The 144179-nt window shown below is 37.2% G+C and overlaps 1 long non-coding RNA gene across 2 annotated transcripts; it reads left to right on the top strand.

Annotated features, from left to right (window-relative positions):
* Nucleotides 1–23458: 23458 nt before the first annotated feature.
* LOC147914494 (uncharacterized) lies at nucleotides 23459–130501 on the top strand. 2 transcript variants are annotated; one of them, XR_015555215.1, is made up of 7 exons: nucleotides 23459–23608; nucleotides 55871–56004; nucleotides 105962–106055; nucleotides 111799–111849; nucleotides 116278–116410; nucleotides 126875–126957; nucleotides 129255–130501. It is a non-coding gene; the product is annotated as an uncharacterized LOC147914494 (long non-coding RNA). The 2 variants fall into 2 exon arrangements; XR_015555214.1 differs by having other exon boundaries at nucleotides 126856–126957.
* The last annotated feature ends 13678 nt before the right edge of the window (nucleotides 130502–144179 follow it).

Genomic DNA, 144179 nt, shown 5'->3' with positions numbered 1-144179 from the left:
CTTCTACCAAAACAGTTCCTTGAGTGCAGCAATTTTGTTTTATTCATCTACTACTGACGTTTGTACAACATATCATTAGTGATTAAATTATCTTCAAGTGGCCTGGAGGGATGTAAGTTTCAAAGTTTTGTTTGAATGCAGTAAAGAGATCTGTCACATCAACACCTTTTACTAGCCCTTTCCTCCTTGACAAGTTCCTTGATCTTTGGGTTGGTAGATAAAGATTATATAGTTTAATGACTGGGTGGCAATATCAGTGATATTTTTGTCCGAGTTGGTTGGGATGATTTAAATGGAAAGCATTTTTGAAAATAAATTTCAAATCCACTTCTAAACCATGAAACAGTAAACATTCATTCTTCTCTTCTTCCTTAAACTGGCATCAGTACAAAAGTCAATAACTCAATTACTTAGGAATCTAATGCCTAAATGTGAACAATAAATAATATTTATTGTATTGATTTACTCTTTATAGAGAATTTTCTGCAAGCAGATGGCCAGAGCACTAATTTCTACAGTGAGGTAGAAATAGTTTTGTTGTGGAGCCATTTTCACTGAACTAGAAATAAACTTTACTGATCCAGATTTTAGCATCAGTCTCTAAGAGAAAAGACACTTGGCTTTAGCAAAAAACATTGTCTGTTTGCATTGTCAAAACCACTGAGAGCTTCCATGAGAGAGATGGGCCACATGTGGTTATATGAACACTGAGAAAGCACCTTAAATTATGATGATAGCCCCAATTTCTGGCTAACAGATACACATTGTAGTGATATTTTTTTAAACTTTTGTTCAGCCATGTGTAAGGCAAATTGTTTTTTCCTCCCAATGGGAACTAAGACTCTATCAAGTAAATAAATAAGCAAAGAGACAATCAAGCTTACTTCGTTGAGAAAAATGGAAACTGTTTAATGCTTCTTTTTGTTTGCTTGTTTTCCTTCTCTTCTCTTCCTCTTCCTCCTGTTCTTCCCCTCCTCCTCCTCCTCCTTCTTCTCCTTTCTTCCTCTTCTTTTTAATCAACTACTAATAGATACGGCCTTTAGAATATGTAGGCACCAACAGCCTTTCTTATTTCAATCAAGACTACATCTTACCCCCAAATTATGTAGATGTAATCCAGTAGTTGGCATGTTACTAGATTTTTAACATTATGGATTTCTGTCTTTATTATTTGTCAAGTTCTTGACTTTCTCATTTGGCATAAATTCTGTTTCTCATTTGGGTACTAAACCCAAGAAATGAATTATTTATCACAAAACATTTTCTTTAGATGCTTTATCTTTGCTTCTTTCCAAAGCTCAACAACAATTTTCTATTTCAAAACAGCGTAGTAATATTAGAATTCTCTTAGATCATATTGGTCCTATATATTCAATTAATAAAAATCAGACCTCATTTTAATACCTGTTTAAACCATTTTAGTGGCATTGAGAGAATAACATATGTCAAAAGTGTCTCAGCTTTAAGGTATAGTACAGAGGATTACAATAATCTGCCTAGAACTATTGGTTTAGTGAAGCCAGAAATGTTCGTCTAAGAGAAAGGGAGAAGGGTAAGAAGACCACCTACAGGGAAGGGAGAAAAGAAATCACGACTAAGGCCAAAGTATGTGGTGAAAGGAGGAACATGTTGGTCATTCAGGCAGCTCTTTTGGTTTTCCTTCTAGCTCCTTCTTTCCTGGTTTATATTTTCTATTCTATTCTTTTCCATAGACCTGTACTTCTATATTTATTTTTCTGTATTTACTTACTTCTATATTTCTCTGTTTGCTCAGTAAAAAGACAATGAAAGTATCCTGAGTCTGAGGGGAGTGGGCAAGTTTATGTCAGAGGCTTTCAGAATGAAAACAATCTGCAAAAATCTTAAGTTGTGACCTCTACACAGAAAGATAATGAAAAATAGCCAAATCTTCACATGACAGAGATGTTGGACTGTTTTCCAGTGTCAACCCCATCTAATTTATATGAAGTAAGCAGATTTTCTATCCAAGAGTTCAAAAAAATTGATTCCAATACTGAATATGTTTTCCTGATAGTCTCAAAATTGAAATAATAAAAAAGTATCAAGATTTATTCTACCTTTTCCTGTATCAAACTCATATATGGAGCATAAACTTGCTAATAACATATCTGTAATAATTTTGTGTTTTCCAGGGGCTTTCACATACACAAATTAAAAGACAAGATCCACTGGTTAGTAAGCTGTGTAAATCCCTTAGTTTCTTGGAACCCATAAAATAGAAATGATAAAATATCTACTTCATATAATTGTTTTGATTATTGAGATAAAATTTATGAAACTTCGCTGGATTCTCTAAGGTTTTACACAGCTGTCAAATATTATTGTTTGATAATATCCCATTTGGAATTAATAATGTCCTCAATCTTGACTTACGCATTTTAGTCATTCTGATTCTTCTTTGCATCCTCAAATTGTTTGTACAGTTTCTAAAGACAGAATTTTACAGGGGAAGAAACTTTCCACTCACTACTTTCATTAACATATATGTTTAGTATCTGGGCCTTGGGGTCAGCTAAAACTTAGTTTTGATTTTGGTTGAGTCCTAGTTCCACTAGGTCCTAGTTGTAACTCCTCCTCTCTGAGATTTTCAAGTTTTTAATTTGTGAAATGGAGATAATATTATGGTCCACGAAATAGGTTTGTTGTGGCTCATGAGTGAAATAATGTATGTTGAAGCCTGGTACAGTGGCCAGTATATAAGCTCCCAAAGCCCACTTTGCACCATTTCTCATTTGTCTCTCAAAAAAAAAAAAAAAAAATCCTGGTACCTTGCTTGGAGGCTGAAGCTCTATCTTTATTGTCATCATCTTCAGTATTCTTGCCCTACTTCCCTTCTGTCACACCTACCTGGAAAAATCACAACACTACATAAACCTAGCCAAGTATCTTCTCCTTGTCCATGTCCAGGGTGATAAGTACTACCAGCATAAAAATTACACAATATCCCAAATTTGCCGTATAAAATTCATCATCTCAACCTCAATGGGGTTGCAGTGCCAAGAGGCACTTTCTAATATTCCCTCTCTTACTCCCACAACAGCAATTTCAAACTTTTCTTACTTTCTTCAAACTTTCTTCTTCCTTGCCTCAACCCCCAACCTGAGCATAAGACTTCACAAGGAATAGAGAAGCCATCTCCTCCCTTTCCTGCATCCACTCTGCCTTTCTTCCTTCTCTCTTCTTGTTGTACAGAGATGTCCCCCTTTCTGTCTAAAGCTAAGCTTTCTCCTGGGTTTTGGATCCTGATTTATCTTGATGAATCAGAGATCTTTATCTGTTTCCTCTTTTCTGTCCTAAATATGTAAGCACTGACTCTACTGGTTCCTTGTCACCATTATTTAAACATATTGAAGTCTTTATTATCTTTAAGACAAAATCTGAAACCCTGACTGGATCTCACACTCTCTCCTAGTTCCACCTGCTCTATCTCTTTGCCTTTTCATAGGCAAACTTGTTAAAGGAGTTGTTCACACCCATTTCCTCACTTTCTTACCTCCCACTACTTTTCAGCTTACTGCTATCTGGCTGCCACATGAAGAACTCTATTGAAACTACTCTCACCAAGATTACAGATGACCTACTTGTTGCAAAATCAACAGATAGGTAGTTTTCTTGATATCTTTTGCTGAGTCTTATTGTAATACTTTCTACTATTACTTTCATAGCACATAGATCTCTTTTTTTTTTTAAGTCATTTTCTGTCTATTTCTTCTTTTTTACTTTATGGACTCCTCTTCTTCATTCCTTCTCTTTTATTTTGGTGTTCATATCCAAGGCAGTCTCTTATTCTCTTTTCATTCTCTCTCTCTCCAGAGTCTCCTTCACTTCCTTAATTCCACCTTTAAGAGTAAATCTTAAGTTTATATTTGTATCTCATAGTGCTTTCCCGAGTGCTAGACCATATATCCATCTGCCTTCTGGACATGTCTTTTTGACATATCACATTCAACATATCTTTGCCTAACATAGTAATGCACACTTTTGAAAAACAAAACAAATTAAAAAACAAACAAACCTTTTTCTTCTCCCATGTTCCATGTTCCAGTTAACTTTTAAGCTAGTTGCCAGAGCTATAATCAAATAATCATCCTTGCTTCCTCCCTCTCTTCTATCACCCATCTTCTATTACTTCATTAATCTCTAAATCCTAGGGGTCAATCTCCTCTCCATCCCTGAAATCAACATGGCTTTATTGGATATGGCAAGAAATAAAAAGAAGACTTTAAGTTAACTCCAAGATTTCTGGTTTGGGTAGAAGGAGGTTACATCTATGGAGATGAGAATTTTGATGGATTGATGATGAGTTTTAGATATCATGAGACTCCTAACAGGAGGAACTTGGCAAGTGAGTTTTGAAATGAGGAAAATAGTTTGAGTAGAGTATAAGATGTTAATTGAAGTAATGGAGCTTAAAAATCTCAGGAAAAGTAAATAAAAGTAAATAAAAAGAGAATGTTTAAGTTTCCATAAAATTTCTTGAATTTATAATTAAAGATTCATACTCTTTGTCTCCTACTCATTTTAGAATATAGCAACTATAAGCAGTTAAAATCAGCTTTTATTAATTTCTAAGAGTTAATCTTAGCATCATCTCCAAATACACTCTATTCCTTTTCTCATATAAGAAATAGATCTTTTATATTCATCTGTGTTGTTTAACTTTTAAACAGTGTTTTATTTTCTTTATGTATTAAAAATTAAATAAAAAATAAATTAAAAATTAAATAAATTTTTAAATTAAAGCAAAAATAGATTGTTGCTTTCCTGAATCTAGGACTTTTCAGATTGCATTTTTATGCCTTTTTTTCCCAAAAACTCCTCATAATTATGTGCTTTTCAAATGCCTTTTTCATTATGTAGATGCTTTTAAATCCTGAGCTTACAGAGAGAAGTGAGAATTGAAAAACGTTGAGCCGTTTTAAAGATTACGTATTTCTTAGAATATCTCAAAATAGGTACTTTAAATTTGTGTGGCATAGTGGTTTGTGAATGGTTGGCAAAGTTACTATTTACTACACCAGTGGGAAGTGTAAAAGGAAAAGCAGTTCTGCATTGTGTGTGTTTCTTGGAATAGCAGCTACAAACTGCCATTCAGAATGAGCCGATGAGAGGCTGCACTTGGCATGGAGCTGATGAGGCTCTCCCCCATAGGCTGCCCTGCTCTCTGTCTTACACAGGACTGACTGGCTTATGAACTCAGCAACGCAAATTAAATGCTCACTAGCTAAAAAATCCAATGGAGGTCTGTGCTAGTGGTTTAAGAACATTGTCTGCTTAAACAATGGAAACATGGTTCCTCTCTGCAGTATTTTCTAATTATATTGTGAAACCATTATTACTGCATGCATTTGACTGGCCTCTTTATCTTTTCAAAAGCTTTTCATACCTATTAACTTGTTTTATCTCTACAGCAACCTAAGGATGTAGGCATAGAGGGGGCTGTTATGTGAACTGAGAGAAAGCATGAGAGAGTGATATTGTCAATGGCAAAACCATACAAATTATACCATTAAGATGCTTGTTTTATGGAAGAGAAAATGGAGGCCAGAGACACTGAATGACCTGATTCAGATCACATAACACTGTGATGACGGGACCACAGATCAACTGACTTGCACTTAAAATTGTTTATCAGATTTTTATACTCACCACACACTGGCGAAGCTGTAGGTGGTCAATACAAGAAAAGTGCTACTTTTATAGATGAACAAATATAGGGCTAAAGCACTTCAAGAAGTTTATTCAGAGTTACTCAATTAGCCATTAAGATAATATACAATTTTTAACAAGTATTTTTGTACTAGTGTCTGCCTGAAAAATCACAGAGTACAAAGTGCCCCCAGCACTGTGGTAAAAGCTATTATCGCATGAAATATTATGACAACCCAGCCAGGTCTGGATCAATGATCCAGAGGTAAAGGTTCTGCATTTCATTAGTAAATTCTGGCTCACTTCCTATTCATTAATCTGGTTCCATATAACCTCTATATTAAAACTCCGTTAACCATTCTTGTTTCCTAGTTTCAAAGTGATTACTTACTATAATGGATCAATTGAATTCTCAGAAAAGAACTGGAGGGTGACCATCTTTTCCTCCTTTCCGAGCTTTGAACCTTCCATTCCCGTGTGCTTTCTTCTCTTGAAAGGTAGTTGAGAACAGATGCTGAAGAAAAGAGAGAACTATTGTTTCAAGTCTTTGGTTTTTATGCCGCTCACTTGACTTTTACTTGCCCTACTCTCTGTGACCTCAATTCAGAACACACGATTGGAAAGGTGCTTTGGAAGAACACAGTAATAATTGATAATCATTATGAAATAAGAACACAACAGTACTTCGTGTTTACTGAACACTTACTCTTCATTACTTCTCAGGTCCTGTTAAAAGCTTTACGTGCACAGTCTCATAAGGATATATTAAGTAATCAGACCGGAGTTACACACCAGTTAGTGCTTGTGCCAGAACCTGAGTCCACACTTGTCAACCCCAAAGCCTGTGTCTTCACCATCATGCTGTTTTCCTTTCTGGCTCAAGTGCAAGTCAAGGAGTTCAGGAAGAATCTGTATAATATGGGTTCCAGTGAATGTTTGGTTCCAGGAAACTCTGATTCATTTTAATAGTGAAGATTTATTTAGAAAAAAAAAAAATAACCACATGGGCAGTTCTCTTCACAAAGAATTGAAGGAAAGCAAGCCAAAGATGAGGGCAAACCTCTAACTACTAATGGTGTGTCATAAATGCAATTTTGCTGTGTTCAGTGGTGATGAGGAGCCAGAAATTCCACCAAGTGCTAATCGTATGCTTTTTCTAGCAAGTTCTATATGATTTCTGAGCCTCAGGTTTCTCATTTATAAGATGGGGCTAATAATCTCTATATCATAGTTTTTAATAAGGATTAAACACACACACATTTGTAGGGTCCAGCATAGCTCCTAAACTTAGATGTCACTCTGTAAATATCAGTTCTAGCCCCTGTCCTGATAGCCACCTAGTCTACCGTTCCCAAAGAGGCAAATGTTGGGTATGATAATACCAGGACTGTGGGTGGCAGGAACCAAGAGCCAGGAGCAAGTAAATCTGACCAAAAGCTTAGGCAAGGAAACAGCTGACAGGCGAATAGCTGAAATCCAGACAGTAAACTCGGGATGTTTGAAACCAGTCTTGAGTTGGAGTACACCAAGTACCTCCCTTAGGTCATCAAAGGATTGAACCTAGGCAGCCAAGAAAGAACCAAGAGTTACATATTTACCAATCAAGGTAGTGAGCTCCTCAGGCAAGGATTTAGAGCTCAGAACCCTACAGGCTGATGAGGTTTGCAAGCCAGTGTTAGGAATCCAGGCAATTCTAGATTATAGATTTGTAGCACCTGCCCAAAAGAGCTCTTGGGGAAAAAAGTCAAATTGCCACCTGTCATGAATCATTGCACACAATTTTTGCCCAGGTACTATTCAATCCCAGAGCATATTGGGCATTTAAGTGGATGTCCCTCAGTGGAAAAGAAATCAAGAGTTTGAGATGATGAAGTTTCCTGATGGAGGAAGGACACATGTGTTATGGTCTAGGACTGCTCTGGGCTGTAGAAGGTCTATACTGTCTTGGGCAAATGAGAAAGCAGCTTCAGCCTTCTTGCCTTCAGACTCCCTAGCTGAATCATAAAGTTATCTAGGGTTATTGTCCTATCCTTGTCCAATCAGAAGGATATCATAAATGCCCATTGGATCTATATATTTTTTTAGTGTCTATGAAAACATAAGCGAGTTTAGTCTATTTTTATAGAACCTGAGATAACTAGTTAAAAACTGAAAGTTGTTTTACCAAATTTAAGGATGAGAAACTGAGGCACAAAAAGATTAGGGTCCAAGGTCATCCAGCTAAATTTAGCAATGCCACAATTTGAACCTAAGCAGCCTAGCTTCAGAAAGAACCACTTAACTGCCATGTTGTATTTCTGTTTAGAGCAACTTTCTCACTAACACTTGAATCTCTGGGAAGGCAAAACAAAGGAGAACATTGTTCTCCTTTCTTCTCTCTCTCTCTTTTTTCTACTTCCTCATTCTCATATGTGTCCTCATTTGTTCATTCCCTGTATATTGGAGTTGCTGCCTATTTTCAGGGAAACGGAACATATTTTAATTTTTAACTTTCTCCTATAAAAGACATAAATTTTTGAAGATATAATAATGTGTATTAGGTAAACTATATATTTTAAGACATAAAAAATGGAAGTGAAAAATTTTGACAGGGTTGTTAGAATCTATTCTGGAATATGCTCTTTGTTTATAAGGAACAGAAACCTACTCAAACTAGCTCAAATAAAATTTGAGCTTTATTATAAGTTTCCAGTGAAATCTCAAAAAATTCTAGAAATAAGCAGACACTAGACCTTAAGATAGCTGGACCCAGGGCTGTTCGGTGACCACAAGAGCAATTCACAGGCCTCCACTCTCCTGTGGAACTGTCAATAATCCTACTTGTCGTGCTGTGATGTTGGCGCAGGTCACATTTGTTGTAGGAGCCCTATGCCCTGGCATCGAAAGGGGAGCTGGGTCAATCAGATCCATCTCTCAAAAATTTAAACTAAGACATCAATATACAGGAGAAACCATGCTAAGCAGTAGCTGGATAGAAACAAGCAGATGCAGAGCCATTAAGGAAAATGGCAACCATCATAACAATGAGGCTAAAGGATTTTAACAGTATCTAAAATACAATCTCACATTACTTTTTATGACCTGAGCTATGTTCTGTGCTGACTTGAAGTGAATTTGTTTAGCTCCATAGAGTTTATTTTCCAAACCGATATACAAAGAAACCTATTCGTCATCTCACAAAAATTTTGTCAGTGGGATACACTCGAAGAGGACTTCAAGTCCTTTACCAATCCTATAAAAATGTAAGACAAGTAGAATCCTTCAGAGTTTCATGTCTCAGTGTTGTCAGATATAAAATGTGAAACTGAATTCTAGATAATTTTCATTATCCATAAGTGATGGTGATAACCTTGTCAACATCCCTCACTCTCCCTTTTTAGATCTTAAATACGATCAAAACATAGTTATTGGGCCAAAATGAATCCTCATCATTTAATGATTTTTCAAAATTATCTGTAGTACTGATATAATGCATATGCTAATAGAGATTTACTAGGTTATCTTTAGATTAATTCAAGAGTATAGTTCTTATAATTTCTATCACATCACATCCAAGAACTGAGGTTCTATCCACAAGCAGAAGTAGAAAGTCAAAGGATGTGGTTTCAGAAAGGAGACAAATCTAGCAAATGTGTCCCTGATCTTTCTGAATTCAAGGTTCTAGACTCACATTTTACAAATATATATGTATACTTTTGGCTAGATAGAGCCCTGCCTCCAGAGGCTGATAATTTTATAATCCAAACTATTATGATTCTGTACTTTTATTTCAACGCACAAGGGAATTACGGAGTATTAAAGGGTCTGATGACCATTTAGTGTCCGCGTCTGTAACAGAACATCTTCAGTATGCTGAGTCTTGACAGATCTTGTCAGCATACTTTATACTTGACAGAGTATAAAGTATATCTTACTATATGTCTAATAAAATTTCTATAATTTGAAAATTTTGGAGTGTCTTGACTCCAATAATGTCTTAGAGTGCTTGGAGAGACGATAGAAATTAAGGCTTAATCAAAGGAACTATCCAAATGATTGCAGAATTTCTTTCTGTACCATGGGAGGTGTAAAATCTTCTGGATAAAAGCTTGAATTCTGGGGGCCGGGCCCGTGGCTTAGCGGTTGAGTGCGCGTGCTCCGTTACTGGCGGCCAGGGTTTGGATCCCGGGTGCGCACTGACACACTGCTTCTCTGGCTATGCTGAAGCAGCGTCCCACATACAGCAACTAGAGGGATGTGCAACTATGACATACAACTATCTACTGGGGCTTTGGGGAGAAAAAGGGAAAAAAAGGAGGAGGATTGGCAATAGATGTTAGCTCAGGGCCGGTCTTCCTCAGCAAAAAGAGGAGGATTGGCATGGATGTTAGCTCAGGGCTGATCTTCCTCACAAAAAAAAAAAAAAAAAAAAAAAGCTTGAATTCCGTAAGCAGATGGACCATGACTTAAAGCCTGATGTGACACTTGACCTCTTTAAGACTCCATTTCTGCATCCGTGAAATGGGGATAATAATAGTCTCTGACCCATCTAAATATTTGTTACTGTGAGGATTAAATGAGGTGATGCAGATCAATTTCTTAGCACATAGAAGTTATACAATAAATGGTAGGTATAGATCATAGGATATAAAATAGTGAATAAGAACATAAAGAGTTAATAATAGAACAAGTGGAAAAACTGGGAATAATTAGGGTATTTTTAGAGTGCAAAACTTGTTGGTAGTCCTAAAGTTCCAAGTTCAAGTAAAGTATTTAGCATTATTCCCTTTTTGATGTTTAAAATTGTACTGTCTTTAAACTGCTTTAGGGCAAAAGTACATGAACCGAAAACAATTGCTAAAATATGTAAAACCTGAAACAGAAATGTATTTTCAGCCCTGGTAATATCCAAGGGCTGAATAACTAAGATGATGTTCCTGAAATCCAAGTAAATCAGTAAATTATGATTTGGTAAATTATGTACTAACCACTGTTTAGAAAACATTATCAATCAAGTATTTAGAAGGATAAGGGAAAATGTGAATCCCAGTACATAAGAGAGAGAAAACTGAGTCAGTTTATTTAATCTTTGATCTTCCATTTAAAATAATGTGTTATAGAAATCCACATGATGAGGCTGCTTTGCATCTAGAGGGCTACAGACCATGAAGGCCAGCTATAGGAGATGCCTAGTGGTAAAAGGCTTATTAACCGGGCCGGCCCTGTGGCTTGGTGGTTAAGTGCGCGCGCTGCAATGCTGGTGGCCCGGGTTCGGATCCCGGGTGCGCATCGAGGCACCACTTCTCCGTCCATCCTGAGGCCGCGTCCCACATACAGCAACTAGAAAGATGTGCAGCTATGACATACAACTATCTACTGGGGCTTTGGGGGGAAAAAATTAAATAAATAAATAAATAAATAAAAAAAAAAGGCTTATTAAAAGAGTCATACCCCGTCCCTAAGGGAAGTAACTGTTGTAAGGAGAAAGTTCTTGCACTTTTTACACTTGAATCACCTTGAACTGTTTTCTGGCTGGGTAATCAGAAAAAGAAAACATCTTGAAACAGTAGAGTGGAGGTGATCACCCGCTTTGATGGACCAGCCCAAGGTGTAGTCTTCCCTTGGCTGCCCAGAGGCCTCCAGCTTTTCTGAGATTTGGTTTCCTCCTCATCTAAAATACTGGGAAGATGGGCAAGAAGTAGTGATTTACAAAGTGGCTTTATTTGACCCTTTATTTCAAATAAAATATTAAGGGGAAGCCAAATAAATAAAACAAAAATAAATGTAGATATTCTTTTTGAAGCAAAGTGTGTGTTTATATGTGTGTGTGGCAATGATGTTTTCTGCTTACCTTTCCCTCCTCCGCTGCGTGGTTTCTCTCCCCATAATGGCTCCCTCCCTCCAACCCCCAAAGTTTCTCTTTACCAGAGCACAGGACATTCAGAGAACAGTTTGTAAACACTGCACCAGATGACCTTCATTGTTCTTCTGAGCATTGTTGTTGACTTTTCCAAAGAATTTAGATAGGCAACTTACAAAAGAAAAACATAAATATCCATTAACTATTTAAAACTCAAAATATTTAAAACAAAAAAGGAAATGCCTTTTTATCTTGCCATATTACAAAAAATTACCATGAATGATATTACAAAATTACAGAACCATATCATTGGTTCTGGGGACACAGGTGTTCTCATTCATTGCTAGTTAGAGTATAAACTGGTCTAACATTTCTGGAACATATTTGACAATATATACCAAAAGCTTTTAAGACAGATGTACCATTTGACCACAAAATTTCTCCTAGTAATTTAAATCAATGAAATAGATGGGAAAGAAGAAAGATGTACACTTTGCTTATCTGAGTTATTTATAATTAGGAAAAGGGGAAATATCCTTAGTTATAGCATTATTGGTGAGACTGCTATGCCTAGGACTTTGATTTCAAAGATGTTTGATCCTGAGATATGGGATGGAGACATCCGAGTCAATATACTTGGAAGTCTTGAATCTCCAGATTTCATTGGATGCTGGACCTGTAAAAGTAACCCACTCTTGCCTGTTAAAGTCTAGCATTCCTCCTCTGCTTTAAGACAATGCAAAGGCCTCTGAGTCACAAGACAATGCACACTCTTTCAGGATCTATTCCCACCTCTCCTACTAGCCATCAGAAAAATAACTAGGTTCAAGTCACAACACTGCCCTGCTAGAGACATGCTGGCACTAAAAAGACAATGCTGTGAGACCTGCCCAAGTGTCCCAGTAGGACTATACAGATTGGATAGTCACCTCAAAAAAACATCATGATCCCTTGTCCTACTTTTGAACCTCGCCCTATTTTTACATTGTGAATCACTGACTGAAGGGAAGGCTGGATCCTCATGAGGAAGCATGTTGTAATACCATAGCAGGTGTACGTAACAATCCCCCTAAAGCAGCCTGTGACCATTTATACAAGTAAGGAAGGAAACACCCAGATTTTTTGAGGACTGTTGAACATGGGGTTAGGTTGAGGTTGATACCCTAGAATCCAAAATATCACTAAGACTCCTTCTCCTAGAGAGCGAGGCATATGTGGATCAGATTAAAAAAATGGAATCCTGGCCCAGGTCCAGCTCACTGGATCCACACGTTCATCTGGAAGTTATTTTTTCAGTCCCCAATATACAGTCAGAATTGATGCTATTGGTAGTTGGCAGAATGCCTGCAGCGGTTCCTTGTCCTGAGGCATAAGAGCTAACATAGTAGGGAAGACCAAATTGAAGCTCTGAAACGGGCTTCCCTCCAACCCCTGTCTCCACCGCCAGTCAAGATAATAAATTAAAAAAAAAAAAATCACATCCCAGGAGGAACATCAGAGAACATCACCCTTAAAAACCTAAAGGATTCAGGGGTGGTGGTTCCCATCATATCTTTATTTAATTCACCAGTCTGATCTTTAAAAAATAGAAAAACCTTGACAGATGATAACAGTTCACCACAAGCTTAGGCAAGTAGTAACCCCGTTTGCAACTACTGTATTAGATGTAGTATTTCTTCTAGAGCGGATGGACACAGTACATTAGATTGGCGAATCTGTTTGTTTTTGTTTTTGTTTTTTCCATAGCAAGAAGGAGCAACAGAAGCAATCTGAATTAATGTGAGACAGCCAAGAGTATGCATTTATGCTTTTGCTCCAGGGCTATATTAACTCTCCTACTCTCTGTCATAATTTAGTCTGAAAGGACTGGACCATCTGGACATTCCATAGATGTTCCATTATACTGATGACATCAGGTTAATCAGATGAGCAAGCAGCGGCATGTATGAAGATTTTGATAAGACATATCTGATCCATAGGGTAGAAGATAAAACCCTATGAGAATTCAGGCTCCCTGTTTTGACTAGTGTACCTAGTCATCCACTTTCTATGCAGAGAAGTGGCTTGAGGTAACAATATATATCAACTCATTGGTAGTGGTGAATAGCCTGGCTTTTTTTTTAGGGTCCTAGAAGAATAAAGCCTGAAAAATCAGAGACCAAGAGGTATGGGAAAGAGGCATATGGATTTGCATTAATCATATCTTATTATTCTGTATTTTTGATGATCTGACATCTTGGGCCGTCAGAGTGACTGCTTCTTCCAGGGCCAGCTAATTTCCTAGAGATAGCAAACAACTCACCTGCAATTGCACTTTTCATCTATAAGCCAACCACCTCCTATATCAGGCTCTTACGCTCTGGGCTATTCTGTTCCTCTGCCCTAATCACCCTAGGGCCAGGTACCAGATGACTAGGGACAGTTCCTATACTCCAGAGCCTGCTGAAATTATTCAAACTAGCCAGTCCTAGATCTGCTTATCCTGTCTAAGTTACTGCTTCCCACAGAAACCACAATAAAAGCTCTTGCTGGTTTCCCCCCTTCCTCTGGCTCCTGATTGACCATGGTGCTTCCCTATGTGACTCCTCATGGTGTGGCCTGCCCCCCTCCTCTTGGGATCTCTGAGTATAACAAACTATCTTTCCTTTTTTTTTTTTAAGTAATTTTTTTTTTGAGGAAGATTGGCCCTGTGCTAACACCTGTTGCCAATCTTCCTCTTATTTTCCCTTTTCTCCCCAAAGCCCCAGTGCATAGTTGTGTATCATAGTTATAGAGTTGTAGCTGTCCTATATAGTATGCCACTCAGCTGGACCTGATAAGCGGTGCATCGGCCTGCACCCAGGATCCGAACCCGCAAACCCCAGGCCACCAAAGCAGAATGCGTGAAAACTTAACTGTTACGCCAGCGGGTTGGCCCTCAAACTGTCTTTTCAATGGCAGTTGTCTCCTAATCTGTTGGCCTCACCATATCTGAAAGATAATAAAACCTATACTTTAAACAGGATGGATCTATGAGAATTGGCATGAAGTGTACAGATTTTGGTAGCATGTGCCCACAAAAGCATCCACCAAAAGAGGCATACAACAACCAAGTAGATAGAATGAGTCAGCTGTCAGATTATACTTAGCCAGTGCTATCTTTGGCTAACTCAGTGCTGGTCCAATGAGCTCATGGACACATTAACCAAGGTGGCAGGCAGGGAGGCTGTGCTTGTGCCCAACAGCATGGACTTTCCTCACCAAGACTGATCTAGCTACCATGCTGCCGAACATCCAAACTGCTAGCAAAAGAGCCCAATGCTAAGCCCATGGTATGCTGCTATGCCTCAATGAAACCATCCTGGAAGGAGGAGAGATTCAGTTTATCTGGAATCAACATACTTTAGATATAGTTTTCCTTTCCTGCCGTGTTCCTTCAGTCAGCAGTGCTATCCAGGGCCTTGCATATTGTTTGAATTACCAATAAGGCATATTGTATAACGTCACTTCAGACCAAGAGACATGCTTTACAGCAAAGGATGTGTGAGAGTGGGTTCGTGACTATAGATCTTCCGGTCTTATCATATACCAAACTTCCTAGAAGATGCTGACATGGTAGAAATATGGAACAGCTTCTCAAAGGTGCAGTTGAAGTGACAACTTGAAGATAATACCTTGGGAAGATGAGCTACTATTCTCCAGGAAGCAGTCTACACCCTAAATCATGGCCATGTTATGATGCTATGTCCCCGGCTGGTAAAATACATGGATCTAAGGACCAAGAACCAAGCGCTCTTTCCCATCATTTCCAGTGATCCCTTTGGGGAATTTGCACTTCTGTGAGTCTAGATGTTCTGACTCCCACAGAGGAATGTTTCCACCAGAGGACATGGTAAGAGTTCCATTAAATTTGAAGCTGTGGTTGCTGCCTCAGCACTTTAGGCTCTGAGAGACAAACAGGCAAGAAGAGAAGTCACTACTTTGGCAGAGGTGATTGGCCCTGATCATCAGTAGTAGGCTTGGGACCCAAGTGATTTACTAGTGCATATCTTCCCTGCCCAATTTTGATGGTAAATGAACAGTATAGAAGCCTGAGAAGAGCATGATGAGCAGGGGACTTAGATCCTTCAGGGATGAGGATCTGGGTCATCCTACCAGGTAAGCCACCTAGATTGCAGAGGTGCTAGTCAAGGGTGAGGGAAATCTGGAATGGGTAGTAGAGGAAGAGGAAAATGAGTATCAGCTGTGGCCTTGAGCCCAGCTGCAGTGGCAAGGTTTATAGTTCATTCTAATAACCATCCTCTTATAAATTCCCCACAAGAGGAGACCAGCTAGATGCTTGGAGAAGCTTTCCTCAGATGTGGTCAACCTGGCAAATGAATCTGAGCGGCATAAGGGGTGGGCTGTACGGATGCATTGATATGCCACAGTTTAGCACCAAGGCACCCATTTGCTCTGCTGTGGGAGTGTTATTTGCTGATTGCTCCCAGATGAGTCCCTGTCTAGGAATTCCCTTTGGCCATAGGAGCTGCCTTTCACAAGGTTATGCTCCCTCTCTGGAGCACATCTAATGACTTGTCAATGTGGGGGACAATGGCCTGCCCTCCTGTCTCCATTTGGTAAAAGACGAAAGATTTATGCGCTCTGAAGAGAAACCAGAGTATTCTGTCTCCATTTGGGAAGACTCTGTACGGCCATTCCAGCTCTAGAGCTGAGGTCTGTGTTGCAACTGCATTGCAGTTCTAGTTCTCCTTGTGTCCACTTCTGCTTCCCCACTTCCTTACAAGTATTGTTCCCAAGAGCACTGTCTGCCTCAGAATTTGTGTCTTGGGAAAACTGCCCTAAGTCAGCCCAGTAGGTTGTATGTTGTTCATAGCCATTTGAAGAGTGCTCTAATTTGGAGCCTTGCCTAGCTGTTTCCACTTCTAGCCAACATTCAACATTCCCCTCATTCTTAGCCTTGCCTTTTATTGTTTTCCTAGTAAGCTTTATACTGTACCCTTTGCCCCACCCCCGCTTTCATTAAGTAGTTAAATTCTTTGATGTAATAGACATGTATTATTCATCTATTTATAGTTCCTTTCCCCCAACCCCCAATAACACAACAGTGAATTAATATTGCTTCCTTTGATTTGTTTAGTATATTTTTTAGGAAGCTTAGAATTTATAAATCAAGTAGGTGAAGAATTAGTACTCAATGAGTATGAACCTGAAAAACTGCAGACTGACAGTCTGAGAATTCTCTAATATTAGTTACAAGGGTCCTTACACTATTTAAGGAAAAATCTCAGCACTTGCAGACCATAATTCCTCCATTCTCCTGTAAAATGTGACGATGTTTTGAGGCTTCCACAAGCTGATGATGCCACCCATTGTCTCTGTACACTGCTTAATTTCTAGCAAAGCACCTACTTTCACTGAAGTCCTTGGCAGGCTCATAATCTTCCTCCCCACTCCTGGTCATGACATAATCCTGAATGACATTGCTCTCAATGCAAGTGATTTCAGCTTCATGATTCCTTGCCCTCTTTAATGACAATGAATTTACCTACCATTTGACTTCAACCACCCACACTCCAGGTCACACCACAAACCTTGTCATAAGCTCTATTTGTTCCACGACTGAAAACATGATTGTCTTGTTCTCTGAGCATGATGCCTAATACTACATCTTCCAGAGTCTCATTAACTTACTCGACTATATCTGGTCTTTGACTTCATCCATATCCTTTAATTTTCTCATTCAGTGAGATGCTTTTCTTCCTTTTTTAATGATATTTTTTCCTGAACACTATATATATGTTATGATTGATTATCTGACCTATAGATACCTTCCCTCACAGATACCCACATCATCAAATAACTGTGGACCACAACTAAAATTCTTCCGATTTCTTTTTTTTTTTAATTTTTTGTTTATTGCAGTAACATTGGTTTATAACATTGTAAAAATTTCAGGTGTACATCATTATACTTCTATTTCTGCATAGATTACATCATGTTCACCACCAAAATACTAATTACAACCCATCACCACACAAATGTGCTGAATTATCCCTTTCACCCTCCTCCCTCCCCCCTTCCCCTCTGGTAACCACCAATCCAATCTCTGTCCCTATGTGTTTGTTTATTGTTGTTATTATCTACTACTTAATGAAGGAAATCATACGGTATTTGACCTTCTCCCTCTGACTTATTTCACTTTGCATTATACCCTCAATATCCATCCATGTTGTCACAAATGGCTGGATTTCATCGTTTCTTATGGCTGAGTAGTATTCCATTGTGTATATATACCACAGCTTCTTTATCCATTCGTCCCTTGATGGGCACTTAGGTTGCTTCCAAGTCTTGGCTATTGTGAATAACACTGCAATGAACACAGGGGTGCATGTACCTTTACAAATTGGTGTTTTCAAGTTCTTTGGATAAATACCCAGCAGTGGAATAGCTGGATCATATGGTAGTTCTATCCTTGATTTTTTGAGGAATCTCCATACTGTTTTTCCATAGTGGCTGCACCAGTTTGCACTCCCACCAGCAGTGTATGAGAGTTCCCTTCTCTCCACATCCTCTCCAACACATGTTGTTTCCTGTCTTGTTAATTATAGCCATTCTGACGGGCGTGAGGTGATATCTCATTGTAGTTTTGATTTGCATTTCCCTGATAGTTAGTGATTTTGAACATCCTTTCATGTGTCTGTTGGCCATCTGTATATCTTCTTTGGAGAAATGTCTGTTCAGGTCTTTTGCCCATTTTTTAATTGGGTTGTTAGTTTTTTTGTTGTTGAGATGCATGAGTTCTTTATATATTTTGGAGATTAAGCCCTTATCAGAAGTATGGTTTGCAAATATCTTCTCCCAATTGTTAGGTTGTCTTTTCGTTTTGTTGATGGTTTCCTTTGCTGTGCAGAAGCTTTTTAGTTTGATGTAGTCCCATTTGTTTATTTTTTGTATTGTTTCTCTTGCCCGGTCAGACGTGGTGTTTGAAAATATATTGCTAAGACCGATGTCGAAGAGTGTACTGCCTATGTTTTCTTCTAGAAGTTTCACAGTTTCAGGTCTTACATTCAAGTCTTTAATCCATTTGGAGTTAATTTTTGTGTATGGTTTAAGATAAGGGTCTACTTTCATTTTTTTGCATGTGGCTATCCAGTTTTCCCAACACCATTTGTTGAAGAGACTTTCTTTTCCCCATTGTATGTTCTTGGCTCCTTTGTCAAAGATTAGCTGTCCATAGATGTGTGGGTTTATTTCTGGGCTTTCGATTCTATTCCATTGATCTGTGTGTCTGTTTTTGTGCCAGTACCATGCTGTTTTGGTTACTATAGCTTTGTAGTATATTTTGAAATCAGGGAGTGTGATACCTCCAGCTTTGTTCTTTTTTCTCAGGATTCCTTTAGCTATTCGGGGTCATTTGTTGTTCCATATAAATTTGAGGATTCTTTGTTCTATTTCTGTGAAAAATGTTGTTGGAACTTTGATAGGGATTGCATTGACTCTATAGACGGCTTTAGGAAGTGTGGACATCTTAACTATGTTAATTCTTCCAATCCAAGTGCACGGAATATCTTTCCATTTCTTTATGTCTTCTTCAACTTCTTTCAGCAATGTTTTATAGTTTTTGGTGTACAGATCTTTCACCTCTTTGGTTAAGTTTATTCCTAGGTATTTTATTCTTTTTGTTGCAATTGTAAATGGGATGGTATTCTTCATTTCTCTTTCTGCTACTTTGTTGTTGGTGTACAGAAATGCAACTGAATTTTGTATGTTGATTTTGTATCCTGCAAATTTACCATATTCGTTTATTACTTCTAAAAGTTTTCTGGTGGATTCTTTACGGTTTTCTATATATAAAATCACGTTATCTGAAAATAGTGACAGTTTCACTTCTTCCTTTCCAATTTGGATCCCTTTTATTTCTTTCTCTTGCCTGATTGCTCTGGCTAGGACTTCCAGTACTATGTTTAATAGGAGTGGTGACAGTGGGCATCCTTGTCTGCTTCCTGTTCTTAGAGGGATAGCTTTCAGTTTTTCACCATTGAGGATGATATTAGCTGTGGGTTTGTCATGTATGGTCTTTATTATGTTGAGGTACTTTCCTTCTATCCCCATTTTATTCAGAGTTTTTATCACAAATGGATGCTGTATGTTGTCAAATGCTTTCTCTGCATCTATTGAGATGATCATGTGATTTTTATTCTTCATTTTATTAATGTGGTGTATCACGTTGATTGATTTGCGAATGCTAAACCATCCCTGCATACCTGGAATAAATCCCACTTGATCATGGTGTATAATCTTTTTAACGTATTGTTGTATGCGATTTGCTAGTATTTTGTTGAGGATTTTTGCATCGATGTTCATCAGTGATACTGGCCTGTAATTTTCTTTTTTTTGTGTTGTCCTTGTCTGGTTTTGGTATCAGGGTAATGTCAGCTTTGTAGAATGAGTTAGTGAGCTTCCCCCCCTCCTCAATTTTTGAAAGAGTTTGAGAAGGATAGGTATTAAGTCTTCTTTGAATGTTTGGTAGAATTCACCAGGGAAGCCGTCTGGTCCTGGACTTTTATTTTTGGGGAGGTTTGTGATTACTGTTTTGATCTCCTGACTGGTGATTGGTCTATTCAAATTCTCTACTTCTTCTTGATCCAGTTTTGGAAGGTTGTATGAGTCTAAGAATTTCTCCATTTCTTCCAGATTGTCGAATTGGTTGGCATATAGCTTTTCATAGTAGTCTCTTATAATCTTTTGTATTTCTGAGGTGTCTGTTGTAACCTCTCCCCTTTCATTTCTGATTTTACTTATTTGTGCCTTCTCTCTTTTTCTCTTGGTGAGTCTAGCTAAAGGTTTGTCAATTTTGTTGATCTTTTCAAAGAACCAGCTCTTGGTTTTATTAATTTTTTCTATTGTTTTTTGGTGTCTATTTCATTTATTTCTGCTCTGATTTTTATTATTTCTCTTCTTCTACTGATTTGGGGCTTTGCTTGTTCTTCTTTTTCCAGTTCCTTTAGGTGCATTGTTAGATTGTTTATTTGAGATTTTTCTTGTTTGTTGAGATAGGCCTGTATTGCTATAAACTTCCCTCTTAGAACCGCTTTTGCTGTATCCCATAAATTCTGGCATGTCATATTTTCATTTTCATTTGTCTCCAGGTATTTTTGATTTCTTCTTTGATTTCTTTGTTAACCCAGTCGTTGTTCAGTAGCATTTTGTTTAATCTCCATGTATTTGTGGCTTTTCTGATTTTCTTCCTATAGTTGATTTCTAGTTTCATACCACTGTGGTCAGAAAAGATGCTTGGTATTATTTCAATCTTCTTACATTTATGGAGACTTGTTTTGTGGCCTAATATGTGATCAATCCTGGAGAATGTTCCATGTGCATTTGAAAATAATGTGTATTCTTTGTTTTTTGGATGGAATGCTCTGTATATATCTACTAGGTCCATCTGTTCTAGTGTGTCGTTTAAGGCCAATGTTTTCTTATTGATCTTCTGTTTGGATGATCTATCCGTTGGTGTAAGTGGAGTGTTAAAGTCCCCTACTATTATTGAGTTGCTGTCTATTTCTGTTTTTATGTCTGTTAATAATTTCTTTATATATTTAGGTGCACCTACATTGGGTGCGTAGATATGTACAAGTGTTATATCCTCTTGTTGGATTGTTCCCTTGATCATTATGTAATGCCCTTCTTTGTCTCTTTTTATAGTTTTTGTTTTAAAGTCTATTTTGTCTGATATGAGTACTGCTACCCCAGCTTTCTTTTCATTGCCATTTGCGTGGAGTATCTTTTTCCATCCCTTCACTTTCAGTTTGTGAGTGTCTTTAGGTCTGAAGTGTGTCTCTTGTATGCAGCATATATATGGGTCTTGTTTTTTCATCCAGTCAGCCACTCTATGCCTTTTAATTGGAGCATTTAGTCCATTGACGTTTAAAGTAGCTATTGATAAGTATTTACTTACTGCCATTTTTTAACTTTTTTTTTTCTCAGTGTTTTATTAGTCCTTCTCTGTTCCTTTCTTCTTCTATACAGAATTGATGGTCACTTTAGTTTGACCTCTGTCTGAAAGCTGTACTCTTTAACTCCCCTCTTCCCTCCTTTTATGTTTTTGATATCATATCTAACCTCTTTTTTGTGCATTTGTATCCATTACATTCTTATCATGGAAATAGATAACTTTTCCTATTTGTGGTCTTCTCTTTTCCCCTTACATCAGTCCCTTTAACATTTCTTGTAGCACTGGTTTCTTGGTGACAAACTCCTTTAATTTTTGCTTGTCTGGGAAATTTTTGATCTCTCCTTCCATTTTGAATGATAACCTCACTGGGTAGAGTATTCTTGGCTGTAAGTTTTTTCCTTTTAGCACTTAATCGTGCCATTCTCTTCTAGCCTGTAAGGTTTCTGCTGAGAAGTCAGCTGATAGCCTTATGGGGTTTCCTTTGTATGTCATTTGACATTCTCTTGCGGCTTTTAGGATTCTCTCTTTATCTTTAATTCTGGACATTTTGATTATGATGTGTCTTGGTGTGGGCCTCTTTGGATTTATCTTGTTTGGGGCTCTCTGTGCTTCCTGTACCTGGATGTCTGTTTCCTTCCTTAGATTAGGGAAGTTTTCATCTATTATTTCTTGAAATAGATTCTCTGCCCCCTTGGCTTGCTCTACTCCTTCCGGGACACCTATAACACGGATCTTAGTGCGCTTGATGTTGTCTCAGATGTCCCTTAGACTGTCCTCACTCTTTTTAATTCTTTTCTCTTTTACCTATTCAGCTCGGGTACTTTCTTCTAGTCTTTCATCCAGCTCACAGATCCGTTCTTCCGTATCCTCTACTCTGCTTTTGAGTCCCTCTAATGAATTTTTCATTTCCAGTATTGTATTCTTCATTTCTGATTGGTTCTTTTTTATATCTTCCATTTCTTGTTGACATTCTCACTGAGTTCATCTATTCTTCTCCCCAGATCAGTGAGCATCCTTAACACTCTTAGTTGAGCTCTCTGTCGGGTAGGTTGCTCATTTCTGTTTCACTTAGTTCCTTTTCTGGGGTTTTGTCCTGTTCCCTTACTTGGAATGTATTCTTTTGTCTCCTCATTTTGCCTCTTTCCCTGTGCTTGTGTCTACGTATTAGGTAGGTCAGCTACGTCTCCTGCTCTTGGATAGTTGACCTTATGTAAGTGATGCCTTAGGAGGCTTCTAGTGTGCTTCCCTCAGTTCTCAATGTTCCAGGGGTGACCCCTATGTGGGCTACGTGTGTCCTTCTGTTGTGTCCTGTTTGCTCTCCCTGTAGGCACCCAGGGAGGCTGAGTTATGCTCCTGGCCAGCTGTTGTAATGCTCAGCTTCTTGTAGTTGTTGTGGGCCCTTCAGTCTCTTTATCAGGTGTGGGGAGCCCAGCACAGTTGGCTGCAAGTTCTAATACCACATTTGTGTTGCAGTATTTCTTTTAAGTGATTATGTCCCCAGCGTGGCAGGTTGTTAGGCTCAGGGCCTTACAATTACTATAAGCCTCCAGCCTTTAGGTCTCTTGTCAGCTCTCTGAGGATTGCAGCTGGGTGGGGCTGGCCTCAGGCACGGGAGCATCCAATTGTTTCAGGCTTTGGAAGGTGGGGCAATCCTCCTATGTGGGTCTTTGAGAAGCACAAGTCTTCTGCAGCTGACAAGCCCTGCCTCCCACAGGTCCACACACACAGTCAACACAGTCCTGCCCCATGTGCGTGCCCCCGACCTCCCCAAGCAGACCCAGTCTCTCCACGGCGGGAGCCCCACACACTCCACCACCGCCCCACACTCTCCACCCACTCCTTGTGCACACCCTGCCCCGCTCAAGTCGGCTCAGTTGCCAGGCTGCAGAGAATCCAGTCCCCAATCTATGCAGGCCCACAAGTTGCCTGAGGGCTTGTTGTTGGGTGGGGCTAGTCTCTAGGGTGGGCTGCCTGCCCTGGCTGAGCTGGATTAAACTGGTGCTCTAGTGAGTGGGGCAGACCCTGGGCTAGCAGGCCTCAGGGAGAACTCCAATGGCGTCTGTGTCAGCACGCCCACACCGGGCCACAACAATGGCCACCACCAATGTCCCAGTCCCTGGAGAGGTCTCACCCCTCACCGAGATGCACTCAGGGCCTATTAGGTGAGTTTCTTTTCACCACAGCACTATGTACCTTTCTTTCTGGTGATTTTAGGATGCTTTCGCAAACGGGTGAGTTTGCGCTTGGGCCCTTTAAGAGCCGGTTTTAGTTTCTTTGTGAAGCAGCTTTTCTGGGGGTACTCCCCGATGTTTTAGTAACAGGCAAAGTCAGACATTATGCCATTCATCTCGATTGTGCTGGGTCCACAAAATGCCTACAGTGGGGGCGCTCCCTGGGTCAGGGCCCCGTGCCTCCAGGGAGGCTGGGTACCTGTGAGCTGCTCCCGGCGGCCGAGAAGCTGGCGGCTTGTGAAGGCGGCGTTTTTCCTCTCCAGAAGGGCGTTTCTGCCTCTTCTACCTCAGCTAGGATTGTCCATTGTTGCAGGAGTTCCTCTTATCCAGTTTTCAGTTCTGTCTCAGGGGTAATTTTTCCATGAGGAGTTGTAAATTGGCTGTGTCCACCGGAGGAGGTGAGTTCAGAGTCTGCTTATGCCGTCATCTTGACTCTAATTTCTTCCTCTCTATTTCTAAACTGCTGGGTAAACATCTCACAATTTTGTAGACTGATATCATTATAGTTCATTATAATAAGTTGGGCCATCAAAATTACCTCTCAGTCCTATTTTTACTTGGCAGATCTCATTTCTTTCATCAATTCTACTAAAACTTCACAATTCTCATCCTTTACTTCCAATGGTCCACCCTGGTTGTTACTCAAGCTCTGAGATTTCTGCCTCACTTTCTGTAAACCTATCCCTACCATCCCTTCCTTTTTCCAGTTTGTTCAAGACTAACTCATCTACTTTCCGAGATTTTACTCTATTAGTCATCCCTTCTTCAACCTAACCACTCTATTTTTATTGCTTATGCTCAGACTAGGAATATGGTCAAGTTTCTCTCATAGGTTAAGAGAGAAATAAATTCCTCCCTTAACCCCTCTGACTGTTCTGGCTACCATTCAATCACTCTTCTCTCCTCATTTTTCAAAGTGTTTTATAAAATATTAACTTGACTACTGATTTTTGAATATAATTTTTGCAGCTTCCATGCTGTGGTTGACAAAAATATAAATAGAGCTATAAAATGTATAATTTGGACATATTTACTGAAATAAGCCTCCCAAAAATCAACTTGTTGAAATTGTGTATGTATATTCAAAAAGAAAAAAAAATAAAATGTGCCTGAGAAGAGGAATTTTGCTTATTATTATTAGTTTGTATAATGAATATTAGTGTGATAATAAAAGTATAAAATATACAGATGGTATAAAGAATCATGAAGGAGTGACCACTGCCACCAACATTAACAGAGACCATTACCACTACCTTGAAGCCCACTATATCTCTTTCCCCAGCCCCATCTTCTTCCTGCCCCTAAGAGGTAACTATTATCTGGATTTTGTGGTTTTCATTCCCTGTCTTCTTATAGTTTTACTAATTATAAGTAAACTTAAACAATATATCATTTTGTTTTGCATACTTTTCAGATTTATAAAAAGTGGAATTATGCTATGTGTCTTGCTTATCTTTGGTCAACATTATGACCATTTTATTGTGTGTATATAAAATTCAACTATTTTATAATATTTCAATATATTATATATTGCAATTGTTTATGTATTCTACTGTTAATGACTATTAGCATTTTTAGTTTAGTTTAGCTCTGTTTGTTCTCTTATTACAAATAACACTGCTATAAATATCCTTGTATAAATCTCTTGCTATATATGCACAAGTCTTCTGGGGTTTTTTTTTTAAAATGACAAGTGTGCCCTTTGCGTGGCTGACTGCATGCCCTGGGCTGATGGTAATCTTAGCATGTCTCTCCCTTCTTACATAATTATAAGTAAAAAAATGTTGAAGCTTCTCTTTAGTATCTGTGAAAGGCACACATCTGCAATGCAATCCACTCATGGTACTTAGTGAGTGGGCAGGGGGCTTACAGCACCACTGGGGGAGATGATGTTACTCAGTGCCATCCTGTAATTTACCATTTTGTTGGGAAGTCCTGTAAAACTGAAAAGAGCTTAATGCCTAAGCATCTAATTGTTAGAAAATAATTTAATAAAATAATTAAAACCTATGAGCTTGAAACGATTAAATATCAAAATGCTGACACTGTGTGGATGTACAAAATAAGCTGAGGTAGAATGAAATATTATTCTCATAGTCTTACTTTCTTTTTGGTTTAACTTTAAAAGTAAATCTCGCTGATTAACAGATGACTTTTGCATTTAATCTAGAAAATTTTTACTGAATGGAAAAGCAATTTACAAGAACCTTTACAAAGAAATGTCATATTGATAATAATGTTTTCAAAATTGGATTTTTTTCTTTAATTGATCTTTTCAATGCTAACTCAGACTTATTTTCACCTAGATTGCTTGATTATTCATTTTCCCCTCAAGTCTTTAATTAAAAGGTTAGAAATTGGGATTCCTCTTTTCTTGGGTTGATTGTAAGTTGAAGTGGGTTGATTGTAAGAAAACTACTTGGTTTTCTTCTGCCATAATGCCAATGCCAAATGAATTTCCCAAATGCTTTGCTGCGTTTCAGAATATATTTGGTTTATGGTTTCCAGATTTAGCAAAACCAAAAATAAAAACAAAAAATAAGACACCTAGTTAAATTTGAATATCATATAAACAATAAATAATTTTTCAGTATAAGTGTGTCCCAAATTACTCGTTCTTAATCTGAAATTCAAATTTCAGATACAGGGAGCTCTGTATTTTATCTGGTAACTCTAATTTGGTGAAACATAAAGTTGAATTGAGAAGAAAAATTATAGCTTTGGGCAACAGGAAGCATCCACATGAGGGCAAGTTGAAAGATGGGATTGATTTGGGGTGGAGAGATGAGGGTTGTTGGGTTCTGGTTTAGATTTGACAGACAGAAAACAGACAAATACCTGATAGGGATAAGATGCTCATGCTGACAACCTGCTCATTATTATTGGAAACTGGGGCAATGCGTGTTACAAATATAAAAATATACCCCTCTAGCTCTAGTCCTAGACAATCTAATCAGCATAGCCCAGAGCTCCAGCTTGTCTGGAAAAATTTTAGAACAGAAAAGCCTCTATTTATTTGAGGTTAGATAAAATGAATAAAAAATCCCAGAACACTAAAATAAGAGAGAACTACCTCTATAAATAGATAATAAGAGGACCACTTATTTTGCCTGAGTTCAGAGGCCTCTAAGAGGCTCTACTATTGTCAAAATTGTGTTTTTCTTTTCCTTCTGTTCACTTTCTTTCTCTCAGGTCCATAATTGATGCCTGAAATCCCATTACCTTGGCTTAAATTTTTGATCAATATTAAAATGCCAATACCCCAAGGTGCTCTATTTTGTTCAAGGCAATGGTGAGCCAAGTTGGTGGGTTATCATCACTCAACCCTTACTGCACATCAGAATCCCCAGGGAGTTTAAAAAAAAACAAACACACCAATGTCCTTGCTTCATCTTCAGAGATTGATTCAGTTTTTTGGGGTAGGGCCCAGTGTCGGGTATTTTTTAAGAAGTTCACCAGGTGAATTTTATATGCAGCCAGGGTTGAGCATCAGTTTGTTGCAGCATGGGTTGGAGTACCTGTGGGCAGCAGGTAGAAGGCAGTTGTTCAGTGGTGTCAAAGGACCTAGTAGGATTGAGCTGAGGGATGCTCCAGGTGAAAACACCCACAAAACACGTTTGGTTGCTGTATCACCAACCATAAGGAGATACTTGGGTGTTTTCTGCTCAAGAAATGTTTTATTTTAGTTGAAGTTGTCCTTATACCTCGGTCAGGTCTGGACTGCAACTGGTAGCCCATTTCTGAGAGGGTGAGGCCCTGTGCCCCCTTCAAATGTGCTTAGAAAGACCCATTTTTAATGAAAGAGCCTGCTGAGCACCCAAGTATTTTTGTGTATGTCTTTCAGGTGGATGTAAGACTCAAAGGCAGTGTTGAAGGTTTCACTGTAAGTTTGATTCCTCAGGGAACATGTGTTCTATTTCATTAGATGAATTCTTTGTGGACTAGGGCAAAGATTTTGAGAAGACTTTGACCCTTGTGAATAAAGGAGTGGGGGCTTTTACTTAAACATTACTAATAATTTGTCATAGTATGAGGGACTTTCCTTGTTAGATCCTATTTTATGGCTAATCACATCATTTTATTATTAATTTTAAAAAATGTTAAATCAACCTGCATCTCTGCAATAAACACAGCTTGATTATGATATATGATGTTTGATTTATCATGTATGATTGCACTCATGAAAAACAGATGCAAAATCCATAAGCAACATAGCAACAAACGTATATAAATATATATAGCATCTATTTTTCATGAGTGTGATTGCCTTGTAATTTCCTGAAAAGAAAAGAGATTGAGGTTATCAAATGTGGCTTTATTAGTTTCACAATTGTCAATATTCAATCCTCTTGAAGCTTGAAATAGATTTTTTTCTTTTGCTTTTTCAACAAATCTAAGAAGGTATTACTCTGCACATGCACAATGAGTATAATTACATGAAATTCATCATGAGTTGTGAAAAAAATACACATCCATAGAGACAATGGAAATTTTGATAAAGGTAGGGAATTTTGGGTTAAACTAATGGAGGTTAAATCTTGTAGATGTCCCTTGAAACAAATATCAGAATGAAATGTATGATCTGACATAATATAGAATTTTGCTGAATATGTTTTAACCTTATTATAAAAATAAAACATATTAACTAGATAAAATGGAAAATACAGAAAACTATAAAGAATCTAAGGTTGTTCATAATCACAAAAGCTGTCATAATCACAGTTAACATATTGATCACTTTCTTTCAGTCTGTTTCCATTCATTTGAATGTAATTGGGATATTTCTGTATAGTTTGTATATAATTTTATATTTTAATCTTTTCATTGTATATTTTATTGATTTTTCTATGCAATTAAAAACTCTTTGAAAATATAGAGATTGAATATTATCCCTTCATATTGACTCTGTTATTAGGCATTTATGTTATTTCTAAATTTTCACTATTATAGGTAACTTTGTGTTACACTCTCTTTATCACTATTACATTTAAATAGGTTTTGAAAGAAACTTGACCAAATTTTATTATGGGACCACATTTATCCTAAATACTTGCTACTCAAAGTGTGGTCTGTGGAACAACAGCTACAGCTTCCCTTGGAAGCAGGTTAGAAATGCAGATTTCCGTGCCCCATGCAGCCCTACTAAATCAGAATCTGCATTTTAACAAATTGGCCAAGTGATTCCTGTGCCATTCAAGTTGTGGGAGCACCGTCTTAGAGTCTGTTTCATGCAGACCCTGGGGATTGGTTCACCGAGAGGCTCGGATTACCCTGATTGGTTCACTGAGAGGAGGCTCAGAGCACCCTGCTTGGTGGTAAGGAGGCCACTCTCAGCCTGGCGTCCCGTGTCGTCCCCCCGCCCCCCCGCCGCCGCTTCAGCTTCCCATCCTTACTCTCTGTAAACAGGAACTTCTCGATTCTGTTTACATATTCGAATTACCTAGAAAGTTTCTTAAAAATATTCGTGTTTGGACCCCACCTGAGACTTATTAAATAAAAATCTCTTGGGAGAGAGGAGAGGTTTTAAAAGGCCCTGTAGGTGTCTAATGAGCAGTCAGGGTTGCAGTGGTTGTAGATGAACAAAGTGAAGAGAGGAAAATAGATGCCAAGTGGTAGAAGACAATTGTTTCTCATTAACCGTCCCTGCTGTCAAAAGCTATAATCTTCTGTGCCATCAGGACCAAATCTGCAGAGTGGTGGAGAAAGACAGTGAAAGCAGGAAACGAGGTTTGTCTGGCTAGTGTGTGGAGATTGAAGGAGTAACTTTCACTGAATTTCCAGTAAAGGTATCATATTCCAAAGGACTCAGAGCCAAATTTAAAAGCCCAAGCAACCAAATGACCGCCTGTGTACTTTGTTTTGTAAATGAAAGGCAGACAGGTTGAAGGGACTGTTGCCATTTAAGGCAGGCCTTCCAAGAAGGGCTGGGTGTAGGTAAAACAATCAAATGAGGTTTTTTTGGTCTGGAAATAATCTCCACATAACGAATTTTATTTGCAATGAATAACATTTCAGGGTCTTTTAATATTTATCGGATTATTGGGAAAGCCAAAATATATCTTGATAATTCCAATTTAATTACAAATTATGAAATAAAACAACTGGATGCGTAGTTGTCTCTCAAGTGTGGAATTTTCAACACCATTGCATTCTTTTGAAGAGGGTTTGAAATTTTGGTGTTGGCTGTTCCTCGGTTTGTGTTTGCTTTGACCTCTGTTCACACTAAGGCTTTGTGAAATGCCTAAAGTGTTGTTGTGTTTTTTCTAATGGCAAAATCTGTTTGATTTTAGCTATAGCAAGATTAAGAAGAATTTACATTGTTAATCTTCATAACTATCAATATGATATCCTTTAATTCTATTCAAGCCAATTATTTGTTTTTATTTTTAAGATATATCTCATACTTCTCAAAAAGATAAGGGATCGTTTTCAATAAAACCAAACACATACACACAAATGCACACGCAATTATCAATACTTTATTTTTTAATTACCCACTACAGTCTGCAACTCACAAATTTATTTCAGCTTTGCCTATCCTTTTGTTTGGCATTGTTTTGAAGAATAAAAACAATGAAACAAGAAAAAGATATACAAGAAAAAACAAGAAAAAAATATACATTCAACTTATAACCTTTCTCTTTTCCATAATTTCATAAATTTAGGATATCCTTGTTAGCAAATTGTGTCTAAATTATACGTGTTCTTTTCTTGGATTATCATGGAAGTTAGTTCTTTACTTACCCCCCTCCTCCCTTCCCCTTAGTTCTTTCAGGCTGCTGTAACAAAATACCATAGGCTGGGTGGCTTACAAACAAATTTATTTTTCACAATTCTGGAGGCTGGGAAGTCTGAGATCAAGGTTCTGGTAGATTCAGTTTCCTGAGGGAGAATTTCCTGGTTCATAGACAGTTGTCTTTTCTCTGTGTCATCACACAGTGGAAGGGGCAAGGAATCTCCTTGGGGCCTCTTTTATAAGGGCACCAGTGACCCAACCACTGCTTTCATGGCCTAATTGCCTCACAAAGGCCCAACCTTCTCATACTATCACACTGGGGATTAGGTTCCAACATGTGAATTTTGGGGAGACACAAACACTCAGTTTATGGCATCCTCTTATTTTAAGTTCTGTATCCATGAAATGTTGCATTTAGCCTGTATACAACTAGCAAATCTAACCTTCTAAAACCTTGCAAGGAAATTCAGAAATTGTTATTAATGATGGGGCCCCTGATGCAGACTGGATGTGTGCATTTGCTTCACTGGGGATTAGCCTAGAAATCACTAGTGAGATTTTAATGTGGAATATACTCCTTTTCAGCCAAAAAAATTCTTCAAGTCTATGGTCAATAATTAAAAAAAAACACAATATTTTCCATTCATTTAAAGAAAACTGCCCATATTTCTAAATAATTTACTGGTTATGGCCAATAGTTGGCCAATAGTTTTGGCCAATAGTTGTACAGGTTACACTTGAAATTAACCAGGAGTAACTCAAATGAAGTTTTACTTTCACTTTCTGAGGGACTTGCATGAACCATCCTGCTTCTCTTTTAAAATCAACAGAGTGAAATTAGCTACCTTGACACTGTATTTTTCTTACCCTGGTCTGAGACTTTGTCTACCCTAGTTTCACAGGGTGGTGTTTTTTTCCTCTAAAACTGTTGAGAAGAAGGTCTTCTTCTTTATTATCAATAACATTCTTTTTTCTTAGAAGTGTGCAGAGAAATGTTATTTCTAGCTCTTCCAGAACTCCTCTCTTCAAAGTTGTGTCAGATTCTCTAAATAACCTCATGGAATCCAATTGAATAGTGTGTTGTTCACATTTTATTATTTTGAATGTGTCATTTGCCCTTCTGTATGTCAAAATAAATGCCAACCTGTGATCCTTGTTTATCATAAGCCAGGAAGATAAGAAAAGGCCAAAAGGATCTTCTTGAATTACCAGAAATTTTCTGTAGATTTGCCAGGTTTAGAACCCATAGCTCTTTCCACGACTAAAAAATCTTTGGATTAAGCAATTGTAAAAATGATTCTGACCTTTATTTTTATAAACAATATTATGGGCATTAAAAAGTCATCTAGATTATGGGAAAATGACAAAATAAATACCGAGATGGCAAAAATGATTAGATAATCCAACTGAACCAAAGTTATCCAAGACAAACTAATGTGATCAGAATAATTTGAGCCTCAACCAAGAAAATGGGGCCATTTTAGAATAATTGCATGGATCTCTAAGATGATTTTGGTTTATAACTCTATTTTCAATGAACAGTTCTATGCTTTAAGAACAAACAGCTGTACAAACTAAAGTTGAAGATCTGTATATTTCCATGCCTAAATACATGATTCCTTTCTGTATTTCTTTATTTTAATGCTATTTTCTAATCTACCACATCCTTTTGTTTGTTACAAAGTTAGCCTCATGAGGCCAGTGAAATAAACATCAAAATGTGTTTTTCATTTCCCCCAACTACAATCTTCATTGTTTTCCTACTTACATTTTAATTTTACATTTAGTTCTCAAAAAAGGAACAATAATACCAGATGGCACAAGTCTGATGCCATTCTCTGCCTCTTTATGTAAAGTCAAGTGTTTGGCAACATAAGTTATTCATGCCAAAGATGAATTGGAGTCCCATAGGTGGGGCAGCCCTAGACAAGTTCATAGAGTAGGTGAAGTGATCTGTGATCCTCTTCTACTTTTTATAATAGTAACTCTTTCTTCCTTAGCCTCTTCTAGGCCCAATCCTGTAAACAAATTTTTGTAGGAGTTCTAAAGTACTCGCTGAAGATGCTAACTGATAATGAAGATGCTAGCTACTGTTAAGGGTTGGTTATTAATAGTGTCCATTTAGTCTCCACTGTCTGTAGACTCCTGGATTGAAGCCTAAATCACTGGGGAGTAGTCCAGGCCACACCCCCTCTGTGGATCCTCAGAGAGGTAACCTATATGGGGGGAGTCAACCTGCACCCCCTCAGTTATGAAACACGGTGTCACTTCCCTCATGGAGCCCATGGCGCAGTAAAGCAAACTATGAATGAAAACTTCCCACCACCAATGAAAAAGGCACTAGGAATTTCGAGCTTCCTGAGCTTTATGGGCTTTTCCATGGTGATTTAAATAGCTATTAAACCTTTTAATCTGCTGCCTAGATAGTGGAATGGGGAAGTTTTGGTGATGAAAGCTGGATGGACTTACAGATCAGGAAAACTATAAAACTGTAATAGTTTTAATTTAGGTAACTAATATGACATATAAATAAATTATCTTGTTGCTTACTGTACTTATAGTAATCAATTTTACTCTCATTACAACTTGCATTACTAAGGGCTAAAGCATAGTCATATCTATGAACCTAGTCTTGTCATTGTCTTAATTTTTCGTATTAAAATGTTAATTTGAACTCTTTAATACCGAAAGATTATTAAGGATAAAGTAGCATTAGCATAAGATAAAAACTCTTGGTCAATTCCACTATGATATCAAAATCTAATCACATAAACTTAGATTATTTTCTTTTCTGCTCTTACAGATGTGTAGAAATGAAATCAAACTTATAGATAAATGAGCTATAGACCTGATATGTAGGTGTTACTCAGAGCTGTCACTGTTGGATTGACTGCTCTAAGGAAATTTTTAGACCTAGTGTAAAACACGAGGACAAAGCAGAATCCCAGACTTCAGTCCTGGAATAAAGCCAGCAGCAGGTCTGACCCAAGCTGGGAAAATCACCTTAAAATCCAGCCATGGCTGGTCCAGAGTGCACACTGGGCTACATCTGTAAGAAGGCATCAAATCCAAGAATGGAGGAGATACATGTGTATCCTGCATTTCTTGGACTGGAGAGGATTTGGTTGCCAAAGAACCAATAGGGCCTAATGAGGCAGACTCATCTATTCTTTGACTGCAGAGCGTGATCGCCACAGAATGGGTGAGAGGGAAGCCCTGTAGCTGGGTGGAGACTTCACATGATTCTGAGTGACTTCATGATTAATTCTGTCCTGGTATCAGTCTCCTTTCTTGTCTGTGGCCACATTGTTTGCTGGGCAGTAGGTGTCCATATGAGAAGCAGAGGGGCTTGTATGTGCTGAATGGAGGGAGACAGCATAATGTGCTGCTTGAAAAGCTTGGAGACAAACTTCCCAGGTTCGAATACTGACACTATGCCTTGGCTAGTTTTTTATTTCAGGCAAATTACTTTATCTATTGAAAGCTTCAATTTTCTTATCTGTGTAATGGGGATACTAACAGCACCGATCTTACAAGGTTGGTTGTTTCGAGAACTAAATAAGCATATCCATGTGTGAGCATTTAACTTGCTGCCAGGCAGCTCTATGTATGTTAAACTCTCAGTATTATTAGACAAAGCCTTCTGGAATTCTCTCAGGTGAAAGAAATCACTGCCAGTAAATAGATCAGGAATCTTATAATCTACCACTTCTTTTCCCCCCATATAGTGACATACCTTCTACAGCAAAAGGAAATGGCAAAGAGGTAAGCAGGAAGAGTTTGATTACTAAAGGACCCAATTATCCTCAAGCATAAAGTTAGTATGTCTGAATAAATGGCTCTGAAGAGAAGAGACTGTTTAAAATGCTATTCTAAGGTAGGACTAACAATTGGCAATTTGGTGTTGACACATAAGCGGCTCATAATTCGATGACTAATCTGAAAGAGACAAGATGGAAAATATGGGCAGAGTAAGACTATGTAACTGGGTAGGAGGGGCACTTTCTCAAGGAATGAGACTATTTGGGTCTGTTTCAGCTCTGAAGCTGAAAAGTCCCTGCAGTTTAGGTAAATCTACTTTCTTACTCTCTTGAACTCCTTATTTCTATATTATAAATAAATTGGTAAGGCCAAAGCAATGGCTATAGGAAGCAATCATGTTGAGCCTAGATGCTGCTATCAGTTGGTGAGGGGAACCTGGAGCACTTCTTACAATGCTTCTGGGGCTGCATTCAACCATGGGGGTGATACTGTCATGATTTATTAGTAATGTTTGCCAGGCAGAGAAGAGCAAGTGCCTAGAAACATACTGGGAAAATGGTGTCCTTTGTATCATATACCTGAATTCAAATGGTAGCTCTTCCACTTATTTATGAAGTACTTGTTACTTTGAGTGATATATTTAAGATATCTAGTCTTATGATAACTCATCTAGAAAACTGGAATAATTACTGTACATTTCTTCTTTGATTGTGAGTATGAGTGAAATAACAAGGACACCAAGCCCTTGGTGCATATTAGTTACTCAGCCCATGTTAGGTCCATGAAATCCCCCAAAAGAGCCTCCAGATTCACAAAGAGCCTTCAAATATGAGCAGCTGTAGGCTGGCTCTGACAATGGTCCACCCAAGACTCAGTTCTGCATCCAAGAGTGGCTCAGGGCGTATGTGGTAACAGCACTGGGGATGTGCTGTGGCAATATTCTCTCCCTTTCCAAACATTCTACTTAGATAGCAAGAGAATCTATTAGCAGCATCTGACCAAGGTGTCCCCTCACTTAAATTGGCATGCATTTTTCTTCCCAGAATGACCAGAAGAGTCCTTTAGTGACAATGATGAATTATGATGGATTATGCAACGTGATAATAGGAGAACTTATTTACCAGAATGCCTCTCAGGTTTACTAATACCTCCGAGTATTACTAGGAGGGTTTAATGAACAGTAAGACCACTGCCCCATGCCCTTGACATGCTCCAGTGGGAGAAGAAATTTGTCATGAACTCTCTTCTGGAGGTAGGGTGGTGATTGAGTTCTCCGGACACTGCAGTGAGGGGAATCCTAGAAGAATGAGGCAGGTGGAATTGTCAGCCCGTTGAACAAACATGATGTGGGGAACAGACACAGAAGGAGAGCAGCAGGTATATTGCAAAAGAGGGAGAACATGGCAGAACTAACATGCCTGAGGATATTTGAGAACAGAGATAAAACTACATTTTAATATTTCTCTACCCCAAGCTCCTAAAAACAACAAGGAAGAGTATTTGGCCAAGTCATTCCAAACACTCTGCCATTCCCCAAGCTGCCTTGTCCTCTGTCTGGAATGCTTTTCCTCCCTTTCCATCCCTGGCACGTTTCTACTCATCTTTTTTGAGTCACCGGCCTTTTGTAACCTCCACAAACCACACTGCTCTCCGGTATGTTTGGCTGCTCCCTATTCTATACTGCATGCGCCTTGGTCAGGCATTGATGAAATATTCATCTGAATGTCTCCCCAAATGAACTGTGAGGGTCTTGGGGCAGAGACCGAACCTTATTCACTTTCATACCACCTCCCTTCACCAGCACAGTACCTGGCGTCAGTGATTAAAGCAGTGCTCTGCATAGAATTATTGAAATGATGAGAAATTATAAAAAATAGTTCATGCTGTTTAATGGCTGCCAAACTTATCTAATTCATTCAGTCTTCTTCAATTTGAGTTATAACAGCTGACGTGGGTTTGCTCCCTCTCTCCCTTCCTTCTCAGCCTTTTGAAAGACCTTTTTTTGGAGGGAGGAAAAGCTGTCCCTTCTTCCCTTCCTTCCTTCCTTCCTTCCTTCCTTCCTTCCTTCCTTCCTTCCTTCCTTCCTTCCTTCCTTCCTTCCTTCATTCCTCCCTCCCTCCCTCCCTCCCACCCTCTTCCTTTCTCCCTCCCTTCCTTCCTTTCCTTCCCTCCTTCCTTCCATTCTTCAAACAGTATATCAGTTTCTATAATGTGCCAGGCACTGTGCTAGGCATAGAAAATAGAGGTATGAGAGATGCCATCCTTGCCTTAAGGAAGATAATATGTCAGTGAGAATTAAAAAAAAAGGTAAGCACACAAATTAGTCTTCTCTGCTGGAGGCAAGCTACAATCAGTTGTTTGAGCACATGGGAGAGGCACAGAGGGAATCAAGGGAAGACATCCTAGAGGGGGTAATGATTGAAGTTTTAGAAGAAGAATAAAAGTTATCAGGCAACAAAAGGATGATAAAGATAACTTAGCCATAGGTAACACCATTTACAAAGGTAGAGAGGGAAGAGAGAGCACATCTCCTTTGGAGAAATGACAAGATTACTAGTGTGACTGTAGTGAGAAGTGCAAGCTGCCCACAGAGGGGGAGGAAGAAGAAGAGGGGTCAGGGGACACAAACACATCCTAAAGGACTTTGTGCTAGCAAATCTATCTGCCCTTCAGCCTGAAGGTTTTAGGGGGTCATTAAAGATGGTAAGCAGGGGAGAGGTATGATTATATCTGAATTATGCAAGAGCACTTTGACTGCTGGATGAGTATGAAATGGTAAGGTGGGAGATTAGAGGCAGAGAGACGAGTAGGGAGGCTGTTTTCAATAATCCAGGTAAGAAAATCAGGATAGTCTGGTTGAAGCAACACCATACAGAGGCAAGGAGTGTTTTAGGGAGTCATTCAAATGTATTTTCAGCAAGCTGGAGATATTCAATAGAGCTATTAAAAGAATTAAAAATAGTAAAGCTAGAGGCATTCTACTGGGGAGAGAGAAAATAGTCATAGTAAATGTAATAATAAATAAGAAGGGGAGGATTTCAGCAATTACCAAAAATATGATGATCAAAGTGAGTTGTCAAAAGCATATGCAACTGGACATTCTAGAATGGTAGGGACTCTAGAAAATGTCCTTTGGGATTCCTTGCTATCTCCTCCAGCACTCTGATAGCCATGGGTGTTTCTTCAAGTTTCAGAGATCATGATCACGTGGCAACTAAGGTTTTCTTATTCTCAGGCCCTTTTTCAGGTCTTATAATGCTCACCGAATGAAGGATAAGCTTCCTTAAATGTCGCACTATGACTCCATGCTAAAAAGGGAGTCCATTATTTCCTCCTGCTCTCAGACTTCCCTGCCTTCGTATTTCTCCTTCCCATTTTGCAGCGTGCAGCCTTTTGGTTCTACAAATTAGTATCTTCATTGATTCCTTTCCCTCTTCCTCTATGAACGTTAATCCATATTTTACTGCTTCTTTCTTAGGATCCCTTCCATTCCTCTAGTCTACAGCTGTTATCACATTTCAACCCAGGTGCGTCAAACTTTTTGTGGCACTGGGTAGGACATAGCCAAATAAAACAGAGCACCCGTTTTGATTCCTAATTGCACTGCAGTTTGATTGCCACAGCCTCCTAGCTGGTTTCACGTATCTTTGGTCCTGTCCTTTCATTCAGTCCTACACAAAGAACGTGAGTCATCCCCTGCAAGCTCTGTTTTGATCATCTCTCTCCTTCTCTGAACCCTGCAGGATCTCTGAGTTTCTGCTTACGTCAAATCAAAACTGATCATGAGTCACTCTTTATCTAACTGTCCTCCACTTTCATCATAGCCTGATTGTTCTCTGCTTAATTCAAGCTGCCTGGCTCCTTTTTCAGAGCGCATACACGCTCTCTCTCTTCTCCAGGGCATTCACAGAGCCTTCCACCCACCTGGCTTGTTTCCGCTCCTCTGTGCTGTACCAGTCCCCTGCTGCTTGCTTCAGAGCCCAGCACAATCCTCACCTCCCTCTGTAAGGCTTTCTGGCTTTGCACATGTGCATCTCAGTCACTCCAGCAAACGTCTCCCCACTACCTTGCTCCATCTTTACATGCTGCTACTTAGTACTTTCAGCCATTCACGTATTCACTTATTTATGATGCATTGCTGTGGTAAAATACTGGAGATAAAGCTGTGAACATGTAAGCCATGCCCTACTCCACAGGGGTTGACCATCTAGTGTAGGAGACAGACACTAAACATTCTCCTAAGAGATGGATAACCAGAAACAGTAATGATTCTTATGGAGTAAAGGAAAGGATACAAAGAGATTTTAACAGGGCATCTGATTAGGTGGGGAGCTGGGAAGGCTTTTCTGAGAATGTGGCAAAGGATGAATGGGAATCCATTTGCTGAAGAGTTGGAGGAAGAAGTTTCCAAACTGTTCTTCATATCATTTCAGAATTATCCAAAGAGATGCATCAGACGCAAAGTCCCTGATATGGGAACAGGATTGGAATAGTCAAGGAACTGTGAGAAGTCTGGGTGACTGCTGTACAGGCAGTGGGAGAGTTTCACACTTGTGTATGCCTCTCATAATGTACTTGTCATGTGCTCACAGGCCCCATGTCACAAACAATTTCAAAGTCCACCTAACATCTGTGTCCAGATCAGTGTTTTCCAAACTTCCTTGATGTTAAGAATCACTTAGGATACTTGCTAAAATTCAGCTTCCCAGGCTCTTTCCTTGGAAATTCTGATTCAGTGGTACTGTGGTAGGGCCCTGGAATTTGTATATTTAAAGAGAACTCCAGGTGTTTTTTATCCTCAGGGTTGTTTGGGATTCATTGATTTTTACAATGTTTGGATAATTCTGAAATGATATGAAGAACAGGAAGTGGAGAAATGGCAAACTGTAACATAATAGAATTTCTTAAATACTCGCATGGTTTATCTTTGTTCAAAGCAAACATTACTGCTGCTTTGCATATTAACCTGTCTTTGGATGTTGATTACATAAATCTTTGCCTACTCCCCAATTTGACCACAGAGTAGGGAATTCCAACCCTGGCTTCTCATCAGAATGCCCTCTCTACCTCAAGACTCTGGAGTATAGCCTGGGCATCTGTTGCTTTTAAAAGCTTCCCTGCTGATCCTGATCCCAGCCAGGGCTGATAACCACTGCCTTTGGATGTTGGTGGAGGCAGGCAGTGTGTTTCCTTCCGTTGCTGTTCCCTCAGTGCCTCCTATCAGTTCTTCAGAGAGTGTAGGTTCAGGAATTTGGTTGAGCAACTCATCCACCCTCGCTCCCTGTTGTGTGTTCACACACTTGTAAAACACATGTGATCAGTCATTGTCCACCTCTGCACTCTAAGACTGACCCCGGAAGCACAAATACGGGCACTGTTCTGTCACTAATAGAAGCAATGTTCCACCCAATGGCAGTGATCTGAAACCAAAACTTCTGATTCTTTACTGAGGAATCGTGTACACATGCTTGCATGTCTCAACCACTTTTTTTTAAAGGTAAGAGTTACTTTAGGGCCGGCCCTGTGGCTTGGTGGTTGAGTGCGCGCCCTGCGATGCTGGTGGCCCGGGTTCGGATCCCGGGTGCGCATCGAGGCACCACTTCTCCGTTCATCCTGAGGCCGAGTCCCACATACAGCAACTAGAAGGATGTGCAGCTACGACATACAACTATCCACTGGGGCTTTGGGGGGAAAAATAAAATAAATAAAATCTTTAAAAAAAAAAAAAGTTACTTTAGTGCCTATACCACACATGGCAAGAGGTTAGTAGTTCACGATGAAGGTCGATGTGTTGGCTATATTTTATTAATACACAAAGTTAGAAAGGGGGAGGAAGAAATGTATCATCTGTCAGTTCATGGCTGGGAATGACCCTATTAATTGTAGCAGGTTAGGGCAGTAGGACCTAGTACTGGAGTCGGTTAACTGTGATCACCAAGAAAAAGGCCAGATCAACAGGAAGGACGTGGTACTCTCAGCAGCAGGCAATATTTGCAATGACCAAGCAAGTGATGGCAACTGGGGTTCAACAAGTGGACAGAGAAAAGCTATGGGAAACCAAGGGGGTGGTGATATTCAGAGACCTTTTTGTACTTGGTTACAAAAAGGCAGTTCGTGCTGAGAATAACTTGGAGCACATGGAAGAGTCTTAACCACTGGGCTGGACAAAGGGGAAAACATGACTCCATTCCAAAATGGTTTGGGACACTAATCAGGTTATAACAGGCAGGTAATCCAAAAAATGGCTGGCAAGGAAACAGGACAGGTCCATGTAACCATAATTGAGACCCACTCAGCAGGGACCAGATGAGAATCCCAAGATTAAGATTTACATTTTGCCTATTTTACAAATGGCAAGTGTTTATGCATTAACAGCAACTATAACTTGATGTTGGTCCCAGTGATTTGGACTTGAGTCCCCTAAATTTCTCTTGCTCAAATTAAGAATTGTATCTCAAGACTGGGAGTAGTGTTCAGGACATAAATGTGACGGTCAGAAGTCTTTAGTTGTGGAACATAAAACACATGTAGGCAAAATTGGAAAGAATGATTGCAAAGAGATAGGTTGAGTATTTGAAATCTGGTTTGCCATTTTGCAACTATTTCCTGACTATGATTTTCCATTGCCTTCCAGAAGACATCACTTTCTCTAGTCAGGAACAGTGATCGCTCATTCCTCATATATGCCCTGCATTTTCCTACCTCAAGGCTTTTAATCAAGGTATACTCTATATCTAGAATGTCCGTCTCATCTTCATATGTACAAATTCTAGTTCTCTTTTGAGACTCAGCTCTTATCCTACCATCTAGAAATTTCTTTCTCTTTTCAATTCCCACAGCACTTTTCTATCAGTTTTCTCCTGCTTTCACACATAATGCATTCCTGAAAACTTGTTGGAAAATCAAAGGTACTAGAAGTCAAATAATAGGCTCAAATGTTTTATTCTCATTGTGCTAAAAATACTGTAAGTGGTAAAATCTAAATATTTACCTTTAGTACGAGGTTGTCTTGGATCATATTCTCTAAGCATTCTGCTCTTTTACTTAACAGTTGAACATATGGTCTGTTTTCTTAATTTCACATGCCATTTGATTTCATAAGTGTCTAAGCTATAATTTTAAATTTCTGGCTTGTCTGATAATGTCTTCAGTTTAATTAAATGTGAAATTCATAATTCTTAATTTCAAGTTCTCTATTGTTTTTATCTTTACCATTTATTATGAAACAATAAGTCAAAATCCAATTAAATATCATGATAATTGCACAAACAGGCATTGCTTTACAAAGATGTGACACTGCTGAATTGGACCATTGACCAGCATGTGATAGCTGCAAATCATAATTCTTTACCCTTCATCAGAAAATCTGAATTCAGCCATTATAATATAGGAGTGACAATGTATAATATATAACAGAGCAGGTCACACAGAAAATCAAGACCTTCCTCCATTTATAATACATTGTTTTGATTTTACATTTAGGACTGATATTTTGGTGGTGTACCCTGGCACTGGCTTGTTCTCATGTAGTGCTAATTGTTATGTGTCACCGCTGAATACATGCATTATCTCCCTTACTAGGTTGTGAATTCCTTGTATCCATCATAGCATTTAGCACAGTGATTTGTGTGAAGCAATCCCATATACATTGGTATAGCACCTAATTAGTTTCCAAATACTTTCAGGAACATGATCTTCTCTTAAGCTAATAACAGCCCAGCGGTCCATACAGGGACCTCAGGCAGAATATACGCCTTTGCAATTACAAAATAGAGAAAATGGAAGTATTGAAGAGGTGGCTTGCTCATATTTATAAATTAATAAGTGGTAAAACCGGGGCCTAAATCCAAATTTTCAAGTTCTTTTGCATCAGAGGACTTCAATAATTGATTGAATGTATGTGTGACTATATAAGTGGTTCTTGTGGCTTGTCTGTATTGTTGTTAATTAACAACTTTTTCTAAGATATTTGGTACCATGTCAGAACTAGGCCTCCCATAATGCTCAGGGCTCTCAGAGTAAATCCAGGAACATGGGGGCACTGGCCCAGGGGCCTGTTGCCAGAGCCTTTTCACTCACACTAGAGGGAAGAGGAAGGAATTATGACAGAAGAAGAGAAGTAGTTTGTGGAGGAGTAAAGGAAAAATCACAGTTTAGGTGTCAGTACATACATATATATAAATTCCTAATGGGAGCCAGCTCAAGTTTGGAACTAGAGAAAAAGAGTTGCAACTACAGGGTTTTGTATTGAACGGTGGGAATTTAACATTAAACAAAACGAATTGAGCAGGTAAGAAACCTAACACTTTTTTTGGAGGGGGAGTATCATTAAAGCTTCCTGCTGCAAAAAGCTCTAAGAGTGTGTAACATTGGTCATACATAGAGATTTTCTGTCATTCCAGTTCTTTATCTATTAAAGAGTTTAATCTCCTCTGGTTTTCACGGAGTCTTTGAGTAGAGAACAATACACTCTCGCCTCATTGGGTAACTACTAAGTGATAGAGTGGTCCCAGAATTATTTGCCTTTCTGTGTATATTGAGGAGGGCCCATGAGAACTGATACCAAAATATGTAAGACTTGATACGGGACAAAAGCTCTTAGACTTTCTCAAATTTCTCTGTATGAAAATCTGTACCTAAGTAAACACATACTCTCTGATAAGTTAATTTCCTCCAAAACCTGGACCTATTCCAAGATAGATTTTTTTTAGCCAATATTCTACTCAAAGAGTATTTATTCTGGTTTTCCCCAGTAAAGTAAATATTTATCAATCTTCTGATCAACTCTGTCTTGATATATTTTGCTTGTAATGATATGTAAGTGAAAGATAAGTGCATTTATCTAAAGCTACAAAGGTTGGTCTTTGATAATTTGGTGACGTCAGATGCAAATACACATTTATTGACATTTCTTCAGTCAGAGACTTTAGAGAAATAATGTTTTTATTTTGAACTAGTAGGTAATAATAACTTTATTTTGAACTAGTAGGTAATAATAACTTAGGAATTCCTGAGTTTGTTTTTCTCTTGGTAGGGAATACATGCCTCATACTCTGGCATAAAGGACAGCTCCATTTCCAGGCCTGGAAGAATGCTTGTTTTTGTTTAGTTTTATTTTCTTGATAGTCTTTAGTATGAGTTTCTCTCAGCTGATGCTGAGTAGAACTCATCATGTGAGAATAGATGGTTTACAGAACTTTGATGGCTTTCTGTGTGTTGTCTTTTCTCTCCTCTCTCTTTGGAGACAAGTTGTTAATAGTGCTGCTCAGTGCTGCTTTCATCATGAAAGACTGAAGAATTTCGATTTGCTCATTTCATAGGAAAGCAAGACCTCCATGGAACAGTAGGCCTATGATTACTTTGGAAATATGCAGCATTTTGTAAGAGCTAGATTAGAATGTGAAGAAACTTGGCAATCAAAACCACAATGACCTAATGAGAAAATACTCGGTCTTTACCGTAAAGTATATCAAATACATAGACATTTCACAGATGGGTTTGGGTTTTTTGGTTTTCAGTACCTATAATTTCTTGATGCAAGTCTTGTGGGCAAACACCTGTCCTAAAATGTTTAAACATTTCTAGCTTGACTTAAGATGTGATTTGGTTTGAAATATGATATATGATATATAATCAATAACTGAAAGAGACCTGAACAGCAATATTGATGATTCAAACATATTGGAATTACAAAATACTTATTGATCTCATTGACTTGAAAATAATTTGCTCAATGCAATGTATATTTTCTTAACATGAAATTTATGGCCTTTTGCTGAGTGAGTGAAATTCAGCCCAAAATAAATCATCAGTGTTTGCCCTGACAGCAATAGTAAGTAAAACAAGGACCACCAACTGGGTAATATTTCTTGCCTAAATCTCTGGGATCTGTATCACTGTAGATTTAAAAAAGTCAAACATTTGTGCTGTGTCTGGCTCAACTAAAGCAAGTGTGGCACTGAACTGTATCACCCAACAATCTGTGATTAATTTTTGGAATGATTCTATCTACTTTACTTGGTATGTGGTTTGCCAAATCAATATTAAAACCACATTTACTTGATCTTTTACATGTATGAGCATTCAAATAATCAGAATTTCACTGGGAGAGTCAGACAAATGATTTGAAGAAAGACGACAAGTGGTCCTAGGGCAGGGTGTATGGGAGGTGGGTGGAGGAAAGTGGTTGGGTGGGGATTTAGTTGCAGTTTGTTTTAGATTCTTCTAAGGCCTTAGCCTTATCCCGTATTGGCAGGATATAATAGAATATCAGAGCTGGAAGTATTCACTGTGTTGATTTTCTTGACACAAGGTCAAGAAGAATATTAGCTTTTGTGTTTTAGTAATAAACTTTCAAATTTTCAATGATTTCCAAGGACTATAGCACCATGACTTTGCTAGCATCTCCTTTCAGTGTTGAGTCATCCTACATTGGGAAATTCTTCCTAAAAAAAACTGAAAAATAAATGTCAAGAATGGCAAATAAAAGGAAAACGTTGTTTTCTTTATATCTGACCCAATTCTCTGCAACTCATACTCATTGCTTCTTATCTAAGTTTTGATAAAGTAAAAGATCAGTCAATCAATATTATCCTCAAAATAATCCTTCTTCTTCCAAACAATGACCATGAAACTATCAGTGATAACCAATAGATTTCTGTTCCTCAAAGATTCAGAACTTTAGTTTTTGTTTTTTTGTCCATATACCTACTTTTATTCCTTTAATAAGCTTTATTTATTCATCCTTCTGAACTCTTTCTAATCAATATCTATATTCTTAAATGTTGAAAACAAAATTGAACCCATTTACATCCAGTTTTTAGTGTCAGTTGATTTTTACTGCTTGTGATACAACTTAATTACCTATAATTTTTCCTAAGTATAAAATGTCAATGTAATGAAAGTCTGACTTATAATCACTTCATTTCTAATGCATCCCAAAACTGTCCTCCTGCCAAGGATAGAAAGTTGAAAATGTGAAGCCAAGTTCATCTTTTCTTTGTCCCTGCTAAAATAGCTGTCATTTTTCTTGAGACAATTGTCCTTTTCTATAAGTATGGAACATTGGGGAACAATTCTCTTGTGTCTTGGAGCCAAAAAGGGCAATACAGAAAATGTGCAGAAAGGGCTCACTCCAGAATGACATTTAGTCGAGCTTAATAATGGACTTAATCATTTAGTCAGCAAATATATACTTTATGCTCACTGCTATGTAAAAATTGCTTTCAAAATACTGTAATTAGATTCAATTCTGCTTCTCTTTTGGGAGATAAATTTTATTTTATGGAAGTATTTTTTTTTTCTATTACTTTCTGAAGTCTTTGAAAATGTTGTTATAATAAATACAACATATCCTCATATAGAAAATCTGAAAAAATACAGAAATTTATAAAGATAAAAATAAAAATCAATTAAGATTCCACAACAACTAGAGATCATCTATACTTTTCATTTTTTTGAAGAACATGTACACATTTATTATTTGTTTAATCACTCATCAAACGTTCACTGTATGCCTCTTATGAGCCAGATGCTACCGGGCTGGACATCTACTCTGTTGAATTAAAGTGTTTCTCCCTTAACAGAGTTTGCAGTCTAGTTGGGAACACAGATGAGCAAAAAGTAAACATGGATGCACTTAGTAATACTAATCATGACATTGATATAAAACAAACTAACAAACAGAAAAAGGTGTCATGATTGAGAATAACAGAGTTGGGGTAAGACCTACTTAGCTGGGGTGGTTAAGGGACGTATTACAGGGGAGGTAACAGTTAAGACGAGGACTAGAAGGTGAGAAGAAAACACCCATGAGATCAGCAGGAGAAACAGCATTCCAAGCAATGGAAACAACCTACAACCTTGTTATATACAGAAATCTGAACGTTTGCCTTTGATTCTGTTAATTCTGTTATGCCTAGTAATAGCGATTTGATTCCCTAGACCTGATATTCCAAACATGTCGCTGATAACTGCTAGCTGCTGGCAGATGGCTGACAGTGTTGATGATGTTTTGATCACTTGATCCAGCTTCAGTCCACTCGTGAAATATGCCTCTTGTCTCAAAGGTGAACATCAACAGAATTCATAAAATGTTGTGGAGATGGTGGAAGATCAAGTCATAGAGCTTAAAGTTGAGAGAAGAGATGTTCTGAAGTCACCACAGCTCTTTAGTTAAGCTATGTACTATGAATGCTGACTGTATAAAAGCTACATTTTTCAATAAATTAAAACTAGTGTGTAGATTCAACTAATTCTAATGTATAAATGGAAACATCTTTTTATTCTTTAACTTGTAGAGGAGAATATGAAGACTAGAGAAAAATAGGCTTTCTCAAAAAGTAAGAAGCATAATTTTGGGAACTAAGTTGAGGTAGAGAGAATAGTCTAGCTTTTTACCTTGCCTTTTGTATCTGAAGAGACATGGCATATTTGGTTAGGTGCTAGCATTCTACATTCCCTTTTATGATTAGATCAGGGAAGAGCAAACACTCATGTTTCATCCTACGGAAATACAAGTGACACTGTTTGTCTCATAAGGAACTGCACCTCAAAATGTAAGGCCTGCGTTCCTTAAGACCCTGGGAAGTTTTCTAAAGTGATATGACAATTAAATCAATTGAAAACCAATTCCAGATGCTTCACAAGGGGAATGCTGTGTGAAGACATCTACACTAAATGTTTAAATTTCAGCTTATGAGGTGGTTTATGCAGCATAAAATATTTTCTGTGGGTCAGAGCAATTGCTGTTTTAGTGCTTCAAATCAAACACACTCTGAGGTTTAGAGATGAAAAAATAAATATTTGCAAACAGTGGTTGAATCGAGCAGACTGTTCACTCTAGTTCTCTTTGAGGATTTTCACATCTTTTATTTTATTACTATTTCTGAATTTACCAATGAAAACAGTCACCTTGGCAACCAAGAAGGGACTTTAGAAGGAGCCATTATGCAGTTCCGTGAATGTTAACAGAAGAGACTTAAAGCCTAAGAGGGTCCTTCAGAGGCCCCCCATCTTAACACACACAGTCCCTTTGCAATTGACTGTCAGTCCTTGGAAAGACTTGCTCCTAATGCCCTGGAGAAAGGGCATATTGAATAATAGAGAAATTGCTTACAATTCTTAGTAAAATTCATACTTGCTTTAAATATTATAAAAGGATGGACTACCTAGGACTTTTGGAAAATGTAAAATATATGTTTAATTTAAAGTTATGTAACTTTTTATGTATGATAATGTACTTTTAGAATAGATTAGACCAATATAAAGGCTTCCTTATTTATTTTACATGTTTTGAACTAAATATATATATGCCTTATAACTCATGTTTATTCTTTGGGTGGACTACTTCATGATGTATTTTGCTATGACTCCCACTTCTTTTCTGGAGCCTATTACAGGATCAGGTCACCCATAAAGGGAAAAAGGGAACAATATACACAATTATTTGAGACTGGGAATTTTACCTCACAGAGTCTGTGTGGAGTAGATAGGGCTGGAGTTACAGGAAACAGAGAACATCAGCCAGTTTATCACAGAGTATTGTGGAGCCTAAAATTGTGACTCTGAAATTCTTTTTTATGGTACTGTGATTAGGGCATATCTGCCCAGTCCAAAATACTTACATTCCTGAATTAAAAATTATCCCAATTATATGGCTTATTCCCAAGGAATAGAATTGGGCTAACAAGCAAATGAATGAAGGTCACTCTTTCTTTTGGTTTTACGCTCCAAATTCCTTTCTGTTCATATTATTCAAGGTTCTATTTTCTCAGTGTTTGTACCAAAGAATATTGAATGCAAAATATGAAAAATTCTTGTGGATGGAGGCTCAAAGCATTTTAGTCTAGCTACCAATTTTCATTTGTGTAATGTGTGATATCCTAAGAGGCTTTGCAGGCCTCTTAGGGGGGCTGGTCATATGCCTTTGCTCCATGTATTAGTCAGCATTCCCCAGAGACACAGAAAACATTTTATATATATAAATATATATATACACACATATACATATATATCAAAAAGATGTACATATGTATAAAGATATAAAGATAACATATATGTATATTATATACATATATATGTTTATAAAGAGATTTATTTTCAGGAATTGGCTCATGCAGTTATGGAGACAGAGAAGTCCAAGATCTGCAGTCGGCAAGCTGGAGATCTGGGAGAGCTGATGTAGTTCCAGTTCAAGTCCAAATCCAAAGGCAGGAGAAGACCAGGGTCCCCACTCAAAGACTGTCAGGCAGAGAGAGAGAGAGAATTCTCCCTTACTCAGCTTTCTGTTCTGTTCAGGACATTGATAATGGACTGGATGATGCCACCCACATCAGGAGGGCAATCTGCTTTATTCAGTCTATGGATTCATACGTTAATCTCATTCCCTCCAGAAACACACTCACAGACATACCCAGAATGATGTTTAACCAAATATCTGGCACCTCGTAGTATAGTCAAGTTGACATACAAAATTAACCATCACACTCTTGATTTTTAAACAGTTTAAAAGGACTTGGGCTTTGCTTAGGCACCAACGTTATATATTCCCCACTGGTAAAGCTGGGCTGGGGAGATTAGCTTTAGTCTGAGGTCAAAATCAGGATTCCTGTACTTAACCCTAAGTCTATGTCTCCCTCACCTGAGGGGAGAGGCTAAAGAACACACTCGCCTGGCCAGCAGCAGACAAAATTGTAACCTGACTTTTGTCAACCAAACCCCAAGCAGGATGACAGGCAGAGGAGGGTTTATGGACATGGCTCTGAAGGTCATGCTCTGAGCCCTGAATCCCAGCTCATGAGATTGTATAAAGTATTTGTTGGGAGGTTTGAGGAGGTTCTGTTCATCCAATTTTAGGAAGATATGTTCTATACGTTCAGAATCACTCTAAGTTTAATGTTTCCCACCTCCTCTCTTCCATTGAGAGAGAAACTCCATTGAGGTATAACTTATATACGATAAACTGCACCCATTTTAAGTGTATAGTTCAATGAGTTTTGACAAAGGTAACCATGTAACTACCACCACAGTCAAGATGCAAATTTCTATCACCCCAAAAACTCTCTTGTGAACCTTGGTAGTCAACTCCCCTCCACCCTGCCCCAGAACTCCATGCTTCCAGTGATCTACTCTGTTTCTACAGATTAGTTTGCATTTTCTAGAACTTCATATAAATGGAATCACACAACAGGTACTCTTTTGTGTGTGGCTTCTTTTACTCAGCATGATTTTGAAATTCATTCATATTGCATTTATCAGTTAATTTTTTCCTTTCTATTGCTGATGAGTATCCAATTATTTAGATTACAGCAATGTGTTTATCCATTGACCTGTGGATGGATTTCTTTTTCCTAGTTCTTGAACATTGTGAAGAAAGCTACTGTGAATATTCAATATACATTATACATATACATTTCTCTTGGGTAAATACCCAGGAGTGGAATTATTGGGTCATATGGTAAATTTATATTTAACTTTATCAGAAACTCTCAAATTGTTTTCCAGAGTAGCTGCACCATTTTGCATTCCCAACAAAAGCATATGAGAGTTCCAGTTGCTCCAAATCCTTGGCAACATTTGGTATCACAAATCTTTTTCATTTTAGTCATTCTAGTGTGTGTGTGGTGGTATCTCAACTGTGTTTTAACTTGTATTTTCCTGATGAATAATAAGGTGCATCTTTTCATGTGCTAATGAAGTCCAGTTTATCAAATATTTCTGTTAGAGTTCATGCTTTCTTTGTCTTATCAATGAAGTCTTTGCCTGAACTTTGTCTCCTGCCGCCTTGAGGTAGTAAGGCTGCAATTTTCCGTGGGGAGCACCTTTGGGAAAAAAGCCCACAAACTCACAGTTCTTACCTGTTGCAGTAGCAGTTTCTTAAGAGTAAGCTCTTATCCTGGTTCTGCCTGCTTTTGGATGCTTTTCATTGCCTTTAAATAGGTGTTTTAAATTTTGTCCAGCTTTTGTAAAGGTAAACAATGTGGTCCTCTGACTGGATTAGTACAAAGATAAATAAGCCAGTCAGTGAAGAATTATTTTTTATTAGTGTGTGAGCAAGAGAAGAAACAGGATTCATTCTTTACAGTAAGTAGCAATTTGGACCAGATACTTTAGAAAAGAAACTTGTTTTGTTCCTTCATTAATAGCTTGTTTATTGGCCCAATATCCAAAGGAGAAAACTAGAGTTGTCACTAAATTCATAGTTTTAGGGGAACTGGAAGTATTTTACTCCCTTCCTCCTTCATTATAATGCCCCCCACACACACACACAAACATACACACACCACACTTTGTCGTGGTCCTGTTGTAACATCACATTATGATGTTTTAGGAAGTATGCAGTAATTCACACAACCCAACAAATATGATAGTACATAAAAATATCTGTATAATCAGTATAATTTTTTGGCTCAGTTTGTTTGGTGGTGACTGAGTAAAAATAGCATTTTTCTTCCCAAGGGAGAAACTTCTAAAAAATAGAAAGAAAAGCTGTGAGTGTCATCTCACAGCTGTGGGCCGCCCTCTACTTTAAATTGACTATCCTCCACTCCCACCACCATTTTTGTTATACTGTCCTTCTGGTTCTCAGAATCACAAGAGCCAGGGATCTCTATAGAAGATCTGAGTAGAACTTACACCATACAAATGTAGTATAGAAGTACCCTTCCAGAAATTAAATTAGTGATTTTCTTTTCTTCAGTAAGAGAAATTAGCAGCTGCCTCAAGGATAGAAAAAGCAGATTTGTTTTGAGCTGGGAGGGTTCACAGAAGTGGTATTCCTTAATTATACAAGAACAGGGCCACTGGACACCATTTCAGCTGTTCCAAGAATAGGGATATTTTTAAAAGAACGTTACGAGTAATTATCTGAACACCTGAAATCACCCAGGACTTAATGACCTGGGAGAGTGTGTAGAGGGGCCGAGCAGGCCAGGGTGGAGCACAAGGAACGCCAGCATTTACATTCTGGGTGTAGGAGTCACTCTTGTGGCCTAGGCTGGGGAACTCTCAATATGGACTCTAATGTGCCTCCTCAAGAATGACCCTCAGGCCTTACTTTCAGTTCAGTTTTCTTTGCTGTGAAACGTGACTCTCCCATAGTTTAACATCATCTTTTGTGTCTGACTTTTCTCGTTGCTACTTACAATACATATTTGATGTTCCCCTATGAACTGCTAGCTTTACTTCACCCTAGTGTTCATGATATTACCTGCACTAGTTTTGAATAAACAGTGACATAATGAGACATGAGTGTTTTAATGACGTTTAAATAGAACAAATAAACAGGACTTTTGGAAGACACAGCTCTTTCTCCTATATTAAAAGAAATATCATAAAGGCTAACGTAATTTGGCATTTAAAATCTCACATGTTGCGTGAACACCTCTAAATGTTGTCAGACAGAGAGCAAATGACTATTTTATTAACATGAGTTAAAAAAAAGAGGCTTAAACCTTAAGTCTTTTCCGCATTTGTAGAGCATTGTTTTTTAAACTGCTAATAATGTTAATAAAATATTCAACATATTTGATCACTTATGATATGCTACTTCTAAGCAATTATTGAGAAGTAGTAATATACACAAATATCAGTTAACTAAACCCTTACAATAACCCTAAGAGGTAACTATTACTTGTCCAGAAACAAGGTTCATCTCACATTTCTTTGTGAATTGGATTGTTCTTTTTCAACCTGATTTCATGATCATTTTCTTTTTCTAACATTAAAAAAACCTGTGTGTGTGTGGGTGTATATTTTAAAGGTACTTCAATGTACATCTACATAGTCATAAATACCAGCTGGATTTACTGTTACACATATAAAACAAGTACAAAAAAATAAAATTTTCTGTTCCTTTCCTTGAAAAATTCTAAAACGCTTATATTGCCAAATATAGAAAGTTGTCAAAACAGTTGCAAGTAAAGTTTTCATTAAATGATAGGTTAAATGCTTTGAAAAATCATTGTTATTGTCCATAAGCAGCTTAACAGAACTCAGCAAATATATTTTCTGTAAAGCTTGGTCGAAGACCAGGAAAAATAGGTGAATATTTGGTTTGATTGGGTTAAGGAGGGCCCAAACTGTCACATGTTCTAAATATTTTCACCATGGCCTGCAAATATGACATCATGTCAATTTGGGGGGCTTGTCTTTTGAAAGCTTCTGTTATCTGTGAACTTCTTAAAGAGCATTTCTTGGCATTATTTCATATCTTGATATACATACATATACACTTGTCAGATTTCATAGCTGTTTTCAAACAGAGGGCTGATCCTTGATATCATCAGCCACATAATTTGTTCACTTTACAAACTTTTATTGAACACCTAGTATATTCTGGACATATTCCTCAATGAGTTCATAACCATATAAATCAAAACTGGCAGTATGAGAGAACGAAACTATAAGATCAGTAAAGAAAAGTCAAATTTTATGTGGGGTTAGGATATAAAGTTGACACTTAACGCAAAAAATTTTATGTAGTCAAAATTATCCTCAATAATTCCTTTTTTTTTTTTTTTTTGTGAGGAGGGTCAGCCCTGAGCTAACATCAGTGCTAATCCTCCTCTTTTTGCTGAGGAAGACCGGCTCTGAGCTAACATCTATTGCCAATTGTCCTCCTTTTTTTTTCCCCCAAAGCCCTAGTAGATGGTTGTATGTCATAGTTGCACATCCTTCTAGTTGCTGTATGTGGGACGCTGCCTCAGCATGGCCAGAGAAGCCGTGCGTCGGTGCGCGCTCGGATTGGTGCATGCCCGGGATCCGAACCGGGGCTGCCAGTAGCAGAGCGTGCGCACTTAACCGCTAAGCCATGGGGCTGGCCCTCAATAATTCCTAAGGAAGGCATCAGGTTGGAGAGTTACATACTATTTCTCAATGGATCTAAACCAGCCTGCTTTTTTTCAAGCATTCAGAAGACTGTCGTTTTTTCAGTTGGATATCAGATGAAGTAGTTGGCTTGCATCAGCCACCAGGTTTTATGAAATATGTCTGTTTTAAAAGGTGCACAAGCAATGCAAGATGCTCACCCTCTGAGGGACACATAGGAGTGAAGACCTACCAAAGGAGAACAGATTCAAGTCTTCCATGTCATTGTCACTGTGGGGCTTAACTTGTAGACTGGAATGGCTGGTGGTTCACATACCTGTGCTGTTTAAATTCTCTCTCTCTCTCTCGATTGCCTGCATATAACTGAATGTAGGCAAGTTAAATACGTATATGATGCAACCCCCAGTGAAAACTCAGTGGAGGAAGGTTCCAAAGCAGAGGTGACGCTTGACCTGCATTTTGAAAGAGAGGTAGGAATTTAATAGATTGCTAATGTGGAAATTCCAGGGAGCAAATAGCATGAACAAAATCCTGCAAGAGTGAGAGTTTCTGGTACATTAATGAAACTAGAAGTAGTTCTCTATGGCAAGAGAATGAAGCTAGAAAGATACAAAGAAGCCAGATCCTGAGAAAGTTTCTTCTTTGGAGAAATCAAAGAGATTCTTTTAATAGCAATATGAAGGATGATTGGTGGGAAGACAAGAACAAAGCAAGGAAAACCAACCAAGGGGACACTAGGCAGGGGCTGAAAGAACCAACTGGGGTCCAGAGCTTCTCTCCAGGAAACTTCCTAGTCCTGGAACAAGGGGCCAGACTCCCACCTCAAATGTCTTTTCCAATTCACCACACTGCCTCTGTCATTGTTTTTCCCTTCACGTCAGCACCAGTTCTTCCCAAGGAAAGATTATATATATATATATATATATATATATTTTTTTTTTTTTCCTCAGCTAATTCCTATGGACTCCTTTAGCCCTTCTGAAGTTGCAAGGATTATCAACATTTTCTCCCTACTGCCTTTTCAAAACCTGTTAGGATAAGTTCTTTTAGGTCACTAGTGTCTCCTGCATTGTACAAAAGTTTCTTCAGGTTTATTTCTTTTACATACTAAACATTATTTGTTATTATGTTAACTTTTTATCATTATTTTTTATTCAAAAATATGTTAGTCAATGATATGTCATTAGCTCTCAATCAGAAAACTATTAGCATGACTATATTCACAAACACATTTTGTTATGAACAAAAATTAGAGTTTTAGTTTGGGCACATTATCACCAAAAACACAATTTTTAAATGATATATGCAAGTTTTCATTTTTGCCATCTTTGCCGACTCTGGGTATTACTATCCCAATCTGGTGGGGAAAAGATGTCTTCTTAGTCTAATTTGCATTCTTTTATTATAATAATATTTATCATATTTCCATGCTTATCATCTTTGCCCTTCTACTTTCTCAAGAACATATTCGTGTTCTTAGCCATTTTTACTGGAGTATTTGTCATTTTTTCACTGAGTTATAACAACCTCTTATACAAAATAAATGACCATTATCTTTAATCTTTGTTTTAATTATTTTGTGCAAACTTATCATTTACCTTTAAATTTTTATATTGTTTTAAAATATAAACGGTTATGGTTTTTATGAAATTAGTTTATTATTTTTTCCTTTTTACTTCTGTTTTTATGTTATACCTTTTCCCAGCTGAAGATTATACAACTCTTGAAAACAGTTATTGTTTCTTTTCTTGTTTTGTATTTTACATTTAATGGTTTAATCCATTTGGAGTTGATTTTAGCCTATAGATTGAGATAGAAATGTAACTTTTTCTTTTCACTGGTTGCCACAGACACAGAGACACACCATTAGTGTCCCCCTGGAAAAGGAGACTTGCTGCTCAGCCATGAGGGGTGTGGTTAACTGCCAGCCTCCAGCTGTTAGCTCCTCCAGGGTCCACCTCAGCTTTTAAGCCAAGGTCATACTCTCCTTGGGCTGGCCTCTGGCCAATGACCTGGCAAGGCAGTTGTAGAAAGGCCTGGCCTTTTCCCCTCAATGAGGGACTCCTCCAATGAGCAGTCTGTGCTCCATTGCTCCCCTCTGGACTGCCAGAGACTTCCCTTAGGTCAGGTCTGCTTCTTGGTCTGATAGCTCCCCTGCCCAATCCTGCTCCCTCCCTTTTTCCTTCCCAAGTGTAATTCCCCAAGAAACTTTTGCACTTCTAAACCCCTCTCAGTCTCTGCTTCCCAGAGAATCCAAACAATACTCTGGTTTACCAATTAACTATTTCCACATCTCTAGTTAGAAATAACTCCTAACAAGTCAGGAGTCAGGTAGTCTCCTCGGGTTTTTATTCCATGGCACTGATCTGTTGATGTGTTCTTTTGCTAGTTTTACAGTTTAAATCACTAATTAACTGATTACTAAATTAACATAATATATAAGTATATATACTATATATGTACACGTGTGTGTATATAGAGAGAGAGAGAGAAAGGAAGAGAGCACGCAACTCAGTCCTTGGCAAGTCCTTTGTTGCCCGTTTTTCTTCTGAGTAAAATTTAGACAACCAAATTCAAAAAGACTTTTGAGCTTTTGCTTTCTCTATCTAGGAAAGTGTATGTCATCTTTATTCATGCCAATCTTCTATTTCATGTCAGTAAAATGTTGAAGACTATATATACATATATCCTGCATATTTATCATTGAATTTATTCTTGTCTTTCATAGTGTTTATGGCTATGGAACTTTTTCAAACAGTTTGTTACTAGCATAAGAAAACCTATTGATTATGAATATTGAGTTCTTAAATCATCCATATTGCTGAACTTTCCAAAGAATTCTAATAGTTTTTGCTTGATTTTCTTAGGTTTTCCATGTTGCAAAAGTATTATCTACAAATGTTATAAGTTAAGGAAGTTAATGAGGGGAGGACACCAACCTTTATGCAGCCTCTCAGGAGCAGGACTACTGCAGGTGACAGCAAAGCAATGCTGTGCAGAGGTGAGTGGTGATGGTGATGGGACTCGAAGCAATGAGAGTCAGCACAGCCGTGTTCAGATTGGGCAGTCTGGCATTGGGAGTTGGGAAGGCAGCACAGGTGCCTTTAAAACAGTGGAAAAGGGACATTAGGCACAGTTTGGGAGAGATGAGTGAGAGACACGTCTGGAGCAGAAAGACGGCAGAAGCATGGGCAAAAGTATTAACTTTTTTTTTTTAAACATAAACTTTTTGGAGTTCAAGAGACCTAAGAGAGGAGCAGGGCTGACATGCTGCTGTTTGGAACGTGGAGCAATTGATCAGCCAATGCTCAGTGTCGTGTAGCAGACCACACGTGATCTGACACCAGGCTGCCTCTCAAATTCTCTTCACTACCACAGTCCACCTCATTCATTGCAAAAGAGCCCGTGCTGTTCCTTTGCCTGAAATGTTCATATGGCAGGTAATCAGATGGCACATTCCCTCCTCAGATGTCACTGCTTCAGCAAATCAGACCCTCACCAATTCATCTAAAATAGAAATCTCATGTCCTCTCTCTCACTTTGTTTTATTTATTTTATATTTAGCACAGCCAGAAATTATATTACTTTTTATTTATTTGCCACCTCCCTCACTAGAAGGTAAGTTCCACAAGTTCAAGGACTCAGTCTGTTTTATTTTCTTCTAAAACACCACCACAGGATGGTACTACACTCAATTGTGTTTTTTGAATAAACAAATGTAGGGGCACACAGTTGACCTGAGCTGGGAAGTTTAGAGTTGCTCTATTATCCTAGGAGGTCTTTTTGTTTAATAAAAAGCCTATCTAATAGTATCAAATGCCAGTTTGTAATCTTGCATGGTGATTTGCTCTTTTTTCTCTTTTATTTCTTCATATGATAAATTATATTAATATATTCTCAAATATTAAATTAGCCATGCATTTCAAGAAGAACCATGGTCACACTACATTAATTTTTAAAATACTATTTTTGGTCCAGTTTAGCAGTACTGCATTTTATTTAGGATTTCCTCATCTATATTCATAAGTGTATTGATTGGTAATTTAAATATTATTCTGTCTTTATCAATATCAAGGTTATTCTAGCTTCAAAAGTGTATTGCAAATCTTCCTACTTTGTTTAACGCTTTTTAAATAGGTTTTTAAAAACTGCATTTTTATCAAAGTAATGCAGGTACACAGAGACAAATTTAAATTGTAAGGAAGGGTTTTTAATAAAATTCACCTGTCTCTTTTTCTATCCCTCTTCTCCCTGAGTCTTGTTTCCTAGAGGCATTCCCTTTTATCCATTTCTGTTTCAGAGTTTCTCAAAGTTTCTTTCATATTCCTGAATAACATTCCTTCATTTATTAACTTAGACATTATCTGTTGACTTTTTGAGGACTTTGCATATGTATGACCTTCCATCGCCCAGCGCCCCCTTCCCCCTCCTTTGTTTTGTTCCAGAGAACATATGCATTTATTTTTTTTATTTTTTTTTATTTTTTATTTTTTGTGAGGAGATCAGCCCTGAGCTAACATCCGCCAATCCTCCTCTTTTTTTGCTGAGGAAGACGGCCCTGGGCTAACATCTGTGCCCATCTTCCTCCACTTTATATGGGACGCCGCCACAGCATGGCTTGCCAAGCAGTGCGTCGGTGCGCGCCCGGGATCCGAACCAGCGAACCCCGGGCCGCCGCAGCAGAGCGCGCGCACTTATCCGCTTGCGCCACCGGGCCGGCCCCAACATGTGCATTTTTAAGGCCTCTGGTTCTTGTTCCGTCATCCATGGACAGCATCTCAAGGCCTCCACTCTTATACCGAGGATGTTGGCACTCGTCCTGCATTTCCTCTCCCCATTCACTCTACATCCCAGTCTCTGTCTTGTCTTTAATTTTATTTTTCTTCAAGATATATATACAGAAGTTTAGAGTCAATTAGTTTTACAATGTTCTTTATGCAAACGAACAGTTCACTATTACCTCCTTCCTAATTTCCCCTTTTAGAAGCTACTGCATTTGACTCTCTTGGCTAATTCTTTGTTATTTCCATCAAAAACCTCCAAATAGCTTCCTTGCCTTGATGCTTCATGGTTTTTCCATTTTGACTTTCCGCAAAGGATAAAGGGGATTGAGCTCCTTTCTATTCTCCTGCTCTCACTTCCTATAATGTGCCATCTATCTTCCCAGTATGGCGAGATTAGTATTCATTTACTCCATTTTGTCACAGCAGAGCAATGCAGGGAATTGTGATTGCTTATCCTTTCCCAAACACTTTTTACTTCTCTGTAGTTATGAATGAGGCTGAGTTTTTTGTTTACTTAGTTTTCTATATACTTAACTAATTAAAAGCCAGATTAGCCACATGTTTTCTAAATTCCCTTTCAACAGATTCGGTTGTATAAAACATTCCGTGGGTTTTAACTTCTTGAAGGAAATCTGTTCCTGAAGCTTCTGACCTCCTGCAATCTCTGCTCTTCTCCCTCTATGCCTGGGCATTTGCTCTGCCTCTTGCCTGTAACGTGGCTCCAGTTTCCTGTACCCCGTCCCTTCATTTCCCTCTTTAGTTTACTTTCTTATTTGGGGGGAGCACATATTCCACTACCTTCCTGAGAAACTTGCATGGAAAGCAATTTTTTAGTAACTTTTAACTTTCTATTTGTAACAAATTAAAAATCCAAAGTTACAGAAAAGTTGCAAGAACAAAAATATAGAGGACATTCATATAACCTTTACCCAGATTCATTTCTTTTGCTTTATTATTTATTTTCTCTCTCTGTGAGAGAGAGATATATATGTTAACATTCGAGGGTAGGTTACAAACATCATAACCATTTACCCCTAAACAATTCAGTATGTATGTCCTAAGAGTGGGAATATTCTTTTACATAACAGAGTATAGTTATCAACTTTAGTAAATTTATCATTGATACAATATTTTTTATCTAGTCTTCCATCCATATTCTAATTTTGCCAGTTGAGCTAATAATGTCCTTTATAGCATTTTTCCCGTTTAGCACAGGGAATGTGGGAGAACTTGACTTTGAGATTTTTTTTTCTCTCCTATTCTCCAAACTACTGCTCTTTCCTCTGCTATAATTTTTCAGCTGTGTCTCTTGGTCTTTCCCTTTCATGTTACTCTTTCTTCAAATATCTGGTGATTGTGGATTATCCATTCATATTTTAGGAATAAAGCAACAGAGAGGCTGACTTAGGTCTAGCGTATCTGGGTAAGTTGTCCACTGACAGTAATTGTCTGAGCATGGGCAGGCAGGGCTTGCTCTGCTAAACTGGAAGATCCCCAAGTGCTAGAACAAAGAGGGCTTTAGGACAAGACTGTCTTTCCTACTTGCCCTGTTTCTCCCCAAATGTTGCACTAGCATGCTTTCTCTCTTCCTCCTTCTCCCTCTCAATTTCTCTCTCTCCCTCTCTCTCTTCCCCCACCTCTCTCTTTTTCTCTTTCTCTCTTCTCATTCTTTCTTTCAGAAACTTTAGTTACTGTAATTCCTGGCTCCCAACTCTTCTGTGTGTACAAGCGATGGAGATGAAGAAGGATGAGTGGGTAGAGGAATCAATTTGTACATATTTTCTATTTCAATTAGTCTGGCTATAAACAGCCTGTCTTGTGCCTGCTGCTCTCTGTTGCCCCTGCCAACTCTGATGTTGTACCTTCTCTGCTTTTCCAGGCAGGGTGATCTCTTCCCTTGTGCCAGCTCAGGCCAGTTTCACTGAGCTTTGCCCCATTGGTAATGGGCTTTGCCCACATAATTCACCTTCATTCTTCTGGAAATGTGTTGAAAACTCTCATCTTCTTTTAGTTTCCTTACTACTTGATGTCTAGTTTTAGATACATACCTTCTGCATTCCTTTATTACCATTTAATGTACCACCTGGATAAAGAGTAAGCTAACATATTTATATTCAGGCTCATGTTTTGGAAATAGAACAATTATAGCCTAGAAAATATTTGTTCTTTAAAATTTAAAGGAAATGTGGGAAGGGGAAGAGAGGGTACCAGTGAGAAGGGAGGCTATTTTTAGGGGGGCCTAATTGAAATTTGCAATATGTAAGAATTGATTCTTCACTCATACATTCTTCACCCACCATTCACAAACTCATCCAGGACTGTCCCATTATTTTGAGAAATTTATTGACAATGTTTTCAATTCTTTAATCTTTAGATTTTTCACCTTTTCTTGAGCCAAAGTTGGTGATTTACATTTTACTAGAAAGTTCATCAATTTCTTTGATATTTTCAAGATTAAGACTGCTAACCATAATATCTTTTTAAACTTTATGAATAGCTTTATATCTGCAATCATATCATCTTTCATATTCCTAATAATGGGTATCTGTAATTTCTATTTCTGTGTTTAACTTGTTTTTGCTAATAACTGAGTATTTTTATTTATCAATTATTTAACTTTTGCATTTTGAAAATTCAACTCCCCGCATTTCAGTTTCCTCATTTTTAAAATAATGTTATTAGTAATATCTATTTCATTAAGTGTTAGGAAAGATTAAATGACATCTTATGTACAAAGAAACTAGAAGAGTAAACTCAGATATTAGCTGCTGTTTATTTCTCCTGCTTATCCTGGGTTTATTTTCTTCTTTTAGTCCTAATTTTTTGAGTCCTAATATTTTTATGCCTTTCTGTTTAACCATGAAAGTAGTGAAAGTTAGTATTTCTTTTCTGAGAGTAATTTTGGTTGCATCTCAACATTTTTATGTGAAACATTTTTCATTATTGTTATTTTCTAAATATTCTCTGATTATAGGTTTTAGCTCTTTCTGTTTTAGGAAATGGCTTCATCCAACCATAAAATCCATAGACCAAGCCAGCAAGGAGCCAGCTTTCCTTTAGACATGGCTGGGCTTGCTTGGGCATTTCCTCACTCAGCTGATTCTGATTTACAGCAGTGACAGGAGTTCCTCCCTCTCTCAGGGCAATTTGACCTTTGCTTCTCAAAAATAGGAATATTAATTGGGCTTCTTCCAGCTTGTCTGCTGTTTGTTTGTGAAGCTATTTTGCTTTCTTAGGACTAAAGTGAGTTGTGAGTTGCTTCTAAATATCTTCATCCTACCTGGTTCCACTTTCACTATATAAAGCAGAAATTTCTTGAATTTTGTGGCCTATGAGTGGCACCTTCCCCTAGTTTTCAATCCCATTGAGTGTTTTTTTAAATTATAATTATTACTACTATGTTTTTACCATTTTGGTTGTTTCGGTTAGCTGTAGCCAAAGGAGGTTGAACATTTGTTCTCCTCTGCTGTGTTTATCAAAAGTCTAAATTGAGATTTAAAAACCAATTAACTACCAACTGTTTATTTTGTATGCATTTTCAAACTCATTTGGGAAGTTGTGACCACAAGTTAGTGCTGTTTGTTTTTATGTAATTGTTTACGGAAACGGGAGATATTTTGCTGTGGGAATTCTACAAAAGGAAAGAGTCATTTGATAAAGAACATATCAGATTGCATTCACATACTTTTAAAAGTAAATTTGGTCTGTATTACCTATTTTATACTTTTGAGTATGCTATAAAGAATCCATAATCTCTTTAAAATGGTGCTTTGGTTGATTTTTGAAATTTGTTTAAAAATTAACAAATTTTAAAAATTTGTTTGGCCAAGTGAATTATATGCTAACTTTATATACTTTTAGATTGTGTTCACAGTGGGCAAAGTCAATAGTTGTGCTAGAAAAATATATGCTGTCGTATAGATGTCTCAGATTTCTACCAATGGCGTTCACTGTAAATTAGCTATACCCTGGGTTTCATGTTGGTAAAAACCATTTGCAAAGGCAAACTAGAAACTATCTAGTAATCAAACTCTTGCAACTAGTTTACAACCCAAACAAAACCTTTTGCATGAAAAAGCTTTAAAGAAAAAAAAGAAACTACAAATAATTTGGGATCCTGTGCTTAAGTACCTAGAAACTAGAAGTCTGAAGTTTTATCCCTTTCTGCAAAAGTCTTGCTGGATTTCTTTGCAGAATTCCTTGGTTTATCTATGTATGTATTTTTCTTAACGTGGCCTTAATGATAAGTAACACACTTCTGTGTGTTTTACACATTTCAACAGTAGAAGTTCTTTTTGTGTGTTTATTCCTTCCTTCTAGTCATCTGTTACTTCATCATCTTACCTCTCTGAAAAAAAAAAGACTGTGTATGTATATGTGAATATCTCAAATCACTCTAATTGTTTAATTAGAAAAAAATAAATATACGAATCCCCTAACTACTAAAAGGCCAATCAAAACCGCTTAGAATAGTTTCAACTCAGGGGGAGCATGATAACCATGAGGCTTGGATGAATAAAGTGCACATCCCTATGTCGCTTTCAAGAACTACTGTGTCAGAGTCTCTGGGGTGTGGCTCAGGGACCTGTATTTTTCAAAGGCTTTCTAGGTGACTCTGAAAAGTAATCTACAGATCTCGAGTGTGAGTAACACTGACGGAAAAGGGAGAGCGAGAGAGAGCCAGTCCATTATAACAGGCACTTAAAATGGCCTGCTTGCTGTAGCTGCACAGTGAATTTAGAGGAGCAGATCGACTTATTCAATTTCTCTCAGTGCAATAAAAGTAGTATTAAAATCCATCTGAAGTAAAAACTTTTCCTGACTGAATCCTAGGAGGAATTTATCTCGGGGATTCTTACAAAAGGGACAATGAATAGGCAGTTAATTGTCTAAGGTTTTAATTTCGCCTCTACAAAAGCCAAGGGCTTAACGTTAAATCTCCACCTTTAGAAGACGTTTCTGCAAGAAGCTAAAATAATCTAGGAACATTACTCTCTCAAGACATAACTTAAAACAGAGGTAAAGCTGGAGAAATGGATATTTAACTATCTTTTAAACCAACTCTTTCAAATATCAAATGTTTCAACCAAGTTTTAGGCAAAGACCCAATAGCATACTATGTTTGAACTCTTAGAGCCAAGGGCGCCCAAATGCTTTGTTGTGGATAAAAAAAGTACCATCGATCTTAGATCCCAGAAAGACGGATGGCACAGTGGACATCATGAGCGTTTGAAGATACACTTCAGGTCTGCATAGGAAGAGGACCTGCAGATGGGCCCAGCCCCCTTTTGCCACTCTCTAGTTTGTAGCTCTATCTACCTTTATCGTCATTTTCCTATGTTCAGTTATTTTTGAAAAGAAATGTGCCCCAGGGGCTCTGATGTTCTGCCAGGCTGTGGAGGTAAGGCTAAATGCAGTTCGTTCCCTCCCAGTGACTTGCATCTTGTTCAGAACTGAGGGTTGCTCCAGGAGTCCTGAGGAACTGGAAGGACAGGTGTTCCTCGTCGCAGGTTTCTCAGATACCTGAGAGCCAGAGGCAAATGCCCAACTCATTTGAAGTAAAGCTGAACTTGAGCTTAACCATCAATTTTATTTCTCTTTATTTTCTATGTGGCCTCCTATCTCAAGTTTCATATAACCAGAAAGCCACAGAACTTTTATACTGAGAAGGTAATAAAACATGATATTGAATTTGATAAAGAAAATAAGCAGTTTACCTGGGCTCTCCAATAATTTGTGCAATGAATTAATTCTCTCCATGTGAATAATAATAGGCAGGGATGACTGAATGTCCAGTTGCGAATGAAACATCAAAATGCAAAAGGAGAATAGTTTTACACCGGAAGAGTGAATGCACCAACAGGCTATCTCCTATTCATTATAAATTTAAAATTATGAATTCTTTAAGACCTTCTAAAATGTTTGAGTAGCCTGTAGATAGTTTATATATTTGGCTAAAGGCTCTGCTTGTCACTCACAAACTGGGAAGGGGAAAAAAACATTGCTCCATTATAAGGAAGAAGGCATTGCCAGCTCAAATTGCTCCTTAAATTGAAATAAAGTTTTAGTTTGTTTTATTTTCCACTTATAATTACCATTAAAACCTAGAATATATACGGAAGCATTTCCTTATATTTTTTCTAATACGTAGATCATCTTTTTGGAGACTAGGTTTAAAGTCTTCATGTAAATTTGATTTTTTTCCCCAATTTTTCTATTATTGCCATCTCAAATACTTGTTAAAGTGCAGATTCCTACACATAATCACCAAGGGATTATCTTTCTTTCATATAAAAATCATTTACCTGTTTTTAAAGTCACCCAGGAAAAATATGTTTCGTTACTCTTTCTTTGAAGTTCCCTAAAGCTAGACAAAAGTCCCAGAAAGGTAATTTTAGAAACACTGGAGATAACACCCTGTGTCTGGCCATGTATATCCTATAAAAGGATAGGTGAGTCATGCAAATACATTCCATTAGTGACCTTGTTATAAATTCCATTTTTACCACATTCATTAGAAAGCCTTAATTTTCAAATGCCTTAAGATGGATGCTACCCTCAAAAATGTTCCCAGAAGTCACACAAGAAACTAATAATCTGATATATACAGGTTTTTTTTTGTTCAAGCACGAGTTTCCTATGTCTATTTTCAAAGTGTATCAAGTGCAAAAGGAAAAATGAAATCCGTTCAGCAGCCAAAACTCCTTTTCAGCAATGCTCACTTTCTCAACAAAGTTATCTGCCAAGTTCAAGTTGCTGGGGTTTGACTGTAAGCAACATTGACGTTCATCGCCTACTTCAAAAGCTGTGTCCAGGCACTTATTTTTCTAGCCTTTAGAAAAGTTGCCATTATTAAATCCTAAAAGCTCCTTCAGAAGGGGTGACATCTGCTTTTTACATTGTCAGTTTGAGTTCAGATGTAAATCTGTCAAATCAGCTGGTAGTGATGACTTGGTCCTCAGCCTAGTTCTGAAATCTGCTGATAGGGGCATGCGGCCTCTGCTTCGAGGTGTGTAGGCTCCAGCTGAATGCAATCCCAAACCCTTTGTTTTGGCTCTTCTGTAACAGAAGTGAGGCAGAGCACCTAGTCCCAGTACTGACCAGTCCTGGATATGTAACCCAGTCCCAGATGCAGGTTCATGCGCCCTGTCAGATTGATCTGAGCGCTTTCACCCACTCGCTTGTTTCTGGCCGCCTTGATAATATTTGAAATCAGTGCAACAAGTATTGCATTTACACTACCCTTGTGTTCACCAGTTTGAATCTTAATTGGTATGAAGCTGAGCAAGTATCAAGAGAAGCAGAATCAAAGTAAATATGAACAGTTCAGGTTTTAACTCATTTCCGGGCAGATAACCCAATTAGGGAATTTGGCCACTATGTATAGACAAATAGAGGTATGAAGCAAAAGGAATTCTTATCACATTCTAAGGCATTTTTGGTATATTGGTAGAAGTTGCTCTTTGATCATGAACAGATGCATTTTTTTCTGATTTGTCACCAAGGCTTCTGGTTTGAATAGCTACTGGTAGTTTTTGCTTTTCCCCTATGCTAAGGTGACAAAAGCCAAAGTAAATAAATTCAGTTCAAATAAATCCTTAGCTCAACTGACCTATTGCTTGAGGGGTAGCAGTCTCTCACGGCTGCAAAAACAGATGCCAGGCACAGACACCAGGGAAGGGTTGGAGTGGCATTTTGTAATTTCAGAAGATAGGAGGCCTAGCACTTCTCATTTTCTTAAGAAGAATAGTAATTGAAGCATTGTTTGCCATTAGCAACATTTGAAATAGTCGATAATTTCTATGACATTACACATTTTAAAAAAATAAATAGATGCCTGAAGTGCAGTTCTGCTTCGTGTAAGCCTTTTCTGTAGTTACTGGTGTCTGTGTGTTCTAAGTGTGTGTGTTCATGCTAAATCCAATTATATGACTAGAAAAAGGGGCAAAAATGGGTTTGTCCTACTGTAATGGATATAGGTAAGTCCAGGTCCTCTAGCTGTCTAAGACACATGCATCAGAAAAGAAATATATTTCAAAAATATTAATAAAACCAAAGGAAAAATAAAGAAATAGGTAGATAAATAAATTAAAAAAATCAACACCAAGCATTAGTGTTCTCAAAGGGTTTTGCTGGATATATGCTATGTTCTATTACATCTTTTCTTAAAACATGAACTACTTTCAGAAGTCTTTTTCTCTTCTTGTTTTTACTAGGCACCAGCTTCTTAGGCTTTAGATGAAAAAGTGGCGTACATCGATGGTAATGATTTGGGGACATTTTACTGATTAACTCTATCATCAGGGAAGTGTCAAATGAGAATACATATTAATCTGAGATAAAGGAAAGCAGAGACTCATGTCTGCCCATGTAAAATTTTCTAAGTTTATTTGCTTTCTCTTCAGTGTGATCAAACTTAATCCCAAATTCAAACTCATATTATGGTTGTGTGTCTCTTTAAAAGAATTTTTAAAAAAGGAAAAAAAATCTGAATTTATGAAGCTGCTCATTTAAATTAGATTGCTACATGAAAAAGCAATCTGCATCAGAGAGTGATTAACTACATGAGTCCTATAAGTATAGTAAATGTCAGTAATTTGGACCAATTTGAACAGTCTGAATTCAGGACAAATTTTAATTACAGAGTTCTTTGAAAAACATCCAATCTTAATGCTTTAAAGTAACTATACATATAGGAAGCAAACATACACATCTCTCTGTACAGGAAGATCTTGGGAAATCCAGGACATGTGTGGGATTTGTAAGTAGACTGTCTACTGTTTATAGATGTTAAATGACTGAGAATTTTCACAAAATGATACTTTTAAGTTTCTCTCTAATTTCCTCTTTATAGTTTTGTTTGCTCAGAAAACATGTTCTTGTGGATAGGGAATATATAAATAACGCTAAGTGCCTGACAAATTATTACAATATCAAAATTAGTGCTGAAGCCCAAGATTCTGTCTAGTGAAGAGACTCTTAGGAAAGGCTGCTCTCCAGAAAGTCTCTATTAATTCAAAGGGATAACCCAAGAGATGAAACAATCACTTATTTGGTACCAGTGCTTAAGAACATCTGCATTACGGTATGAATGACTGCTAAAGAGTCAAAATTGCCACTTTGATGTAAAGTATCATGTAAAAAGAATGCTGTCTGTGAAAGAATTATCTAGACACAATTACCTGAAGTAGAAATAAATATCAATTAATTCTAAAGCAATATATAAATATGTTTCTTTCATTGACTCTTTTAGCAAGTAATTACTGTATGTAGTGTTGTGCTGATTAAGTAATGCTTATGTCCTTTTGCTGTGATATTATATGTTTTATTTATTTATTCACTAATTTAACAAATACTTTTTGAGCACTGACTATGTGTCCAGGCTTTGAAGCCATACTTAAAAGAAACAAATAACCCCCAAAACATATTCTTCCTCTCAAATAGGATAAAAGAAGATAAGCACATAATCATAACATAATGTGATAAATCTATAGCAGATGTTCATTTATTCATTCATGTAAGATATTTATTGAGCTCCTACTATATGGCAGACACTCCTCTAGGTACTGGGCATACAGTGGTTACCAGGACCCTGCCTTCTTGGGCCTCCCATGAAACATCAAAAAATTTGAGCTTTACATTAAGACTTGAAGCACTGGGATGTGTTTAAATAGGATATTGCAATAACCTAGGCAGAAGAAACATCAAATGCAAAGAAAAGTGATATTAATGATCAGGACATAAATAGGAGAATGTGGATGAGATGTTCTGTGCAGCTGAAGTGTAGGGAATGAGGTTAGAGCTGTGGAGTGCACCATCGTGATAAATGTAAGCAGAGTAGCTAGTAGGGAACCAATGATAGTTGTTAAGCCTAGAAGCAATGTGATTTAGCTTATTTTTGTGCAGATGACTTTTTAAGGTATGTGAACGATGTGTTTGAGGAACTGAGGAGACCAGTTAGAAAACTGTTGCAATAGTCAGGAGAGGGATGATGAGTGCCTGAACTGTGGCAGCAATAACAGCCATGACCCATCCCTATATCTTATTCCTAAGTGCTGTGTATTTATAATTTGTATGATTTGATAATGCCTAAAATACTCACTTTCTATGTATTGCATCTTTGGTCACGTTGTTTTAACATATTTGAATAATTTAGACAAACTTTAATAAATAATATAATTTGTATTAACAAAACATAACTATAAGATATGTGAATTATTACTAAATATCAAAATCAGAGCAGCCATAAAAGGCAATATGACTATCCAGTATCTTTTAATATCTATAGGGAAGTTCCCACTAGTTATTCATCTTTTTAAAATGTTTTAGAACATCTCATCCATTATCCCAGCATGTGAACCTCAGAATTATTTCATCAAGTTCCAAAAATAATCTCATTGGAATTTTTATTAGACTCATATATATATATATATTTTTTAATTTTTTGTTTATTGCAGTAACATTGGTTTATGACATTGTAAAAATTTCAGGTGTACATCATTGTACTTCTATTTCTGCATAGATTACATCATGTTCACCACCAAAATACTAATTACAACCCATCACCACACACATGTGCCGAATTATGCCTTTAACCCTCCTCCCTCCCCCCTTCCTCTCTGGTAACCACCAATCCAATCTCTGTCTCTATGTGTTTGTTTATTGTTGTTATTATCTACTACTTAATGAAGGAAATCATACGGTATTTGACCTTCTCCCTCTGACTTATTTCACTTGGCATTATACCCTCAATGTCCATCCATGTTGTCACAAATGGCTGGATTTCATCATTTCTTATGGCTGAGTAGTATTCCATTGTGTATATATACCACAGCTTCTTTATCCATTCGTCCCTTGATGGGCACTTAGGTTGCTTCCGAGTCTTGGCTATTGTGATAACGCTGCAATGAACACAGGGGTGCATGTACCTTTACAAATTGGTGTTTTCAAGTTCTTTGGTTAAATACCCAGCAGTGGAATAGCTGGATCATATGGTAGTTCTATCCTTGATTTTTTGAGGAATCTCCATACTGTTTTCCATAGTGGCTGCACCAGTTTGCACTCCCACCAGCAGTGTATGAGAGTTCCCTTCTCTCCACATCCTCTCCAACACATGTTGTTTCCTGTCTTGTTAATTATAGCCATTCTGACGGGCCTGAGGTGATATCTCACTGTAGTTTTGATTTGCATTTTCCTGATAGTGATTTTGAACATCCTTTCATGTGTCTGTTGGCCATCTGTATATCTTCTTTGGAGAAATGTCTGTTCAGGTCTTTTGCCCATTTTTTAATTGGGTTGTTAGTTTTTTTGTTGTTGAGATGCATGAGTTCTTTATATATTTTGGAGATTAAGCCCTTATCAGAAGTATGGTTTGCAAATATCTTCTCCCAATTGTTAGGTTGTCTTTTCGTTTTGTTGATGGTTTCCTTTGCTGTGCAGAAGCTTTTCAGTTTGATGTATTCCCATTTGTTTATTTTTTCTATTGTTTCTCTTGCCCAGTCAGACGTGGTGTTTGAAAAGATGTTGCTAAGACCGATGTCGAAGAGCGTACTGCCTATGTTTTCTTCCAGAAGTTTCACAGTTTCAGGTCTTACATTCAAGTCTTTAATCCATTTGGAGTTAATTTTTTTGTATGGTGTAAGGTAAGGTCTACTTTCATTTTTTTGCATATGGCTATGCAGTTTTCCCAACACCATTTGTTGAAGAGACTTTCTTTTCCCCATTGTATGTTCTTGGCTCCTTTGTCAAAGATTAGCTGTCCATAGATGTGTGGGCTTATTTCTGGGCTTTCGATTCTATTCCATTGATCTGTGTGTCTGTTTTTGTGCCAGTACCATGCTGTTTTGGTTACTATAGCTTTGTAGTATATCTTGAAATCAGGGAGTGTGATACCTCCAGCTTTGTTCTTTTTTCTCAGGATTCCTTTAGCTCTTCGGGGTCTTTTGTTGTTCCATATAAATTTTAGGATTCTTTGTTCTATTTCTGTGAAAAATGTTGTTGGAACTTTGATAGGGATTGCATTGAATCTATAGATGGCTTTAGGAAGTATGGACATCTTAAGTATGTTAATTCTTCCAATCCAAGAGCACAGAATATCTTTCCATTTCTTTGTGTCTTCTTCAATTTCTTTCAGCAATGTTTTATAGTTTTTGGTGTACAGATCTTTCACCTCTTTGGTTAAGTTCATTCCTAGGTATTTTATTCTTTTTGTTGCAATTGTAAATGGGATGGTATTCTTCATTTCTCTTTCTGCTACTTCGTTGTTAGTGTACAGAAATGCAACTGATTTTTGTATGTTGATTTTGTATCCTGCAACTTTACCATATTCATTTATTACTTCTAAAAGTTTTCTGGTGGATTCTTTAGGGTTTTCTATGTATAAAATCATGTCATCTGCAAATAGTGACAGTTTCACTTCTTCCTTTCCAATTTGGATCCCTTTTATTTCTTTCTCTTGCCTGATTGCTCTGGCTAGGACTTCCAGTTCTATGTTCAATAGGAGTGGTGACAGTGGGCATCCTTGTCTGGTTCCTGTTCTTAGAGGGATGTCTTTCAGTTTTTCACCATTGAGGATGATATTAGCTGTGGGTTTCTCATTTATGGTCTTTATTATGTTGAGATACTTTCCTTCTATCCCCATTTTATTCAGAGTTTTTATCACAAATGGATGCTGTATGTTGTCAAATGCTTTCTCTGCATCTATTGAGATGATCATGTGATTTTTATTCTTCATTTTATTAATGTGGTGTATCACGTTGATTGATTTGCGAATGTTAAACCATCCCTGCATCCCTGGAATAAATCCCACTTGATCATGGTGTATAATCTTTTTAACATATTGTTGTATGCGATTTGCTAGTATTTTGTTGAGGATTTTTGCATCGATGTTCATCAGTGATATTGGCCTGTAATTTTCTTTTTTTCTGTTGTCCTTGTCTGGTTTTGGTATCAGGGTAATGTCAGCTTCGTAGAATGAGTTAGGGAGCTTCCCCCCCTCCTCAATGTTTTGGAAGAGTTTGAGAAGGATAGGTATTAAGTCTTCTTTGAATGTTTGGTAGAATTCACCAGGGAAGCCGTCTGGTCCTGGACTTTTATTTTTGGGGAGGTTTGTGATTACTGTTTCGATCTCCTGACGGGTGATTGGCCTATTCAAATTCTCTACTTCTTCTTGATCCAGTTTTGGAAGGTTGTATGATTCTAAGAATTTCTCCATTTCTTCCAGATTGTCGAATTGGTTGGCATATAGCTTTTCATAGTATTCTCTTATAATCTTTTGTATTTCCGAGTTGTCTGTTGTAACCTCTCCTCTTTCATTTCTTATTTTACTTATTTGTGCCTTCTCTCTTTTTTTCTTGGTGCGTCTAGCTAAAGATTTGTCAATTTTGTTGATTTATTCAAAGAACCAGCTCTTGGTTTTATTAATTTTTTCTATTGTTTTTTTGGTCTCGATTTCATTTATTTCTGCTCTGATTTTTATTATTTCCCTTCTTTACTGATTTTGGGCTTGGTTTGTTCTTCTTTTTCCAGTTCCTTTAGGTGCATTGTTAGATTGTTTATTTGGAATTTTTCTTGTTTGTTGAGATAGGCCTGTATTGCTATAAACTTCCCTCTTAGAACCGCTTTTGCTGTATCCCATAAATTCTGGCATGTCGTATTTTCATTTTCATTTGTCTCCAGATATTTTTTGATTTCTTCTTTGATTTCTTCGTTAACCCAGTTGTTGTTCAGTAGCATTTTGTTTAATCTCCACGTATTTGTGGCTTTTCTGATTTTCTTCCTATAGTTGATTTCTAGTTTCATACCGTTGTGGTCAGAAAAGATGCTTGGTATTATTTCAATCTTCTTAAATTTATGGAGACTTGTTTTGTGGCCTAATATGTGATCAATCCTGGAGAATGTTCCATGTGCATTTGAAAAGAACCTGTATTCTTCGGTTTTTAGATGGAATGCTCTGTATATATCCACTAGGTCCATCTGTTCTAGTGTGTCGTTTAAGGCCAATGTTTCCTTATTGATCTTCTGTTTGGACGATCTATCCGTTGGTGTAAGTGGAGTGTTAAAGTCCCCTACTATTATTGTGTTACTGTCTATTTCTGTTTTTATGTCTGTTAATAATTGCTTTATATATTTAGGTGCACCTACATTGGGTGCGTAGATATTTACATGTGTTATATCCTCTTGTTGGATTGTTCCCTTGATCATTATGTAAGGCCCTTCTTTGTCTCTTTTTACAGTTTTTGTTTTAAAGTCTATTTTGTCTGATATGAGTACTGCTACCCCAGCTTTCTTTTCATTGCCATTTGCGTGGAGTATCTTTTTCCATCCCTTCGCTTTCAGTTTGTGAGTGTCTTTAGGTCTGAAGTGTGTCTCTTGTATGCAGCATATATATGGGTCTTGTTTTTTCATCCAGTCAGCCACCCTATGCCTTTTAATTGCAGCATTTAGTCCATTGACGACTAAAATAGCTATTGATAAGTATTTACTTACTGCCATTTTTTAAATTTTTTTTTTCTCAGTGTTTTAGTAGTCCTTCTCTGTTCCTTTCTTCTATACAGAATTGATGGTCACTTTAGTTTGACCTCTGTCTGAAAGCTGTACTCTTAACTCCCCTCCTCCCTCCTTCTATGTTTTTGATATCATATCTAACCTCTTTTTTGTGTATTTGTATCCATTACGTTCTAATCATGGAAATAGATAATTTTTCCTATATGCGGTCTTCTCTTTTCCCCTTAAATCAGTCCCTTTAACATTTCTTGTAGCACTGGTTTCTTGGTGACAAACTCCTTTAATTTTTGCTTATCTGGGAAAATTTTGATCTCTCCTTCCATTTTGAATGATAACCTTGCTGGGTAGAGTATTCTTGGCTGTAAGTTTTTTCCTTTTAGCACTTTAAATATATCATGCCATTCTCTTCTAGCCTGTAAGGTTTCTGCTGAGAAGTCAGCTGACAGCCTTATGGGGTTTCATTTGTATGTAACTTGACATTCTCTTGCGGCTTTTAGGATTCTCTCTTTATCTTTAATTCTGGACATTTTGATTATGATGTGTCTTGGTGTGGGCCTCTTTGGGTTTATCTTGTTTGGGGCTCTCTGTGCTTCCTGTACCTGGATGTCTGTTTCCTTCCTTAGGTTAGGGAAGTTTTCATCTATTATTTCTTGAAATAGATTCTCTGCCCCCTTGTCTCGCTCTTCTCCTTCCGGGACACCTATAACACGGATGTTAGTGTGCTTGATGTTGTCCCAGAGGTCCCTTAGACTGTCCTCACTCTTTTTAAATCTTTTCTCTTTTACCTGTTCACCTTGGGTAATTTCTTCTAGTCTTTCGTCCAGCTCACAGATCCGTTCTTCTGTCTCCTCTACTCTGCTTTTGAGTCCCTCTAATGAATTTTTCATTTCCAGTATTGTATTCTTCATTTCTGATTGGTTCTTTTTTATATCTTCCATTTCTTTGTTGACATTCTCACTGAGCTCATCTATTCTTCTCCCCAGATCAGTGAGCATCCTCAACACTCTTAGTTTGAACTCTCTGTCTGGTAGCTTGCTCATTTCTGTTTCACTTAGTTCTTTTTCTGGGGTTTTGTCCTGTTCCCTTACTTGGAATGTATTCTTTTGCCTCCTCATTTTGCCTCTTTCCCTGTGCTTGTGTCTACGTATTAGGTAGGTCAGCTACGTCTCCTGTTCTTGGAGAGGTGACCTTATGTAAGTGATGCCTTAGGAGGCTTCCAGTGTGCTTCCCTCAGTTCTCAATGTTCCAGGGGTGACCCCTATGTGGGCTACGTGTGTCCTTCTGTTGTGGCCTGTTTGCTCTCCCTGTAGGCACCCAGGGAGGCTGAGTTATGCTCCTGGCCAGGTGTTGTAATGCTCAGCTGCTTGTAGTTGTTGTGGGCCCTTCAGTCTCTTTATCAGGTGTGGGGAGCCCCAGCACAGTTGGCTGCAAGTTCTAATACCATGTTTGTGTTGCAGTATTTCTTTTAAGTGAGTAGGCCCCCAGTGTGGCAGGTTGTTAGGCTCAGGGCCTTACAATTGCTGTAAGCCTGTAGCCTATTAGGTCTCTTGTCAGCTCTCTGAGGATTGCAGCTGGGTGGGGCTGGCCTCAGGCACAGGAGCACCCAATCATTTCAGGCTTTGGAAGGTGGGGCAAACCTCCTATGTGGGTCTTTGAGAAGCACAAGTCTTCTGCAGTTGACAAACCCTGCCACCCACAGGTCCACACACACAGTCAACATAGTCCTGCCTCGTGTGAGCGCCCCAACCTCCCCAAGCAGACCCATTCTCTCCACAGCCGGAGCCTCACACACTCAGCCACTGCCCCACACTCTCCACCTGCTCCTTGTGCACACCCTGCCCTGCTAAAGTCAGCTCAGTTGCCAGGCTGCAGAGAATCCAGTCACCAATCTATGCAGGCCCACAAGTTGCCTGACGGCTTGTTGTTGGGTGGGTCCACTCTCTAGGGTGGGCTGCCTGCCCTGGCTGAGCTGGATTAAATCGGTGCTCTGCGGGTGGGGCAGACCCTGGGCTAGCAGGCCTCAGGGAGAACTCCAATGGCGTCTGTGTCAGCATGCCTACCCCGGGCCACAACAATGGCCGCCGCCAATGTCCCAGTCCCTGGAGAGGTCTCACCCCTCACCAAGATTCACTCAGGGCCTATTAGGTGAGTCTCTTGTCACCAAAGCACTGTGCACCTTTCTTTCTGGTGATTTTAGGATGCTTTCTGAAATGGGCGAGTTTGTGCGCGGGCCCTTTAAGAGCCAGTTTTAGTTTCTTTGTGAACCGGGTTTTCTGGGGCTACTCCCCAATGTTTTAGTAGCAGGCACAGTCAGATATTATGCCGCTGGTGTCGATTGTGCTGGGTCCACAAAATGCCCACAGCGGGGGCTCCCCGGCTCAGGACCCCGCGCCTCCAGGGAGAGTGTGTACCTGTGGGCTGCTCCCGGCGGCCGTTAAGCTGGCGGCTTGTGAAGGCGGCGTTTTTCCTCTCCAGAAGGGAGTTTCTGCCTCTTCCACCTCAGCTAGGATTGTCCATTGTTGCAGGAGTTCCTCTTATCCAGTTTTCAGTTCTGTCTCAGGGGTAATTTTTCCACGAGTAGTTGTAAATTGGCTGTGTCCACGGGAGGAGGTGAGTTCCGAGTCTGCTTACGCCGCCATCTTGACTCTGCCTCTTAGACTCATATTAAATGTAAAATTAATTTGGTTAGATAATATCTTCAAAATATTCCATCTTACTTTCTAGGAACTTGGCATATTCTTCCAATTATTAAAGTGTTCTATCTCTTTGAGTTTTATAGTTTTTTCCCTACAGGCCTAAAGAAAGCTAATCTTAGATGTTTTAAGATTATGGTTGCTATTGTGAGATGGGTCTTATTGGCTGTTGCTGAAATAGAAGATAGCTATTGATATTTGTATGTTTTATAACCAAGAAATTTACGAAATTATTTTATTAATTCTAAAAGCTTTTACTTGATTTGGTGGGGCATGGGGGTGTTCTAGTACTTTTTAGTCTATTGTTCTCAAAAGTTATATGACTAGTTTCTGTTTCATATCATGGTGGGCATCTTTATTTAGTTCCTGATTTTAACACAATATCAAGCATTTAATCACACTCCTGGTATTTTCATTGTTAAGAATGAGGATGATTATTGGTTTTAAATAGGTTATTAACAAAACAATATATTTCCATTCCTAATTTTTAAAGAGCTGTGTTCTTAATTATGAATACTGAACCTTATCAAATAACTTATGGTATCTATTATGACTATCATAATATATATATGTGTATGTCTATATATGAGTCTGTATATATATATATATATATATATATATATATGTACTTTGAGCTATTGATATGTTCTGTAACAATAAAAGATTTCTAAGTGTTAATCAGACTCCCATACCTGAGATAAATTCTACTTAGTAGTGGTTGAGTATTATTTTTTTCCTGAAGTCTTTACTCTTTTTCTTCAAGGTTGAACCTTGAATTGAATCATGCAAATATCCTGTTTCCATTTATTCAACTTTCTCTGAGTTTTTAGTTTATTTGAATATTTTCATTCTCAAAGGCTAAAATATTCTGTACTATTTCTTTAAATAAGAGTAGAGGTTTATAACAATACAGGCCTATCTCAAGAAACAAGAAAAATCTCAAATAAGCAATCTAACTTTACACCTAAAGGAACTAGAAAAAGAAGAGCAAACAAACCCCAAACTTAGTAGAAGGAAGGAAATAATAAATATGAGAATGAAAATAAATGAAATAGAAACTAAAAAAACAATAGAAAAGATCAATGAAATTTAAGAGCTTGTTTTTTGAAAAGATGAATGAAATTGATAAACCATTAGCCAGACTCATCAAGAAAAAAAGAGAGAGGGCTCAAATAAAAAAAATCAGAAATGAAAGAGGAGAAGTTACAAGTGACACCACAGAAATGTGAAGAATCATAAGAGAGAATTACAAACAACTATATGTCAACAAATTGGCCAACCTAGAAGAAATGGATAAATTCCTAGAAACATACAGTCTTCAAAGACTGAATCAAAAAGAAATAGAAAATCTGAATAGACTGATTACTGGTAACGAAATTGACTCAGTAATCAAAAACCTCCCAACAAATAAAAGTCCAGGACTAAATGGCTTCACAGATAAATTCTGCCAAACATTTAAAGAAGAGTTAATGCCTATGCTTCTCAAACTATTTCAAGAAATTGAAGAGGAAAGATTGCTCCCAGACTCATTCTATGAGGCCAGCATTACCCTGATACCAAAACCAGACAAAGATACCACAAAAAAAGAAAATTACGGGGCAATATCCTTGATGAACGTAGATACAAAAATCCTCAACAAAATATGAGCAAACCAAATTCAACAACACATCAAAAGGATAATACTCCATGATTAAGTGGGATTTATTCCAGTGTTGCAAGGATAGTTCAATATCCACAAATCAATCAATGTGATACACCACATTAACAAAACAAAGGATAAAAATCATATGATCATCTCAATAGATGCAGAAAAAGCATTTGACAAAATTCAACATCTATTTATGATAAAAATCCTCAAAAAAGTGGGTATAGAAGGAATATACTTCAACATAATAAAGGCGTAAATGACAAACCCACAGCTAACATCATGTTCAATGGTGAAAAGCTGAAAGCTTTTGCTCTAAAATCAGGAAGAAGACAAGGTTGCCCACTCTTGCCACTCTTATTCAGCATAGTGTTGGAAGTCCTAGTTACAGCAATCACACAAGAAAAAGAAATAAAAGACATCAAAATTGGAAAGGAAGAAGTAAAATTGTTACTATTTGCAGATGACGTGATACTGTATATAGAAAACCCTAAAGACTCTACCAAAAAACTATTAGAACAATAAATGAATTCAGTAAAGTTGCAGGATACAAAACAAATATACAGAAATCAGTCGCATTTCTATACAGTAACAATGAACTATTAGAAAGAGAAATTAAGAAAACAATCTTATTTACAATAACATCAAAAAGAATAAAATACCTAGGAATAAATTTAACCAAGGAGGTGAAATACCTTTACACTATAAGCCATTATGAAAGTAATTGAAGACAACACAAATAAATGGAAAGATATACTGTGCTCATGGATTGGAAGAATTAATATTGCTAAAAATGTCCATATTGCTCAAAGCAATCTACATATTCAATGCAATATCTATTAAAATGCCAGTGGCATTCTTCACAGGACTAGAACAAATAATTCTAAAATGTGTATGGAACTACAAAAGACCCCAATCCGTCCATCGCAAATACATGCTTTAAGCAACTAAACAGGTGACTGTATACATGGACATCACCAGATGGCCAATACAGAAATCAAATAGACTATGTTGTAGGAAGCAGGAGATGAAGAAACTGTATTCTCTCTGCCAAAACAAGACTAGAAGCAGATTGTGGTACTGACCACAAACTGTCAATATCAAATATCGGAGTAATACTAAAGAGGAGCACTAAAAGAATCATAGTGCCAAAATATAACTAAGAACTATTCCCGACAAATTTAAAATCCACATAAAAAACCGATTTGCACTGTTAACTTTAATTGACTGTGAAGCAGAAGAACCATGCACTGAAACCAGAAATATTATTAAGGAAGAATGTGAAAAGACAATGCCCAAAGTGAAAAGAAAAGAAGAATTGAGATGGATGACAGAAGAAACACTAAAAATCGTTCAGGACATGCGAGAAGCAAAAGTAAAAGGTGACAAAAGCAGGGTTAGAACCCTGAGCACAGTATTGCAGTGACTATCAAGTAGAGATAAAGAGAACCACGATAATGGCCAATGCAAACAGATAGAAGAGAACAACAAAAACGAAAAACAAGAGGTCTCGTCCAGAAGATTCAAGAAATCAAAGGGAAATTTAAACCTGGATTAGGAATGCTGAATGCCAACAGGGCAGCACACAATCTGATCAGGAGAAAATAAAGGGAAGGTGGAAACAGTATACTGAAGATCTATACAAAAGAGACAAAAGGATGACAGATTCCTTTGAAGACGATTCCTATGAGGAAGAACCTGTAATTTTAGAAAGTGAAGTGAAAGCTGCCCTGAAAGTACTGGGATGAAATAAGTCACCAAGGGTAAATGTGATATCAATAGGATTATTTCAAGCCACAAAGACTGAATCTGTCAAAATCCTAACAAGAATATGCCAACAAATATGGAAAACAAAACAATGGCTTACAGACTAGAAATGCTCAATATGTATACCAATATATATACCAAGAAAGGAGATGCCACGGAATGCAGTAACTATAGGACCATTGCTGTAACTTCCCATGCAAGTCAAGTGATGCTCAAGGTGCTGCAGCAAAGGTCTTTACCTTAAATGGAGCAAGAAATGTCTGATGTCCAAGCTGGATTTTGAAAAGAGAGAGACACACGAAATCTAGTTGCGATTAGTCGTTGGCTACTGGAGTGCTCCAAAGAATTTCAGAAGAAGGTTAGTTATGTTTTATAGACTGTAATAAAGCTTTGACTGCATGGATCATGAAAAGCTGTGGGCTTCTCTGAAAGAAAAGGGCCTGTCTCAGTACTTGGTTGTCCTAATGCTTAACCTGTATTGCAGACAAGAAGCCATTGAGGACAGAATATGGAGAGATAGAATGGTTTCTTATAGGCAAAGGTGTCAGACAAGGGTGCATTTTATTTCCCTATCTTTTTAATCTGTATGAAGAACATATCATAATATGAAAAGCTAGGCTAGACTGAGATGAAGGAGGAGTGAAAGGTGGTGGAAGAAATATCAACAATCTAAGATACGCAGATGACGCCATCTTACTGGCAGAAAGCAGCAATGACTTGAGGAAGGTGAAAGAAGAAAGTGCCAAAGCAGGACTGCATTTGAACATCAAGAAGACGAAAATCATGACTACAGAAGAGCTACACAACTTTATTGCAGACAATGAAGACATTGAAATTGTTAAAGATTTTGTTTACCTTGGTTCAGTCATCAATTTAAATGGAGACTGCAGGCAAGAAAAAAAGAGAAGACTGAGGCCTTGAAGATCAGCAATGAAAGAATTAGGAAAGATCACTAAGTGTAAGGAAGTGTCTTTAGAGACCAAGGTCAAGATTATCCACACCCTCATATTCCCAATTACTATGTGTGGGTGTGAAAGCTGGACAGTGACGGAGGCTTATGGGAAAAAAATTGATTCATTTGAAATATGGTGTTGGAGAGCTCTATGGATACCCTGGACTCCCCAAAAGATGAACAAGTGGGTCCTAGAGCAAATTAAGCCTAAGCTGGAGGCAAAAATGATAAAATTGAAGCTGTTCTACTTTGGGCAGGATTCTTTGGAAAAGACAATAGGGCTGGGAAAAGTAGAAGGTAGCAGGAAAAGAAGAAGACTAAATATGAGATGAATTGATTCCATAAACGAAGCCATGTGCATGAGTCAATAGAAGCTGAGTAGGGCTGTTGAAGACAGGGCATTGTGGACGTCACTCATTCATAGGGTCTCCGGGAGTCGGAGCCAACCTGATAGTGTGTAACAACAACCAAAAAACCCCGAATAGCCAAAGCAATCTTGAGAAAGAAGAGCAAATCTGGAGGCATCACTCTTCCTGATTTCAAATTATACTACAAAGCTATAGTAATCAGAACAGTATGGTACTGGCACAAAAATAGACATGTAAATCAATAGAACAGAATAGAGAGCCCAGAAATAAACCCACACTTATATGGTCAATTAATCTACGGCAAAGGAATCAAGAATACACAATGGGGAAAAGACACTCTCTTCAATAAATGGTGTTGGGAAAACTGGACAGATACATGCAAAAGAATGAAACCAGATCACTTTCTTATACGATATCAAAAATAAACTCAAAATAGGTTAAAGACTTAAATGTAAGACCTGAAACCGTAAAACTCCTAGAAGAAAACATAGGTAGTAAACTTTGACATTGATCTTAGCGATACTTTTTGGACACGTCTCCCCAGGCAAGGGCAATAAAAGCAAAAATAAACAAATGGGACTACATCAAATTAAAAAGATTTTGCACAGCAAAAGAAACCATCAACAAAACAGAAAGGCAACCTACTGAATGGGAGAATATATTTGCAAATAATATATCCAATAAGAGGTTAATATCCAAAATATATAATGAACTGATACAATTCAATATCAAAAATAGAATCAATTAGGGCTGGCCCAGTGGTGTAGTGGTTAAGTTCTCGCATTCTGCTTCGGTGGCCTGGGGTTCACAGGTTCAGATCCCAGGTGCAGACCCACGCACTGCTTGTCAAGCCATGCTCTGGCAGCATCCCATATAAAATAGAAGAAGATGGGCACAGATGTTAGCCCAGGGCCAATCTTCCTCAGCAAAAAGAGGAGGATTGGCGATGGATGTTAGCTCAGGGCTAATCTTGCTCACATACACAAAAAATAGAATCAATTAAAATATGGGCAGAGGACCTGAACAGACATTTTTCCAAAGAAGACATACAGACGGCCAACAGGTACATGAAAAGGTGCTCAACATCACTAATCAGGGAAATGCAAATCAAAACCACAATGAGATATCACCTCACACCTGTCAAAATGGCTATTATCAAAAAGACAACAAATAACTGTTGATGAGGATATGGAGAAAAGGGGACCCTCATGCACTGTTGGTGGGAATTTAATTGGTAAAACCACTATGGAAAACAGTATGGAGATTCCTCAAAAAATTGAGAATATAACTACCATACAATCCAGTAATTCCACTTCTGGGTATTTATCTGAAGAAAACAAAAACACTAATTTGAAAAGATGTATGCACCCCCATGTTCATTGCAACATTATTTACAATAGCCAAGATATGGAAGCAGTCTGAGTATCCATCAATAGGTGAATGGATAAAGAATGTGTGTTCTATATATACAATGCCATAAAAAAGAATGAAATCTTGCCATTTATAACAGCATAGATGGACCTAGAGGATATTACACTGAGTGAAATAAGCCAGAAAAAGAAAGAATACCATATGATTTCACTTATATGTGGAATCTAAAAAAACAAAACAAATAAACAAACAAAACAAAACAGAAAACAGACTCACAGATACAGAGAACAAATTGGTGGTTGCCAGAGCGGAGGGAGGCTGGGGGAAGGGTGAAATAGGTGAAGGAGATTAAGAGGTACAAACTTCCAGTCATAAAATAAATAAGTCATGGGGATGTAATTTACAGCATAGGGAATATAGTTGGCAGTATTGTAATAGCTTTGTATGATGACAGATGGTTACTAGTCCTATCAGAATGATCACTTTGTAATACATATAAATATTGAATCACTATGTTGTACACATGAAACTAATACCATATTGTATGTCAATTATACTTCAAAAAAAAAAAAAAAGAGAAGAGGGGTCCCTAATTATTCTTTTCACAAGTACTGTTTTTTAATCTCAGGAACTTCCAATAAAGTACAGTAATGATTCTTAATTATTTCTCTTCTTATGTCAGCAAATATAATCATGTGGGTCATGTTCTCATTCTCATACAGGACTGTTAAAAATCTTGATGACATTTACTTTAATGTGTTTATTTTATTCTTGGGGTTTGCTTCATAGTGTTAAGCTTCTAATTCAGTTATTTTTCAAAGTAGAATAGTAAGGGGTAGAATTAAGGGTGTTGGACTCACTAGATATCTGATTTTGAGGTCTTTGCTCTGCCTCTTACTAGCTGTGTGACTTTAAAAAAAGTTACTTAAATGTTCTGGGCTCAGCTTCCTTATATGTAATGGGAATAAGGTACCACACATAAGGTTATTATGAGAATGAAATAAATTATTACATTTAGGCTGGTAGAACAGTACCTTCACGTTGTAAATGCCAGTAAGTGAGGCTAATTTTATAACTTTCCCTTCAAAACCTACACATGTCAAATCTTATAAAACATTTAAATTATTTAGTTAGCCTGCAACAACTATATTACCCTCTTTTTGTCCCTTTTTTTCACCTAGAATTATTCTCTTAATTCTATTTCCTAAGAGTACCTAATATTGAAATTCTTTTCTCTTTCACTTATTCATTCAGCCTCTTTCTTTCCCTTGTTCATTCTTTCTGCAATACTTGAAACACTTTTAGTTTCAAAACTAACGGTCAAGAAATACAGTCAAATATGAGGTTTTCAATATATAGAAGATTGGAAAAGAGAGAACCTCAGAGGCCCTATTTGCCTCTCCTCCAGGGTTATTTAAATGGGAGAAATTAAGGATTGGAACCAGTAAGAGAGAACACTGGAGCAATACAAGGAGAAAATCAAAATAGAACAAATGTCAGCTTCTATTTCTCAGTATCTTTTTACTCCCCATTTCGCCATTCTTGGCCGGAGGTAAGAGCAAACAAGGAATCCATTCTACATTGCTATATTTTAATTCCCCTTCTTTCTCATGCTTCCAGTTAACTTGCAGTGGACACCGTGGCACCCAGTCTTCCACAGGCTCTCGAGGGTGTCTCAAGAGTGCTGTGATCAAGAGAGACATTTGCTATCTGCAAAACATTGGCCTAACGATGTGGAATGGCTCTGTCAAAATTCTAGGGCCCAGGGCCTTCACAGAATCTTTTTCACAAAATGGTCCTTTATTTTTTCTACTTAAATTAGATGGTAAAAGTTATTTTGGTTTTGGTATCTTCATTGTTTAATGAATTACGTTTGGAAAAACTTCTCCATTTGCTTTATTTTTTAAACTAATAGCTGTGGAAATGGAAAAAGGTTTGGTAGTGACCTTAGAATACAAATAATAACTAACGCTTGTAGAATGTTTACTATGCCAGGCACTGTTCTATGTGTTTTACACATAGCAACTCATTCAATCTTTGCAGCAACTCAGTGAAATAGGTGCTATTATTTTCGTCCTCATTTCATATATTAACACACTGAGACACAGATAGATTAAATAATTTTTCCAAGGAAGAGAAAAAGCTACTAATTGGCAACACCAGGTTCAAACCCAAGCTTGATGCCATTGGGAGCCAAGATTAAAGAAAGAGAGAGATGAAGGAGAGATGCAGAATGAAGAAGGGATCCTTAGGACCAGCCAGAAATTGTCCTTGGATTCTAGGAGACACTTGAATATTACTGTGATAAATTTGTCTGCCCCACCTTTTTTTTTTTAAGTTGGGCTTAAATATAAGTCTGACCTATGCTTTTGTTACTGGCAGCTAAAAGTCCAAACTAATACACAATTCGTAGAAAAAAAGCCGAAATGCTTTTATGAGTGTAATTTTTTCCTTCTAATAATTCCAGAATAAACTCTTTGATATTTGCTGTAAAATGCTACATATAAACACAGAGTAATTATTGTTTGGTTTATTATACTGAAGTACTGTAACTCAATCTTGGTCTTTAAGAAGAAGAGTTGCGCAATTTTTGTCAGCCCTGCTTTTGTTGACTTTCTCCCAGAAAATTATAAAGGGAAAATACAATGGTATATAAATACTAGCATAGCAGCACAATCTAAATCGTTTAGAATTAAACCAATTACATATATTTAGTAACGACTGAAATTCTTCCCTTAGAAAAAAATTATGAAGTTGAAATGAAACTTTGTTCATTGTAAAGAAATACTGTACTTGGCATCAAATATTATTCTTATTGTTCTTTCTCCTTAAAAGTGAAAGCTGAATTTAATATTCAAATTTTCTCTACTATGTCATTCACTTGGTTCCCTATACTTTTGAAGCAGCAACAAAAATAACCTTTCTATTGAAATAAGCTAGACTGCATGAGTAAATATTCTATTTGTCAGCAATATTTTGGCAAAGGGAATGAAGAAAAGATCTACTCTGAGCCATATGAGTAGGCTTAATGAAAAAGCAGTTCTCTCACATTTCTAATTCTGGTTTGAAAATTATTAATCTCAATTAGATTTTGTGCTCTTGATGAAAGAAAGTGAGAGCATGAAAGTCACAAAGAAAAACATTTTTTAGCCTCAGAATCTAAAGGGATGAATATCTTCATGGCCAGTCCATTAAACAGTAACCTTCTTAAAGGTCAGACAGTGTCTGTTCCATTCAACACTCTATTTCTACTGCCTAGCAGAGTAGCTGGAACATAATACATGCTTAATAAATATTAGTTGTATGAGAAATTCAAGTATTTACAGTGTGTCTTCCTTTTATTTTATGTACTATTACCACAAGGACCTCTTCAGCATGGTGTGCCTTAGGGGAGCTTCAGATACCTATGTTTAAACTTGCATAGACTCTTAGTCTACAAATCATTCAGGGAACAACTTACGTCTTATTTTTTTCAGAAACCAACAATAGATTAAACACTCAGAATATTTGAGATTATATTTTTGGTAAAGCAAGTACTAAAATACTCCAATGTAAAGGTATAGTCTTGGTTCTACTGTTGAATGAGATTGTGGATAATTTATTCATTAGCACCATGCATCATTTAGACAGAAATAAGCAAGAAAAAAAACTGGATAATTTTATTTTAATTTTTCATTTTGTAAAAATGTTATATTTATAGCAAAATTGCAAAGATAGTGCAGAGAGTTCCCATATGCCCTTCATCCAGCTTTCCCTAATATTAACATTTTACAGAACCACAGTACATTTGTCAAAACTAAGAATTTGACGTTAGTACAATACTGTTGATTAAACTACAGACTTTACTAAGATTTCACCATTTTTTTCATTGAGGTCCTTTATTTATCTAGGATTTAATCTAAATCCAGGGTAATACACTACATTTAGTCTTTATATCTTCTTGGGCTCTCATGATCTGTGACAGTTTCTCAGTCTTTCCTCGTTTTTTTAATGATTTTGATAGTTTTGGTAATTAATAATCAAGTATTTTGTAGAATTGCCCTCAATTTGAGTTTGATCAATTTCATGATTAGACTGGAATTATGGGTTTGGGGGAAGAATAACACAGAGATGAAGAGCCCTTCTCATTGCATCATATCAAAGGATATACGATATCAACATGATTTATCACTAGTCATGTTAACCTTGATCACTTAATTAAAGTAGTGTCTGCCACGTTTCTCCACTATAAGGTTACTATTTTTTCATTTTTATTGTTTGGAACAAGTCTCTAAGTCCAGCCTACACTCAAGAGATTGGGAAGTAAGCTCCACCTCCTAGAGGAGGAAGTATCTACATAAGCTACTTAGGATTCCTCTGCAAGGAGAATTTGTTCTTTCTCTCTCATTTATTTATGTTGATATGGACTCATGGATATTTATTTCATTTTTTGGGTTATAGTACTTCAATACTATGGTTATTTATTTTGTTGATCAAATTGTTCCAGCTTTGGCCACTGGAAGCTATTTCAGGTTGGCTCCTGTGTCTTTTGAATCCATCCCTTTTTTTTTGAGTACTTCCTTAATTTCTGGCACTATAAGATGCTCCAGGAACATCTTGTATTTTCCTTACCTCAGTCTTAAAATCAGCCATTCTCCAAGGAGCCCTGTTTCCTTTTATTGGAGAGTAGTATTTAAAAACCAAGTTCTGGGTATGGATGTGCTCCTAGGATGTCACTGCTTCTAGGCCCTATCAGCAGACAGAACTAAGAAATATATGTGTATATATATTAACCCATATACACACACATATTATTATTTTTATGTCTATTCATATATATGTTTAAGTAAACATAGGTTCATACTGATATCTGTGACTCTAACTCATCTAGCCTTTCCCTCTTATTTATTTGTAACTTTTTTGTCTGTCTGTAAGAAACCTGACTCCCCTTAAAAGCAATTTATTTACTTGTTTGTTCAACCCTAGCATGCATATAAAGTAGTTTCAGAATTACTAATGTAATGTACTAATGTAACCCCTGTAAGAAAGAAATTTTACAAGCAGAGCACAGTGTTTTTGTATAGTTCTTTCTGTCTCTATCCTTTTAGTATCCAGTCAAAACAGTGTTTTCCAAAGTTACTTATGTTAGGGGACTCTGGATAATTTAAGGAAAAAATAATTGAAAAGATAGAATATCGAATGACTTATGGATTCAATAAAGAACTGAATAACTGCCAAATTCTCAGTGGTATGAATGACAGCTGAAGTCAGTCCCCAGCCTGACCTTTTGATGACATCCCTCTTTCCTTCCTTTCCTCAGGAGGCTTACAATCAGAAATTTCTCTCTGGTACTCCTGTGTTTTTTTTTTTTTTTTTTTTTTAATCACTCAGGAGCCTTCTTACCACTTTTGAGTTTCTAGATATATAAGCCATTAATGTCCTAGAAAGAGCACTGTATAAGCAACCTTGTCTCTGTGCACTTAGAGATTTGTAACTTTGGAGAAGTTATTTAAATTTATTAACCCCAGTTTTCTCATTTCTATAATGGGCATAATAATAATAACTCCTTCACCATTTCTTCTTCTCTTATCTCACAGGGTATCAAACCGGATATATATATATATGAAATTACAAAGTACTTTAAACAAAATGGGTATTATTATGTCATCATTTCTTTATCATCACAGGACACCCATTTCACTGCTTCTTTGCTCTACCTGTTTTAACATCTATGATGACTTACCTTATTTCTGTGTGTTTTTGTTTTTGTTTTTTTGTGAGGAGATCAGCCCTGTGCTAACATCCGCCAATCCTCTTCTTTTTTTGCTGAGGAAGACTGGCCCTAGGCTAATATCCGTGCCCATCCACCTCTACTTTATATGGGATGCCGCCACAGCATGGCTTGTCAAGCGGTGCGTCGGTGCGCGCCCAGGATCCAAACAGGCGAACCACCTTAGCAGGGCACACGCACTCAACCACTTGTGCCACGGGGCCTGCCCCTTTATTTCCGTGTTTTTCATCCGTCCTCTTCCAACTTTATATAACTTGAAAATCTATATTTCCAATGTTCTGAATTCCCTGAGTGACACTGAGTGATGAACACAGCAAGGGGCGTGGAAGCTAGTACCTGAAGGCGTTAAACAAATGCCACCATGGACACATTAATAGTTAATAATATCAATGTGACAGGTGGCAACAAAAGATTATTTTCCTTTTGTAGTTCTCTTGATATTTTGTAGTCTCATTAGAGAAGAAAGTACAGAGAGATGTGGAAAAGGCAAGATTTTTATTGGGCCTGATGATACAGTACTCCTCCAAACTTTTTATTTTTTTATTCTTTTAAAGTTGCATGCTGTCATTGTACATATATTTGAATAAGTTTTAGCCACATCTACTGTTATCATTTCATAGGCCATAGGGGATCCCTGTTGCCTGCTTAGATCTCTCACTCTGGCCCTTCTTATTACAGCAAGAAAAGTGGCCAGGTTTAGCATAATTTAAAAGATCATATGTGGCACGTTCTTCATGAAGGGTTGGTAAAGACATTGATTATTTTTAATAATACCATCAATATAATTTTCTCCAGAGACCAATTAAATAGTGTATTTCTCTCTTGTGGTTTTATGGCTATATAAATGGAAAAATTGTTTCATTTTAGGTGTGTCACTAAAGTACAGAGTGTTGACTAAAATACATTAAAATGTATTTTTTAAATCATGAAGTGGTTTAAGATGTTTAAAATTATACTCAATTTGAAAGTAGCAGTTATATTTGAAATTTTATTTCAAAATAATATAGAAAAATCAAGTCCTGTATCAAGTGTCATGAATCCAGTGTTAATTATTGTGATTGCCCTTTGGAGTTGAGCAATCTTGTGGCCTTACAAGAGCCTATAAGAAAAATAAGTTAATTTTTAAAATAGATTTTAAAACAGTTTTAAACCATACTTGGAAATTTCAATAGGAAGTCCCCTTTTCTCACCAAAAATATCTATCAAACTCAATTTTCTGTATCTCTAGATTAATTTTAAGTAATGTAGTCTGATAGAGACAGGCTAGGAGAAATGTTATAACATATTTTGTTGATGCACATCAAACATTATAACATATCTTGTTGACGCAAATCAAACTATCCTAGTTCAAATTATTATTATTTTTTTTGTGAGGAAGATTGACCCTGAGCTAACATCTGTTGCCAGTCTTCCTCTTTTTTGCTTGAGGAAGATTAGCCCTGAGCTAACATCTGTGCCAATCCTCCTCCATTTTGTATGTGGGACATAGCATGACCTGACAAGCAGTGTGTAGGTCCATTCCTGGGATCCTAACCCATGAACCCCAGGCCACCGAAGTGGAGCGGGCGAACTTAACCACTATGCCACCAGGCTGGCCCCCGTAGTTCAATTTTAATGCTCTGTAAGCAGAAATTGTTTTTGTAGAACAAGGAAAGTAATTGATTAATACTTAACAGACTTCATTTGTATTAACTTAGATTAAGTTTGGATATGTTCAAATCCATAGACAAAGCAATTGATCCACAATATCTGACAAAGCTGCATCAGATTAAGAACAAGAACAACAATGATAATTTGAGTTCTCTGTAATTAAATATAATCTCTTGAATCTCTTGGAAGCACACAATGGAATGGCATGTGCTTGGATTTAGAATTCTAGCAGTGAGCAGAGATGGAGGACTAGCCAGAATCTGTTCATTAGAATTACCTTTGTCTGGCTGAGGTCACCAAAGGTGTCCAATATATCAGCTCTTACTGTAACATCAGCTAACAACTCTAAAGCCACAGAAAAGGCTGTGTTTTCGGGGATGGAGATGGGAAAAATGATTGATGTCAACTTGTCAATTTTCTCACTCTATAAAAACATATTAGAACAAAGGATTCAACCAACTGAGGAATACATGACTTTCCTGTCATTCAAAGAAATGCAGTAACTTTTCTAGATTCTCTGAAAAAAATCTGAGTGAATCTGGTCTTACCTTCCCAACAAGGTTTTGGTTTAGGCACGGGTAAGGGGAAGGATGTTGAAAGGAAGGGGAAGGAAATTGTTTAGCACCTGCCATATGCCAAGTACTAGGCTAGGTCCTTTATAGATTATTAATTCAATAACTCCTCCCACCTACACTGCAATGTAGGTATTTTAACCCCCATCTGAAAGATGAAAAAACTGAGACTGAAGTTGAAAATGGAAACATACAACTCAAAAGTGCTGGAATCAGTGCCCTAATACAGTATCAGTTTATCGCCAAGACATCACTCTTTATACACTATCATGTTGTTGGGAAATATTTTTTTTAATATTAACTGAGGAAAAATGTAAATAAGAAGGAAAGCTTCCACCAAAATATATCAAATAATTTGTGTTAAAATCAAAGAGAAATGATCTTTTCAAGTACTCTCTGGTTTGAATTCTACCAATAAGTATTAAATGCAACCTCTGGTTCATGATTTTTATAACAAATGACATAATTAGATTCTCTCTCCATGGATAATCTATGTGTAAGTCAACTTTTTCAGTTCTTTATTGAGCTCATCACAGAGACCAGCGTGATTTAAATTCTGGAAAACAGTCAGCAAATGGGCTTGCCACTTGTGACACAACCAAATCAGTTTGATGAGGTGCAGATGTTATGCTCCTATGTCTACCAATTACACACCTACCGGAAAATTGAAAAACCAAATAACAAACAAGATCACATCACATAAATACACTGATTTTATTTATAACAGTGTCTAAAATAAAATTCATTTATTTAATAAATATTGAGTGGCTACTATTGCATTATTCCATACACTGGAAACTAGATATGTTTCTTGATCTTACAGAACATTCTATTTTAGGGAGACAGCAAATAAACAAATATATAATGTAATGTCAGATCATGGTAAAAGAAATAAAGCAAAGTAAGAGGGTAGAGTGACTAGAGGGTGTTCTTTTAAGGCGTTTGTCAGTCTCCCTCTCTGAGAAGTTGATTTTGGGCAAAGACCCTAAAAAGTGAGGAAATGAGTGTGTCCATATTTGGAGGAAGAGAATACCAGGCAGAGGGGATAGCAGGTGCAAATGCCCTGAGAGTGGAGTGTGCTTGGTGTGTTAAAGGTACAGCAAAGAGACAGTGTGGCTGGGAAAGAGTGAACAAGAAGGAATTTTGTTGGAGGTGAATTTGCAAGGGAGCTACATGTTTGTAGAAGTATGTAGGCTGTGGAAAGAACTGATATTTTAAGTGTGATGGGAAACCATGAGGGAGTTTTAAGTAGGATAGTAACAATCTAACTTAGATTTTTAAAAATTACATTCTGGCTACTATAGTATTGAAAACAGTCGGGAGGAAGACAGGTGTGGAGGCATGGACACTAGCCAGGAAGCTGTTGGAATAGCCAAGATGTTATAAGAACTTCCATCTGCCCCCAATGAAACACTAATCATATGGAAACCATTGTTTTAAATTATCCAAATCCTTTCTTAATAGTACTTAAAATTTTGAAACTACTTGATTTTTTGTTTTTAAATCTCCATAGATTTAACTCAGAATAGGGAATTTATCGGATAGTGAGGTTTCTCAATGAATTTTCAAAGTACTTGCTAACCAAGTGTTATAAAGATTGTGGCATTTATATATGCACGTTAAAAGTCCTTGTCAATGTGCCGGCCCCATGGCTTAGCGGTTAAGTGGGCGCGCTCTGCTACTAGCAGCCCGGGTTCGGATCCCAGGCGTGCACCGACGCACTGCTGATCCGGCCATGCTGAGGCCGTGTCCCACGTAGAGCAACTAGAAGGATGTCAACTATGACATACAACTATCTACTGGGGGTTTGGGGAAAAAAAAAAGGAGGAGGATTGGCAATAGATGTTAGCTCAGAGCCAGTCTTCCTCAGCAAAAAGAGGAGGATTAGCATGGATGTTAGCTCAGGGCTGATCTTCCTCACAAAAAAAAAAAAAAATCCTTGTCAAGAAATAATATGATGAAGAAAAGATGTAACATTTTTGAGCCCTTGGGAGCATGGCCTTTGCCTATAGGAAGTTACAGGATCCCTTATTCTCTTCTTAGCAGCCTTCAGTTTGTTTGTATATCCCTCTCAGGGCTGTTGCTGGCAGCTGGTTCTCAACTAGGTTACTAATATCCAGATGTAAAGTGATGTGACTCCTGGTATCCCAGGGCCCTTCACTGAGTCATCAGGTTTTATGGGGTAGCTTATGAATTATACTCACTTGTTTACATCCTAGTGAATTCAAGGGGCTAATGGCTCTGACTGCCAAAATTTCTAGTTATGCCTCTGACTGATTAACAATCTTAAGGCATATGAGGGCTTGTCTTCTGTAGAATCAGCAGAGGGACCCATGCTCAGAAAGAATTGTCCTTGAGTGCCGAAATCACCAGAGAGTGATCCAGGAAGACTCTGGAATGGACACTTCCTCTTCAGTATTGTCATCAAAGTTAAGTATAGGTGGCTGGTTGGTAGAGTAGGAAGACAAGATGAGAAGAGAGATGTTGTTGAACTACTATCAAGCCCAGATTTGCCTTTTCTGGTAGAAATTTTGTCACAATTACTCAAAATGTGGGCCCTGAGCTAGCATGTCAGTAAAAATCAAACATACAAATGATAGATAGATAACATCAAATAAATACAAACTACAACTTGTGGCACTGTGCATCTATGCAGGAAACAGAGAATTTTAGTGTCCCATGCATACCACAAGGGAATTGAAGAGAGCCTAGAAAACTTAATTCAGACCCTACAACTACCTAACTAGCTATGTCTCTGTGTTGACTTTAATATTCTTCCTCCTGCCTGGCATCAAATTGATGCAGAGGCAGCTCATAAAGCCATGTCCTCCCAGTGTCCCATATTTACAGCAGACCAAAAGTCCCCTATTCCTGCCACCCTCCCCCATCCTTGCCCTGTTTCTCCCAACCTAGTTCATAATCCTCACTCAGTCTGACCTAAGTGTGAGAGAAGAATAAGAAACCCAATAAGTAATGTCTCATCTCTGACTCTCTTTTTCCTTTTCGCTTCTTCTCCCATAATCTCCCTAAACCAGAGGGATGGAATTTTCTCTTACTTTTCTTGTCACCTACATTGTAGTTCTACCCTCTTGACTAGAGTCCGTTGTTAAGCCTTAATGGCAGTGAGGAGATACAGATCTTGGTTTACCAACGAGCAGACCTACTATACTTGCAATCAGCCTCTCCGGTTTCATCCAGTTTCCATAGGTTTGTGTCTATAAAGCCCATAGTAGAAGCAATGATGATTCTGCCCCACTGTCCCAATTTTGTTTGTTGTCTATTTGATCTAATATTTGTGTTACTAGATTCTGGGTACTATCTCTGGAGTAGGGCATGCTTGAATAGAATAAGAAAGAGAAAAGAAATATCACAAGAAAGAATAAAGATTAACTTGCCTGCATATGTGTCTTGCTATTTCAGTATTAAACTATAGCTGGTAGAACTATTGAGCTCAGAAGTTCACCTAAATGTATGCTGGCTGGGATAGTGCTGCAAAATAAATGTTTACTGTTTCAATCAATAGTAATCTTTTGTACCCTATTTTTCTTTCATGAGATGCCATGGCTGACTAGAGTTCTGCTGATTTTATACCTAAAAAAGATTGGGAAATGAGTTTTATGGGGGTGGGAGGGTGCAGTGGGTGAGAATTTGATACCAAAATGTAACATAATCTCACTTTGAAGAATTAAATCTTTAATTGGTTATTCCCAAAACACAAATGAGATCGTTTCTGGACTCCTAGTTCTAAGCTTCTGAATAGAGGTGGGGTGGGGTGGGATTGAAGGTCAGGGAGAAATGCAGGAGGGAGAAAGTATTGAATTTGAGGAGGCTCAATATTTTCCACTGTTTTTACCCACTGGAGTTTTCCACCAATTGATAAGTGAGGCCAAAAGTTAACTTTATACCGATAAGGGTGATTTTGGAGAATATGACTTAGTTCATGATAGCATTAGGTTCTACCATCAAATGTGCACCTAACAACTTGGTCACTGGATCAGGCAGTGCTGACCAACATAAACCTCCATATGTGTGCAACTTGGCCATACAACTCGGAGGAGCAGAGCTCTCTATTGACAGTTTGGCTTCCAGGAAAAAGTACAGAAAGTCTCCACATGCTCAGTTCCTCCCTCTGAAGGTACAGCTTCGGGTTCAGTTCCTCCTCCTTCTCCACTGGAATTCCCTTTACATGAAAGGAAATGTTAGAAGCCTGGAAAAATTATGCCCACTGTAAGGATGTGTTGTGAGTGATTCTATCCTTTTTGTTGAAACTTCTGCCTTAACACTAAAGTTTAATTCATAGACTTTACTCCATGAATATGGTATAATATCAGGAGAGGAAAAAAAGGCCAGATGGTAATAGGTGAAAAGATAGAGAATGGAGACAAATAAGACAAAAACTGATAAAGTGCTAAGCTTGGATTCAGATATATTTGTTTTTCTTTTGTATTGGTAATGATTAGCATGACATATGGCCATTATGAAATCATGATTCTAAAGAGGAAAATGAGTGTTGAAAAGAAAAATGAGAAGAAAATAAATTATTATGACACCTTGATTATATTTCTTAAAATTTATTCCTCTGGATAAGCTAGGGAAATATTCTGGCAATACTCACCTTCCTTGGGGTCATTGCATGAATAAATCCTGTTAAATGTAACAAAATGGGAGGACATTTCTTCTTGCCAAAATGAGTGGGGTGTGATGTGTCCTGATAACCAGCTGTTGGGAATAGACTCAGTTTTCCTAAAGGGTGGTCCACAAATGCCGGGACTTCTTTTCCACATTCTTCATGTACTTTTAAAAATATACAAATCTACAGACTCCAATATTGTATTTAGAAACTAGACTGATGTAGATGTCATATAAATTATATTAAACTCTCATTTTAACAGCCTTGATCTTTATGTAATTCAATAAAAAAAAAAGCTAAAGACATTTTGCTTGTTCCTGCTTTTTACTAAAAGGGAAGATTTTAAAAAAAGAAAAAAAAAATGGGCTTATACCATTATCTTGAACACATTTAGAAAGTCTGGAGAACATAATGTTAGTATTGAAACCATATATAGAGCCAATGAAGCATAATAACCCATATGCTTCAGTTTCTTAATTGGAGATGGGTTAATTTTCAAGCAATTATGGTACATTTACAACTTAACATGACATTTCCTGGTTTTAGTTGTTTTTGTATAAAATTAGATTTATATGGAAATATATTATTCAATGCAAATTGTGAATAAAAAGAATTATAGTAATGCATTGAAAAAATCAATAACAGATTCCATTGGAAATTAAACTAATAATTTCTACAGGATGAATAACAGATTGAAACCAGAGTCTGATCTGGGGGATATGTTGAAAAGGAATAAAATGGGACTGACATATAGAGGTGATTTTATGGCTCATCTTTAAGGAGTGAGCACTGGTTCTTGGTGGACAGATGTGTTAACTTGGCAAAAAATGAGCAGGCTCTGATGGGTACCCTAAGTCACAGCTTGATAATTAGTGAACTACACAGGAATAATTTAAGCTATGACTGATAATGGCTGAATCATTGAACTTTCTAAGAAAAAGTCCATATTTACTAGGAGCTACTACTTCTTAACCCAAAGGAAAAAACAGAATAGATTTTATTTTTTGCTAATAAAGAATTCCCTGTGTGTTTCACTCAGATTGTGTTACTCTTCTCTCCATGCTCATGACCCTACACATGATAGTGCTACATACTTAGTTTTTCTTCTAAGTTGAATTTACTCTGGCAAATATGGCTGTCCTCTCATTTAACTTGTGAGGAAAATGAACAAAAAATATCTATTTCACAAAGTGGGACAATAAGACTAGATTATATAGTAGTCTCTTTCCTTCACCGAGTATCTTTGTGTGTTTTTGAAAAAATCCTTTCAATAGAATGAAAGCTAATGTCATTGGAGGGAAAAAACAAACTGATCTAGTCCATTGTTTTCTGTTCGTTGGATAAAAGTAATTGACTTGCCCTTTTACTTTCCAGCAGTTATTTGGGAGCAGTCTTTGTGGAGACACACCTCACACTGAACAGTTTTCCTAAACCAATGCAATAAGGATTTGAATCTGGAATGTATGGAATTTGATTATTTATAAAGTTGCTTTTTGTTTAGAGGAATCCATGTGCACAAAGAGTTTTCTAAATTCTTTTCCTGGTTGTATGGACATGGATATTGAAGAATTTGTGAAGAAGCCTTGATTTTGTTACTATCCGCTTGTTTTTATATTGTTGGATGTTAGGGTGATCTGTTTCCAATTTCTGCCTCCTCCTTTAACATTTGGATTGATCCGGCTGATCTGGCTGCTGCCCATTCCTCCCTCACCTCCCCATGTTCTTAAATCATTGAAAAAAAATATCCCCATAGATTGGAACTTGGTTCTTCAGCCCAAAGTATGAAAGTAATTGTACTTCGTTGTCATAATCCCTATGATTTGTTGATATGCCTGGTTCCAGTAAGATAACAATTAAAATCTCTGCTTCACCTGTATTTTGGAGATGCTGCTTCCCACTGCCACCAAGTTATGAAGTTGCACATACCCAGAATATTAGGAAAGTGCGGTAAATGATGCAGTTGGTAGTTTTGCATAAATGTCAGGTTCCTGAAAATCCAGCCACGTCACACCTCATTGCTTATCCTCACTGTCAGCCTTTGCTACCAGCCAGCCAGTTCCAGAGGGTACCATTAGGTAAATGAGCCGATTGAGGCTACTTGCTCCTCTCCATAGCCAATGATGTCATATATCAGTAAATCAAAAGCTCTTCCAGCACCAGTGCATTGGCTGTGGTATAGTGTGCCTGCTATAAACTCAAGACCCCCTGAGCCATCAGTTCTTGATCTCCCTCAACTCCACAGAAGGCTTTGGTTTTAGTTTTGTCTGCACTGTGCCCAAGTCTCCACAAATTTTCCCAGTGGGGAAGCCTATTTTGAATACTACACAAATTTTCCCAGTGGGGAAGCCTATTTTGAATACTACTGTGGATGGCCAGGCCACTCTGGACCCCGACTGAATACCAGAGTTTCTCCTTCCTGCCTTAAACAGTGCCCTATCTCCATCGGCAGACTAAACTGCATCCCATTTAATTCCTTCCCAGTATTTAATCACCAGGAACTGGGGTCCAATCAACCATGACATTTCTGTTTCCCACCTAGAAAGAAGTCCTGAGGAGGGGGGGCTTGAAATTTAGTCCTTAATTCATTTCCTCTTGAACTTCTAGAATTGTCTATTCTTTAACTCAGATCATATCTCTTCTCCCACTCTGGCCACTACCTCACTATCCTTCTTCCACTTGTCCCCAAAGCTAGTTCCTGGACTGATTCTGCTATACCTTTGTTCAAACTTGGTCAGATTTTTGGTCCTTTTCCCAACCTTCACTGTTTAACCCACTTTCCTAAAACCCAGGAATTCTTCCCACTATTTCTGCCATGAATGCCACTTTCCATGGGCTTGAACATGCTCTGCAGCTGTGTAGTCCATATCAACATGTCACTGGAGACTTTAATAGGATAAGAGCTACTAACTCCCACCCTGCCCCGACCTCTGCACAGGGTCAGGCAGCTTACCTGGCTAACTTCTGCTGAATGGGTTTCAGATAAACTTCCTTACCAGAAGTTTATCTGCCTATGCACAGACTCAGAAAGTTATTGAGGAAGTGGGGAGACTAGTCCTAAATTCTACTGACTATCTTGAGCCTATTTTATTGCCAGGCCCATTTTCTGTGAGTTAGGCCTGATTCACTTCTCAATATCCCTATTTTTGAGGACTCTTGGAATGGCTGAGAATGAACTTGCTTTATATCTCATAACCCCCATGTCTTTGTATTCATTTCTAAACTCTTACTGCCATTCATTATTCCTGGAGTTAGACAAATTCCTCATACCCATTCTGGTCTGAATCTGCTATGCCATTGTTCAGACAAGCTCTTTGTGACATGGCATCGTTGTTTGAGTCCTGAGCTTTGGCTATTTGCCTACTTCCCTGGACTCTGATTAGCTTCTCTTCTACCAGCTCACCAGTTCCTGGGTATAATCTAACCCATTGCATTTCCCAAACTCTGCTATTGATCAGGTGATTAAAATTAAACTCAGAGTAAGTGCTTCTTCCCACAATAGTAGACAAAACAGACCCAGTGTATCTATTTGCATTAATCAAAATAGATGAAGTTAGCTAATACTATTTCTTTCATCTTATTTTATTGGGAACAAGCTCTGCATGAGGCAACCAAATGATGGCTTTAAGAAATTCCAAAAAACTGCTGCTGCTCACAGCCTGAAAATTCCTAGCAAACATAATACCATCAAGGGATGTAACTATGAACACATAATTGCACAGCTCTCTTTTCAAGACTTTGTAATGCATTTCCTAAATTGATATCATTTGGCAGTGGCTATAAATTTATGACAAACCAAAAAGGGTTACAATTATGAATTATGGGTTTCTTCCTAAGGATCCCACAGAAAAACTGAAAACTCAGAACTTTATTTAAGGCAGTAGAATAATTTCAACCATCATTTTTTCCATATTTCATACCAAATACATTGTCTGTCTCAAAACTATATAATAATGGTACTTTAAGGCTTACTCAAATAGCCACAAAAAACCTTGAACAGATGCATAGTTTTAAATAGCCATTATAAACCATGACAGAAATGGAATTGATTTTTTTTATTGGTAATGAATACTTCGTTTAGGATTGGTTAAAAAAAGTTGTACAGACCACCCTACTTAAGTAGTCATTCATCCTGTTTTTCTCTATCTGTTCCTTTCCATTACCACATTTATCACACATTGTAATTGGATACATATTTGTTTTCATGTATGTTGATTTTCTATCCTCACCATTAGATTGTAACTTATGCTTTCCATGAGGCCAGATACCATGACTATTTTATTCACCAGTATATGCTCAACACCTGTGCCTGTCACTGTGTTAGGTGCTGAATAAATGTTTGTTAAATAAATTAATTATAAGCATTCAATAATTATTTAATTGTGATGGCCCTAAATGGGATTATATAAACTTGCTCTCTAGACAAAATATAAGACAGAGATAGCTAATTGAAATAGATTAATGTATGATATATATATATCTATTATATATATTATGGAAGTGAATAGAATCATAAAATTTCTATAATATATATAATTTCTACTTGTTCATATATATATCATAAAAATTCTATGATTCATTTGTATGTGAACATGTCAAAATGATTTGGTAAATAATACCTTGGTTTATTTATTATTTATAATAAAAAGATCGTGAAAATATTTTTTAAATATGAAAATTTGCCAATAATATTTCTTCACATAATATTTCCTGCCAAAATAACAAATCTATTATGTTTGAAGATGGCATAGTCTTTGGAGGGAAGGTTTAAACACTGAACAAAAAGAATCAGCATTCATTCTGTGAACTGAATTATTCAAGACAAAAAAGATAAAATTTTTGTCTGTAAATGCATTTAGTTCTACATTTACATTTAAAAAATGAAAAGAACCAACATAGCATGTGGGAGGTTTGGCTAAATACTAGCATGGAGGTGGTGTGTAGTTAGGAAGAGGCTTAAAATTTTAGCTGACTCTGAGCTCTATGTGAATATTATGGTGATAATTGCAAAAAATAAATAAATTAAATAAATAATGAAATTTTAGGTTATATTATAAAAACACAGTGTCCAGAACAAATTATATGATAAACCAGCTATCCAGCATACCTAGGATATTCTGTTCAGTTCAGAGAACCACATTCTAAGAGACATGGGTAAACACGGACTGCTCCAGAGATGAACACAGCCGAGAACCCAGGGAACTTGAAAGCGTCGCTGGGAGGGAATGTTTGCTATATCCCAGAATGTGGACATGAGCACTGTCTTCAATTATATACAGGGCTTATCTTGTAGGTCTAGGACTGGTATTGATAATGAGGCATCAGAAAGCGGATCCAGAACCAGCTGTGGAACTTAGCAAGTAGAAGAATTTGGCTCAACCTATGGAAGAAATTTTTAGCAAAATAATCAAAGTATTGCAATGGTATGCTTTTTAATATGAGCTTCATAAAACCTGAGATCTTCAAAGAAACGGTGGAAGAGAAGAAATTCTTGGAGAAGAAATTACCTTGGAGACTCTTTCAACTATAATGTTCTAAAATTGAATAAACAGCTAACATATTGACTCCTTTTAGCCATAAGTGGTTTCTGTTAAAAATCATGGGCTTTTTCCCTTAACCTCTGCTCATTTCATCTTATTATTTTAGTAATTTTCTTTTACCCACTAAAGTATGTGATTTTATCTTTCCTTTTACTGGGCTTAGTGAAAACATGAGCAATAATCTCAATGATCTGTAATTTAAACAAGAGGAGAATCATGACTCTTAATGAAAAGGGCAACATCTTGACCCGAGGGATGCTGGTGACACCTTCATTGTTTCCCAGGTCTTCTCAACCTTCAACCACTGCCTCACTTTATAGTAGTCACGCAAGCTGCAATCTGATTGCCTGAAGTGGGCCAATAGAATGAATACCTGGTGATCAAGCAGTTTGTGTGTCAACTATTATGTGTTCTTCCAGTGATTAGGAGGGCAGTGGAGATCACTTATCCTTTCTACACGATTGAATGGCTTTCACTTGCAATGGCCTATGGCCACAGAGTCAGGTAAAAGTGTACTTTCAGTAGCTAGCAACAAGATGGTGGGGGGGTGTAGTGAGTGCTAGTGGAGACATCTGTGGACTGGACTTCAGGCAGGAGAGTGTGAGATTTGATGCTGCTCATGCGCCCTTGGTTAGTTTCATAAAGACGCACGCATGGACACTTAGAGAATTAAGATTTTATGTTTATATCTTTCAGTGTCTCTCAAAATGTAGCTCATGGAAGAATCACCTAAAGAAATTGGCTTATTAAAAATTGCAAATTTCTCAGCACCACCTCCAGTAATTTCAATTCAGTGAGTCAAAGACTGGGCTTAGGGAATCTGCCTTTTTAATATGTACCCCAGGTGAATCCCAGGCACATAGTTCACAGAACTCACATTGAAAATGACTACTAGTTTAGGCAAAAATGTCAATCTTGCTCTTTATATTTTTCTGGTGTGTCTCTTGAAACTGAGAACCAGTCACTAAGGCAAAGGGCTACAGCAAATGTAAATGTGTATGTGTATGTGTGTGTCAGGCGGGGGCAGCGTGTGCATTCAAGCATTTGAAATACACTTTGTGGACTGCTATAGCTAAAAGAAATTATTAGAAATTGAGAAATAGTCAGAGGAAAGTAGAAAAAAAGGAAGAATAATGTTGAATTCCAAACTTCAATAAAAAATAATTCAACAGTAGGGTAGAGTTCGAGTTTGCTTAGAGGTTGAGTGTCAAACTTCCATGTAATAACTCACAGCAGGATGGACTGCGCAACTTGCTTAGGGGTTAACAACAACTATAAGCTGGAATGGCAGACCATTATCCTTGCTATTGCATTGCCAGCTTGCCAGGACAAGGGGACACATTACTATTCAAGCCACATACTGCTGTAATGCTACCAGTGAGCTTAGGAGGCAGAGATATTAGGAGGAAAACGATCACATAATGTTTGAAGCAGCTTTTTTGCACTGATTGCCTCTGTAGGTTTTGATGAGGTGTTTACTCACCTCCTCTCAACCTTTACTAGAATAGCTACATTTGATAATGCAAGATCACAAATGTGATTTGTCTCTTTTTTTTCCATTTACATGTAAACGAGAAGGCTGTTGATAGAATCATGAGCAATAACCACTATTTTCTTCATGTTGTTGTGCTTTTGCTCTTAAGTCTGAGAAGACAATCATTTGAGAACTTCAGTAAGAACTTCAGCCTGAATCATGTCACTCAAGGTAATCTGGTTACCAAGAACCAAACAAAACAGAATAAAAGCAGCCTGAAGTTCATCAGTTTACTTTGCCTCCATCTGCTCTCAGAAAGACATAAGTTTGTAATGCTTGAGTGCAGTTTCACATTTACAAGAATGGGTTGGAGACAGAAATCATCCTCAGGCCCTAATCCCAGGGAAACCAGAAAAACAACTTCTTATAAAGCTATTTTCAGGGTAGCAGATGTGAAGGTACATTGTGGATCAGGCACAGCATAACAAATAACTTTTGAAAATAAAGTATTTCATTAAACAACTCAAAATGAGTATTGGAAAGTTTATGAACTCTTTTTAAAGTTAAATACTAAGAATAATGAGCATTTTCAGCATTGCCTCATTCGTTCCTTTCTTCTTTTTCCTTTATTGCATGGGACTCCTATGGTATTAATAGTGCTGGGGCAATTCTCAGTCTACTTAGAGAAGAAACGTGCCCAGTGCCCTGCAGGAGGTGTGCTGGTAGCTGTAGTCACAAGGAGGCTGCTTGCTGGCTGCAGTCACCACTTTTCCACAAAAGCACACAACTCCTGGCTCCTTGTGGAAGACCTGCTGAAATACTCCTCACCGTGTACTCTTTCAGAAATGGGGGTCATTTTACACATTTTGAATCCTACCTTTTTGGATTTAGTTTATGAGATTTTTCTTTGGCTTCATTCATTCTCTTTCATTCTGCCTGCAGTGTTCTTTCCATTGGAATGTATAAATGCACTTTTAGATCTTTTGTGTTCACTACCTATGTTAGAGTTTCTCATCTTTTAGGAGAAAATAAATTGTTAGCTTCTTTTAAAAAGTGCCTCTATTTTGTCCTAAAATACTAATATTGTAAAACATTAAATACATATTAATATCACTATTAGACCTTTGATTGATTTTATAAAAGAAATAGAAATTAGACCACCGAGGGAATCAAAAGAACCTTAACAGCTGAGGTGGCACTTGAGTTGAGCTTTGAAAAAAGAGGTAGTATTCCAAACATCATAGATGGACAGACCCAGAATTGCTTAGCAAGTGAAACTCTTAGAAATAATGGAAGCCCAAAAGAAGAAATTGAATTGTTTAAGAAAGGTAAAGCAATCATGTTTTCATTCACAAATTCCTAGGACTGAACCAATCCAATGAGGAATTAAGTATTAACCTGGTAGCTTGTCATTTACACTGCTCTTATTTTATTCCTCAATTTCTCTAAAGAAGGAGAAAAATTAATTTCAGTATCCATCCTCTCACTTCCATTTTCTTTCCACCTTAAATCTTGTCTGCCATTTTGTGAGAAGTTGCCTACTTAATAGACAGAGGTCGTCCAAAATCATTAATATAATATGACGAAGTACATGTGCACAAAACCTTAGACAGATGAAGCATGATGATTTCATTGAGCTAAAGGAGGCAAAGGTCATGCCATTTCTCCCCAGTGAAACAACAGCATATGAAGCATTAGCCACCTTTTGCTACTCCAAAAGAATCAGTCCCACTAATATCTTTGGCATGTTGGGCATGTTTCTTCCCCAAGGAAAGGCTGACTTCCAGTCAGCTCTTCTCTGTTTCCACTAGAAGAAGCTCGCTCAGTTTGGAATGAACAGAATTTTCATTATGGATTGAAAAGTATTCTTTATTAATAAAGACTTTGGATTCTTGTCAGGATTTTCCCAGGATTAGAATGACATTTCTCTGCATTCAAAGCTACCTTAGAAGAAACTCAGCAGGCTACTACCTTTGATAGAGAATATAAACATTGCTTTTTATGTGTCTAATTTAAGATAACTTTTAGGTCTCTTCCCTGGCCAATTGTTTAAAATTATTTAAGATTGGAGGTAAAAGAGAACTTACGAAATAGTTTATTCAAGATATTCAAGCTTACAAAAACCTGAATTCTTTAGTCACATAAAATTTTCCATGGAATTTTAATATATATTAAAAAAAAGAGAAATATTATTAGTATCACTTTTTTACAAGTTCAGTTTCTACAGTTTATTGTAAAATCAGTAAAAACAGAGACAATTTTGATAAAATGAATATTTGAAATAATGCAATTCCTTTCCACATGGTTCATTATAAAAGTATCTGTAGGAATACATATTTAAAGACAAATTCCTAAAAATCTCAGGATAGCCTTCAATTAAATAGAAATGGCAGGATGTTCTTTCTTTGGGGGTCAATATAAACCAAGATAATGTAGCAGCACTAATCAATGGGTTGATGGGCTCTGGCATATTATAATTAGGAAAAAAATACATATTTAGTCAGACATGTTGCTTTGTCTTCTCTTGTCAGCTATTATAGATGTGGGTGTGTGTGTTTGTGGTTTTGCATAAAGTACCTACATGAAATCCTAGAGTTATGTATAATTTGGTTGGAAAAGTATCATTCTTGTCCTTCATATCAAAAAAAAAAAACAAAAAAAAACTAAGACCTAGAGAAGGGACTCATTCTAGGTCATTCCACAATCTACTGACAGAGAAGTACTTAGGATGTACCCTGCCTGACTCCCATTGTTGTGTTCCCCAACTATTCCCCAATGCCTCTCTAATCTTATTATTGTTGTTATGATTGACAATATTGCTGTTAATATTGTTATTATGGTAAAGATGAAACATCCATGAAATAATATGATCAAAAAATGTGAGCGCTGGAGATTTGGAGATCAACACTAACATCATCATTTCCTGAGGCAGTGAGGTGAAGTGAATGACTTGCCTGAAATCACATAAATTGTTAGTAGCAGGGACTTGAGATTTCTGACTCTGTTCAGTGTTTCCTCCTCTTTGTCTTGTTGCTTCTTAGTTCAACAGGAGTGTTCTTGAGAAATAAATTTAAAGAAGAGAACTTGTGTCACCTGAAGCAATTGCACTTAATTTTTGATAGCCAGTATTTAGTGCATTCCATTGAGAAACAATATCATCTGTGGATCTGGTTAAGTTTTAAATGCAACAATGAGAAGTTCTGATTTGAAACCTTTTAAAAAAAATTCTTATCACTTTCTTCTGGGAATTAGAAGGAATACAACCATTGTAAAACATGTATTCTCCAAATTTACCTTGATTCTTATCATAAGTTTTTAGCCCAATTTACTGTACACCTGTTGTTTAGAAGACTAGACATTATTTTAAATGTTGGACGAATGAATTACTGCTCTGTAGACACAGATGAACCAACATTATATCCATTTGTTTTTTATGTTCCTGAACTTTAGGATATGTATCCTCTCAATTGGAAAAATGAACACCATATGTAAAACATTTTCCATTATACTTAAAGATGTTGGCTTTGTGACTCATCCAAGACTTCAACTTTCTCTGCATTTACCCTGAAAACACCACAAGCACCTATTAAGTATCCCTCAGCACCACTGAATTTGCAGTCAAAGTGGAAATATGATGCCTTTTCTGGGTTTGAATATCAAAAGAAAAATTCATAAAGTAAAAATAACATTGCAATTTGGCTTCTTTAATGAATGTAAGCAATGCATATTGAGTTTGTAATTAAAATACTTTCTGTCATTTTGAGGACCTTAAATGTTGAATGATGTCTGTGCTATATTCGTATTCACTTTCTGCCCCATTAATAATAAAGTGTTTCCAATTGGGAATGAGTATGGCCATAACTTTTGCTTGGTCTCATTTGGGATTCCAGAATCTAAGGCTTTTCTCTCTGGCTCTCTGCGTATTTTGTATTGCAATTTCATTTCTGTTCTGTCTGCTTAGGAAAATATTTTACCAATAGTCTTGTTCATATATATATTTAATTTTTAGAAAATGATGTGAAGTACAAACAAGTATATCAAATAGATAGATTGTAGTATTTTGGAGGTATTTAATACTTTTAAAGAATACATGTAGTTTTTTGTGTGTGACAAAAAGAGTTATGTTAAAGGAACTCAATTGCTTTCAACTGCCACATTGATTTGTCACTTTCAAATTAAGTTCCATTTAGGCCTGGGGTTCCATGAGACGCCTCTAGTAGACTTTTGAAAGACATGACCAACAGAATTTTTTCTACTCTGTTCACCTCCAGGTCTGTTATCTCTATAGGTTGGTATTCTGATCCATGAAAATAATCCGCAAAGTTTCCATGACCTCACAGTATTGAGCCTTCTGTACAAATAAAACATGAACCTGAACACAATGTCCTAGAGAAGGTCTCAAGTCTCAAAAGGAAAGGAAAGGAAATGGCTTCCTTTTTCTCAAAGTCTTTTCCTGTAAGGAAAGGGTGAGACTGTATATCCCATGCAAAGAGAATGAAAGCCTAAAACTGTTTTCAGGAAAAGATATGTATATATACAATATATATATTAGAACATTCTTCTCTTCTTTTTTAACTCTTGCTGGTGGATTATTACTTAAAACTGGTAAATCAGTTATGCTATATTCCAATTTTATTATGAAACTTTACCCAATAGTTTATGTGTTGTGTTTCTCTATTAAATAGATAATTCAGGTAAGTTCTTCTGGATCTTTATTTATCCAAAATCAGATTTTTTTCTCTACTTGGATTAAATAAAAATAAAAATAAAAAATATTTAAAGTATCTGATTATATTTTGTAGTAGAGAATAAAAAAATTGGCATCTGCCATTATCTGATGGATTTTGTGATCACTCTCTGTTTACTTTACTTATTTCTGTAGTCTTTATACCTACCGTTCTGAGAGCTGTCATCAGATGAAGAGTGGGGCCTTAGTTATAAATGCATTGAAAAAATGAATAGATAAAGATGTTTATTTTTTTTCCCAAATATAGTTACACAAAAATTAGGAAAGTCTTTTTATAATCACATATTTTTTTTCTGCAAAATATGTAACCCTTTATCCAAAAAAATAGTATCAACTGATTGCATTTCTTGCCTCACTATAGGTGGAACGTAGGCAGAGAGAGACAGTTAGAAGCAAGAATGAAACCTAAGTACAATGACTCCTACTTTCACATTAAACTGAAAGTGATAACCTTTGTTAATTAATCTTTAACACTCACCTGTGGTGTCTCCAGGAGCGCTGTAATTCACCAGGCCATTGGGAACCTGGAAGAGTGCCTACAATCCACAGCCAAGCTTCTTAGGCATGACTGGGTCGCTCTTTCAGAGGTAAGAAAATGTTTTCATACTATTATAGCCTTACTGGATGCACAAACTTTGGTTCCTTGATGACAAACTTTTATAACTTTCTAATTGTGTATGAAGTCATTTCATTGGTGACATATAATCACAACTTTCTAACTCTGGGACATCAAGAGCAAGTCCTTTTCTATGCCCTAAATGTAGAGTAAAAAAGGTTAAAACATTATTTCTGGACAAAGAAGGAATTCAGGAATTTTTTGTGTACATTGCATGATTCTACCTTTGATGTAATCTACATGATTACATATTCTGTAAAGGGGTATGCCTTGCTTAAGAATAATGATCATATATTATTAATCCCACTTATTTCCTAGGAAAAAGAAGAAATGTCCCGTGTTAAAGCTCTAAACAGTCTCTACGCCAATGAGGGCCCTCTGCTCTGAGGATTTCCCGTAACAGCAGTAATGTCCTTGCCTTGGGGACCCAGTGCTCACTAACCTTGATGTCCCTGAATGAGACTTCACCAAAGTCTGCACTGACACTTCATTTCATTGCCTGGTGCTTCCTGTTAAGAAGCATTTGTCTTGCAGTCCCACTTGGCACACAGTACTGTGTCACCCCATGGCACTTATTAGTCCTTCATCTGTTGAGAAAAATTCAACACCTACTAGACTCTTGCATGAGCTGGTCACTAAACCCCTCTAAGCCTATATTTCCTTGTCTTTAAAATGGGGATAGTGCCTGCTTGTGGTACAATGAGGGTGAGTTATGGCCCAGGGTTTCTCAAATGTTAATTTGCATAAAGAATCACTTGGTAGATTCTGATTGTGAAGATCTGGGGAGGATCTTGATATTCTGCATTTTTAACAAGCTCACAGCTGACCCCTAACACTGCTGGTTCATGGATCACTCTTTGAGTGGTAGCAGAATTATAAGTGAAGACTGAATATACAAACAGATTTGTATTTGTATGGTCTTTGTTTATTTCTACATAAGCATCTTATGAAAAGTGCCTGTCATTTAGTGAGGGCTCACTAAATTGTAGCCTTAGGCCTCTAGAAGAGAGTGGAGCTAGAGGCTTCTCTCCTCACCTCAGAGGAGGTCTTCATTCTCCAGCTTTCCACCTCCTACTCCCCCAGAAAGGTGGTTTACTGGTCTCAATGTTCACACACACCCTGCCTAGTTCTCCTTTCCATGGTAATATTTTCTCTTGAATTGGAAGGAGCTTGACTAATGCTTTTTTTTTTTTGGCTTTATCATCTCCCTTCATGTAAGTTGCAAAGAAGCCCAGACAATTACCAATTAGCATCTTTCCCTTCCCTCGAACAACTGTGGTAATCAGCTGATGATATCTTCCACCCAGGGGAAGGCCAGGTCATTTCTCATTAGTGAGGCCATGACTCTCATCTCTTCCTTATCCTGTCCCATATGTCCTGGCCCAAAGGTGGTAAAATGGTCAGATTTAGGTTTTGACTGGAAGGAAAGGAGGGAGAGAGGCTTCCTTAAGCCTAAATCATGTACTCTGTTCCAGGTTTTTAATGACAGCTATATTTGAGTTTGGGTCACTTCTCAACAAACTCAAGTGACATTTTGCTTTACTCTACCACTTTCTCTGTGTTTATATCTCCCTTGGGCAGCTCGCTTGGAAGAGATGTATCTGGGACAAGGGAGGATTTGGACATTCTTGGCTTTCCTAGCCTAGAATCCCCCCAATAGCATTCCAATCTCATATCCTTTTTCCTACTGATCATTTAGAACATAACTGGACATAAACATGATTACCCTTGAGGTATCTTTACAGAAGGAATATAGAGATCATCCAAAAAAAAAAAGAGAAGGGAAAGGGTGACTCAGATTTTTAACAGTTCAAGCCCAAATGCAAATTCCATGACCCATACTGGCGTTTGAAAATCTATTAGGCACAGTAAAAAGAACAATATATAAATGGCTGTGCAAAAGGAATATTTCAAACATAAATATAACTGGAAATGGTTGCCAAACATCTGAATTGTTTGAAGTGTGTTTACCTTTAAAAGCTTTCATGAAAGGAGAAATATATTTTAGAAATTTTGTCTTTACCATGCATTTTTCCTCATATCCTTGACTAATTTAAGCTGCTCTCTCTTGAGCAGCTTTTTACTATATTATTTGATGTGGTCAAAAATATTTGATAGCTCGATGCATTTGTTTTGTGAATGCCTTTCAAGTCACTCTGCTTTCCTGCAGGGTGTCCTATGAAATAGAAGAGGATCTGAGATATTCCTAAGGAGTATTTCCCTATTTTATTAATAGCACAAAGAATTTAAAAGGGGTCTACCAAAAGCTGTGGTTTAGTAGAGCATTGGCACTGCTACAGAACTTTTCCAAAATGCCGTTTCTCAGACTTCTCTGCAGCAGATTCTGATTCAGTAGTTCTGGAGTGGGGACTTTGAACCTGTATTTTTAAAAGCTCTCTAAGTAATTCTGATGCCTCCAAGGTTTGGCTTAGGTGTTACAATTAGATGGTTGCCAATTGGCATGATTAAAATACTTCTGGGTTGGAAAAGTCTACAGTCCTTTGTAAAGCAGAGCAATTTAATTCAGTTCAGCAACGTTTATTGAATACCTACTCTGTGTCAGACACTTTCGTGTGTGCTACAGACACAAAGGTGAACATCACACAGTTCTTGCCCTCAATTGCTTCAGAGACTAGAGAGAGAAGGATAGAGAGAGAGAAAGAAAAACAGAGAAAGGGAGTGAGAGGGCGGGAAGGAGAGAGGGAGAAAGGGAGGGAAGGTGAGAGAAAGAAAGAGGGATAGAGAGAAGGAATGAACCTGCAGAGCGTGACAGGAAACATGACAATTTCCGTTGGAATTAATAGAGGAACAAGGAGGGAAGAAAAGGCTACAGAAGAGAAGATAACTGTGGATCTCCCTTGGGGGGTTACAAGAAATGTAGTAGAGTGGTTCCTACCCATTTGTTAGGCAATGTGTGGGGCCAATTGTAGTTGTGGTTGTGGGGCTGTGACTAGTGTTTGGAAACCTATGTGCTATTGAAATTCCTTCCTCTCCCTTACTTTCCTACATATAATTTATCACCGAATCCAATCGATTTAGTGTCTGAAATGCTTCTTGAATTCATTCTCTACTTCCTACAACAATTACTCCTGGTCTAATGCAGTCCTTTATCTCTGTCCTAGTAGTCTACTCTCCAGTCTTCCTCCCTCTAGTTTCACCAACTTCCATTTTTCCCTGAGCACTGACACAGAGCAGCTTTCTAAAGTACAGATCTAAGCACTTTAAAATCACACAATATCTTTCACTGGATCCCCATTGCCTATGGAACTAGAACCATGTCCAAATTCCATAGAATCATTGTCCTTGCCTCCTGCTCTCATCTCCCTTTCTCTGCTTCTGCCCTATGTTCCAATCACCTCTTACTTCTCCTAATTTATGGTGCTCTTTCAGGTCTCTGTGCCTTTGATGCTCCCACTGCCTGGAATTCCTTCACATTGTGTATGACTGAAAACAATATACTCAGTTCTCAACATTCAGTTTAAGGATTACTTCCTCAAGTGAAGCTGTTCTTGATGCTTCTATTTATACTAATTTTTTTCTCTTCCCCACACTGTTGTTATATCTCTTGCCATAACTGCATATATTTATTTATGTTCTCCGCTAGATGGTGACCATGACAAAAACCTTCTAATCAGTGCCTGTCTCCAATTTCTCCTTATCCTAACCTTTCTTCCACATTGTTTCCAGATTTTCTAAAAATTTTTGAGATTCCTTCATTGTTTATATGATAAGGTCCACCTCAGCATGATACATAAGGCCCTTCACTCTCCATTCCCAGCCTTCAATTTCATCAGTCATGCCATGCATCCTGCACTCTCATTCACAGAAAATCACTCCTGAATGCACCATGGTAGTTCAACTTCTGTTTATTTTTCCCTTTTTGAAGAATGTTCTTTTCCTCCTTTCCAGATGGTCTATTCTTACTCATTATTTGAAGGCTCACACAACATACAAAATCTGTACAAAGCCTTCCCTGCACTCTCTGGTAAAGTCACACACCCCTTTCTTTCTTTTTCCAGAACATCTTTCGCAGAGGGTCATACCCCACCTGGAATCTTGTAATAGTCTACCTGGTCTCCTCCTTTCATATTTGCTCTCTTCAGTCAATCCTCATCACAGTGACTGTAATGATTCATTTAAAAGGAAAGTCACATCTTGTCAATCCTTTACTCAAAACCCTTCATTGGCTCCCCTGCTCATTCACTCCTGACAAGGCCCTGCATCATATGACCTCTGTCACTTCTCTAACCTCACCTCACACTAGTCTCCCACTCCCTCTGCTCCAGCCTTACTAGCTAACTACCTTGTAATCTCATGGCTTGCACCTTCTCTCCTTCAGGTGTTTACTTAAATGTCACATTCTCAATGAGACTTTTCTCAACTATCTATTCTATTTGACACTGTACTTAACTCTCTTCCTACCCTCATCCTCTATCCTCCTTCATTGCTTTCATTTTCTTCACATCTAATATTTTCTATTTTATTTCTTGTTGCTTTCCCTGGAAAACAAGCTCCACAGAGCAGGGATTTTTTTCTATTTTTTTTTCTTGAGGTATCCCTAGAGCTCAAAACAATTTTTGGTATATAATAGAACTCAATCATATATGTTGAATAAACACAAATATTCACTCTATAAATTACTTGAATGGAGAGGTCATGTTTGACTCTATTCCACGATTCCATCTGGGAATGATTCCTGGCACATAATCATTAAACTCACAAAAGTTTTTGATGAATAAATGAATGTATTTGCCAACCCTTGGATACAATGTAAGAGAAGCTACTTAAACATGCAGCAGTTTATTTGCTGGATTTTTTCCATCTAAATATAGTTATTTAAATAGTTTCTCAACCTAAGTGGAAAAAGTGGTCATCTGTAATTATTGGCTAGTGATGGAAAAGTTCCTCATGTATCTGCAAGAGTATTGGAACTCAATTCACTCTACAAGTCAGTGGGATTTTTTTTTTTTTTTGGTTCCTTTGTGTTTTACCCTCTAACAACTGCATTCTCTTATATTATTGTAAGACAATGCTGCTTTTCAACTCTGGCTTTAAGATAGAACACTGGGGCATTACAGGAAGTTCTGAAGCCTGGCATACAGAACCAAAAATTCTAATTCGGTTAGTTGGGATGCAACCTGAGCATTGATAATTTTAAAAAGTCCCAGAAAAGTGGGAATAAGGATCCAGCATCAGGAACCACAGTTTAAGAATGGCTGTATCTTAGACTAACTGGTCAAGTCTCAATGGTGGCCACACATCACCCAGCTTTCACCACGGCTGGTAAAGTTGGGACAGTATATTATACAAACTCAATAGAAATCAGGAAAGGAAGGCATTTATTTAGTCATTTTTAATAATGCAAAACATCTAGATTTTTATAATGTAAATGGTAGATTACTTCATACTTTTCAAAGTTATTTTAGTGAGTTTACTGTAGTATCATGTGTAAAATGCCTCTTTTCTTTCTTAGCTATTAAATATAAGTGTGAATAAAGGAGAAAAACTGACATCCAAATTGACGAATTCATTATTTTCCTTTATAAAACTAAATCTTATAGAAGGTTTGCTTTTCTCTGTGAATCAAAGTCCTGTGGATTAATTTATCATCAAAACTAGAGTGAAGTTAAGAGAAGCCTCAGTGAGGTTTTCAGATTGGATATTAAATGATATGAGAAAGAATTTTTCATCTACCACTTGTTCCTTTCCAACAGAACAGTGAAGAATTGATGGTAATCGTTTCCTACAATGAAATAACCCCATTGGTATGTATAGTGACTTAAATTTGTCTCTCTAGGAAATTAAGCAGTTAGTTACCATTTACTCTGTATGTACGGCAAATATGGAATATAGAATTCACTTTACACAAACACTTCAATTTCTATATTCTTTACACAGCATGAGTTGTATACCAGCCATACACATACAAAATTACACATGCTATATATAACATTCCTGTAAAAGAAAATATAATCAGCAATTTGTGCCTAACGTAGGGGATATTATTATATGTTTCATCTACAGTTTATAGTAGCTGTGGCTCAACGAAGGACATTTTTTTCTTCTTTTTCGTATTGAGTAATTGAAGAGATTTATAGGGACAATTGGATTTATTTCCACAGTTACACTCTCTGCATTTTCAATACACCTGGGCCTTTGCTTCTGTGTTGAAAATGAAACTTTCTCAATGCCAGACTGTGTAGAATGAGTTGGAGAAAAAGTGACTCTTCTTACTCATCACTCAATGAAGAATGACACCAGTGATGTTAACACTAGTGGCATCTGAAGGAATAGTGATCCATCATCATGCTTCCCTCACTGCCCACTGAAGCTAGGTGCCCATAGCTTCTGGGGAACTTCCAGTTTTACTGCACAACCCAAAACTAGGGTACATTCAGATTGTAAAAAGAAGTTCCATTACCAAAAAAAATAAGTCTGGCATGTTTAAGAAGTTCCATAATCTGTGTTTAATCCATTCCTCTCAGTCCATTGTCTTTAGGTCATTTTGGTTCTGACTTGTAGGAGATGAATTTTTGATACCTTCAGATAGACAAAACTAGAAGGTTTTTCTTATTCTTCTCGCCTCCATCTCTGTCCATAACTTTCAGAAGAAAATAAGTCCATATGTCAATCATGAATTTGCCTAACTCTCAGTGAATGAAACTATTTATCTCCTCTGTCAAGCTCTTAATTTTATTAGGACCTGTCTCTATATACCAAGACAGAGAAGTAAGAGTGAATTTAATAGAGAAACATATAAATATATGTTCACCAAAATTTATTTAGGGTACTTGTATATAGCTCAAAACAGAATAAGGTCAATTTATTTTTGCCTTAATGCCATGAATTAGCTAGCTAAGAGAGTTTAAATTCCACTCATATACCTTACCATTTTTGCTTAGATGTGCATATTTAATCTTTGTCTTACCTTTATTTGCTAAAAAAAAAAAGAAAGAAACTTTGTAAAATAGAGGCTTGCAAAAAATAAGAATGAACAAACTACTAACTTCTGTAACTTTCTTGTATCTTTGTTGTTTTATTTAAATTTAAAACATTTTTTCTTCCTTCCACTGTCTTTTTCTTTTTTTAAAACACTGAAGTATTTGTTTGATTTAAATTATGTTTAAAGTTAACCAGTTTTAAGGAGAGATATTTGAGGTTTTGGAAGAAAACAATTTTTTCTCTGCTGATGCTTTTGTGTCATCTCAACATTCTATCCCAACTCTCAGATAAAATTGAGGTAATTTTTTTTTTTTTTTGGTAATAAAAGGAAACGTTTAAGAGAGAAAACTTAGGTGGAAGTCAATGGGATGTCCTGCAAAAAAACACTGGGCTGTAGCATCAGATAGACCTGGATGAGTGACCTGGGTAAGGAGCTGGGTATTTCTGCAGCTCATTTGTATTGTTCATAAAAGGTGAATAATTCTATCTCACAAGGCTATCATGAGGTTAAACCTAATTAGAGGACATACAGAGTGGTATATTGTAGATCATCATTCAAAAATAGGAATTCCATTTTCATTTATTTTTCCCCTTTCTAGTGAAAATGCTGAAATCATTTTCATCTTAGATCTTGTTGATGTCTATACTTCTAAGTGACTGTGGTTATATTGATGAATAACATACGTTCAAGAAATATGATTTGACTATTTGGTGTCATCAGTCAATGACTGATTCAAGGAGTGACCTGAAATTGTTACTACAGCCAAAGCACCAAAAGAATCCCATGAAAGCAAATTTCAGGTCAAGTGCTTACTTTCTTATCATGCCAACCCCATAGATTCTTTGCCCCAGGAAAGAATGTCTTCAGAAGAAACAGCTCTATATTCAGTTAAATTACCAGTAATAGTTCTTTTGAATTGGCTTATAGAACTTAACTGAAGACATTCATATGTCCTTGGTGGGGATAGGTGATGCTGAAAGCAAAGAAAGACCCCAAAGAGGAAATTGTGTGAGATTTAGTGTCTGGATGAAGTAGGTAGGATATCTCCTGAATGTATTTTGAGGGGAACCAATCCAGATATATTATCTGTTTAAAAACAGTGTCTCACCACTGTTAGAGTCTGGAGCTGCTCTGAAAACACAGAAGATTTGTCATAAAACCTGAAATAGAAGGTGCAGTCTCTGGCTGCAGAATGTACCCTGGCATGAGATGACCATCTCAGCATCTGGTTTGTAAATTACCTCAGCAGAAAATGCTCTCCTTTGTTGACAAATGGTCTAGCTACTTTCTCAGTGAGACTGGAGGATGAGAAACTTCTGGAAACATAGTTTGTATTCAGTCCCTAAATATGGAAATAAGTTGAAAAGCCCTCTAATCCAGGTGGAATCATGCACCAAATGTTATTATAAACAAAGTCAATGCTTCTTTTCATGTCTTCTTTAAAAGCATAACTAAACTTGAGAACCTAAATTTGAAAAATGTTTTTGTTGCAGTTTATTAATATCAAAACGAATAAGAAAAAAATTTCATATGACATTCTTGTTAAAATAAATTTAAACAATTAGATTTCTAAGTTGAACCATTGAGTATTTCAAGATGTATTTATCAAATGATACTATCTAAAGCTGAGGGCATTTTTTCCCAAAGTAACAGTATGGGATAATTAACACCATCAATTCTTTTTATTTGGACTATGTCAATATCAAAAACAAAGAAATAAACTAAAAGTTGGAACAGAAAAAAATTGACTAAACCACAAAATGTTAAAATCTGAAGAGAACTTTGGCATCTTCTATTCCAACCTATTCATAACATAGACAAGGATATAACAACATGAGGTCTAAGCAGGTTTAGAACTTGTCAAGGTTATATAAACTCCTCAAATCTCTGTTTTCCTACTCCAAGTCCAGTGCATGTTCCACCACATCAAGGTTCATCTCCATGTTTAGCAAATAGTAATTGGATAAATATGACCAGAACATAAGGGACATGTGGGAGATGATAAGGCTAGAAAGACAGAAAGTATAAAATTATGCAGATCCTTCAATGATAGGCTGAATAGTTGGGACTTTATTCATTAGGTAACAGGGATCCACTGGAAACAATGTGGAGACTATATTACAGAGCTATCAAGAAGCCCATAGGACGATCTTAGATCTCTACATTTATGCACTGACCACGAAGCTCAGGAAACCATTTGCCACCCATTTCACACTCTACACTGGAGTAAATTCATCTTTTTGCATAGTGCCTGGGTACCATGGCTATAAAAGACTGCAAGAGATATGTAGGGAGATTACACTCTCCAGAAATAAATAGCATGATGCATTTGGGAAGGGAAAAAAAGAAAAGACATTATGGAAACTATTTCTTTCTCCACCTAGTTGTCTTTATTAAGACTGAGGTTCCACTTCCAAAAGCTAGTACATCTTGAAAAATGTGGTCAAATATCTATAATTTCTGACACAGTGCGAAGAGAGAGGCAGTAGAATAAGTATCTACTTGGAGCCAGAAGACCTGAAACAATATTGTAACCTCGGGCAAGTCTTTTAGTCTTAATTTATTTATCTATAAAAAGAGAGGAATATTAATTGCTATGTTAATCTTCTGTACCTGAGAGGGCAGTTATGAGGTACCACTGAGACAATATACATGAAAGCACCCAGCCTAGTTAGGGTCCACAGTGGAAATCTAGATGTTTTTGTTTGAATATGAATTTGTTCGAGGTTATTGCACTGTATGGAAGTAGGATCAGTTTCAAATGTCAGCCCTTCTGGCTCTAAAAAACATTGTGATTATCAAAGTTGACCCAAAAAAGAAAGATTCATAACTTTTTTCTTTAAAAATTTTAAATTGGACAGGTCATCATGTGTTCTGAGAATGATATGACACAGGTATCCATTTGAGGATCAAACATGGGTCAAATAAATAGAAAATTAGAAAACCCACTTCATCTAATCTAATATTCTATCATCATTAATCTTTTAAACAAAAAAAAAATCAACTTGCTATCTAAGAAGGTGATTGTGGCAAGGAAGCATTTAATATGGAAAAGAATACTTTATTTTATGGTAATTATTTCTCATCTCAGACTCTTAAATTTATTACTAAGAAATTATAAAAAGATTAAATGGGACTTCTACTTCTGGTTATGATATATAAAGTCACAGGAAATTGTTGCTTTCATTCTAATAACCAAAAGAACCTGGATAACCTTCAAAAACACATAGTTCTTTTTTCACTCCTTCAGAGCTGAGGATGCGATGCAACCTAAATAAATTAATTCCAGAAAAGTGACAAGCCCTTCACAGGAGAGAAGAGTTCCACAGCTGTTCTCATTTCAGGCGAAGTAGCAGAGGAAGAGGTACCTGCCATAGAAGAGGGTAAGGAGAAACCAGCTAAACTTTTAATGAACTTTTAATGGCTGTGCGTAGGCTGCTATGCGAGATTAGATTTCCAAGGAGCCTGAACCACAGAGCAAATCTGCAACCACCCACCAAATATTTCCCACAAGCTTTCACCTAGTGCTTGAGAGCACTATGCCAAAGAGCTGGGGACAAGTCAGGAGAGCTGAGAGGGATACCTCCTGAGGTGCACAGAACTTCCCCTAAGTATAATACAGCACCCACTGGAAGGGAGGGGGACACATAGTTCTCTCAGCTACCCAGGCTGTGGCAGGACAGGAGGGAAAACGTGTGAGACACTCCAGTCTTTCATGACATGTAAAATAGCTGCCCTAGTAAGGCTGGGGAATGGGAATCAGGGTGGAAGGAGATATCCAGAGTTGAAAACCAGGGATCACATAGGAGAGCAAAGATTTCTTCACAGTGAATCAAAAAGTTTGGAAGCTATAAAACCGGGGGGTATCATTCATGGTACAGAGTGATGGTGGCTCAGTTCTATGTGAAGCCAGTGGTGAAAGTCAGCCCAGCTCAACTGCATATCATACTGATGTAGTCTTCCACTCTAGCATCCAAACAAAAGAAGGGGAATAACCTTTTTTGGCAGTTAATATTTACTTTGGGCTCTACTATTCCTTTATACAAAATGTCTTGCATACAATAAAAAATTGTGAGACATTAAAAAGCAAGATAATGGGGCCCATGGCCAATAAAGGAAAAAGTCAATAGAAGTAGACACAGAGATGGCCCAAGTCTTGGACCTATCAGATAGGGACTTTAAAATAGCTAGGACAAAATTGCTAAAAGATATATTGAAAAAGATATCATGAAAGGCAATCTGTTATACTAGAAGGTGGTAAATGTTGCAATAGACATGAGTAATATGAGTAATATCACAACATATGGGACAGAATAACTTAATTGGTAAAGAAACAAAGGAAAGATTTGATTCAAGAAGTATCATTTCAGTCATGTCTTGTGCCATGTTTAGAAACAGAAGAAGAAACAGGGAAAGCCATTCTAAAAAGATGAAATAGAGAGTAGAGATAAGTAGTTATGAAATGATATTGTGGTATGAAATGGTATGAATGCTATTCCAATGGGTAGGAATAGATAATTATAGGGGTGGGTGCAGGGCAGCTTCATGGGTATGTGACCTGTACATTTACACAGAGCACTACTCTCCAGACAACCCTGTGCTTGGTTTAATGCTTTGCTGTGGCCAAGTTGAATTCTTAACCTTTGAACAAGGGGCATCACATTTTTATTTTGCACTGAGACCTGCAAATGAGACCTAGCCAGTCCTGAGAGGAGGTGGCTATCAGGAGGAGATGTTGGGGTCAGATTGTGAAGGGCTTTGAAGACACCGTTAGACAAATTAACATGATTGTATATCACAGGTTCCCCAGCACAGGCACAGTTTAATGCTAATTTTTACTGGAGTCTCCAGTCACTCTATAGTGTCCTGATTTGAGCATACATAGTATGGCCACCCTATGCTGCATCAAGGAACCAGTGAATATTTCTAAGTAGTGACATATTTGCAAGGATGGAAGGGAAAGAGAAAAGTAGAATATACCAGATTTGGGAAATGTTTGAATGTGAGAAGTGGTGGAAAGAAAAGTATCAAGGATGACATCCAACTTCCCAGTTTGAAAGATTGATAAAAGGTAATGGCTCTTATACAAGGTTTGAAGGAAAATCAAGAGAAGGATTGTTTGTGGACATGTTGAACTTAGAATGGCTGCAGGAGAAAGGCACAAGGGTTGATTGGACAAATGAGTATACTGGTCTGGAATTCAGAATAGAGGTCAAGACCAGAGACATGGATTTGGGAAACACATGAAGCCTGTCTATTCTCTCCTCGGTTTACTTGTGGCTATGGGTCCTGGCCTTGTCAAACAAGAGCCTGTTTATGACAGGAAGTTACCCCAAGAACTAGGTACATGAGGGTGAAAAGAAAGGGGAGAGTCTTAAAAATCTGTTTCAAGCTATCTTCTGTGTTGGTGCCAAATCTAAGACATAATTTCCAAATGTAATGTCACTGAGTATCTATATTTCTCCTTGTCTTTTTTTCCCTTTCTATCTTCCTGTTTATTTTATTACAGAGGCTGCTTTTGTTTTCAATAAATATCTTGACATTATTTTGCAGTTTCTTTTGCCCTGAAGCATGCTCCTTGCTGTTATTTTCTTATTTCCACTTTGAGTTATAGCCTACTGTTTTAATCTTAGGCTTGCTGCTTTTCTTTGTTTTTACTTATTTTCATTTATCTTGAAATTTTCCTTTTACTCCTTCTATAGAAAAAGAAAAAATACTTAAATTCCTCTTTAAATTTCAGCTTTCGAGTTTGATTTAATTTTATTTTTTCATTGAAATTTTTATTGAGATAATTTTAGATTCATTTGCAATTGTAAGAACTAGTACAGAGAGTTCTCCAGGCTCAGATGATTTCACTGAAGAATTTTACCATTTAAAGAAGAATTAATAGAGGGGAATTATATTAACATAATTAAGAGGATCTACAAAAAACCTATAGCTGTGATATTTACATCAATAATGCTGAAAGAATGAATGATTTCCCCCTAAGATTAATTGTCTGTTCTCACCACTTTTTTCCAACATAGTACTGGAAATTCTAGCCACTGCAATATAGCAAGTAAAAGAAATAAAATACATACAGATTGTCTATGTGGAAAATCTCAAGGAATCTACCAAAAACAAAAAAAAACTCCTAAAACTAACATGTGAAATCAACAAGTTGAATGTTAGTTGTAGGAGGATTATTTTCTTGGAGATTTAAAATTACAAATCCAATTTCTTTATTGATTACAAGATTCTTCAGATTGTCTGTTTCATCTTGGTTAGGTTTGGTTGATGGTCTTCAAGGAATTAGTCAATTTCTTCTAAGTTGTTGAATTTATGAGCGTAAAGTTCTTCATAGTATTTCCTTATTATCTTTTTAATGGCTGCTGAATCTGTAATGGTATCCTGTATTTAATTCCTTTTGTTGATGATATGTGTCTTCTCTCTTTATCTTTGTCAGTCTTGCTAGAAGCTTATCTACCTTATTGATTTTTCTCAAAGAACAAGCTATTTGTCTTGTTGAATTTCTCTATCATTTCCTATTTCTTTTTTTTTATTTTTTAAATTTTATTAAGGTCATATTGGGTTTTAACATTGTGTAAATTTCAGGTGTACATTATTATATTTCAGTTTTTGTATAGATTGCAACGTGTTCACCACCAATAGTCTAGTTTTTACCCATTACCATACACATGTAGCTCTTTACCACGTTCATTTCCTGTTTCAATTTCATTGGTTTATTCTCTTCTTTTTGTTATTTCCTTCCTCTGATTGCTTTGGGTATATTTTGCTCTTCTTTTTCTGGTTTCTTGAGATAGGAATTTAGATTATTAATTTGAAATCTTTCCTCATTTGTAATGTAAGCATTTAGTGCTATACACTTCCCTCTCAGCACAGCTTTAGTTGTATACCACATATTTTGATGTGCTGTGTTTTCATTTTCATTGGATGTATTTTTAAACTTCCATTGACTCATGGATTGTTAGGGGTATCTTATTAAATTTCCACATATTTAGAGATTTTTCTGTTGTCTTTCTGTTATTGACTTCTAATTTAATTTCATTATGGTCAGAGAACACACTCTGTATTATTTCAACTATCTTAAATTTGTCAAGCTTTCTTTTGTGGCTCAGGATATGGTCTCTCTTGATGAATGATCCATAGGCACTGAGTGTATTCTGCTGTTGTTATGTGGGGTGTTCAATATGTGTCAATTGGGTCCTATTAGTTGTGTTTTGTTCAGATCTTTTATATCCTTGCTGTTTTCTATTAGATCTATCAGTTTCTGAGATGTGACATTGAAATCCCCAACTATAATTGTGGATTTGTCTATTTCTCCTTTCAGCTCTATCAGTTTTCCTTCATGTATTTTGAGAGTCTGTTGTTTTTGTGCATACACATGTAGTATCATTATATCTTTCTGGTGGATTGATCCTTTTATCATTATTTAATACCCTTCATTGTCTCTAGTAATTCTCTTTGCTCTGCAGTCTGCTTTGTCAGATGTTAATATAGCCACTCATACTTTTCTTTGATCAATGTTTGTGTGGTATATCTTTTTTCATTCTTTTAATTTCAACATGCTTATGTCATTGAATTTGAACAGCATATAGATTGGTCATATTATTTATCCATTCTGCTAATTTCAGTCTTTTGATTTGTGTACTTAAAATATTTAGATTTAATCTAATTATTCTTATGTTAGGGCTTAAGTCTTGTATTTTATTATTGTTTTTTTGCATTTGTTTCTTTGGGTTCTCATTCCTCTGTTTCTCTTTTTCTGTCTTCCTGCAGATTAGTTGAACCCAAAGAATCCAGCTTGATTTATATATAGTGTTTTTGAGTGTATCTCTTTATGTAGTTTTTGTAATAACTGCTAACAGTCACTGGTATCAACATTTTGCCCCTTCTAGTGAAGTCAGGGCACCTTAACAATTTTGCCTGCTATCTCTTGACAGAAAGGGGAAATCTCAGGAATGGCAAGGAAGGAGAGTGCTGCTCATGGCTGCTTATTGCTGACAGGGCTCCCAAACCATCCCCATTGCTGGTGGTGTCAGGCTCATTCAATGTTGTCAGACAGACTTGTGCTTGACCTGGCAGAAAAATGAGCCTATCTCGGCTGTCTTCTTTTGATAGGTTGAGGATTGGGATATGTGGGGTCTGAGTGGCCTTCTTCTGTTAGATAAGGGTTTGCTGTGCTTTTTCTCTAGCCCTGGGATCCCAGGCCAGCTTACTTTCTGTAGGAGGTTTAAGGGATTTGGGACCTGATCAAGAAAAAAGATATGACGAAAAGGCAGTAACACACAGGATTTATTGGGTGGTGCTTGGATAGAGTTGCATGAGAGAGGAAGTCCCTCATAGCAAGAGACCGTCTGGAGGCTTATAGTGAGAAGGCCACTATCTAGAAGACAAGGAGGACAAGGGAACTCGGAGAGAGAGGGAGATCCAAGAGGGAGCCTGTATGTCTGAGTGATGTCGCTCAGCAGCACAGAGGGAGTCTTGGGTCAGAGAACCCCAAAGGACAGTAGTGACTTGGAGCCTTACAATTGCAAGGCCCTATCTTATATCAACAGATCACTGCTGTTGGGTGAGGTTTCGTGGGCATACAAAGCAGGCAGGCTCTAACTGGCTAAAAATTTGTTTAGGCTATTTTTTAAATAATTGGATGTGTAAAAGTTTGAGTTTGGCACTGGCTAATTTTTGAGTTAACATGTCTCACCCTACAGTGAGGAAACAGACAACCTAGGGGCTGATACATAGAGGCCATCTTTGGCTTATTTATATAACATCTTGTTAACATCTTACAGAGTTCTCCTTTGGTTATCTCTTTCTCTCCCAGCTTTAGATATAATTTACATATCATACAATTCATCCATCTAAAATGCAGAATTCAATGTCTTTTAGTATATTCACAGAGTTGTGCATCCATCACAAGAATCAATTTCAGAACATTTTTATTAGTCTAAAAAGAAAGTCCAAACCTCTTATCCATCACCCACCAAACCCGCCCATTCCCTCCAGCCCTAGGCAACCACTAATCTACCTCTGTCTTTACTTTCTGTGCCTATTCTGGAAATTTTATATAAAAAGAATCCTACAATATGTGGTCCTTAGTGACTGACTTCTTTCACTTAGCATAATGTTTTCAAGGTTCATCCATGTTGTTGCATATATCAGTACTTTAATTTTTTTATTGCCAAATAATATCCCATTGTCTTGATATATGATATTTTATTTATTCATTCATCAGTTGTGGACATGTGGGTTTCTACTTTTTGGCTATAATGAATAATGCTGCTATGAGCATTTGTGTACAAGTTTTTGTGTGGACGCATGTTTTCATTTCTTCAGATATACACCTAGAGGTAGATTGCTGGTCATATGGTAACTATGTTCAGTCAGTTGTGGAAATGCCGTTTTATTAACAGCTGTACCATTTTACAATTGTGCGCCATTGTGCACCAGTGCTACACCATTTTACAGTTGGAGGCTTCAAATTTCTTCACATACTCTCTGTATCTGTTTTTTTGATTATAGCCATCCTAGTACTTGTAAAGTGGTATCTCATTGTGGTTTTGATTTGCATTTCCGTAATGATTAGTGGTGTTGAGCATCTTTTCATGTACTTATTGGCCTTTTGTGTATCCTTCTTGGATAAATGTCTATTCAGATCCTTTGCCCATATTTTAATTGTATTTTTAATATTGAGAGTTCTTTACATATTCTGGATACAAGTCCCTTATGAGCATTTTCTCTTTATGAAACTATGTCATCTGGAAATAGAGAGTTTACTTCTTCCTTTTTAATTTGGATGCCTTTCGTTTCTTTTTCTTGACTAATTTCCCTGGCTAGAACCTCCAGTACAATTCTAACTTCTTTACTCAAGTCCATTTATCATCAGAAACCCACCCCATGGTGTTTCACTATATGTCTTATTTTCTGTGCATTTTGTTTAACTGCTAAATTAATTTTACACCTTGAGATGTTAATTTGCATGGGTGATAGAGAATACAATTTATTAAATAAAAGCTATGTAATAATGTAGAAGTCAGTCATCAGTATTTCAGTACTGAATGAAGGCTCCACGAACATTCTTAAATTGTGCAGTTTGTTCATTTTCTATTAAATTTGCCTCATATGAAAGTGCATACATGCCTCATATTCATGTGCATGAATACTGATTTTTAGCCCATTGAAGTGGTTAGAACGGGCTAATAGCATCATCTTTTAAAATCATTTGCTTTTCCCTGAAGATGTTCTCTGTAGAATGAAGATACACTTGAATTGTCATAGTCATATTTTGCAAAGGTAATGTAGGATTATTGGTTATAAAATTGACGGACACCATTGAGTTTTTTATTCTCATACAAAGAAAGGGAGAAAATAATTTTGGCCTGGTCCCAACATGTCTCTATGATTCATAGCTGCATATATGAACAAAAATATTTAGTTAATGTTTATTGTGCACCTGCTGTAACACTGTATACAGTGAAGTGAGGCACACAAGTAATTATAATACTCTGATTCTAAAAAATGAAGAATCTTTCCATGTTAAAGGAGATCACAGAAAATGAAAAACTAAACATAATATGTGATCCTGGAATGGATCCAGAATCAGAAAAAACAATTGCTACAAGGATCATTATTGGGACAATTGGTGAAATTTGAATAAAGTATTACATTATTATTGTATCAATGTTAAATTCTAATTTTGGAAATTCTACTGTTCTTCTAAAAGTGAAATATGCACTAAAGCAGTTAGGGATAAAAGGGCAGGAAATCTGCAACTTTGTCTCAAATGGCTAAAAAAATAATAATTCTATCTCTATACATAGTTATCTCTGTCTATATATATAATAGTTATCTTTGTCAATATATATGTGTACATATATGTACACACACATAGATATAGATATAGATATGAGAGAAAAAAATGAATGATAAGCAAATGTGACAAAATGTTAACAATCCCCAAGGGCAAAGGGTACACTGGATTTCCTTATTCTGTTGCAGCTTCTGTGCATTTGAAATTACTTCACAATTGAAAAGTTGAAACAATACAGACTGTTTCTTGCTGTCTTCAAGGAGCTTATAATCAGGTTGGGGTTATAAGACCTACTATCAATATGAAAAGTGTGTAAGTTCAACTGTTAACAAGATAATACAAGAGATCGGTTCACGAAATGAGTGACATTCAATCTCTATGGTGTGCCAGTCACTGTGCATGGCCTCAGGCTATGATGATGAAAACACACAGCCCTTCTCCTGAAATATCTTAGAGCCTGGTAGGAAAGAGAGACTCCTAAACAAACACTTTCACCTGGGAGGTGAAATGTACTACCAGAAGTGTCTGTAGTGCTTCAAAGAAGAATTAGCTCTAGCCAGGGATGTTGGGAAAGCTTCAGGAAGAAGTGAATCATGCGTTGGCTTTGAAGGAAGTGGCAGCCATGAGAATGCGCCTGCAGACTTCCCAGCACGGGAGGCAATGGTCCCTGAGCATTAGCTGCTGCACTTTGAAATCCATTGCCCCGTTTCCAGAGGCCAGGCTCCTGTGGTGCCAAGGACCTGACTGTATGCAGCAGGGAAACTAAGAGTGACCTCGGCTCAAGGACTCCCAGAAGGCTTTCCCCAGCCTTTCTTAGACTGCTAGGCTACCATGCAACCTTTTCTTCCTCTCTCCTCCTCTCAGACTTGCATTGGGGTCTGATGAGTCTCCAAGCCTTAGAAGACCCCCTTCTTATTTCTTTTCATTCAGACATTTTCTTTAACGCAAATTTAATACCATCCTGGCTTCTGAGTCTGGGAGGATTAACACAAAAAGGGTGAATAGGAGTTTATGAAGTCAGCAATTAGGATAAAAGATGTCTCCACAAGGAAAAGAGCATCATGCCAGTGTTCTTCTGGCTGCTCTATGCACACCAGAAAAACAAAACAAAAAAACAAACCCAGCTGGGATCCTCCTATTCCTAGGAGCTGATATGAACAGGATACTGTTTTCTACCTCTTGTGAAACCCAAATTACCCCCATTTCCTTCCCATGTGGGAGCCCTCATCTCTTGGAAAGCCAGCTCTCTCACCATTCTGAACCTAGGCTTTTGACCAAAAAAGGAAGGCAGATTTTTTTTTATGCTTTTTTTTTTTATTGCAGTAAGATTGGTTTATAACATTGTATAAATTTCAGGTGTACATCATTATACTTCTATTTCTGCATAGATTACATCATGTTGACCACCTAAATACTAATTACAATCCCTCACCACACACATGTGCCTAATCATCCCTTTCACCCTCCTCCCTCCCCTCCTCCCCTCTGGTAACCACCAATCCAATCTCTGTCTCTATGTGTTTGTTTCTTGTTGTTTTTATCTTCTACTTATGAGTGACATCATATGGTATTTGACCTTCTCCCTCTGACTTATTTCGCTTAGCATAATACCCTCAATGTCCATCCGTGTTTTCACAAATGGCTGGATTTCATCATTTCTTATGGCTGAGTAGTATTCCATTGTGTATATATACCACATCTTCTTCATCCATTCGTCCCTTGATGGTCACTTAGGTTGCTTCCAGGTCTTGGCTATTGTGAATAATTCTGCAATGAACACAGGGGTTCATGTATCTTTACACATTAGTGTTTTCATGTTCTTTGGGTAAATACCCAGCAGTGGAATAGCTGGATCGTATGATAGTTCTATCCTTAGTTTTTTGAGGAATCTCCATACTGTTTTCCATAGTGGCTGCACGAGTTTGCACTCCCACCAGCAGTGTAGGAGAGTTCCCTTCTCTCCATGTCCTCTCCAACACTTGTTGTTTCCTGGCTTGTTAATTATAGCCATTCTGACAGACATGAAGTGATATCTCATTGTAGTTTTGATTTAACTGGGCAGCCACAGGCAAAAAAATGAAAGTAGACCCTTACCTTACACCATACACAAAAATTAACTCAAAATATATTAAAGACTGAATGTAAGACCTGAAACCATGAAACTTCTAGAAGAAAACATAGGAAATATGCTCTTCAACATCTGTCTTAGCAACATATTTTCAAGTACCATGTCTGACCGGGCAAGAGAAACAATAGAAAAAATGAATAAATGGGACTACATCAAACTAAAAAGCTTCTGCACAGCAAAGGAAACCATCAACAAAACAAAAAGACAACCTAACAATTGAGAGAAGATATTTGCAAACCATATATCTGATAAAGGGTTAATCTCCAAAATATGTAAAGAACTCATACAGCTCAACAACAAAAAACTAACAACCCAATTAAAAAATGAGCAAAAGACCTGAACGGACATTTCTCCAAAGAAGATATACAGATAGCCAACAGGTACATGAAAAGGTGTTCAACATCATTAACTATCAGGGACATGCAAATCAAAACTACAATGACATCTCCTCACGCCCATCAGAATTTAAGGCACATTTCTGAAACATAAAGGTTGGTTTTTCCAGGGCAATGTGGAAAGATGATAATTGCATTTTCATTCTCTGGGGTTTCTTACAATAATAAGTACACAGCAAAATATCTCTCAATAAATTGTCCTGCCGTAGAGGTTTGGGGGAAATTTGTATACCTCTGAAACTTCAGACCTTCACTCATCATTGCCCAAGACATAGAATCAGCCTTCTCTATGAATTCCCTAGGTCAAACAGACTGGGTTTGTTTTATGTCTATTTCTTGCATGGGCTGTGAACCTTCACAGCTAGTCTCCGATATGTCTTGGACAAACCTAAAATAATTTTGAACCAATATCTCAGGCTATTTATTCTCCATTCTGGATTTGTAAAACATTTAGACTTATAGTATAATTGACTTGGAAATGATTATCTCAATCAGGTTCATCTTTGGCTTGCAGATGTCAGTTGCTTTTTGTTCTATACTGTTCTGGCTCTAGGGAAGATGGAATCCCTTAGCTCCCGAAGACAATGACAACGAAAGGTAGGTCTACCCAAGATGCTTTTCACAGTTACTTTTGTGTAAGAAGAAATTATAGGCACTATTTCTAGGAACACCAAGGCATTTGACAGTTAGGAAAGCTTCAGGAAGAAGTGAATTATTAACAGAGTTGGCAAGAACAAACTTGTTGTTACTGTTGCTGTTGGGTAAATCAAAATGCAATTCCATTGCTCTACATTTCTGCAGCAAAAAATTTTACTTTGCTCTTAATGTCTTATTTCAGGATTTAATAAATCAAATGCTTTATTGAAATACAGGTAAGTATTCTATTAAGTATATTTTTATGGAATAATATGGACGAATCTCACAGCATAATGTTAAGTAAAAGTCAAACATAGAAGAATTGATATTTTAAGATTCCACCTCAAAAGTATGAAAACAAAGTTAATCTATGTTCCTAGTAGTCAGAATGGTGGTTATCCCTGGGGGAAAGGGAGTGACTGAAAGGGAATGTTACAGAAATGGGGGTTGGAGGACTGATAATGATTTGTGTATTGATCTTGGTGCTGATTAAACAGATGTGTTTAATTTGTAAAAAAATTATCAACTATTAACTTATACACACATACTTAAGAAAGCTATATTTCAGTAAAATGTTAAAGTAAGAAATATATTCATCTAAAATACCAGAAGTACAATGAAAAAACTAAAAAAAATACATTTAATTGCATGACCCATAAACTGTCACTTCATTTTTTATTTTTTTAAATTTTAAGGCTTTACAATTACTGTAAAGTTACAAAATTAATGCAAGCATGTTGTAAAAATTCAAATAAAGAAGTATATTTAGTAAAAAGCGACAGTTTCCATTTACTACTTCCCTTCCCAATATAATGAATCCCTCACTCTTCCCCGTAACCCCAATTTAACCAGTACTATCAAGGGGATGGGTATATTTACACATATTTATTTTTCTTTGCATGAGAAAGCATATTATGTATTTAAACATATAACATATCATTTAAAAAACATAAGATAATTTGTTCTGAGTTGATGTTTTTTATCTTGTAAGAATTGCCATGTCAGTACATAAAACAATACTTCTTTATGGTGAACATCTGCAGAATATTTCACTCTATGCATGAATATATAAAATATATAAAATGTTTGTACTGATGAACATTTAATTTGTTTCCAGTTTTTCACTATTAAAAGAAATTCAGAAAAATCCTTCTACACAGATGTATTAATCTGCTCGGGCTGCCATAACAGAGTACCACAGCCTGGGTAGTTTAAACACAGAAAATTTATTTTCTCACAGAAGGATCAAAGTCCAAGATCAAGGCTCTGGCAGGGTTGGTTTCTAGTGAGAGCTCTCCTCCTGGTTTGCAGATAGCCACCTTCTGTGTCTTCACAGGGCCTTTCCTCTGTGAGCATGTTGAGAGAGATTGGTTTTCCTTCCTCCTCTTATAAAAACACCAGCCCTATCAGATTAGAGCCCCACCTTGTGAATTCATTTAAACTTAATTACCTCCTTAAAGGCCCTATCTCCAAATACAGTCACATTGGGTGTTGGGGGCTTGGGGCTTACCATATGAAATTTGGAAGGACACAATTCATTCTGTAACAACAGACATTTGCTAAAATGTGTGTTTTTGTAAGTTTGATACATATATAACACATATACATATGTATGTAAATATACATATGTGTACATTTGTAGAGAGATAGATATATATATTGCATGTATACAATTGATAAAATAATATCGAAAACTATTATGTAAGACATTTTATTTCTTGCATTTCTTAACATTTTTGTTATGAGCATTTTCTAATATTATTCAATATTCTTCAAAAAATTTTTTTAACAGCTCTATAAAATTTTATAGGGTTTATAAATATTCTGGTATTTTGGGGATGCAAGTCTTTTTCCTAGTTTCTTTTAATATATAAGAAGTGGGTTCTCATTGAATGTAAATTTCTACCCATATCTCTATTTCTTTAAAATTTATTCTTAAAACAAATTACTCTGTCACAGGGTAGGATGATTTTTAAGACTTTTTGTATACATTGTCATATTTTTTGTTATTAGAGTTGTACAAATTCACATACCTACCAAATGTATATTATCAATGAGATTAAATATTTTTATATAACTTAGACATTGCATTTTTTCCTTTACATTTATTTAACCAGTCTTCTATTAGGATATATTTTTCCTATTGGCTATGTTTTTGTTATATTTATTAGACATTTCTATAAGTTTTTTATTTTTTAATAATTAATAAAATAATTATTAAATAATTTTATTTAATCATGTTTCTTGATATTCAAAAGGTTTTTGATAGAAGCAACTCTTTGGGGAGAAGTCAAGATGGCGGCGTAAGCAGACTGAACTCACCTCCTCCCGTGGACACAGCCAATTTACAACTACTCGTGGAAAAATTACCCCTGAGACAGAACTGAAAACTAGATAAGAGGAACTCCTGCAACAAAGGACAATTCTAATTGAGGTGGAAGAGGCAGAAACTCCCTTCTGGAGAGAAAAAATGCCGCCTTCACAAGCCGCAGTGCCTCACTGCCACCCAGGAGCAGCCCAGAGGTATGCAGCCCTCCCTAGAGGAGCGGGGCCCTGAGCCAGGGAGCGCCCCCACTGTGGGCATTTTGTGGACCCAGCACAATCTAGACGAGTGGCATAATGTCTGACTTTGCCTGCTACTAAAACATTGGGGAGTACCCCCAGAAAAGCTGGTGCACAAAGAAACTAAAACCGGCTCTTAAAGAGCCCACACACAGACTCACCCGTTTCAGAAAGCAACCTAAAATCAGCAGAAAGAAAGGTATACAGTGCTGTGGTGAAAAGAGACTCACCTGATAGGCACTGAGTGCATCTCAGTGAGAGGTGAGACCTTTCCAGGGACTGGGACATTGGTGGTGGCCATTGTTGTGGCCCAGTGTGGGCATGCTGACACAGACGCCATTGGAGTTCTCCCTGGGGCCTGCTAGCCCAGGGTCTGCCCCAGCCACTAGAGCACCAATTTAATCCAGTTCAGCCAGGGCAGGCAGCCCACCCTAGAGACTGGCCCCACCCAACAACAAGCCCTCAGGTAACTTGTGGGTCTGCATAGATTGGTGACTGGATTCTCGGCAGCCTGGCAACTGAGACCACTTCAGTGGGTCAGGGCATGCAGAAGGAGCGGGGGGAGAGTGTGGGCCAGTGGTGGAGTATGTGGGGCTCCCGCTGTGGAGAGACTGGGTCCACTTCAGGAGGTCAGAGCACGCACACGGGGCAGGACTGTGTTGACTATGTGTGTGGACCTGTGGGTGGCAGGGCTTATCAGCTGCAGAAGACTTGTGCTTCTCAAAGACCCACATTGGGGGTTTGCCCCACCTTCCAAAGCCTGAAACATTGGGTGTGCCTGTGCCTGAGGCCAGCCCCACCCAGCTGCAATCCTCAGAGAGTTATTAAGAGACCTAAAGGCTGGAGGCTTATAGCAATTGTAAGCCCCTGAGCCCAACAACCTGCCACGCTGGGGGCCTACTCACTTAAAAGAAATACTGCAACACAAATGTGGTATTAGAACTTGCAGCCAACTGTGCTGGGGCTCCCCACACCTGATAAAGAGACTGAAGGGCCCACAACAACTACAAGCAGCTGAGCATTACAACAGCTGGCCAGAAGCATAACTCAGCCTCACTAGGCACCTACAGGGAGAGCAAACAGGCCACAACAGAAGGACACATGTAGCCCACATAGGGGTCACCCCTGGAACATTGAGAACTGAGGGAAGCACACTGCAGACCTCCTAAGTCATCACTTATATAAGGTAACCTATCTAAAAGCAGGAGACGTAGTTGACCTACCTAATACATAGACACAAGCACAGGGAAAGAGGCAAAATGAGGAGGCAAAGGAATACATTCTAAGTAAGGAAACAGGACAAAACCCCAGAAAAGGAACTAAGTGAAACAGAAATGAGCAACCTACCTGACAGAAGAACGGATCTGCGAGCTGGACAAAAGACTAGAAGAAATTACCCAAGCTGAACAGGTAAAAGAGAAAAGAATTAAAAAGAGTGAGGACAGTCTAAGGGACCTCTGGGACAACATCAAGTGCACTAAGATCCGTGTTAGAGGTGGCCCAGAAGGAGAAGAGTGAGACAAAGGGGCAGAGAATCTATTTTAGAAATAGTAGATGAAAACTTCCCTAACCTAAGGAAGGAAACAGACATCCAGGTATAGGAAGCACAGAGAGCCCCAAACAAGATAAACCCAAAGAGGCCCACACCAAGACACATCATAATCAAAATGTCCAGAATTAAAGATAAAGAGAGAATCCTAAAAGCCGCAAGAGAAAGACAAGTTACATACAAAGGAAACCCCATGAGGCTATCAGCTGACTTCTCAGCAGAAACCTTACAGGCTAGAAGAGAATGGCATGATATATTTAAAGTGCTAAAAAGAAAAAACTTACAGCCAAGAATAATCTACCCAGCAAGGTTATCATTCAAAATGCAAGGAGAGGTCAAAAATTTCCCAGACAAGCAAAAATTAAAGAAGTTTGTCACAAAGAAACCAGTGCTACAAGAAATGATAAGGGAATGATTTACGGGGAAAAGAGAAGACCACAAATAGAAAAAAATTATCTATTTCCATGATAAGAGGGTAATGGATACAAATGCACAAAAAAGAGGTTAGATAAGATAGCGAAAGCATAAAAGGAGGGAGGAGGGGAGTTAAAGAGTAGAGCTTTCAGACAGATGTCAAACTAAAGTGACCATCAATTCTGTATAGAAGGAGAAAGGAACAGAGAAGGACTACTAAAAAACTGAGAAAAAAACAAGATTAAAAATGGCAGTAAGTACATACTTATCAATAGCTACTTTAAACGTCAATGGACTAAATGCTCCAATTAAAAGGCCTGGGGTAGCTGATTGGATAAAACAACGAGACCCATATATAGGCTGCATACAAGAGACACACTTCAGACCTAAAGACACTCACAGACTGAAAGTGAAGGGATGCAAAAAGATACTCCACGCAAATGGCTATGAAAGAATGCTGGGGTGGCAATACTCATATCAGACAAAATACACTTTAAAAGAAAAACTGTAAAAAGAGACAAAGAAGGGCATTACATAATGATCAAGGGAACAATCAAACAAGAGGATATAACACTTGTAAATATCTACGCACCCAATGTAGGTGCACCTAAATATATAAAGCAATTATTAACAGACATAAAAACAGAAATAGACAATAACACAATAAAGTAGGGGACTTTAACACTCCACTTACACCAACGGATAGATCATCCAAACAGAAGATCAATAAGGAAACATCGGCCTTAAAGGACACACTGGCACAAATGGACGTAGTAGATATATACAGAGCATCCCATCCAAAAACCAAAGAATACACGTTCTTTTCAAATGCACATGGAACATTCTCCAGGACTGATCACGTATTAAGCCACAAAACAAGTCTCCATAAATTTAAGAAGATTGAAATAATACCAAGCATCTTTTCTGACCAGAACAGTATGAAACTAGAAATCAACTATAGGAAGAAAATCAGAAAAGCCACAAATACATGGAGATTAAACAAAACGCTACTGAACAATGACTAAGTCAATGAAGAAATCAAAGAAGAAATCAAAAAATACCTGGAGACAAATGAAAATAAAAATACGACATGCCAGATTTTATGGGATACAGCAAAAGCGGTGCTAAGAGGGAAGTTTATAGCAATACAGGCCTATCTCAACAAACAAGAAAAATCTCAAATAAACAATCTAACAATGCACCTAAAGGAACTGGAAAAAGAAGAACAAACAAAGCCCAAAATCAGTAGAAGAAGGGAAATAATAAAAATCAGAGCAGAAATAAATGAAATAGAGACTAAAAAAACAATAGAAAAAATTAATAAAAACAAGAGCTGTTTCTTTGAAAAGATAAACAAAGTTGACAAGCCTTTAGCTAGACTCACCAAGAAAAAAAGAGAGAAGGCACAAATAAGTAAAATCAGAAGTGAAAGAGGAGACATTACAACAGACACCTCAGAAATACAAAAGATTATAAGAGAATGCTATGAAAAGCTATATGCCAACCAATTCGACAATCTGGAAGAAATGGATAAATTCTTAGAATCATACAACCTTCCAAAACTGAATCAAGAAGAAGTAGAGAATTTGAATAGACCAATCGCCAGTAAGGGATTGAAACAGTAATCACAAACCTCCCCAAAAATAAAAGTCCAGGTCCAGATGGCTTTCCTGGTGAATTCTACCAAACATTCAAAGAAGACTTAATACCTATCCTTCTCAAACTCTTCCAAAAAACTGAGGAGGCGGGGAAGCTCCCTAACTCATTCTACGAAGCCGACATTACCCTCATACCAAAAACAGACAAGTACAACACAAAAAAAGAAAATTATAGGGCAATATCACTGATGAACATCGATGCAAAAATCCTCAACAAAATACTAGCAAATCGCATACAACAATACGTTAAAAAGATTATACACCATGATCAAGTGGGATTTATTCCAGGGATGCAGGGATGGTTTAACATTCACAAATCAATCAACGTAATACACCACATTAATAAAATGAAGAATAAAAATCACATGATCATCTCAATAGATGCAGAGAAAGCATTTGACAAGATACAGCATCCATTTATGATAAAAACTCTGAATAAAATGGGGATAGAAGGAAAGTACCTCAACATAATAAAGGCCATGTATGACAAACCCACAGCTAATATCATCCTCAATGGTTAAAAAGTGAAAGCTATCCCTCTAAGAACAGGAAGCAGACTAGGATGCCCACTCTCACCACTCCTATTTATCATAGTACTGGAAGTCCTAGCCAGAGCAATCAGGCAAGAGAAAGAAATAAAAGGGATCCAAATTGGAATGGAAGAAGTGAAACTCTCACTATTGCAGATTACATGATTTTATATATAGAAAACCCTAAATAATCCACCAGAAAACTTTTAGAAGTAATAAACAAATACGCTGAGGTTGCAGGATCCAAAATCAACATATAAAAATCAGTTGCATTTCTATACACTAACAACGAAGTAGCAGAAAGAGAAATTAAGAATACCATCCCATTTACAATTGCAACAAAAAGAATAAAATACCTAGGAATAAACTTAACCAAAGAGGTGAAAGATTTGTACACCAAAAACTATAAAACATTGCTGAAAGAAATTGAAGAAGACACAAAGAAATGGAAAGATATTCCATGCTTTGGATTGGAAGAATTAACATAGTTAAGATGTCCACACTTCCTAAAGCAATCTATAGATTCAATGCAATCCCTATCAATGTTCCAACAACATTTTTCACAGAAATAGAACAAAGAATCCTCAAATTTATATGGAACAACAAATGACCCTGAATAGCTAAAGGAATCCTGAGAAAAATGAACAAAGCTGGAGGTATCACACTCCCTGATTTCAAAATATACTGCAAAGCTATAGTAACCAAAACAGCATGGTACTGGCACAAAAACAGACACACAGATCAATGGAAGAGAATTGAAAGCTAAGAAATAAACCCACACATCTATGGACAGCTAATCTTTGACAAAGGAGCCAAGAACATACGATGGAGAAAAGAATGTCTCTTTAACAAATGGTGTTGGGAAAACTGGACAGCCACATGCAAAAAAATGAAAGCAGACCCTTACCTTACACCATACACAAAAATTAACTCCAAATGGAGTAAAGACTTGAATGTAAGTCCTGAAACTACTAGAAGAAAACATAGGCAGTATGCTCTTCGACATCGGTCTTAGCAACATATTTTCAAGCACCACGTCTGACTGGGCAAGAGAAACAATAGGAAAAATAAACAAATGGGACTACATCAAACTAAAAAGCTTCTGCACAGCAAGGAAACCATCAACAAGACGAAAAGACATCCTAACAATTTGGAGAAGATATTAGCAAACCATACATCTGATAAGGGGTTAATCTCCAAAATATATAAAGAACTCATGCACCTCAACAACAAAAAAACTAACAACCCAATTAAAAGGTGGGCCAAAGACCTGAACAGACATTTCTCCAAAGAAGATATACAGATGGCCAACAGGCACATGGAAAGATGTTCAAAATCATTAACAATCATGGAAATGCAAATCAAAACTACAATGAGATATCACCTCACACCTGTCAGAATGGCCATAATTAACAAGACAGGAAACAACATGTGTTGGAGAGGATGTGGAGAGAAGGGAACTCTCATATACTGCTGGTGGGAGTGCAAACTGGTGCAACCACTATGGACTACAATATGGAGATTCTGGAGATTCCTCAAAAAATTAAGGATAGAACTACCATGCGAACCAGCTATTCCACTGCTGGGTATTTATCCAAAGAACGTGAAAACATCAATGCATAAAGATACGTGCACCCCTGTGTTCATTGCCGCGTTATTCACAATAGCCAAGTCTTGGAAGCAACCTAAGTGCCCATCAAGGGACGAATGGATGAAGAAGATGTGGTATATATACACAATGGAATACTATTCAGTCATAAGAAACGATGAAATCCAGCCATTTCTGACAACATGGACGGACATTGAGGGTATTATGCAAAGTGAAATAAGTCAGAGGGAGAAGGTCAAATACCATATGATTTCCTTCATTAAGTAGTAGATAATAACAACAATAAACAAACACATAGAGACAGAGTTTGGATTGGTGGTTACCAGAGGGGAAGGGGGGAGGGGGGAGGGTGAAAGGGATAATTCGGCACATGTGTGTGGTGATGGGTTGTAATTAGTATTTGGGTGGTGAACATGATGTAATCTATGCAGAAATAGAAGTATAATGATGTACACCTGAAATTTATACAACGTTATAAACCAATGTTACTGCAATTAAAAAAAAATAGAAAACAAAACTTAACAAAAAAAGGTTTTTGATAAATTATTGTTTGTTATTATTTTTGTTGAGGTATACTTGACATAATATTATATTAGTTTCAGGTGTACAATGTAATGATTCAGTATTTGTATATATTGCAAAATGAACACCACAAGTCCAGTTAACTTCCATCACCATACATAGTTCTATTATTTTCATTTATTTTGTTTAAAAAGTATTATTTTAACCCAAGGTCTGATAAATACACACACACACACACATTTTCTTTCTATTTTTATTTGCTGTGTATTATGTATTTGTTTTGCTCCATACAAATTTTGTTCATATAAATTAGAAAGGAAGGCTCTGTTTTCCTCCCAAATAATGAATCACTGTTCCAGTACCACTTAGTGAATAATTATTTTTCCCCACAAATTTGTGATCTCACCCTTATTATACATTAAAATATTACCTACCATAGGTTATTTTCTGCTTCATTTCTTCTGTTAATTTTACCTGGCATGAGTAATTACCTGGCCAAAACTAATTGCTTTGATTATCAGGAATTATATTACACTTTGATATCTAGTAGGAACAGAACACAGTAATTACTTTTCTTTTCAAAAAATTCTTAGTCATTCAAAATCTTCCCTACTCTTCCTGAATTTGAATTAAAACTCAGCCAATACATTACCTACATTGACATCTTTACATTAACCAGTTTTCCTGTCAATAAATATAATATAAAAATATCTATTTAAGGGCCAGCCCAGTGGCGTAGTGGTTAAGTGTGCATGCTCCGCTTCGGTGGCCCAGGGTTCAGAGGTTCGGATACTGGGCACAGACATATGCACTGCTTATCAAGCCATGCTGTGGCACGCGTCCCACATATAAACTAGAGGAAGATGGGCACAGATGTTAGCCCAGGGCCAATCTTCCTCAGCAAAAAGAGGGGGATTGGCAGTGGATGTTAGCTCAGGGCTAATCTTCCTCACACACACACACAAAATCTATTTAAGTTCATCAGCAAAGGTTAATACTGTTCTTTGTATATTTTAGTTTCGGTCAAGAGTAGTGCTAAGTGTTTTGTATTCTTGCTTCTTTTGTATGAATGGTAATCATTTAGGATGTATTTACCTAGACATCAGTATAGGAGAGTTTTTTTAATCTTATCACTTTACTGAACTGTCTCAACAGATTGCATATTTTTGTTAATTCTCTCAGGTTTTCTTATTATAATTTTACACTAATATTATATTAATATTAATAGTACTAATATAATTTAGTACTAATATTTTTGTTCACAAAGAGTCTGTTTAGATAGTATTTTGCTTGTGTAATGTCTCTTCCCTTTTTTTCCTTCTGTAGTTCTCTCTAGAGTTGTGAATGTGCTGTGTGTCCAAGTTATGAAATTGTTTTGAGTTTTTGAAATCACGTGCCTAAAAATTGGTTTCTCTAGGTTGAGAATGAATGACTTCCATGGAAGTAAATAAGACACTCTTTTTTGTAAACATTTTCAGAAGCAATGACATAAATCCCAGTCCTACACAAAACCAATGATCTATTTTTTTTCCAAGTATAGTTGTGAGAACTCTTCAAGAACCCTGACTTACTCTTAGTGACATCAGAACCCTTTAACAGACTCTTTCCAAATTTGTTACCAAAGTGACTACCTGGGATCTTCCTTTAGAGAGCTGGATTATTGCTGATTTGGGGCTCGTCTGTGTAGCTCACACTCTTTTTTTTGTCTAAAAGAGGCCATATAAAACTTCAGGGCATTTTGCCCTTGTGATAACTGTTGTCTGATAACCACAAAATCAGACTTTTTTAATCATGTTTTTAATAGACCTTTACTTCATTTGTTGAACTACTAATTGAGAAGGAGGAAGTGACCACAGTTTTACAGATTGGCAAAAAGAAAACAACTTCACTCAATTATTTACTAAAAACTGAAATGTCACAAGAGAAGCTTAATTCCTACCTCAGAATTTTATTTTATTCAACTCCAGAAGCTTTTACTCCATGCAATGATAGAAAGTCTTCTCAGTCCTTTGTAGTTACACCATACCATATTTATTTTTCTTATTTTTATGCAGTATAAGCATGAGCATTACTGAATGCTATGAAGTGTTGGATTTACTAGAGCCCAAAACTGCTGAATCATCACATGAATCCTTGTTGCCAAGGTGGGAGCATTCTTTCTGCACTTATATAAATCTTGTAAAATTTCAGAGGCACATTTGAAAAAGTGTACCAGAGTTAAACTTTTTTCCTGAGAAATTTAGACAGTTTTTGTGTATTTGTTTGTTTTACAGTTATAATTTCATTTCTCTCAGGTTTCTTGGGATGTAGGGATGGAGCAACAGAGGTTTTACAAGTGATGCCATTGTACTTCTTTGAAACCGCCCCCATATTATGGCTCTCAATCATTGAATGTCTCTGAAGGGCTCCCATGAGTCCCCCCAAAATTATAACACACTTCACCAAAATCAAGAACAGTCAGTTCACCTCAGAATTCTAAAATTGTTCTGAACTCTCTGAATCCCCTAATACACATCTTATACTGAGAAACTACACGTACCGATATGTGAGCTACCAGTTCCCTCTTTGTAAGCCTTTTCCAAACGTAACTGGAAAATCCTTGCTTGTTAGACCTACTATGAGATTGCTGGGGACAAAAGTCTGTAGACTTTGGTTTACTCACAATTACAAGTATACTCATTCAACATTTGTTGAATGCCTATCATGTTTAGGCTCTATGTACCTGAGACTAGAAAAATGAATAACACAAAGGCTTTACCTAACATATAAACCATTGTGTGCTTTTGTAGGCTGAGCAAAAATAAGTTTGACAAAAGTGACCCTGTGTACAGAAGCTTGATATGCTGCATAGTCAAAACATAGACTTCCAAGCTGTGCTTTAAAGAGCCAGTGAAACAGCACTGCCATAAAAGACCAAAGGACAATGGCCCTATTCCAGGGACCTGTTTAGAAAAGTTGCTGCCTGGGCGGTTTTTGTTCAGTAGCAGCATGCATGGCTAATGACCCATGGAATCATGAACCTTAACAAAATAAACAGTTTCTCAACAATATCTCTGAAAGACTCGACAGACTTGTTCCACTTCTGTAGCTAAAAAAAGAATTTGAGGTGGGATAATGTTATCTAAATAGGATGAATTCAGACCTTCGTGAAATGTAGCTCCAATTTCTCAGTAATCTTTTGTAGAACACCCCAGGAGAAGGGCATATTCACATCCAAGCCTGTTTAACCCACAGAGTAAAAGAATTTGTTGGCATGATACAATCATATAAAGAATTCCATTCTGGAAGAGTGGTAATGAGATGAAAGAGACGTAAAATTGCCAGTATGACCCTGGAACTATCCCTTCTGCCCTGCTGCTTCCCACCCCCAACCTGCCCAACTCAGCTGAACAAAGACTCACGACTCACCTATGCGGCGCCTTCCTCAGGAGATGGCCAAGCACCAAAACGCCATTAGCACGTGCAAATCATTTAGTCACAGCTTCCCGCGGAGGAAAAAATTAAGTGATTGTAAATATATTTCTTACTGCTTCCCACCCTCTCCTTCCATTCCTCTCTTCCTTTTTCTCTCCTTTCATTCCTTTTCATGCTTCTTTGGTATTATGTATCAGATATGGTCAGAGATGGTGAAGTGGGGGTGGGGGCATCTGGTGGAATGTAGGGAAAGGGAGAAAAGATATTAAAACTGATATAAAAAGTAGTAAAAAGATGAATAAGTTTTGGTTTTATTTATCTCATAACACAAAGATCAATCAGGGAGACAGATGTAAAACAAAACAAACGAACAAAAAACCCTATCAGTGGACAAAGTGGTAGTATCCTGTGAGTGCACAGAATGTGCTGTGACAATTAGTCAGGTAAACAGTTCCATCAATTGTTTAAACCTTTGCCTGGATTGTGTGAAAATGAGGAAATCTGATTCCACATTTGCTTCAATCCCAGTGTAACCATTACCACTGTATTGGTTTTATTTATTTATTTAATAAGTATTAGCATAGCACTTAGGTACAAGGCCTCTGCTAGGAGCTGTGGGAATCCTGAGATTTTAAGGACAGAGCCTGAAGAATTTAAAATAGGCAGAGGACAAACAGACATGTAACCACCACCAAGACAAGGAAGTACGAGATGCCTATCGTAAAGGTAGTAAAATACAAGGGCTTTGGAAGTTATAAAGAGGAAGAACTCGTTTTGGAATTGAGGACTGGAGAGCTGGATCTAGGACCCACAGCAGCATAACTTGTTCCATTCTCTCCTGCCCAGCTCACTCTCCCTTGTCCCTCCCAGCACTCTCTGATCCAGATACCCATTGCCCCCCAGGGCTCTTCTGCAAAGTGCCTCTTGCTCCTTCTAGTTTTCTTTGCTTCTGAACCCCAGTTTTCTTGCTTTCACCTAAATTGTCTTGCATAGCAAATAACAATTTCTTGCTAATATGATAATGGGCGATAATGGATTAACATGTAAGAGCTGTGAGGTAACACGTTTGCATTTCAAGGCACGTTTTGGAGATAATGTCCCAAAGGAATGGTGAGAAATTTTCTGGTAACACCACAGGCTAGTGGCAGAACTATTTTTGGATAGGTCAGTAAATGTCTTTCAGATCTTACCACATAAGCAACCCCTTTCTCTGCCATCATGTAGGGCTGTTCTTCCAAGTATATTTACCTTTAAAAAAAGTAAGACGACCAGCTGTAGAAGACTCTGTTATTTAACTCAAACTTAGCTGTGATACCACCCACAAAGAGTGCCACACAACTTCCCTGATGCACCCACAGTCTAGCACTGTGTATTTTGTGTCTTTTCAGAAAGCCAAAAGGGACCTGTAATTACCAGCAAACATCACTATTTTATTTTGTGTTTGTGTTAAACGTTTCTTTTACACTTTAAAAAGAATGATTATGTCGTAAAGCAGTTCCCTTTGGTGGTAAGGACTTGGTTTTTCTTCCATTTTTCAGATAGGAGTGGCCTGTAGAACCACAGGGCCCCCTTGTCATGTGCCCCTCCGGGAGAGGGGACAGCCAGCCTGAGGTCCAGGCATCACACACAATTGCTTTAATGCTCTATGACTCCCTTCCCATGGCCACCATCTCCTAAAAGTTCAGATGTCATATTTTGTTTAGTTTTTAAAATCAAGAAAATGAAACATAATTTTGTTTTGAATGTTTTAAAAGAAGTTCACAATGCCTTTTGAGAAAATCACAGTGTTTGGTGTTGCAAAATCAAGGTGGAAGATAATTGACATAAAGGCCAGATAAGGGATATAATTTTTGCTTATTTGTAAGCCTCACAATAATTTCTTCTCAATTATTGTATATATTCCTATGTAGGGTCTATTTTCTAGATATATAGCTATCAATAAAAATGATATGTGAATGCTAAAGACACATTCCATACTTTCTTACCTAAGCATTAACTGGCTTGAGAGAAGACCAGTATAATATTTTTATTTGGAAATGTGAAACCCTTATTTGGAAACCCATATATTCAGGTTTTAAACTTTTTTTCTTTTTAACTCCCTCCACATGGACTGTTGAGATTGTTTAGCTCCAAAGATTTCCACCTGTCAGTCAATCTGCTGATTAAAGAATTAGACTTGATGGGAATGGTTAGCCTCAGAACGATACGCCGCTGTTCTGGACTGATGAAAGGAGACACGTTCACGGCCAGCATCCCATTATTTCCTCCAGCAGCAGGGAGAGTCTCAGGCTGGTTTTGCAGCTTTTCATACGTTTTACTGAAAAATGGAAGGAAAACCTGGGGAGTTATGAGAAGGGCTAAAAAATTTCCTGGATGGGAAAATTTTAGCATCAAATCATTAGTTAAAAAATCTTCCTGCGTGTGCTCTGCGTTTCTTCTCCTCATTCTTCTCTGCCAGTCACTGGAATGTTCCTTAAAAAGAATAACTGCCTAGGCTGTTAAAATGAGAGATGAGGCGGCATTGATCTGTGACCTTTTTGGCAGGATAGGCTGTCCTCACACATTAACTTTGCAATGACAGAATTTTGCTTTTTCCCCCTTTCCTGCCATGGAACAACCCCAAAGGAAAACTGAGAAAGATCCTGTTTGGATAAGTCCTGAGTGAAGTATTTCAACTGGATGGGGCTCGCTTCTCTCTCCTTGCTCGGTTTCTCGATTTTTACCTTCATTTTGTCACAGTATAGTGAATAATGTCATGTCGTAATTCGTTAGGGTTCATCTGTTTTTGCCAATTGACATCCTTAGTCAAAACATTGGGGATTTTAAAAATTATCGAAATATAGTCAGATAAGCTTAGAACTCCAACTATCGGACTGAAATTTTTATCACTGTTCAATTTGTGCACAAAGGTACATACACACGCACACACACATACATACATGCAAACAGCAAACACAGAGTGAGTTATAGAACAAGAATTTGTGGCAGAGTTTTGAAAATGGTAAAAGAAAATATGGTTGCAATTTTAAATTATTAATTTAAAGTGATCTTCAAATTTATATATTATACATAGTTTTTTGTACTAAAAAGATTTAAATTATAAACACAGCAATACATCATCTGTGATGGTCTAGGATCATTAGTAGGTAAAATACAAACTTTGTTCTGAGTCTGCATTTAACATTACATCTTCATAAGAATATTTTAAGTGGAGCAAGAAAACATTATAAAAGGAAAATACTTTGGTATTCAAACTATTTGCAGCATGCATTTTTTTAACAAACAATGGAGGAGGAGGAGAGGAAGAATAAAAGGAATGGAAGGAAGACTAGAGGAAGAAAGGGAAAGAGAAAGAACCAGAGGAAAAGGAAGAGGAGGGAAGAGAGGAGGGGGAGGGGGAGGGGAAGGACAGAGAGGGAAGGACTTTTCCCATCATGCCATGTGATAACCTTTCGTAATTTGTCATTCATAGCATGTCATCCTGAGCTAAACTTGGCCTCACAGCTTGCAGATAGAGAATTAAAAACACGACAAACACATTTTAGTGACTTGACAAATATTAAAATTCTGGGACTGCAGTTTCTTTGTCTATGGAAATAATTCTGTGTGTCTTGGACATCACTAAACTATTGAGCAATTTATGGATTTAATAAGTGAGATAAAATCTGAACATTCTAAATGCTTCTCAGAGCCATAGAAAAGATATAGTTTTACTTTGGGTTTGAATATATGTGAAAATGTCCTCATGTAGCATTATTTATGGTGGTTGTATTTTTTAGGTTGTTAGGACATTACTAAAATCAGATTTGGAATTTTTAAGCTACATAATGCTGTCTCTTGTTCCCAGGAAAAGAAAGCACTATCTTTTCCCATCTCATTTAAGATATAAAAGAATCAAATTGCAGAAACTAAGCTAAATCAGAAATGCATCATATAGCAATCACCTTTTGCATTCTGAGAAAAGCTCTGTGTATTTTTTTTGCAGCTCTGAGCAATTGTTTAAAAACACTTATGAGTTGCCTGTCAGATCTGAGATGTAGATTCAGCTGAACATTTGCATTTAAAATAGTTAGTTTAGCTGGCATTTGTTTCCAGAGCCTTTAGTTCCTTTAGCAAAGATCAAATGGGCAGTTTCAATCCAGCAAAATCTTTCACAACTATAATTAAATAAGAATTTCAAAAAAATGAGGTGCCAATGATTATTCAAAAGTGACTTTGAAAACAGTGGTGTTATGCTACAGCCTGACTCTTGTGTTTGAAGCTGTAATTATCCTACTACATTGAGAGATGAAGATTCTTGCAGTATCTATTTTCAAAGATGTGTTGCCAAGAATGTTTAGTGCTGGTCAAACACAAAATTTAGATGAGCATAAAGTAGTCAATTGTTTTAATTAAATAGATTTTCTGATTAGTGACAAGCGCTTATAGGTACAAAGGCACACTAAAATCCCATTAATTATCTTTTCTTTGTACCAATTAATTTGTATTTTAAAAGGTTCCACTGTGTTGCGATTTACAAAATAAATTTGGAGATTATCACAAGATCTTAATTATAGACAAAAGTTGACTTGAATACTGATTAGTTCACTTAATTTTTCTCTAATAATATATTTGCACTTGATGTTATTATTGATTAAAAGGTACTAAATTAACAAAAATATTTAATTTGCTTAATTAAGCTGAAGTAACATTTAATAAAAATTTAGGTACAGAACAAAATAGAGCTATGATGTGAAAGAGGTTAATTAATAGAATCTTAAAATTGGAGGGAGCCTCAGTGGTCATTTAATACAAACTCTTTCTTAAGTCAGGGAACTCCACAAAAATAGGATGACATATATGCATCCTCTGCTTGCTTACTTTCAGGGATGGAGAGCTCCTTTCTTCACAAGACAATCATTTACATTATTGAACTTCGGGGTTAT

Source organism: Ceratotherium simum, chromosome 19 (assembly GCF_057802395.1).
Source record: "Ceratotherium simum simum isolate JZ-2026a chromosome 19, ASM5780239v1, whole genome shotgun sequence".
NCBI classification, from domain to species: domain Eukaryota; kingdom Metazoa; phylum Chordata; class Mammalia; order Perissodactyla; family Rhinocerotidae; genus Ceratotherium; species Ceratotherium simum.
The sequence above is the reverse complement of the archived record's forward strand: the minus strand, read 5'-3'. Positions and strand labels throughout refer to the sequence as shown.